General features: G+C 32.4%; 2 protein-coding genes and 1 pseudogene across 3 annotated transcripts in view; 1 reads left to right on the forward strand and 2 right to left on the reverse strand.

Annotated features, from left to right (window-relative positions):
- Positions 1–3,052, forward strand: part of LOC106718942 — a 3,447-nt gene extending 395 nt beyond the window's left edge. Inside the window, exon 2 of the mRNA XM_014513146.2 lies at positions 2,125–3,052. Coding sequence (XP_014368632.1) covers positions 2,140–3,021 — 882 coding nt within the window. The 5' untranslated portion in view covers positions 2,125–2,139 and the 3' untranslated portion in view covers positions 3,022–3,052. The remainder of the gene's footprint in view (positions 1–2,124) is intronic.
- Positions 3,053–29,267: 26,215 nt separating this feature from the next.
- LOC106718891 (serine proteinase stubble) lies at positions 29,268–106,974 on the reverse strand. 2 transcript variants are annotated; one of them, XM_045679928.1, is made up of 10 exons: positions 106,831–106,974; positions 93,264–93,344; positions 62,836–62,922; positions 34,637–34,801; positions 34,154–34,555; positions 33,789–34,037; positions 32,261–32,453; positions 30,830–31,127; positions 30,430–30,579; positions 29,268–29,730 (listed from the first exon to the last, which is right to left on the reverse strand). In XM_045679928.1, exons 2-10 carry the CDS (start codon positions 93,283–93,285, stop codon positions 29,593–29,595), a joined length of 1,704 nt encoding a protein of 567 aa, XP_045535884.1. In that variant the 5' UTR covers positions 93,286–93,344; positions 106,831–106,974; the 3' UTR covers positions 29,268–29,592. The 2 variants fall into 2 exon arrangements, with proteins under 2 accessions (XP_045535884.1, XP_045535883.1); XM_045679927.1 differs by having other exon boundaries at positions 62,821–62,922.
- LOC106718929 lies at positions 29,278–29,577 on the reverse strand (annotated as a pseudogene).
- Positions 106,975–121,760: the final 14,786 nt, after the last annotated feature.

The following is a 121,760-nucleotide window of genomic DNA, read 5'->3' on the forward strand; positions in this document are numbered from 1 at the left end:
ATTACTTTTTTAATTTCATTTAATTAAATTAATTTTGAATAATTATACTGATTTAAGTAATTACGTTTGCATAATATTTTTTTAAAGAATTAAATTAATTAATTAATTAAGATGCTATATTTAGTAAATTAAATTATAAGTCCACGTATTCATAAATTAAGACCTAGTTATATAGAGTTTTTAAATAATTAAAATAAATTATTGAATAAATATTCTCGTTTAGCAAATAAGCTTATGAAACAGTTTTCTGACTTCATAATAACAGTGAAACTATTTCATGGCAAAATCGAATCCAAGTAAAATTTTCTTCCGAAGATGTGCTCTTTTAAAACAGGTTCTTGTAACAAAGGAAGTCCTGGAAGTTGAATGTCTATTTTTGTACATGTTCAATTATTTTTTTATTTTATTATGAATACGACTCAATCAAACTTTATTATGAAAACTAATCAAATATGTTCAGCTTTAAATAAAACTAGCTGTCGCCCGCGACTCCGTCCGCGTGGAATTAAAATAAAACTTACTAAGTAGCCTATGCGTTCTTCTAGACTATGTTCTACATCGGTGCCAAATTTCAAGAAGATCCGTTGAGTCGTTCTGGAGTTACCTTCAAACAAACATCCATCCATCCAAACATTCGCATTTATAATATTAGTAAGGTCAATTATTTACAATAAAAATATGGTATATACCTTTTATTAAACCTGTATTTTCTGTAGTACTCCGAGAAGACATATCAAATGTTGAAAATCTAAAAAAATTTTATAGTGATATTGATGTACTAAGAGACCACATGAAAAACCAAAATATTAAATTTATATTGAAATATCAAATAATCATTCCGCATCAAATGCCGCTCTTAAAGTTATTTACGCATAACAGCTTACGAGTGTTACAAGAAAAGATAAGTATTTTATTGTTATAATTTTACAACTATTTTATCTTTTACAGATATAAAATGAACGAACTTGTGAAAACAATACCACCTTTTGTACTTTTATAAAAGGTATAATTTGAAAAGGACTTAAAACTACTTAAATCTTGTTTTATTATCTTTACAATGTAACAACCTTTTTACACTTTTTTTCGGGGATTAAATTTTCTGTATATCCATTGAAATGTTTCTTGGAAGTGTCAAATTTTTAGAATGCCGAATGATCCGTGTCTAACCAACAGCTGCACTTCAAGGAATTACAAAAATGTACTTTATTTATAAGACCTCCATTTAACCTCAAAGCAAAGTAAAAAAACTTTTCAAGTTTTATTTTATCATTGAACTAAAATTAAAAAAAAACAAGCTGCTTCTGGTTTAACTATCTATAGGTAGCTCCAAATTACTAAGTATGGAGTATTATTAAACAGCCTACATAATTAAATGTTAATAAAAGTATTAAATTAGTTAGCATGATGAAAAACTCATGATATTAAAATAAAAAAAAACTTTAGAGTTTCGTTTTATTAAAGAAAATGATAAAGCAATTACGATAATAGCTCCACGTGTCAAATTAGCTCTTGTGTTGTTAACATAGAACAATGGAAGTGATACACAGACAGAAGAATTGTATAAAGATAGGCAACGTTACATTATGTAAGAACGTAGAAAATTATTACAAATAACGTATGGGACAAAAGAAGCGATTGTTTACTTTTGAAAAGGTCGTTTGTGTCGAAGACAATGCGACATTATAATAATACTGGTCCGGTCTGTAAGTCTACATGTATAAACATTGGACTGCGGCATGTGGGAAATGAGATAGGATGCGGAACGGAATGTCGAAAGCAGGTGTTATTTATTCATGTAACGTGAAACACCAGTCTGGAGTTATTTTAATATTTTGAATTATTTTTGGGTTCATTATGCTTAAAAGCTTACGAAATGTGTATAAGGTAGAGTTAAGAATGAAAACTGTTTTATTTTGTAAAAAGGCTTCAATATTTACAAGTAAAACTTTTTGGACGTAATTTAACTCCACCCTACAGTTCATCTCTGTATCAATAAAGAACTTATTAATATTTATACAATATACGAGTATAAGAAAACAAGAATCAACTCACCTTCTTTTCCCATTGTATTTATAGCCGACAGTGTACAAAAACTTACTTAACAATATCATTTCTTTGTTGCAGATCCAGTTCAAAAACATGGCGTCTGTCGATAACAAAGAAAATATGACACAACCAAAAACGTTACAAGAAGCGCTTAATGTTATAAAATTTTTAGAAACAACACATAAGCAAGAGATAATTAAAATGAAAGATGCATACCACAAACAATCCGAAATAGTTAAAAAATTAGAGGTCAACAGAAAAAAGGAGCTCGAATTCTTATCTAGTGAGTTGCAAAAATATGAAATTAACTTAGCTTTGAGAATGGAATCTGTAACAGTACAACTCACACAAAAAGACGAAATAATTCGTAAACAAGCTGAGATAATAGAAGAACTTAACAAAAAGTTAAGCCATAACTTCTCAATCCCAGACATAAACATCGTAGATTCGAATTCCGATTCAGGCGTAGCATTAGAAGAAACGGTAATAAGTAAAAACGAAACTAAGGCCGAAGTAAAAGCAACTAGAAAATGCAGTCGGAAATTCACAGATCCCATAGGATTCCTTCGCAGGGTAGATTTCTCACCTATGAAATACAAACCAAGTAATAGAGAAGTCAAAAAGAAGGAAGACAAAAAGAAACACCACGATACACAATTAACAGAAAACAGAATTTTAGTGCCACAATTTAGTAATGGTAAGGTTACAAGTGATGATGAAAGAAACACTGGTGAAGATGCAGGTCTCTCTGACAGCTTAACAGAACCTGTTATGATCAAACCGAAGAAATTAAACGAAAGTATGAACAATCACTTCTCAGACGATGGTAGTGAAGACACCAGTGAGGAAATTTTCGATCGAGTTATGACGAGAAATAGCATCAGACGATCAGTCAAAGCTAATCCGAAATATAAAAAAATCAACAGAACGAAATCAAAACTTCTGGAACAAGTGAAAGTTAACATCGTTGATTAAATAACATTTTACATATATTTTTTCTACTTAATGTGCAATCTATCCTGTTATTTAATTATTAAAAACATGTAACTGACCTGATTTTTTTTTAAGTATTCACAAAAGACGTCCACGTTCTGATCACAATGTACTAAAAACTTAAATCAATATTTTTAATTTCAACTACGTTATATATTTTATAATGATACCACTTATAGCTTAAACATAATTAGATATCCATCCTAGAGAAAATAATTACACAACTTCATTTCTGCGTAATTAATTAGGGAATATTGACCTTTAAAACACATATTTCTCTTAAGAAAGCTTATTTCTGTGCTATGAATAATGTTAATTAATTCAAACACTTATAATTAATGTCGCTTAAACTTTGTACTCACTATTCAACTGAAGTTTTAATTAGATTGTCATTAGTACTGCACAGTTTTGAACAAACCGCACCAGACAGTGTCTTTGTGTGGCAACATTAGTATATTATTTATAATACTCATTAGAGTATGGAATTATAACTCTAAAAAAGACTAAAGAAAAGTTTATTTGTTAGACAACGAAGTTCGTACGTGATTTTGTAAAGGATTTAATATTTTTTCGGTGCCTTTAAAAGTTTTAATTTTTTTAATAGAATATAGTTTAAAAATAAACTACAGTCAACTTACCGTTAGTTCTTAAGACAAAAATCTCTGTATAAAACATATCGTCATCCCTGTCGTTATCTTTAGAAAAACTGAGATAACAATATGATTTAAACGTGAATTTTGGTCTCAGAAACCTACGGTTAGTTGTTAGTTTTGATGTAACATAAAATGCCGCCTTAAATTCGTTGCCAATGCCAATATATAAAAAAGTCTTCAAGTATTTCATGCCCTGTTAACACTCGACGAACTTTCTAACAACGCTGAAGCTCATTGTTATTTTATCGGCTATGAATACGTCCTGTTTTCTATATTTATGTAAACCCTCGGCATATTTTTATCTAATTTTAAATAATTAACATCAGATTCGCACAGATTGTTGAAGTGTAAAGTTATTTAATAAATTACACGTTTAATTATAATTATTGTATTATTATTATGACTCGCCTATCTCACAGAATTTATAGTGATGGGACGTATTCATAGGTAGACGATAAAAGTGAGCTCTGACTCGGGTGTAATAAATAACATGCAGAAGTGGCCGGTAAAGAATTTAAAGCTACATTACAAAAGCATATTACAAACTTAAATTAAAATAAGATTAAATTAATCTTTCTATCTATATCAATAACTTATATAGGAACATCTAAAACACTCACGTACTTATATTCGGTGTCGGCACCGACTAGTTCAGAGCCCTAGTTTCGCGGACGCGGCCCATCTCCTATATAAGTTAATGATAATGTCTCACGAAAGTTTGAATAATTTAATATCTATATCAACTTAGTAAAACTTTTAATTGCATTTCCTATTTAGTTAAGAAAGAAAATTATCATTGTTTCGAATATAAACTTTCATGTTTTTTCTAATTGTTTAATTAAAAATACGACTGTTATGTTTGACAAAGCGCCACGCTATATCTATTTTATATGTAATTTTACTTGCCAAATTTCAATAAAACAAAATATATAAAGCGGCTTACAGGGATATTGGTTTATTAAAAGCTTATATTGGCATAGTTCAGGCAAATATTAAATTGCTTTGACAACGTTTGTGCTTTGACAAAAAATCCACTATCAATAATGTATTAAACAATATGCGAAATATAAAAATGTTAATAAATCCAATATGTATTTTTTATTTGTGGAATTTAAAAACAATAAACCCCCTATTCCTATGGCTATTAACAATCAAGTAAGTAATTTTAATTTTATACGAATGAAAAAAGGTATTTAAAAAAACTCACTTGGAACTCATAACTTTTTAATGATATGCTAAAAAGTACTTGGTACCTCAAATAGGGTGTTCGCGTAATGTGTTCTTATTCAAGTGGGTTTCATAATGAAAGATATTGTTATCCCCCTTACTCTGTTTGAAAAAAACAGGGACGAGAGATATTACAATACAGTTGTTTCAGCAGTGGACACTCATAGACATATCAACATCCTGTTTATCTCGTCCATATAAGACAGATAGGAATGCACCAAAATACAGAAACAAGTTGCCAACATAATCAAAGTGACGTAACAAAACCAAATTTCGATAATTTCCGAAAGCACGTTTATAGTGTGAAAGTGAATTCATTACGTTTTTAAGATATACACACGACAAACAGATAATTAGTCTGAGGTTACGTATCCGATTTCTTGATATATAAAACATGATATTACTATGCGTGCACAAAAACTTGTTACGTCAAGGAATGCGACAAGTCATCTCTCATATTCTACCCAAGTGCACTTTGTACAGCGGACGACATAGGTATATAACGTGTGTTATTCTTGTCACAATATATAACACAAACAGTCACCCGCGACCCTGTTAGCGCGGAATTAAAGAAAAAACTTAATAAGTAATCTATGTATTCTTTCCGATTACTTTTACTACTGTGCCAAATTTCATAAAGATCCGTTAAGCTATTCCTTAGATACCTTCAAACAAACATCCATCCACCCATCCATCTATCTAAACATTCGCATTTATAAGATTAGTATGATTGTATAGGCTTATGGTCTATACTGTACATATCGCGGTGTTAAAGAACTAGGGTCTTAAGTAAAGTCAAAGGCTACTCTTATTAGAATACTAGCTTTTACCCGCGACTCCGTCCGCGCGGAATAAAAAAAAATGCACACAAGATAAAAAAGTTCCTATGTCCGTTTCCTAGTTCTAAGCTACCTCCCCATCAATTTTCAGCTAAATCAGTTCGACCGATCTTGAGTTATAAATGGTGTAACTAACACAACTTTCTTTTATATATATAGATAGATTCAAACATACGAACAGAAGAATTAAACTACATACTAAATCAATGTTACAAAAGCAACGTAATTGTACTTTTACTATTTATCTTTTCTCCAAATGGTGCAATTAACTGCAAGTGCAATGATAACAAAGAAAGCTTTGATGTAATTATGTACCTAATTACGAGAACATTCCATTCGAGTTAAGGCCGATACGATACAGTTAAGTATAAAAATTGCACTCAGTTACACCTTGTCACTTTTAGCAATGAATGGTTCAGTGCTTACCAAAGCGGAGGCACAGCCGTGACCTTCATGAATTTATAATAATACTAGCTGTCACGCGCGACTCCGTCCGCGCGCAGTTAAAAAAAAAACTAAATGGCCCCCATTTATGGTTATGAAAAATAGACGTTGGCCGATTCTCAGACCTACTGAATATGCTCACAAAATTTCATGAGAATCGGTCAAGCCGTTTCGGAGGAGTACGGTGACGAAAACTGTGACACGAGAATTTTATATACTAGCGTTGCCCGCGACTCTTTCCGCAAGGTATTAAAAAAAACTTAATAGCCTATGTGTTCTTCCAGACTATATTCTATATCTGTGCCAATTTGCATCAAGATCCGTTGAGCCGTTCCGGAGATACCTTAAAACATACATCCATTCATCCATCCATCTAAACATTTATAATATTAGTGAGATAAAAATGCTTGTCTTTTATTACTATAAACATTTAACTATAAACAGGCTTTCGCGATACTTTAAATCTAGTCAAATACATAGATAAAAACACAACTAGCTTGTTACGAACCTGTTTCTTAGTTTGCTTATGAGTTTTGATTTAAAACACCGGATGTCTCTGGCGCTACTTCCAAACTGCTTGTGCTAATGACTTTCCGGTTTTATCTTTTATCGGACTTTTATGCTTATTTTATTAAAGTTCTACTAGATTTTTAAAACGACGCCATAAAGAAATGTAAAAAAAAAATCATCCTGATTTTTCAGTTCGATGGTATTTTTCAGAGAAATTCAGGCAACATTCGTGGACGGACGCAGGTGATAACACGTAATGCAGGACATTACGGCAGCATTCGTGGAGCGTGGGAAAATTCGTTTACTGATGCCCATCCCGCTAATGACCGTGGGAATGTTGCGAATGCTTAATATTGCGTCTGTGCTTTTTTAACATTATTTGTACAATTTTCTTTCCTGTATCTATTACGATCTACATGTATTTGTAAATTAAAAGAAACGACGAAAGAGTTTGCAATATCGTGTTAAACTTGGGTCTATATTATTTCAATTGAATTATAAAATTGCTATATATTATTTTACTTTTTAAATTTTTTGTTCATACAAAGGTCTCGGCGACAGCGTCTTCAGACAATCCTAACAAAGTTTCATCCAAATCCAGCCCGTGGTTTAGGAACGCAGTAATAGGTTTACACATACAATGTGCTGAAAAATAGCAGTTAAATAATTAAGCCCAAAAAGGTATGTAGGTAAGTTATTTTTGATAATATTCAGTGTTACAATTTTAATTATGTTTATATGTAGTTATATTCATCCTATAAAATTAACTAGGAACTGAAATGAATTCTCTATTTTATAGCAGGATATAAACGTAATCTGAGTGATTTAAAGGAATGTGGTGAATCTTGAGACGCTGAACTTCTAGTTTTGCGGTCAACATACCTACAGCTAAATTCTCGACTCAAATATGCGAGAGTCAACCACATTTTATGGTCTATTGGAGTTGTAATATTTAGTTATTGATTCCAAGATTACTTTAATTAAAAACTTATTTGAGAAAAGTTCTGATGTAAAGTGTAGATTTTAATTCGGTAGTTCTCCACACTATAGTGCGATAAGTTTATGTGTAAGAGAAACGCTGCTTTAACGGTCAGATCTGCCAAAAAAAAATGTAAAACTTACGTAGATATATAAAATGACTTAAAAAATCAAATATGACATAACAGCTATAGTAGATATAGAAGCTTATGATACTTTTTTGACATTGACTGGGTGGCGCTAGTGTGCTATCATTGTTTAGTTTGACTTATTCCCACCGGATCAGATATCTTTGTCGGTCCATAGAAAGTTGGAAGTATTAAACATAATCTCATCGCTCTCATTGTCTTTGAAAGAACAGAGACAGCAATATGTTACATTAGCTGTCTGTAATAATATCTACCAGAATTTAACCAAAATAATAATGATCATAATAATCAAATTTTCTTAATAGTTTTTAATTAATAAATAATGCGATCTACAATTAAAAACGATGGACACTTAATAGCAATTGAATATAGTGCGTAACTTACTGATTTACTAAAATGTTAACTTAATTTAGATAAAAGACCTTTTTTTCTACAATTTTACTCTATAAATAATTCGTTTATCTTCATGGAATGAAATTGAAGAGTAGCACGCCTGTAAATTTTCCACACAGTTAATATTATAGTGCGACAAATTTATCTGACCCGGTTGGAATAAATGAAATTAAATTTTAATATTACATCAGCAGCGCTCTCTTGTGTCAATGATTTGCCACAAAATTATGTCGGAGTATAGCAGTCTTGTCATTTCCTATGTCTATGTCGGTTATACATATTTTCTAAAATAATCGCGATTACAGCACCTTTTCCACCGTGCCAGATAATTTTGTCGATCTATAATTTACGTGAACATATTTCCAATGTCAGCCATCGAGACAGCAACTACTTGTATCAAGGTTTATTACACGCCCGTCAAAAACAGGTATTGAAACAAGATTCATTGAAAGTTATACTTATCCTTTCCTCCGGAAAATTTATTTGGCTCATGAAAAAGGCTCGTAACTATGTCAGTTTATAATTTGTAAGTAAATTGTTTTATAAAAACAATTCTTTCAAAACAATTTATGAGCTTCTGAAAGTCTAATTGAAAAATGGTGAGGAATTTTTCCAGAGTTAGCACATTAAAGTTTCTACTATTGTATTCATTTCTATTTTTATTTTAATTGCATCAATTATTTTTATTACAATTTATCCATAGAATATTAAATATATGAAAAGGTTTTATGTTTTTGTATTTATGTCACGTGGTGGGTCGAACTGGCAACATCTTTTTGCCATTGATTAGAACAAATATTTATCTTTCACTTTATTTACCTTCCAGTTGTTAGTGAAAAAGGTTCGTTCATTGATACAGTTACGAATTTGACTTCATTAGAAGTTTCATTGAAAGTTTGTTTTGATTATATACCCTTTGTTTACATATAAAAATTATTAGAAAAAGATAAAAATTGATAGTTTTATATTCTTCACCCGACGTATAATGCGACTGGGTAACAAGCCATGCTCATCTCGAAGAGGTAAAGCTGACAAGTCTGAAAATAGTGTGTGACTATACGTTCTTTTCAAATATCTTGGTTACGCAAAGTTATCGGCGCGCTGCGCAGTGCTCTCCCCCTGCAACCCGCTACGCCCCAAGACATAAAATTGTGTTCTGCGCAGTGATTTGCGCGTCAAGAGCCCATCTGAAAAGTACTGTACTTGAACATAACTATATTTACTTAATGGACTATAGGTGGTAGTGCCGTCTTTAATTAGCTAATAGGTCATCAAAGTTGCCAGTAAATTATAATTATTTCACTTTATGTAATATTTTTGATTTAATAAATTGTGTAAATAAATAAATTAAGAATTAACTATACATGCGCATTGATAATAAATATTTAGATCAGAGTTCCCCAAACTGTTTTGTGTCGTAGACCCCTTGCCATGTTTTTCCGTATTGGGTAGACCCCCTACTTACCTGATATTGATTTCCTGTAAATTTCTAACTGTAGTGAAGTTTTGTGTTAAAAACTTAAAGTAAAAACACATGTTAATTTATACATTTATTAATTGAATTTAAATTAAAACTAATCAAAGTAAAATTTTGTAAAATTGTTTTATACATAACTAGCTTTTACCCGCGACTCCGTCCGCGCGGAATAAAAAAAAAAGAAAACGGGGTAAAAATTATCCTATGTCCGTTTCCTGGTTCTAAGCTACCTACCCACCAATTTTCAGTCAAATCGATTCAGCCGTTCTTGAGTTATAAATGGTGTAACTAACACGACTTTCTTTTATATATATAGATGTATATGTTTTGATATTATAAGATAGTATGATGTAAGTAAATAGGTACTATCAGTGTATGTGTTGAGATCCACTATCGTGGACCCCCATTTTCATTTCATGGACCCCCAAATTTTTTTTCGCTGACGTAGACCCAAGTGGTCTATGTTAAGTTGTGAAGTGTTAAGTGTTGGTAAAGTTGTTAAGTGGTCAAGTTATCATAGACCCGCAGGTGTCGATATAGACCACTTTGGGAATCACTTATTTAAATAATTACTACGTATAATTAGAATAGTTTCATATTACAGAATGCTTGTAAACAAGAGAGAGACAATGAGAATTACAGCAATCAAGTACAAATTAATTCCAGTGGATTGCATACAAACAGGACGGGAGAGGAAGTTCGCAGTTTGAATTTTAATCAGACTGTTGTTGGCTTCAACTATGTTAACACATCGATTTGGTTTAACTGAAAATCAAATACCAGAAAACAGGATGTTTTATATGTAGAGTGTCCAGTGAAAAGTCATTAAGTATCTGTAGTGTATGTAAACAGAGTGTCGTTTGTCTCGAGCGTATACGTCACAAGTGCAAGCCAGTACACCTGTACTAAAGGTATTACCTACCGAGGTAGGGAGGCAGTCGGGGTCAGACGGTTGGACCCGTAGCACGTGGTGGTACGTAGGCGAGCCAAATATAATGGACGAATACTACATTGGCGACGAGGATAAAACTGTAAGTACGATAATAAATTGTATTTGAAAAAAACGAAGGAAGAGACTAGTGTGTATGAATAATAAAGGAAACTTCAATAATTGACCGTCAAAATTATTCTTAATATTATTTGGCCTTACGTGCACCCAATTAAAAACAATTTGAAATGGAAGCTATTGATTGCCAAAATGAGCAACGATTTTCTTTGTTCGCATATGATACTTATTTGTAAAATGTGGCTTAAAGACGTTACTAGCTGTGAATATTTTACAAACGGTTGAAATGTAAACTAAACCAAATATCGAAATAAGATCACAATACAGTGCAACCAATAATATAACTCTTAATCTTATAATGTGATTCATGTCTTGACATGTTTCGACACGCTTTTGTTTGTACAGTAATCATTGTTGTTTTGATGGAAAGTAATGTAAACAGAGTTCGGGATTCCCGCAAGTACATTGGCTACAATTTTAAAATTTAAAGATAAGTTTTCAGAAGAAAGTGGTTTGAATGTAAATTTTTAATGTCTGTCCTCAGCGGTATATCCAAACTACTACGACTTAGGGTCCTTCAAGAAGCGAGCATATATCTTTCTTAAAGGCCGGCAACGCATCTGCAATTCTCCTAGTGTTGCGGATGTCCATGGGCGTCAATGATCACTTCGGTGTTCGCGCAGCTCGTTGGCCCCCTTCTCATATAAAAAAAAAAAAAAAAAAAAAAAAAACAGTAAAAGATTAAAATCATGCGAGTTCAAAGACGTAGAGGAATGTATGTCTTTTACCTCTTTATAACGAATTTTTGGCCAATCTAACCTCAACATAACAAACCTCAGTTCAACGAATTACTTGATATTACAGATATTTTCTTGTTCCCCTCCGATTTGTTGTATCGAGGTTGCACTGTAATTGGTTATCACAATATTAATTTTGGTTTAAGTTGTTTACTACAAAGTGCACCATGATGAGTCATAATGAATGACACGTGCAAGTGACAGATTGATTTCCGGTGTATTGATAAAAACTTACTCGGATTAGCAATTGACGAATGATGTTTAAGAAAATATTGAACTATAAATGATATAATAAATATTTATTTACTACCCTAGTAGTATATCCACGACGTACAAATTAATTAGACATACACATATTTTATGATTGCACGAACGACCTAAAACAATAATCAAATGCATTTTTAATAATTTACAACTACATCCTAAGACTTGTCTTCGACCTTTGCCAATAATCACTAACAGTGTATTGATGGACTGTAGTATGAATTAAATAATAATACTATCTTTCAAACTTAAGTTATGTGTAACAAACTAGGTACACTAAAGTGTAAATTTGCACTTAATCGTAGATATCCACTTAATCAGCACTTGCGCCTGATTACAAAGCAGCACAAAGTTGATCATTAAATTGATTATGTCATGGATATGACATGGAAGCAGCATGGCTGATCGTTAAATCGATGAATTCATGTATATATATATGACATGGAAGCAGAATAGCTGATCGTTAAATCGATAAGGTTAAGTAGATAAATGACAAGAAAGCAGCATAGCTGATCGTTAAATCGATAAGGTTATGTAGACATATGAAAGCAGCATAGCTGATCGTTAAATCGATGAGGTCGTGTATAACACGAAAGCAGCATAGCTGATCGTTAAATCGATGAGGTCGTGTATAACACGAAAGCAGCATAGCTGATCGTTAAATCGATGAGGTCGTGTATAACACGAAATCAGCATAGCTGATCGTTAAATCGATGAGGTCGTGTATAACACGAAAGCAGCATAGCTGATCGTTAAATCGATGAGGTCGTGTATGACACGAAAGCAGCATAGCTGATCGTTAAATCGATGAGGTCGTGTATAACATGGACGCAGCATAGTTGATCATTAAGTTGATAGTATTTCGTAAAAGAAAACTTAAATTTTAGATACCACGCTAATTTGGCCCAACTTACGTTGGAAAAGTTTGAATACGAAGGAGAAACTACATCCTTCAGAGTAAGATGGGAGAGCTGGAAGCGAATACTATTTATATATATGAATGCAACGGGTATTGACGACATTGGGTAGGAAATAGTCAGTTTATTACATTTTGGTTGCTTGGAATTACAAGAATTATTTTATAATTATAATAATGCTGAATGAGTTAATAAGTGACATTTTATATTTGAGATGTCTTAGACCGAGTTCCGTTTATGTCCCTACTTAGGCCGAAATTGACTCCAAGATAACAATAATTATACAATATAGACATGTTTCTTACTTTTGAGAGTTTTCATGACATTGTTTTGTTACTTTTTAGTGCATTTTGTTTGACACTGTTTTTATAAAGTCGACTTTCATTTTTCTTAAAAAAAAAAATGTATATAAATTATTTCTCGATTTTTAGGGAATTTGAAGTTTGGCAACAAAAAATTCCTTAATACGTATGAGGACGGAAGTAGGACATAAAGAAAGGGACTTACTTCAATTCAGGGGCTATCTTTTAAACAAAGAAATAGTTATCAAGACCTGTATACTAATTGAATATTAACGAACTAATACATTCCTTTAATTCTGTGCAGCCGCGCGCCACAGTAGCGTTTTTCGGATGCACGTAGTTTTTAATCATTTGATATCTTCCAAACTATTGATCGGAATTACATTGTTTGAAAAGCAAATGTAATCTGCATGTAATAATACTCTAGTCTTAAAACATATTTATTTTGATAAGAATTCATATCAAATGTGGTATAATAGCGCCGTAAACTTATGACGCTGTTTTCGTGCAACAGGCTATTGTGAGACATCCATAGATGATAGATATATGCCACCGTAGACTTTTATTTAGCAAATTTAAGGATTTATAATTGCTCCATACATCATTTTAATGTAGGTAGTTTGACCTACGTAAGCCAGAAAGCGAAATTGTTTCTTTTCATTGTAACGCGATGTAGCATTTATTGGTTATCGCGTAATTTTATTCCTTCGATATCTCCTAAACTATTAGACAGAATGATATAGTTTCAAGGGCAAATATAGTCTAAATTAAATTCTCTTGATAATGAACATATTTATTTACATAAGGGTTAATACTGAACTCGAATAATAGCGTCGGAAATAGAGCATGAATTTAATTGATGTTTCTAAAAAAAAAAAAATGGTTATTGTGAGAAAACTATAAAAGGTAGATATGCTATTGCGGAGTTTTATTAAGCACATCTAAAGAGCTGCAATTCTTCCACACTAAATTTTTATGCAGGTCCTATAGTTTAGCCTACGTAAGCGCTGAAGGCAAAAATGTCCCTAATTTTCGCAACGCATTTTTAAGCTTAACTCAAAATCTACTACCATCCCCATGCCAACGAGGGTCATCCAGGAATAGTTCTCATTAAAGATACATTGAGGACCAAAGTTTGGTGGCATAGGTAATATCAGCTCCAACCCCTCTTAAGTCCCCTTACGCGACAAGAATTACCGAATGAACCTTAGGTAGACATAACCATCGATTTAATGGAACCTCTTTACTCGTCGTTACTTACTTGACATTATAAATGAGAACGTAACTCTGTCTGTCTGCCTCGTTTTCACGCCAAAGCTACTGAACCGATTAAAGTGAAGTTTGGTACACGGATGGTCTAGAGCCTGAGGAAGGACATAGGTCACATTTTGGCGCGAAAAAGGGGTTGTAAAGTGTTGAAAGTTGGGTAGAAATTTGTATGGAAGTATCGTCATTTTTACAGTTAGAATGTGGAAACTTATTTTTAGGCTGCTGATCTGATATAAATAAATATGACCACCAGTCCCACTCACCCTGATGAAGGGCCCCCGAAGGGCTCGAAACTAGTCGGTGACGACACCGGATATATAGACGTGAGTGTTTAAGCTGTTTCTATATAAGTTAATAAATATGACATTTGAAGTTTGTAAAAGTTTTAGCCTCAAGGTTGCAATGTAACAAAACGGAATAGGGAATGACAGTTTTTATGGGAAGATGTGTTTGTGAATATTTTGTAAGTTTAATATTTTTGGCATAAGTTTTTATAAGTTTAATTAAAATACCACAAGAACAACATAATTCACGACCCGTAACCCAGAGGGGTAGGCTGAGACACGGGACCTACATTTGGCGCGGTCCTGGCACACGTCTTTCTATGTCTTCTACATTCATACGTCAAAGCATAGCACGTCGGTTAAGTAAAATAATTAACAAAAAAAAAAAAAAATGTTACCCGAGATGGTATTTCACGCGGACACAGCTAGTCTAATAAGTTTTCACATATAAGTTCTCACTGAGACATACATAATTGCAAAAGAAAAAAAAATTACATACTAAGTGTAAAGTGACAAGTGATAATTAGTGATGTTACGGATCTCTGCTCCTGTTTCCGCTACTTTTACAGCGGAGATACAAACGTAAGTTTACGACGACTGAGAGTTACACATGCGCGGTTCGAGACGCCCAGTCCGTGCACGGCCTTACGGCATTTGTTTGTTTATGTACTTTTTCGTGAATTTAAGAGCGTATTATTTTGCTGCTGTTTGAAGCAATCGGTTTCTCTTGGTGGAGTAAACAGTCTAGTTATTGTCCATATAAAATTTGACAGCTGGCAACATGTGACTATTTCATACTTACGAGTTATTAAATGTACTTTTGAATAACTGATTACAACGTAATATGTCATCATCATTATTATCATCAGCTCACTATGCGTCCCTGCCGAGTGGTCAACCACGCCAGCCTTTGTAAATATGTTTTTCATATTATTTACACTGCTGTTTCCGTTTCGGGTTCCGCTAAGACGCTCCCGTTGCATTACTAGTAATAATATACATAAGCTCGGAATGATTTTACGGGATTAGTTCCGTTGAGTGTGATCAAGGCGAAATGTAGTTAATTTAAAAAGAATTGAGGGACTCTGGCGAGTTCTAAATGACAATGAGAAGAAAGAAATAATTTAAATAAGGAAGATAATTACAATATGGTATCAGATTAAAATAAATATGTATGTGGTTGTTGTGAAAACATTTGTGAAGTGAATTTATAACTGATTATTGAATCAAAGTTAATCAAATTAACAAAATTAGTTTATATGAAAAAGTGTAGAGAAATTTATGATATCAAATAACAATGTTACAGAATAAATAAAGATTACTGCTATACCTACACGCCTAGTGATTTAATTACGATCAAATACAAGTATACATACAAAGATCAAATAAATTAAAATAAGGAAGGGATGTAGTGTATGTAAACAGAGTGTCGTTTGTCTCGAGCGTATACGTCACAAGTGCAAGCCAGTACACCTGTACTAAAGGTATTACCTACCGAGGTAGGGAGGCAGTCGGGGTCAGACGGTTGGACCCGTAGCACGTGGTGGTACGTAGGCGAGCCAAATATAATGGACGAATACTACAGTATCTATTTACACTATGTTACTCTTGATTATTTACTTAGGTTACGTATTAAATACATCATCTTATTTGTCATATCGCGCGTATGTAAGTTTCTTGTTATGTAAATTAGATTGTCTCAGCCTAGAGCCTAAACGACTCAGCCGATTTTGCCAAGTGAGGTGTAATTCGATTCGTCTTCTTACCCGGATTGTCATAGGGTATATTATATCGGCACAAAACATATATAGCACACGTGACAGATGAAATTATTAAAATAAGTGTGAAGAACGAGTTCAAATCTCAGTCGCTATAAGTATTTTTTCATTACTTTTCATTACATTTTTTCGATTTCTCAATCGATTTTAAAATAAGAAAGTGTTATATATAAATTTACAGTTTATTTTAATTTAAAAATGATATTATAATCTTCGTTTTCATACGCAGCCCATAGATGGCGCTATTTCATTAATTAAAACCTCAGAAAGTCGTATTTTTTTGTTAAATTAATGTTATGTTATTTTTCAGAGAGCATAAGAAGGGTAGAAATATTATTGCACAGGTGTCGAGATGATGGAAACCGACCTCTACATAACTTTATATCTCCTACAAGTGCAATTTTATTTCTAAGATACTGATATTACACTAATTCCTTATCACATACAATAAACATAAACTGAATTTCAGACAAGTAGTTTAAACTTGTAGTATAGATAGCAAGCAGTGTGAAATGTTCACAACTGGGTGGGTACATTTTTTAAACCTGGCACGGTTCCATTGCTCTTAGAAGGTTACTACATTTCCTCGGCAATTTCATTTTGTTCGCACACATCTTTATTCTGATAAGACTCTTGTCCGTGTCAGAGCATTTCTACGAAATTGAAAGAATGTAGAAACTATAATTATGTTACTACGTTTACAACCAAAAGTTGGAACAAGAGTTTGCAAAATTACTTTACACTTCCCTTCGCTAAAAAAAAAAACTACTTGAGAAGAATTGAAATACTCGGGATTAATTAAAGAGGTTTTTGCAAAACTGGATAAAACTATAATTAATATTCAAATGTCCAATGCTTTATAATAAGTACATTAATATCAAACATATGAAAATACCTTCTTCAAAACATATATAAGTATTTAAAAAATACATTATTAAAATGTAGCAATTCGCGAATGAAATTTTTACGATTTTTATAAAACTATAATATAGAACGTGAAGGCGCCCGAATATTTCGGTACTTTGCAGGAAATTGCATGCGATATTTTAACTTGCTTTTAGATTTACTTGTTATTAAAAATTTTATGACATAAAAAGTAATAAAATACATTAATAATAATTAATGTTAACTAACATAGTGTTATTTGGTAGTCATATATTTATATGTTCTTAATGGAATGTTTCTCATGGGACTGATGGGCCTACAGATCAATGAGAAAAAATCCCATTGAATTAATTTAATTTGGTATCACGTTAAGTATTTTATAACATACTAGCTGTCGCCCGCGACTCTTAAAAAAAGGTCTTAATAAGTAGTCTATGTGTTTTTCCAGACTATGTTCTTCATCTGTGCTAAATTACATCAAAATCCGCTACGCCGTTCCGGAGATAAATTCAAACTAACATCTATCCATCCATCTAAACATTCAAATTTATAATATTAGTAAGATTTTTTATTTTATTTTAAAATAAATACATACAGATGTAAGATGTACAACATAAAATAGTTATTAATTTCCTTTGTAACGGTATTCATAGAAAAATGTAGCAATAAATTATTCCCGAAATTTTTGTTACAAAAAAATGCATAACAGTTATAACATACCAATTTATTGCAAATCAAATTGTATTTATATTTGTGCAAGCTGCAATATTTACAATTCGTAGATGAAAATTGTATACCCAAACGTTTTTTTTTTTTCGTCGAAAAGTTATTTTGTTTACTGATTCACAAACAAATAGTCATAATTTGAAAAGTAAATTTTGTACATTTTAAATCACTGTTTTAATATTTGAATCGTGACTTTTTAGTGCTTAAAACAACTGCAAAACAATATATTACTATCTCAGCTTTTTCAAGAAGAATGAAAGGGATGGAGATATCTTTTTGTACGTTCCGAACGTGAAAACCCAACATAATAAAATCAAAGAAAATATTCTTAACTAGCTTTTCCCCGCGACTCCGTCCGCGCGGAATAAAAAATAGAAAACGGGGTAAAAATTATCCTATGTCCTTTTCCTGGTTCTAAGCTAACTGCCCACCAATTTTCAGTCAAATCGATTCAGCCGTTCTTGAGTTATAAATAGTGTAACTAACACGACTTTCTTATATATATATATAGATGTTTCATATTTATATAACTTTTACCATGTGAACATAGTTTATAATCTCACTAGGTATATTATAAAATGACGTAGTATGCGGTTGTTCATAAACGGATATTTTCATAATTTTTTAAATTTAAATAAAGATAAGTTATTATTTCTAGAGTTTTGCCATGAAATTATAAGTAAAGAAAATTTGAAGAAAATTACTATACTTTCTTTTAATTAAAATCCGCGCTAAATTAAAAAATAAACTTAACAAGTAGCCTATGTGTTCTTCCAGACTGTGTTCTACATCAATGCCAAATTTCATCGAGATTCGTTGAGCTGTTCTGGAGTACCTTTAAACAAACATCCATCCATCAAAACATTCGCATTTATAATATTAGTAAGATAGTACAATAAAATGACATTATAGTGTCAGAGGAGTTTAATGATGATAGACCTTTATTCGACTGACACTATGTCAGTGAATAATTGACTTCGATTACGGTGAAAAATGTACGCACTAGTAACTGGACAAGCGAATTCATTCAATACGTTTATTTTAATATACTACCATTTATTTAAAAAAGATTATTTAAAATTTTAATAATATATATATATATATATATATATATATATATATATATATATATATATATATATAAATATATATATAATGTTTTACATCTATATATATAGAAGAAAGTCGTGTTAGTTACACTATTAGCTTAGAACCAGGAAACGGACATAGGATAATTTTTACCCCGTTTTCTATTTTTTACTCCGCGCGGACGGAGTCGCGGGTAAAAGCTAGTTAAATATAAGAATAATGTCACAATTATTGCTCCTTTTATTTACTACATAACGTAATTAATAAAGTCACATTGATGATTGCTTAATATTCTTACTAATATTATAAACGCGAATGTTTGGATGGATGTTTGTTTGAAGGTATCTCCAGAATGCATGGATCTCGTTGAAATTTGGCATAGATGTAGAACATAATCTGGAAGAACACATAGGCTACTAATTATGATTTTTTTTATATTCCGCGCGGACGGAGTCGCGGGCGACAGCTATTATATTAATAAAAAACAAAACACAGTCGGACAAAACGTTGGTCACCGGAAAGATAACATTTTCAATATCTAAAAGGTAGTGTTGTAATGTGAAAACTAAATATCGATAAATATTTTCGTACTCAGATATGCATTGGATAATAGATTCACACACCGTGAAACAAAATTCTTAAGCGTGTTCCCAACTTATCCGTAAAAGATTCGACGTTTTTATCCCCAAAGTGCACTCGAGAGTTGGTATTTTGCACGGCATCTTGTTTACATAACGCCTCTCCCGTGTATTCGTAATGTCTTTCGAATACTATCGAATGCAAAGTACGCTGTTACACTTTGCCATGATCTATGAAAAGTGCTGACAAATTAGATGCGGTACACTGCAGTTTCATATTAATACTAGTTGTATCACGCGACTCCGTCCGCGCGGAAATAAAAAAAGCTTAATTATTGCCTTTGTGATTTTCCAGATTTTGTTCGACATCTGTGCCAAATTTCATCAAGATCCATTAACGTCGATACCTATTAACAAACATCCATCCATCTAAACTTTTACTCAAAGAAAAGCCTAACATCTAGGGTATAAAGGGATTATTTTTTTTAACTGACCTCAAAAAGGAGGAGGTTCTCAATTCGCCAGTATTTTTTTTTTACTTTTTAATTTCTTTATGTTACTCCACTCCTGGTTATCCGATTATCATATTTTTTATTTATTCGAAAGGTAGTGCGTGCTTTAGTCCTACTTTTTGCCAAATTAAAAACTATGCAGTAGTTTTTATTTTTTTGGTATTCTACCTGAGTCTGTGTTTAATATAAACATGTTTATACGTAGAACTAATTTGGTTGTTTAATATGTTATCTGCAGGTGCTGTTTACACGAGTTTCAGTTAAAATAAGAATAACAATTAACTTAAAACATTACTACATGAGGTAACATGTTCTTTGGTTTTTTTTTTCTATACTGTTGTGTAAATGAGCATATTATTTTAAACACTGATTTATAATTCATATAAATACCGTATCCATAATGTATTTTCATATGTAAGATGTCAATGGATTGCGCAATGAACCATGAAATGCAAGAAACTATACAGCGTGTTCACTTTCTGAAATTATTCTATTTACAAATATAAATTTATTTAACGTTTACAAAGATAATAGGATTCAAATTACATTCGATACCTATGATATTATCACTAAAGTAACCAATAAATTAAGGAAATAGCTCAAGAATATTACACTACAGCTGTTTCATTTTTCTGAAAGCGTATTACAAAAAAAAAACTTGTCTACCAAATTTAAAACTTTCTACAAATTTAAAACTCTAAACTAACTTTGTTAAATTTGTCTGTTGCTGGTTACCTACATAATATTACGTAGGGACCTCCGATATTAAATTTTGGTTTAGGTGGAAATTGTGGCCTAATATCAATGAAATGTATTTTTATGACCGCCAAAGTTATCTGATCCGGTGGGCTTAAGTCAAACTAGTATCACAAGGATCTTATGGCGGTTTGTAAATATGTGAATGTGTTATGTGCCATCTAGAAAGTATCATATAAGTATATGCAGATCATTTAACATAACTTCTGACAAAACTAACTACTATTGCATAATGCCCAGTATCGCACTATAACTGCCGTACTCATAGTGGTTAAGTAGTCATTTGGGAAGTTCCTGTGTACATTTGGTATAAGTTATTACTAAACAACTTTATAAGTTACCAAATTTAACAATTATTAACGCGACATTAAATAATATTCAGCGTTTTGTACATTATTTTTTTAATGAAATCTCTCCAATTTTTTTTTTTTTTGTCAAAGGAAATATGGGACCTTTTGCCGTTTTGTTAAATTTAATACATCAAAAGAATGCTGCAATGTGGATTTTCAACAATACAATAAAAGGGAAGATCGAATACCGTGAATATATCAACAAAAAAGCACTGAATAATAAACAATGAATGGTAGTTTTACATTGGAATTTTTTTTTCTACCAAAGAAATTAATCCTGCATAAATTGTTAAGAATTTCACAAACCGTTGGTTTCTGAGGTCAAATCTTTGTATAAAACATATAATACTATCATCCTCTTTGACAAAACAGAGACAACAATATGTTTTAAAAGGGGATTTTGGCCTCAGGAACCCACAGTAAGTATGGAAACTAAAGAGTCAACTATCATAACGACGATACAAGTAAGAACACATCTAGGGTGTTATTTTTATCAAGTTACAGGATAGATTGTCAACTGACCTTTCAACCTTCCAATACTAACATGCAAATGCATCTGGGGTAGCCAACTTTATATCAGAACGGATTTTTTTTTGTGACTGAGTAGTGACTGTTTGCCTTGAGGAGGCATTTACAGTTTCACCGGGCTTGAGGTGGCTGGGCGCAGATGGCGCTTAGCCTAAACCTTTTTTTTATGAGGGGAAATGCAGTTACGCACCCCTGCGCCGGGCAGTGCAATGGCGCAGGGAGTGTGGGACTCGCCTAAAGACGTTCGGCCATACCCACTCAAACCCCTCGTGACCTCCACGTCGCCTTGCGGCTGGGACACGGGAACACTCGCGCAATCTTCCGCGACCCAGCCGACGACCGTTCGCTATCGCAGACTCACATCCTCACGGGGGCAGGGAGTACCCCCCACAACGCGCGTCATAAGGCGCACCCATAACGCCGGGAGCGCCTAGCACCTAAAAAGGTATGCGGCGGACGATGGGGCAATGGGCCGTCCATCGCCCGGATTAGCCTAAACCTCGCTTAGCTTAACTAGTTACTCTAGTCTCGAGGACTCCCTCAGGAGCCTCGGCTCGGGCTGTTACTTCATTATTATTACCGGATTGGTTCAGAACGTAGTTCTACTTATAAGCCACGCAAATACATTAGGTTTCGCGGAACATGGTCTTTTCAAAGTTACACGTATAAGTTATAACGTACAATTGTATAGATAGATAGACAATAGTAGTACGTAACTGTTCTTAAATAATTATCGTTCCGCTAACCGCTAACAATATTATAAGCAAACGTGTGACTGATGTTATAATTATTAATAAAGTGACACGTGTCAGAACCTAATGTTTGTTTAAACTTAATAAATTGATATCCATGTGTAGGAAAAAACGTGTTAGATATTTAAATAGATATTATTTCGAAAAGAAATCGGACCTAGTACGAAATTTTGTGAGAAAATTCGTGTCGACAACGATACGAATGTTTTCTTGGAAGTATTTTTGGTAGGCCCATAGGCTAGTACTATGAAAGATCAGCTGAGTCTGACTGCGAAAAGGATATTTATGTTCGTTTTATTGTTACCATCTGTAGCCTAATTCAGGTTTTTTTGGAACGAAGTTCCTTATCGCGCGTTGTGAAAGGGGGCTAGACGGAAAAAATTCTTACGAAAAGTTGTCACGACACTTTTTGCTATATCACCATGGCAACGACGTGACAATATATAACGAAAATTCATAGAAATAAAATGTACTTCTTATGAAGACTTAAGTTTTTTATTCATAGAATAAACATTGGTTCCTTCACTAATTAATTGAAAGGAACTTCGTTCCATCCGGGTGTCCCTTGACACCTCTCTCACTCTCAAGTTTTTTATAAAAGAAGGGGGCAAACGAGTAGCGGGAACACCAAGGTGTTCATCGACGCCCATGGACATCTGCAATACCAGAGGAATAGCAGATGCGTTGCCGACCTTTGAGATGATGATACGCTCGCTTCTTGAAGGACCCTAAGTCGTAGCGGTTTGGAAATACCGCTAAGGACAGATAAAAAATTAACGTCTGGCTAACTGACATTCATAAAAAGAATATGATTTAAATTACACTTCACTTGTCAAATTCGGTTTAGTCGTTTATGTCACGATCACATTAAAATGTTGGTAACATTGAGTCCGTCGGACAATTTTGTCGTCGTCCGTGTATTGAAATTGGCAATAGTTTTCTACTAGTTAAAATCAGAAGTACAAGTTTAACAGAAGCAATTACAAGAGTTAACTTCAAACACCAATCGTAGTTACTTCAACTTACCAATTAATCGAATCCCAATTAGTTTCTTCAAACGATTACAAACGATATTCCCTCCAACTACAATAACTACGTACTATTTATGTAGCTTTAAAATTTTTACTTACTAGCTTTTACCCGCGACTCCGTTCGCGCGGAATAAAAAATAGAAAACGGGGTATAAATTATCCTATGTCTGTTTCCTGGTTCTAAGCTACCTGCCCACCAATTTTCAGTCAAATCGATTCAGCCGTTCTTGAGTTATAAATAGTGTAACTAACACGACTTTCTTTTATATATATATATATATAGATATAATTTATCACAGAAATCTATTCGCTTTAAATAACTATATAGCTAACTAAAAAAAATACAAACTATCTTAATGATTGCATCATTGTATAGTTAAATTTAAGGAAAACAAAAAAGCGAATGCGAAGTATTAAAGCCATCATACATTTCTGATGTTAGAAATACCACTCAATTCAGTATTCGACCGAAATAAAGACGAGAAATTGACATAAAATGCTTTTAAATCACTTTAGTTGTATCCGATATAATTAAATGTTCTTTTTTGTTTTTTTTAATATCAACTTACATACAAGAGATTCATATCTGCTTCAGTAATAATACTAGCAAAAGCAAAGCTTATCTTTAATTGGAAACACAAGTTACTGCAACCTTATTATTCAAATGAGGATGAGATTGTATCATTGAATATTTTATTCCAAACTTTTGTTTATACAAAAGATGCTATGTAAGGAGTTTTGTTAACATAATATTAAGCTATATACTTTTAAAAATAAAAATATTAACCAAACAGTGATGTAATCTAATCTCTCTAATCTTACTAATATTATAAATACAAAAGTTTGGATTAATGGATGGATGTCAAATCACGGACAAAATCTAATCTATATCTATATATATAAAAGAAAGTCGTGTTAGTTACACCATTTATAACTCAAGAACGGCTGAATCGATTAGACTGAAAATTGGTGGGCAGGTAGCTTAGAACCAGGAATAGGACATAGGATAATTTTTACCCCGTTTTCTTTTCTTTCTTTTTTTTTATTCCGCGCGGACGGAGTCGCGGGTAAAAGCTAGTTTGGTATAAAAATATATAATTACACAACAATTCATTATAAGTAAATTTTATCAAAGGATTATTTATTTACTTACTATTTTTTGCCCGCGACTTCGTAAGTAGCATATGTATTCCTACTATGTTCTTAGCTTATGTGTTCTTCCAGACTATGTTCTATATCTGTGCCAAACTACATCGTGAACCGTTAAGCCCTTTTAAAAATACGTAGTAACAAACATCCATGTGAATTATAGTTTTAAAATATCTTTCTACATGTATAAGACTTGTCACAAACAAACAAGAACATTTTAATCAAAACTTCAACAATGAAGATAAACTTTAGTGTTGAAATTATATAAATAAACTAAATTATTCTATCATATACAAGGCAAGACAATTTTAGAGACATTTCTAAAAACATCATCTAACTTAAAGACACTTGAATCTTTTAAAGTTACCGAGGAACTTTAAGTGAAGGTGTGTTTTAGGTAAGAGCACTATATAGGTAATATAACCGCTACGACGTAGGGTCCTTCAAGAAGCGAGCGTATCACCTTCTCAAAGGCCGGCAACGCATCTGCGATTCCTCTGGTATTGCAGATGTCCATGGGCGTCGATGAACACCTTGGTGTTCCCGCTGCTCGTTTGCCCCCTTCTCTTATAAAAAAAAAATATAGGAACATAAAACATATATCCTAATACTTTAACACAACAGTTAAGTACCATATTTTTAATAAGTAAATTTAGAATAAGCAATAAATACTCGAAATAAAAAATACTAGTACTATCTATACTTTACTTAATATACGAAATTACCTCCATAATCTTTCACTTCATTCATAAAAATCCCCACTTCGAGTTAAAAAAAATTTAAAAACGGAAATGAACTGGTCTCACAATAGATGTCGTTAGGCGCTACATGAGAAACGGAAAGCAATTTGCAGCGTTGCAGTCTTTCGAAATAAAAATTCTATTATACCTTCAACCACTAGACAAAATTTACAATTTTTTTTTAATTTACAGTAAATATATAAATTTAATATTACTTAAATTACTTAACATAATAGAAAAATAATATAAATTAATATTATATTTATAATTAACAAAGTTAAAACATCAAAATTTATGCGTAGTGACAGATCTCAATAAAAGTTTATAACCTGCATAATGCCAAATACCTTCAGTTGTTTTTCAAAATATACTAATAATGATTGAAGTAATTATAATTTTCACCTCTTCAAATGTTATAACCATGGTCATGTTATTTATGTACTGTTCACATGTGTTTGAAATGGAAGATTTAAATTCTTTAAAGGAAAAACAGTAAGTCCTTTCATCGATTGTATTGCTTTTGAAGTAATTGATAGTAATTATCAAAATCAATATTAGAAATGTGAATCATGGCCCCTTATTCATCGACAGATCAAGAAAGTATAAATAACAATAAAGAGAATTACAAAAACGATCAAGAAATAAAACACCCATACGTAATTAAACATGAAATTTCTGATACTAAACATAATAATTTAAAAAACGAAAAACAATCAAATTATAAAGAAAATTATACAAAGAAAGATTACTCCAATTATTTCAAAGACATTCAAAATTATACTACAACTATGGCAACATATGCTCAATATATGCCGCAACAAATTTACAATTTTCCAATAACAATTAATGATTGGAACCCCATAATAACATTACCAACGTCTGTGTACACAACAACAGTACATCAAGTACCATTTGTAACTATTACTCCACAAACTATAAATCCAGCAGTTGTTCAGTCATTATGTCCTTGTGGTACAGTAATTACTGAACCTATGATACCTGTTGTTTCTCCAACAATTTTATCAGAAGCTGTACAAATACCAGAAACTTACTATGAACCACTAGTCAATTATATACCAGAAACAATAAAACCTCAATACATAAACGATATCATTCCCAATGAAGCTCACAAAGATAAAGAAAATAAATTGACACCAACTGAATCTGTCAATTCAGATGGAACTGAAGAGTCAATAGAAAACTACCTAAGACTGCCGAAGGAATTATTTCCTACAGCAAGAATGTTTACCATCGATCCAAATCAAATTATAGATGTGTTTTGCCTACAAGAAGATATAAGCGACCATACGCCTTGGTTACTAGACCTGGAATTTGGATTGCCCAGAGTAGCTGTCACCAGACATATCCCTATTTATAACGTGCAGTTTAACAGTATACATTGTAAGAATACACCAATTGCGATACATCCTGGATTCGAAAGATGTCATAAAGATTTCAAGCGAGAGTTACTCTTTTACTATGACTGTATTGTATCCACTTGGTACAAAGGTTTTGTCGAAATAAAGAATGACACATCGGTGAAGAATTTCCAGACGTGGTTACTAAAGGCGATGCAAGTTTTTGGAATGTGTTGGCCATAACACGCATGCGATGGCAAATACTTTGTAAATATGCAATTGTAAATATGATATAAAAATGAAATAATTTTTTTTATCAATTTGAAATCTTTGTTTTCTTTTAAATAATACTTTTTAATTATATATTATTTACTTTCTATACTTTCCAAAATCACAAGTTCCATGTTCACACGATACTAATGAATCAAGTTGTGTGGCACATCACTATATATCTGTAATCATTTTAGAACTATTCCACACTTATATACAAAACTCATCTTACTTGACTCTGACTCTTGACATTAGATAATCAGTTAAATATACAAACTAGCTGTGACCCGCGACTACGTCCGCGCGGTATTAAAAAAAACGTAATAAGTAGCCTGTGTGTTCTTTCAGACTATGTTCTACATCTCAGCCAAATTTCATCACCAATCCGTTGAGCCGTTGCGGAGATGCCTTCAAACAAACATAAATCTATCCATCTAAACTTTCGCATTTATAATATTGGTAAGATATTTTTTTTATAGGCGAAGGGTGCAAACGAGCAACGGACCGCCTAAACTTATTTGATCCGACGCCCATGGACATCCGCAACGCCAGAGGAATCGCAAATGCGTTGCCGGCCTTTAAGGAAGGTATACTCTCTTTTCTTGAAGGTCCCTAAGTCGTAACTGTGTGTCGTAGATTAATTTAAATATAAAAATAATACTATAAAAAACTAATCCATTAGAATCATTTTGAAGTGTATTTAAAGCCTCTAGTGGCCTCAGAAACTCGAAAAAGGGCATTCCGTAAGAGCATTTCAATTGAATGCACAACTGCAGCTATGCCCCTAATGAATAATTAAATTCCCTATTTGCAGGCACCGCTTCGGAAGTCATGTATTAATTAAAGGCATATGTAACGTCTATTTGCCCTCTAACCGGTAGTTTCTAAGAACAAAAACCTATGTTTAAAACATATTAGAGATGCTGTCATTATATTTGACAAAACAGAGATAACAGTGTAGTTTAAACTAGGATTTTGTTCTCAGAACCCCACGATAAATGGTATAATAAATAATTAAAAAAAGTTTTTTTTTTCTTGTTACAGTTACAATTGCAGTTTCAATTTAGAAATAAAGACTTTTGTTAGTCAAAAAATTAAGACTACTTATATTAAAGTAAGATATTTTGTGTTATAATGAAAAGTAATTTTGTGTAAGTTCACTCCAATTAAAACTTTAGCTATCGACAATATTTTTTTCTTTCTGTCTACGGGATTTCTAATAGCATTCATCAAATAATCTTCTATATATATAAAAGAAAGTCGTGTTAGTTACACTATTTATAACTCAAGATCGGTCGAACTGATTTAGCTGAAAATTGATGGGTACCTTATACCTTAGAACTAGGAGACGGACATAGGTACTTTTTTTATCTTGTGTGCATTTTTTTATTCCGCGTGGACGGAGTCGCGGGTAAAAGCTAGTTAGAAATAAAAGAAAACCAATAGAATCTTTTCGATGTTTAATTATTTAACAATATATTTATGTGCAAACGAACAATAATATAATCAACGTTATCATAAACTATTCATTCAAACAAAATTATAATAAAATATACATTAGCAATAATCATCACTTTATTAAATAATAAATTACAAACTAAACGCTTTTCATGTTTCAACAAACTGCGATTTGGTAATTTGATTTCACATTACTATTAATAAAATCTTAAACTAAAACTAACCTATTTATTAATCTTTATGTAAAACATAAAGTAAATACAAATAAAGAGTACACATTACATATAAACTTATAAATAAATACAAAACTTTTTATAATTATAAAACTATACAAAACTTATGCAAGCAAAATTGTAAACAGTATTAAAAATTGATTAAAAACAATAAATTTATTTACAAAATCATTTGTTGTTCGGAAACAACTAATAAATAATACTGTAAAAGAATACAAAATCTAAAAGGCAAGAAAAATTGCTGATAATAAAATATTTACAAATTAAATGCATTGGCAATTTAAATATTAAACTAAATCAAATAATATACTTCTTTTGTTTTAGTTACCTGTTTTGTATTTATAATTACAAAAAAAAAAATTTACAAAAACTGTAAAAAAAAATATGTGCAAATACATCTTAAAATTACAGCGTGTACTGAAAATAAGCTGGGATTGTAAGGGCGTTTATTATAGGTCCAAGCCTGATTACTGAACCGTATTAAAGCTTATAATGCAGAATTGCAACGGCAAGTCCTGCATAGCTTTCCGGTAAATTTAGGGCTGCCACTTTTTCGTTTGACCCGAAACATTCGAGTTACTATTAAACCCAATAAAGCTGCTTCGACAGCGATATCTTCAGGTTAGAGTGATGTCAACAAAGCTTGTTGTCCTCTAAGGATCAAAAGTGGACATTATTTACTTGTCCGTAATTTGGCAGCCCTAAGACCATTAATAAAACGCCTCAGAAAACGTTGAATGTATCAACATTTTTGAAGGTAACTTGCACTGTATCATTTTCGTTAGTTCGATCGTTTCGTCCATTAAATTTGTTCTTAAACATATTTTATTGTTCATCACTTAAAACACTTTTTACGAGCTTACTGTCTGTAATATCCAAGGTACGAACTTAGATATCCTAGTGCAAACTCCGGGTAGGTTCGCTTCCCCACAACCGATACCCCAACTTATGATGCCGGCTAGGAAATATCTCTGATCTTTTCCTTTTACCTGTAAAGAAAAAAAAATAGTAATGTAATGTTCCATAAACTAGTTGGCGTTGTTTTTAATCTGATTGAAAGACGAACTGAAGAAGAAAAAAACATATACAGCCTTATTCAGCTACAAAAATCAGTCCTACCAGTGTTGGACTTGCTTGTCTTCTGATGTTACGAAACGAAATGACTTCATCTAACAGTAAAGTTAACCAGAGAACTAAAATTCCTCGTCACGTGTGAGTGCGCATGTATGAACGACGTCGTTTGGCGGCTCACAGCACTTACAGTATAATAGGTAACGCTGGTAACGTGCTTTAATGATTGTGGCTTGTAGCCAAATTCAATATTGAAATGATAAAACGAGGCAAGAGGTCTAAAGTGTGGAATTCATAATATGTTACATCTAATTTTATTGAAGACATTCACATTGGCTAATAAACTGAACAAATTGTAACTGAAGTTTTAATGAAATCATTGTTCAGATTTACGTTGAAAATTATTCCTACATTCTAATGGTCGTCATTACTAGGTGCAAATAAAGAATTAAGTATCATTTATAATCACTACAACCATCACGTTCACGAGACTTAGTGATAACGTTTGGAGACACACTGTTAACAACAGCTGTTGTTGCAGCGTGTCTTCAAACCTACATAGACGACTCCCACAATACAGCATTTCTAAAGTATTGTAAGTAATAGCTGTAACCTACTTGTAGCGGTCCCCCGGAGTCCCCTTGACAAGAGTCATGTCCTCCTCTCTCGTGTCCCGCGCACAAGAATATATCCGGAATGAACTCGTGTCGTCCCGCGCGGAGGAACATCGACTTGCAGCGCTCGTTCGACAATATCGGAACTTGTACCTGCGAAACACATGCCAATTTAATATCCAATATTTGGACAGAATAATGCTTTTCAACACCATCAATGCTTCTATGATCTCGAAGTGAACGTGTAGGCCGAGATGTCACTGAATGTGTAATTAAAAATGTAAACAATAATAATCAAAAAGTAGAAGTTTGTGGATACTGACTGCTATTGAACCTCCAACTTCTTACACTATTCCTATGCATGTGTAAAACATGATTAAATTCCTACATAAATATAGCATACCTCTTGTAACACCGAAGGTAACACACCGCCTTCCGACAGTCGGCCCCATCCAGTGACGGTCGCGTTCTCACCGACCAATAAGTCATCAGTCGCGGGCAGACAAATGGGCGATATGTGAGGCGCGAACTGTACAGGCGAGTCCAATTTGACCAGCGCCAGGTCGTATTCATAAGTGAAGAAGTTGTACTTCGGATGGACCGCTTTTCTCGCGACACCGCGCTCCACGAAGGGATACTGTTCGGATACAGACGAGAAGTCGTATTCACCGACACGTATTCTTATCTGTGACGTCAGCAAGCTGTGAAACAAATGAAGATTGTACAAAAAAGTCCAAACTTATATATGCTATGGTATATGTATAACGAAAACTACACGAATGACTTCAAAAGTATTATAAACTAGCTTTTACCCGCGACTCCGTCCGCGCGGAATAAAAAATCGAAAACGGGGTAAAAATTATCCTATGTCCGTTTCCTGGTTCTAAGCTACCTGCCCACCAATTTTCAGTCAAATCGATTCAGCCGTTCTTGAGTTATAAATAGTGTAACTAACACGACTTTCTTTTATATATATAGATAGATATCTATTCGAGATGAAGTTGTAAAATCATTAAAAGAAATATATATTTAACATAAATATCATCATCATCAATCTGCCCTTATCCCTATGGAGGGTCGGCAAAGTATTCTTCGTATTCTACTTCTCCATACATCTCTATCAGCTGTCATATCTGAATTTACCCCCTTCTTACGCATATCCTCTTTCACACAATCCATCCATACTTTCTTTGGTCTTCCTCTACCTTTATAGTCATCCACATTCAATCTCATTACTTTTTTGTTTAACATAAATATATTGTATAAATTATAAAGTTTATCTTTGACTGTCATCTTGCATTTTGCTTTACTCATAATTGTAAGGGCAGGCAATTTACTGCATCGAGCGCAATGAAATTTATTTGAAAACATTAAAACAAAGCAAATGGTGGTCAGTAACAATTTTATCGACAATAAAGGTAAGATAAACAACTTGGAGCGAATTTATCTTAAATTTAATAGTGTTTTGTTATTGCCAACGAAACTGGAATGAGCTCGATACATTTTAGAGATTAAAAATTTGAAATACAACCAAACTACGTTCACGCGAACACAACGAAATTTTCAGATATGAGAACTTTAGTCATAACGTTGTAAATAAATTGTTGTTCCCTATTTGTTTCTGTATTTTATTAACATTGTATTGGCGAGCAGTTTATTGTTTATTTAAATTTATGATATATATCCAAAACATTGTTTTGTTTACCAATGACTAAAGCTTTTGAAACTTTCCTACTTGAACTTTACTTTTCTTCTTTTTACTTGATATTAATTTTAAAAACAAAACAAAAAGAAACTGAAGCACATCAAAACTTACGTAGAAATGTTAACTTACTCATCAACGCAGTGCCCTGCCGTGGCAATCCATCCTTCATTTATAATGGCCCCGCCACAGCGGTGGGTAGACGAGAAACCGAAGAAGGAATTCCTTCTGACAGAGACCTGCCACGGCCACCGCCCAAAGCTGGAATCCTGACCGCCCATGATGCGCGTCTCAGGCCTCGGCCACATGGCCGTCACACCACACTCTGGAATATAGAATTACAGAACTAGTAGTAGACATTCCGGGGAAGAACAGAAATCGGATGATATTTCACTCATTCCTTCCTCACATCTTAAATTTTTACTATCAAAGTTCAAGTTATTCACACCCTAGAACAAAATTGAAAAAATCTTCTATTCTAAACATTTAAGTCGATATGACGTCACAAAAACCTATTTCGCAGTCGATGCTAGTTTAAATTTAAATAACTAACTAATAACTAAAATTGAATTGATTAGAAACAATAGATATAATATCATTTGATTGAACTGCCTCTTAATAAATTGAATATTTTTCCTCGTCTCTGTTAAAAGTATTCTTAGCGAAGCCATCGAAAGGCCACTAAGGCATCGGCGAGGAAATGGTACGAATCAGAAGGGATTTGACAAACCGTCAATCTCGCGCCCGAAATAAATGTAATAAGAAATTATTTGAGGAAAACTTTCAGTAATATAACCTTTTGTTATAAAAATATCAAAATGTCGAATGATTTTTCCACATTGATAAACACAGTGAAATCTTATATGGAAAATTGGTATCATTATTTAGTATCGTTTAAAGGCAAATGTAGTTCAGCAATCTTATATATATAAAAGAAAGTCGTGTTAGTTACACTATTTATAACTCAAGAACGGCTGAATCGATTTGACTGAAAATTGGTGGGCAGGTAGCTTAGAACCAGGAAACGGAGATAGGATAATTTTTACCCCGTTTTCTATTTTTTATTCCGCGCGGACGGAGTCGCGGGTAAAAGCTAGTTTATAATATATTGCACTGATTAATTTTTTACTTCCATTTAATTCTTGTATTGTAATAAATTTTACACTTGATACGTTAAATCTTATAACATTTTTAATTTTATTAACTGAATAACGATGTACTGAGTTTATGATTTCAATTGAAAATTGGTTCAAGTAACTGAGTAATTCTTATATTCCGATTTTAGTAGAAGTCAATTTTTCCCCTAAAATAATAAAAACCGACTAACACCTAACTCTTCAAAATATATTGGATGGATTTAAACGTGCAAAACAGTCCTTCTCGATCAATCGGATAAAAAGAAATAAAGATTAAAGATATTGTAGAAGCCTGAGAAGAAAAGGAAAGGGTATAAATACACATCTATATATATAAAAGAAAGTCGTGTTAGTTACACTATTTATAACTCAAGAACGGCTGAATCGATTTGACTGAAAATTGGTGGGCAGGTAGCTTAGAACCAGGAAACGGACATAGGATAATTTTTACCCCGTTTTCTATTTTTTTATTCCGCGCGGACGGAGTCGCGGGTAAAAGCTAGTAATAGATAAAATTGACTGACCTACGCTATGAGTAGCGGCTGTAGTATGAATGGGAGGAGGCGTTGGCTCATCCGTTTTAATGACATTCAGCGTCGGGTCTTTAGGCTTATGACTTTTATGTGGTTTAGCCGTGGTCGTAGTGAACTTTTTGGTCGGCTTGGGCTTGCCAGGCTTCTCCCAACTGCCAGGCCGCGTTTTGGTCACGAAGGTCGGCTCCGTCGTCGCCTGCCATTGTGTGTTCGCATTGTTAGGTCGGGACATCATGTGCGCTGGAATGGTGCAAATGGCTTGTTATAACTAAGCTTCTTGTTCCTTTGGGTTACCTACTGCAACGACCTTTCAAACAGATATTGTTTATAATTTACTTTATTAATAAACGTCTTACCTCCACTAATACTGTTGTCTGGATGTTGCTCCGACACCGCCATGGGCCGCGCGCCGGCCAATACGCTAAGACTAGACGAAATTTTGTTATGGGGACTAGTTTCCATTTCGCCGCTCGGCCTATTTACATTTTGGTACTTATTTACATTGTTATATGGTATTTTATTAACTATATCACTATTTTGTTCGCTACTTGATTCTATGCTTAATGAGGGCAAGTTAATTTCTGGCGGTCTATAGTTATATGAAGGTGCGCCATCTATCGGCTTCGTCATAAACGACGGCCGCTGTGTTTGCGATGTAGGCCGCGGTGGAGCTTGTGTTGTCTCGGGCGGTTGCGTGGTAGTGGCGCTCGATGGCGCTGCATATGGTCGGTCGGTAATGGTGGTAGGATTTTGAGTTTCTGAAAAAACAAATATTTGGTCATTAGCACCAATAGATGGCGTGATATTCATATTGATATTAGTTACTTTTAACTCGATACCTTCGATATGAATAGGTTTTTCCGGCAACCGACAGCAGGAGCCGAACATGAAGCCATCGACACAAACTCCGGCGTGTATGCCACCGACTCGATTGCACTCCTGCACCCACATGCATGCGCCCCGCGCCCCGCCCACCGCACAAGATTTGCGCGACATCTGGTAACCTGTAAACGTAATTTTTAATGTCAAAAATTGTAAATAGATGGCGTTAAATTAAATTCTGCGCGTTTTATTAAAATAGTGCCACCTATTTTTAATAGTTGGAAAATGCAAAATATTTTCTATTAAAAAAAAAAAGATTGCATTAGTTATTGTTGAATTAAATAGTTTTATTGTTGTTTAAAATTTAAAAGAATATTTTCAAGCCATCAAGTAGTGTACTTGTGGGCAATTAGAAATATCTCAATTCTAGTTTGGTTATAAGTTCGGTACATTATTTGATACTATTGTGTGCACTGAATAAAAAACGTGAGAAGAGGACATTAAATAAATTCTTATATAAACGCACGTTGTAATTCACACCTAATAAACTGAGGTCAGGGAATCCCTGAATATATCCCAATCTATTGCCAAATTCCTTGCGGACTACAAGTGTAGGTTTCAATAAAACCAGATCTCACAGTATAGAATGAGCTAAAATGAATCATACCGTCTACAACGAACGGTTCTATTTAGATTGACAAATATTAGTAGTTACAACTTATTGTATTTGATGCGTGTTTGCCATTAGATAAATGAAAAATGTTCGCTGTGGTCCGCAGCGACACGCAACATTCGCATTTCGCATTGCTTTTGAATGATTAAGTATACATTTTTTTCTAGTTCACAAAACACTATAACCAAACTTATTCGATTAATCTGGTCATACGTAAAAAAATAACATATTAATCAATGATTATCATGGGCTATTGGGCTTGGGGCATTCGCAATTTCTGGATACTTGACAATACATATTTTACATTGAAGTAAATGTTACTCTTAATAGAAAATCTGAACTGAATAATATTCAGCGTAAAAGATTATGGAGTCATATATTTCGTAAGTATTTAAATATGGTCCATTCTATTTTTTTTTTTTTTTTAGAGAGAGATCTTCCACCAAGGAAGAAATAACGTTGATACAGATTGCAAATTTGGGAACAGGGAACAAGTAAACTTCTGTGATTCTGGACTTTGCAATCTCGTTAAAAATGGCTTTACCTACTTCACTTAGAATTTCCTACTAATGAGAGAAGTTTGTGCCAATTAAATACGTGTTTGAGGGATTTTGTGTTACAATTGTTCCTAAATACTCAGAATTACTTTGAAGTTGTTTTAATTTCATATCATAAAAATCCTGCAAATTCCGTCTCAAAACTATTAAAAGAATTTATTATTTATTAAGAATTTATAATTTATTTATTAATCAAAAGTAGCCAATCAGTAAACATCATTTACCTTCCAGTGAAAGTGCTATCAAAATCGGTCCAGCCGTTACGGAAGTTACCCAAAACAAATGCGGCTTTACGGACATGATATTCCCAAAACATTGATTTTGCGATGTGGCATATAGACACTTTAATTTTATTTATCGTATAGATTACGATGTAATTATCTAGGTGCAGCGTACATTGCAATGTCAAAATCAAAATAACGGCTTCTTTTGTCAGAGTGCTTTTTTTTAAGATTTTTTTTTTACATTGGAGCACAAAACCTTATCCATCGCTGCCATAAAACATTCTATAAAAGTTCTATTAAAATCTGTCTAATTTATTAAAACATAGATAATGAGAAAACAACATTGAATTTATTACGTTTTTTTTTTACATCATAATTTATTTAACTATAGAATTCGCCGAAATAGCGAAGCAACCGTTGCCTATAGACATCTGCAATTGCAAATGCTTTGCCTACCTTTAACTGACGGAGGAGGGCTCACAGAAAAATAATATTTCCTATTCCTAAGCATTCTACGTCAAATTCACTTCCCCTTTCCTTATAAGAAAAGGGTGGGAAGGGAATGAAGATTAAAATACATCCTGTATTATTATATTATCGGCTAGAAGTAATTTTAATTGATACACACAAAACACCTTTTAAATCTTTTATGTAAGTAGTTGGCATTGCAAATTGAAGTAGGCTTTCTATAAACTAGTAGCTCGATACGACGGTCGTATTTCAAACGATTTATTGTTATTGGATATTATTTCTAGATGAAATTTCTCCTCAATATACTCAAGAGATATTAATGTACACCACAAGCATTTACTTATGAAAATAGGCTCTTATATGTGCCTTAATTCATACGAAATATGATAATTTTACACTAATCAGGACACGAAGAAAATACTTTACCTAAAATATAACAATACATGTCTAGCGAAGTGATTACAAAAAAAAGGAAAGAGACCAAATTATATAGTGCTCTTCCCACCATTTTCTTTTAAAGAAAGAATGGGCTGGACCATTATATCCCCTGACTTTCTTACTGGAAGAAGAAATTATCAACTGTCTCCAAGTTCCCTCTAACCATTAAAAGTAAAATAAGTAACACATCTTGTTACGGCAACACCGGCTGCAGGGTTGCGTGGCCAGTGCGCACCGCGCGTCAAAGCAACCCTTTTCCGACTGTTTTTTTACTTTTTTTCTGTCATTGTTCATTATTTTGAAGTCTTGTCAAGGTCATAAAGAAGTCATCACCAGCAAAAAAATTTCATGAATAGATCTTTTATAACTATCTATATCTTATCTATATATATAAAAGAAAGTCGTGTTAGTTACACTATTTATAACTCAAGATCGGTCAAACTGATTTAGCTGCAAATTTATGGGGAGGTAGCTTAGAACTAGGAGACGGACATAGGAACCTTTTTATCCTGTGTGCATTTTTTTAATGCGCGCGGACAGAGTCGCGGGTAAAAGCTAGTCTATATATATAAAAGAAAGTCGTGTTAGTTACACTATTTATAACTCAAGAACGGCTGAATCGATTTGACTGAAAATTGGTGGGCAGGTAGCTTAGAACCAGGAAAAGGACATAGGATAATTTTTACCCCTTTTTCTATTTTTTATTCTGCGCGGACGGAGTCGCGGGTCAAAGCTAGTCTATTCATATTTATCGCATGTTTTGTCTCTTACCTTAAATATTGCCTTCCTTATATTAAAGGTATAAAATAAATAACATATATTATGTATCTACGTATGTCAATGTTAGAACGATATATTGAAGAAATTCTATACCCTTTTGGGTGTATTACACTATTTTCAGTAAGAAATAGGGCTACGGGAGTACAATCTCCTGAATAATTAAATTCGTATCCGTCACGAAGGTTTTCAATATACTCGTACGTTCTCCCGAACGGGAAATAGAAGCTTTCGAACGGACGTTATTGTTGAAAATGTGATAACAAGGAAATAAATCTACTAGTGGCAGTTGGAAAATAGAATTGTATCGCGTGGAAAAACTTATTTGTATACATTGTGAAAGAATTATTGTACAATTCAATTTTATGTTAAACTTTTTTTTTATTCATGTTGTACAAAACATTTCACAGACACTGTAATTTTTGCTGCACAATCTTAAAAATATTATGTCATAAGAACTTCTAAAACTTTAAACTTTATTAAGATTTGAAAACAAATGCCAACCTCATTAAAAAATGCAATTAAAATAATGGAACGTTGAAATGAGAGAAAAAGATGGCGCATTTAAAAAAGTCAAGCGTTGTAAGGGAGTGAGATGTTATCACCTAATAGTGAGAACACCTCAGCTTTTACTTTTAACGACCGACATTCCCTTAATTATAGTCCTACATTCAAATGTGCGCTCAGTCGATACAATAATCTATACGATGTCTTCACAAGAACGAAATAAAGTATGGTAAAACTAAAACTAAACTAAATTAAGGTAAATTATAATTCTTCACTGTGCTTTTAAAAATCGAAACACGATAATAAATTTTGTCTCTTTTATTTTTTTGGAAAAACTGTGCTAATTTTTTTTTTCAATAACCATTCATATTCTAAAGCAGTGTTTCCCAATGTAGGTGATAACACCCCCTTGGGGGCGTTTGAAACCTAGGAGGGGGCGATAAGGGGCCCAAAAATGGGGGCATTGAAATTAATTAAAGTAATGAAATTGTGGTTTTTAAGTTTTAGGGCTGAATAAAAATTAGGGGGCTCTGAAATGTAATTGATTTTCAAAGGGGGCGGTGAAAGAAATAAGTTTGACAATTACTGTTCTAAAGGATCGATGAAAGCAATTTCATTTCCTCAAACTCGAATCATTGCCGTTATTCAAATAAATTATCTTAAACGACCTTATAAATTCCCTACTTAATCCACGTACTGATTCCCGGATTCCCTACTGAAATAAGATACGATATTTTTCGTTAAAATAGCCTTATCTCATTTGATTTATGAATGAAGAAACTTATGTAAGGGGACAAGACGTTCAATCCCCCAGCCAAGACTTTCCCTTTCAAACCACTTACAAATGTTACGATGCTTGAATACTAATCGACTACCTCTCACGGCATGCATTGCTTCCTTTGTAACGTAATGTTAAATATTCTTTATATCATATACCGTAATGGATATGTAAATCAACATTATCTATTGTGACATCGGTTCGTTAGATAACTAAGTTCATTCATTTTTTTCCTCGCCGAGGGGCACTGCCGCGTCCCTAGATAAGAATACTGGTTTAGGAAACGCGGTCTGGATCTTTGACAAAAATCCAAAACGATTCCATAACCCTATATCTTGTAAGACTTAGGTAGATATTTAAGTTATAATTAAGATAGATGGATGTATGGATGTTTGTTACAAAGTATCTCCAGAACGGCTGCATGGATCTCGATGAAATTTGGTATAGACGTAGAACAAAGTCTAAAAGAACACATAGCCTACTATAAGTTTTTTTCTTAATTCCGCGTGGACGGAGTCACGGACGACAGCTAGCAACTTACATTTTAAAATAATAGAAAAATTGTATAAATAAAAAATTGTCACCATTGTTCAATTGTATGGCCGAGACGCAACAAACAACAAAGACAAACGAAACAGTTACAAAACGAAAATAACTTCGTCTATTATAACAAAGAAAACGAAACCCAAACAAGAAGACGGTACAGCGAAATGTCACAACTTATTAAGGTCACAACAAAATGCTTTATGCCCTAATAAATATGTTATTTTTGAAACAGTATTGTGATGCGAACAATAGGCCTTACGTAATACGTAGTATGGTTAAACTCCAAGATTTTTTTTTTTCACTAAAAACCTTCGTACGAAAAACAACGCTAAGATTTCCATTGTAGTAATTCTTGTATTAACATATGTTGTCTCTGTATTTTAAAGATAATGTGAAGGATAATAAAATCCTACAGTAATCTTAGTAATATTATAAATGCAAAAATAATAAAAATAATCTGGGAAAACACATAGGCTACTAAAGTTTTTTTTTTTATTACCGCGTGAAAGGAGTGTAACTAGTGCTTAACAAATGTACCCTTAAAAACGAAACTAATTTAAGAGGCCTAATTTTAGTCTTTTTTCCCTTCCCTGAAGTTGATTTGGCGGAAGAGGGTTCGCATAGAGCAAATATCCTTTTTCTGTGCGTTCCCTTCTCCGTTGATTACAAGCAACGCATCTGCATTTGCGGATGTCTATGGGTAACGGACGCCTCGCTATTTCAACGAATTCAGGTGGCCGTTTGCTCGTTTGCCACCTTTTGATATTAAAAAAAAAACTATTTAACTACATTCTTTATAATAGACAAAGGTTACAATAAGCACAGCAAGTAGTAGCATGCAGTATCATCGTATAATAGCGCGTTTATCCACACAATTTCGAATCAGTAATTTCAGTTTTGAGACCACCCATTTTCGAAAACCACACAAAAAAGGGCACGAAGAAATACTATCAACGTTAGCATCAAACGAACACAGTGAAAAGAAGAGAGAGGTAAAATAAAAGTAATATTCACAAAAGCTAATTTATTTAAAACTCTTAATACCATAAAAACAGTTAAAACGTTTTTCAAAAGAAAACCTGATTTTGTGGTAATATCACGAGTAAAATGTTTTGATATGTGATTAAATGTAGCGAGAGCGAGCGCAAATTACTGATAAAGACTGACGTAGAAGATCCTACTGAACACGATCAACGCCACGATATATGCATGTAAAGTGAACTCATAGTATGAGTCGGTGGCACCGAAAGTGTTACGCCGTTCTATCTGCATAATTCCATCACGTTTTATAATCTAAATATATTATTTTATAGATATGATTTTAGTACGAACGATAGTAAAAATCTAGATGTATAATTCTCGTGATGTCCTCACAAACTTTTATTTTTCTTAAAAACATTTGACGTGCGACATAATCACGCAAACAATTTGTCAATTTCATTTACTTGCGGACATTTTATAAAACAGCGTTTATTACAGTAATTAACTTAGTAGAGTCAACTTGCGAAATGGCAATCCACTTTTATGTTCTAACGATTTGCATATATTAAGTTTTATGTTAATACAGTTTCCGATTACACTTGTATGATTTACGTGCAATTAATTAATAAGATTTTTATCCAGTCCGTGTACAGCTGGCTTTACGTCGTGAAAAGGATAATAAAGTTTTATTTCATTGGCACTGCTCATATTGCTTCCTGTTTATTGCGGCTAAATTAACTTGAATTGCGCGGAATCGTTCTCCCGCCGCTGCCGAGTGTTCATTAGATAAGGACTAAATCCTTAGGCTCGGTTTATACTAGAGCAGAGTCGAAGCGTAACGAAGCGTCAAATTCTTCCTAACTAAAGCGAAACTATACTTTAAATTCGCACATTTTAAGTCGCACAGAATCGCGAATTTAGAAGAATGCGCGTGTCAAAATTACAGAAGTAATGTGCATGGTTACGCTGTGTACGTGACTTTAAGGTTGAATTTGTTATATTAAGTTTTAGATTGACGCTTCGATACGCTTCAACTCTGCCCTAGTATGAACCGAGACTAAATTAATCAAGAGAAACTAAATATGAATAGTGAAATAATCATAGTAACAACGAAGATATTCTTGACTAGACCACAAGAACACCATTACCAATACACCAGTATGACACTGTGTCATAAGAATTCAAACGATTATTTGAAATTTCGTAGTTGAGTAGATTCACACACCGATATAAAATTAGAAAAAAAAGCCTTATAAGGACGATCATTGTTTATAAAAAAATTTCATAAAATGTTGAGAAAAAAAAAAACAATTCAAACATTAAGAAAATACATTGCCCGAATATCTTAAACGTCTCTTTATTTACACTACATCTTTTAATTAGCATTGCAAAGAATGAGCAAGTTGAACTGAACTATACTAGTGTTTTTTTTTTTTACATAAAAAACCAATTCTAATTGGGATTTGTATTATTATTTTTAAAAGACGTTTAAAACAATTCATTTCGCAAACCTTAACGCAGCGCGTGTTGTTGACCTTAGCAAAAAAAAAGCTCCACGGAAGCCACTTCTGCTACAGAAGTTAAGATTGTTAGTATAACGGTCCGATAATCTGCTTCCTCTATTTAAGCTCCGACGACAAAAAACTCAACAAAACGCGACGTCATATAAAATGACGCAATCCGCATTTTAAAATTGTGATATTAAATTGTGTTGTTATATTCTTTTTGCTATTTTTCTGCACAGCCATTCGCAAGTCATCACAACTAATTTAAATAGACTACAAAGTTATTATTACCGTTTACATATTTGAATTTAAACATTATCCGAAAGGTATAAGGTTTATTTTCGTGTGTACTGTTGCTAAAGTACATGTGGTGATTTTTTTTTTACAATAGGTTGAAGATAAAGAGTGTGCAAAAAATATACACACAAAAAATCATCAATTGACAATTAATCAATTGCTTTGGAGTTTTGAATGCCGTTAATCCAGTGCGGCAAATTTAATTGATACTCTGAAGATAGTTTTTTATTGTTATTGGATTCATACTGACAGATTCGAACCTCCTCCCCCCATACATGGCAGTGTCTACTGTTATACGACACTTAAATTTATCTGTTAAAGATTGGCTGTAAATAACCTAACAAAAACTCCTTACATATTTTTATATTTACTTTTTTTTTGACAATTCTTTTTGACGTGAAAAATATATAATGTTACTGGATGGATCGCAAGTACGAAAAGAGTGTTTTATTTTAGTTATTTCATCAACTTACCATTCAGAACGTGGCAGTGAAATTTCACAGCCTATTTTCCAACACTATTATATCTATTTCGTATCGCTATATATAGCAATTTAAAAATAATTAATTTAATTTTAAAATATTATTAATTGTAACGTAGTATCTTTAGTAAAAATATTTGATTGTAGCACAGAAACACCGAGTTTCCAAACATTGAGCTAATAAAAGCTTTAAATTTACGATTTGTGATTTAAAAATAATAGTGTAAACCTACTTGGCCAAGTTACGTGTATTTCATTTATTTAAAAAAAATCAAAATAAAATCATGTAAAACGTGCTACCAGATTATAAAAATGAAAGCGTAAATAATATATTTAGTTCAGAGTTTTTTTAGTCATGCAAATGTTTTACTTTAAATGAATGAGATAGGCCTTAATCCCAAGGGCAGGCGAGCTTTTAGCAGAGATATGTTGTTCTGTATTCAAATACATTAATGTTTCAGACTAACATATTTTATAACGAAATGACGCACTTTAATTTATTCCAACATTATTTGCTTTTATCCTAACGTGCGTTCGGAGATTAGAAAATGGGATTAAACATGGAATTCATATACTATTTTGTACGTTCATTATATCAGTATTTACCTGTTTTCCCATGACATAATATGTTATATTTTACGCGTTATATTAAAGGGATTACGTATTAACACAAATCATAAATATATATGCAAAAGATTTCGTACACAAAGCAATGTAAATCTTCGAAACCCGGTGTTTTTAGTCGCTAAGCGATATTATAGGTCCGTACACAGATACGCGTCGCCGTCTTTTGTTCTAACAAAACCAGTCGCTCGCAACCTATTTCTCAAGATCGTCGTGAAAAAAATCGATGCGATTTTCAAAACTTTTTCAAAAATATAAAAAAACTTGAGAGGTGTCAAGGGACACCCGGATGGAACGAAGTTCCTTTCGATTATTTGTGAAGGAACCAATATTTAATTCTATGAATAAAAAACTTAAGTCTTCACAAGAAGTACATATTAGTTCTATGAATTTTCGTTATATATTGTCACGTCGTTGCCATGGTGAAGTAGCGCTCATTCGTCGTTAACATACTTACTATAGCAAAAAGTGTCGTGACAACTTTTCGTAAGAATTTTTTCCGTCTAGCCCCCTTTCACAACGCGCGATAAGGAACTTCGTTCCAATAAACTCAAGTTATTCAGACACACAATTGAAATACCGTGTACGTAGCTATATGTGCACTATGTACGTTATAATGTACGCTATATATTGATGTATGTATGTGTGATGTAAATTGAGCAAAGGTTATAAGGTCGTCCACCGCAGTGATATAGCGGCTTAACCACACTCATTACTTACTGTCTAAGAGTAATGGTAGAGTATGGAGAACGCTTTTTTGTTTTAAAATAACTGTTTTATTAAGAGTTAATTTGGATTAGTTTTGATAGTCTTTAGTTCTAATACCTACGAAATATCAGAATATATCGTTAATAGGTATCTTATGGCCTTTTTGGCTTTTGGTTTAGTTAGAGCAATTGCTTCCAATTTATAATCTAACAAACAAAACAAAAAGCATATTTGCTGTGATATTAAATAATAATTTTCTTGTAGTGATAGTCGGAGTTAAAACATAGTTTTTTTAATTTGCGGCATATCTATATATATAAAAGAAAGTCGTGTTAGTTACACTATTTATAACTCAAGAACGGCTGAATCGATTTGACTGAAAATTGGTGGGCAGGTAGCTTTGAACCAGGAAACGGACATAGGATAATTTTTACCCCGTTTTCTATTTTTTTATTCCGCGCGCACAGAGTCGCGGGTGAAAGCTAGTAACTCATAGTTTTTCATAACTTTATAAGTTAATTAATAAACTATTTCATAACTTTGGAAAGTTTTCAACTCTGACTTTTTGACTTTGTATTTTTCTATTTAATTAATATAACAAAGAATCCATCTCCATAGCAACACATCCGTTATCACAATAGCAGCACCTAAGCACATCATGGATGTACGGCGCGGTTACACGCCGTCAGCCACGGTTAATGTAATAATAATGTCAATATACCCGCGCACACACCTTTTTATGAATTTGTATACATACGTGTGTATATATGAATCACCTAAATATTTAAAAAATATATGACGTCACTTATATACGGATACATAAATTGACGACATATTATTTTCGATGACACATACATCAAAGGGCTCAAGCCTACACTAATATAGGTGACTAGGTTTTGACAGTGACTTCATCTACGCGGAATAAAAACAAAATCAGAATGAATAATAATAATGGTATTATTTGTCACTTGAGATTATGTTCTATATCCGTCCCAAATTTCAATAAGATATGTATTCAGTAATCTTTACCCTAATAATATGGCATAAAAAGTGAAATTTGGAAATCGAACACATTGGCACATGACGAGGTTCGAACCCGGAACCTCAAAATTGATCCAAAATAATTAAAAATTATTTCTGACAAAAACCAAATCCGTTAGGTTGGCTTAGATTCAATCTATGAATTGCGGACCCTCTTTTTATTGACACACGTTATCTTTATGTTTTATTTTTGCAGTTCGCCATTGTGTTTAGTAAATGAAAATAATCTATTCATCTGGATTTTTCCTTCTATTGTAGCAGTTTTTTATTAACTACCATTGACTACTTTAATTTGTGTACAGCAAAAATGTACAATTTTATACAATATATCTTAATATCTTACTTCTAATTTGTTCAACATCTTTTAACAAATCATACAAAATATCTATCGTCAGCGATTCCGTCTACGCGGAATTAAAACAAAACGTAATTAGTAACCTGTGTGTTCTTCCAGATTACAAGTATATTCCTTATCTACTTCAATCGAGATCCGTCAAGCTGTTCTGAAGATACCTTCTTTCAAACATACCATACATCCATCTAAATATTCGAATTTATAATTTAATTTAAACCTCATGTAGCAATTTACTATTCTATTGTGATTTAAATTTGCATATCAATACATTCAAATGCTTTTAATACGTAAACAGTCAAAGATAAGATTTAAGTTAACAATATTCGATAGCTTATAGATTTATAAGTTCGTGTTTACCCAAACATGGAAGATGGGTTTAAGTTTATAGAGAGAATAAACGTTTTTGTAATCAAAGATGTGCCAAATGGAGTAATTTAATTGGCTGTCGCCGTGTCACTGAGTAACCTATAATTGCCACATTATCTCCACGACCACTCCTCCATTATTAATAGCCTAACTACTTTAGTCGAGAGTCGTTAATTCGTTTCAGTCATTTAGCATTTTACTCACAAAATCTACAATAAACCTTTAAGTTAGGTTAAAAAGATCTTGTCCAACTAGATTCGCAAAATGTTTCAGATTTGTAGGATTAATTTTCGTCCAATGATGAAAATAATTATAACGCTATTAGAGTCAGTATTCCCTATACCATTAAAGCTTTTAAAATGTTGAAATCCCTAAACAGTCAAACGTCTACTTATTATGCGATACGTAAAGACTAAAATCACTAACAGTAACCAGTGTTTACTTTACAAATAACACAGCGAAATGGAATAATCATAAGGAAAACCTACAGTTACATAAGAGAGTCGTAACATTATTTTCCGCACAAAAGAATTGCGTCTCAGTTCTTTTCCTCACAACAATAGCTGGAAGTTATCAAATTCAGTAACAAATGTACGCTGTTCAGACTGTCTATCGTTTTAATGTAACAGGTAAATGTTCGCTAACATACTATAGAGTTAATGCATTTGTTTTCGTTGAAAAATTTACCTTTGGTTTTCGAGTCCAAAATGTATAAGAAACGCCATCCCTTTATTTGATTTTTATTCCAACCATAGTTAAAAATAATTTATGGTCGTATTAAAATTGTTTACTTACTAGCTGTCGCACGCGACTCCGTCCGCGCGGAATTAAAAAAAAGGTCAGTAGTAGCCTATGTGTTCTTCCAGACTATGTCCTACATCTGTGCCAAATTTCATCAAGATTCAGTACAGCTGTTCCGGAGATATCTTCAAAGAAACATCCATCCATCCATCCAAACATTCGCATTTATAATATTAGTAAAATTTTTAACTATTATTTGTCTTTATATCTTTTTAAAAAAAAAAATCCACTATGTAACTGATATAATTATTTTTATTAAAACTTTCGTGTATATTTCGAGATACGTTTCATTACTTAAAAATGTGTAGATACTAAAGCGTTTTCCGTTAATTTCATTAGGGAAGAAGCCCGTAAATTTCGTTGCGGTTCGAGCCTTAACCGCAACTGTTTCAACAAATCAAGTACAAAACTTATAAATTTATATAACTTCTAATAATTTTGTTGCCTTTACCAATTTCAAGCAAAGTATAAACAAAGGTTAAACGTGACTTTGTTATTTTATAGATCACATTTAACAAAGGTAAAAGGTATGATTACAGCAAGGATAAAATACAAAACAAAGCTTTCACACGACTTTAAAACCTGGTTACTTTAAGTTAAGATTTCCTTAAACGTATCAGGAAATTCTGTATATATATATTACTCAAACGCTTATAGTTTGCAGTGAAAAGCTTTTACTAAAAGCTCTCTCAGTAGCTAATGAGCTGACGTCTCAGACTACTTGAAAACAGCGTCAAGAAACTTACATTCTAATTATATTGTCAGACTCGGCAGTTAAGCGATGATTTGCTCGCCCCGTTGGTAATGACGCGGCTACCTGACTTTATAGGTCCGGGTTCATCACTCAGTTCCGCGGATCTTCCGTCGAGTTCCATTTTGAATAAAATGTAATTTTCTAGATATGTACAACATCAAAAACAAAGCAATAAAAACATAACTTAAATGATATATTATATACTTACTGTAAATTTAAAGATTTTTAAATAAAAAGTTGACTCTCAGTAGTCTGTAGTTAAGGTATAGGTTCATCTTTCCGTGCATCAATAATGGCCATTCATTACCTCAGCGTTCAGTCTATTGTGATGCGTCCCTGCGTGAAAATACGTGGATTGTGTCGTTTAATTTTACGCTTACTAGTGCACAGTGCTATTAAGTATTTACGTTTTCAAACGCGTATATTGTCAAGCATTTATAATCTACTAACTGTCGCCCGCGACTCTATCCGCGCGACATTAAAAAACACTTTTTAAGTTAGCCTATGTGTTCTTTCAGACTATGTTCTACAACCGTACCAAATATCACCAAGATTCGTTGTGTCGTTCTGACCTTCAAACAAACCTCCATCCATCCATCCATCTAAATATTCGCATTTATAATATTAGTAAGATTCCCCTTTCTTTCCTTTTATTATCTTTTCTAAACAATAAAGTTAAACAACACATCTAAAATATATTATTTTCAAACGTCTTTTTTCATAAGAGAAAGGGGCAAACGAGCAGCGGGAACACCAAGGTGTTCATTGACGGCCATGGACGTCTGCAATACCAGAAGAATCGCAGATACGTTGCCGACTTTAAGATGGTGATACGCTTGCTTCTTGAAGGATCCTTAATCATAGCGTTTTGAAAATACCGTCTATGGCTAACAAACATTGAATACCAGGTGATCTATTTGCTAAATAATTTTTCTATTACTATTTAAAAAGCTTCATATTTAATTAAAAATACAAACATATCAATTATTAATTGATACTATAGAAGGTTTTTTTTTTCCATTCATAGATGATAGTAGAATTTGTTATTGTAAAAGTAATAACCCAGACAACGGTACTGCATAACAATAGATACGTCCCAGACATTGATCTATTCATAGTCAAAGCTCAGAGACACAGCCTGAATGATCTCAGATGATTTCACTTTCCATAGTACAGTTAGTGCACCATTTTACATCGACATCGTACAAGATACTAAATAAATTTATTAATAAACAAACTATAAAATATAAAAGCTAATAATAAAAAAAATAGTTTTCAAAACAAAACAAAAACCGTAGAATTTTAATAACTAGCTTTTACCCGCGACTCCGTCCGCGCGGAATAAAAAATAGAAAATGGGGTAAAAATTATCCTATGTCCGTTTCCTGGTTCTAAGCTACCTGCCCACCAATTTTCAGTCAAATCGATTCAGCCGTGCTTGAGTTATAAATAGTGTAACTAACACGACTTTCTTTTATATATATAGATGAAGACGTTGCTGAAAAAGTTACATTAAATTTTAATTAACATGACATTTAAGCGACCTATGCTATCAAATAAATCAGTAGATTTTAACCGTCAGTTTCTGAGATCATAATCTACATATGTATAAAAAATATCGCCACCCTGTTTGACATAACAGAGATTCCACACCCACAGTTAGTCGTTACCGACATTTTTTAAGAATTCAGACCAAAATTAAAAAGACAGTTTAAAATCTTATATACATACAATATAAGAATATTGAAACGGATTCAAAGTATTTGTAATTCACAACCACTTTGTTAATAAAAGACATCTAAAGATAGCTTAAGATGTAAATTTATTACATAATGCAAATTTACTTTACAACGCGCATGAGCTTACCTTGCATATTAGTAATTTGTAGCAGGAAATATTATTCTAGGATTATTAAAAGTAAAATTTTAAGAAATTATACATATCTAAGGAAATATACAAGTATAATAAAATTCTGGTGTCACAATGTTAGTTTTCATACTCCTGCGAAACTGCTTGGCTGATTTTTATGAAATTTTATATGCATATTTAGTAGTTCTGAGTGTCGGCTACTATCTATTTTTCATACCCTTATTAAGTTTTTTTAACTCCACGCAGACGAAATCGCGGGCGATAGGTAATCTAATATATGAAATTCTCGTGTCACAGTTTTCGTCACCGTACTCCTCCGAAACGGCTTGACCGATTCTCATGAAATTTTGTAAGCATATTCAGTAGGTCTGAGAATCGGCCAACATCTATTTTTCATTTTTTATTTTATTTTTTATTTTTTTAACTGCGCGCGGACGGAGTCGCGGGCGACAGCTAGTATAAGTATAAAAGTTGTAGATTTGCTTCAATCGTATAATTTATTTTTTTGAAATGTCTTCTTAATCCAATATGTTGAGAACCATGTATCATTTACTTTGATTTTTAATTTTAATATAGATTTATATACGTATAAATATATTCCGAATGGAACAAAACATTTAGCACAAGCGATAAATTTGGATAAATTAGAGTTGTACATAAGATACGAAGTGTACCTTTCTGTTCACTTCGTGAGGCCAGCGCGTGCGGTCGTGCCTTAATAATCCATTGATAAGAGATTTTCCTTACAATAAAATCGAAATATCACGAAAGGTTACGAAGTAAATCGTAAACTTGAAACAAATAACGACATAAATCTGTCACATAATTGCAGATATTTTAAAACAATTAATACGACAATTGGTAACCATCCGAAACCAGAAAAATAAAAGGTTAGCGTGGTATGTTATGAGGAGGGAAGAATCGCATGTAGCAAAGAGAACGTTAAGTATGAGTATGGAGGTACACCGGTAGAGGTAGGCCTAGGAACAGATTGATGGATTGCGTCAAAGGTGACACTACCAAGAAAGGGGTGACAATGGAGATGACGGTAGACAGATTGATTTGGAGAACGGAAACTTGGTGCACCAACCCTAAGTAAATGAGACAAGGTCAGGGAGATGAGGAACCTTCCCATTAATTGAAAAGCAATTTTATTTAAGCCACTGGTTTCTGTAGATGAATAGGTCATTGCTTGGAAATAACAGCTTATGCTTCGTTCTGACTTAAACGTGCCTGTTGAAGTTCCTATCAATTAATTCTATGACTATTATTCGTTCAAATTCTCACTAATTGCAACAGCCAGTGCTAAAATAGTGAAAATCGAATAGGCACAAAATACCACAATTAATAGCCTATCCATGAATAAGAGAGAGATCAATTTGATTTACCTATTAAACAAATGTTTCCACAAAGGAGATCCACGGTGAGAATAGACGAAGAAATGTCAAATAAAATGTTTTAATACGCGATTAAAGTTAAATCAGCAAATAGAATCAAGTCGGTAAGCTCCAACAAGATTAACTACTCTGTCAGAAACAAACGAATGATAGATTTACCACTTAAATTACAAAGCGAATTGAAATCTCAACGAAATATCTTTAATTAGTATACTACGAATCTATGCTTTAATACAATGGAATAAGGTGCTACTATAATCCTCACAAATTAAGATGTAATTGGATATGATCAGATGATCTCTAAATGGTTTCAATGGACGCTATCCATTATCGGTGTTGTATTCAATTAATTTTGTACGCGTGTGTAATAAATTTGTGAAAAGAAAACAATTGAAGATAAGAGAGAAAGCTATTTTATGTTGAAGACAAATCTTCTAATCATTGTCTTTTGGTCTTTTAGAACATTTGTTTCGTAAAAGAAATCTAAGAATTACCTCGTTGATATAAAACTTATCTTTAGTATCTTTAATAATAGTTTTATGTGCCTTTTTTTGTTTTTTTTTTCGTTGCCAAATTCGAAAGTACTTCCACCCACTTGTGTTACAGATGAATATTTCTGTCCATTGTTATTTACTTTTAATTAGTATACATTGTAATTTAATATTATAAAAAAAAAATGGGACCCATCTGCAAGCACTTCCTTTCGATTAAAATAATTTTTATCAAAATCGGACCACCCGGGACGGAGATTTGCAGTAACACACATAAAAAAAAATACAGTCGAATTGATAACCTCCTTCTTTTTTAAGTCGGCTAAAAATTACAGGTTACAAAAACAAATTGTTCAAATAAAAATATGAAAAACATATACAAAACACATCTTTATTGTTAAAAAGAAAACAGTATACTATGACTTTTAGTTAAAAAAAAATGTTGTTCAGATTTCTCAAACATACCAAAATGGTAACATTTTAATGAAGATTTTAATTAATGTTTGTTATCAAAATAACACACATCCTGTATACACGCATTGCGTGATTGTTACTAATGGAATATATGAAGCATGGATATCCGATGTTACTTCTCGGTTGACGAAGCAAATGAACATAGCAATGCTTGGAATTGGACATTTAATAAAAAGTAAACATGTTTATATCTATAAATTTAAAAAGTAACAGGAAGAAGTACGAAGGAAAACATCATGTTTTTAATAGGAAACCTAAAATAAAAAAGGCGTTATAAAAAGTACGTATATTAAAAATGTTACAGAGGTGCGCTTGCGAAAATTCGTAATATCTCCCTAAAATGTATAAGTAGCGACATAAATGTATGTCAATTAGGAGTCGTTAATCTCTACCAATACGTCTAAGTTAAGGGCGTGATATTATGTTAATGTTAAATCAATTTAAACCAATGAAATTGTGTTTACGCAACAAAAAGAAAACATTTACAAATTAAAACTTTATGTAATTCGATGTAAAAATTACAATGACAAATTGCAAAACTAAGTAAAGATTATCATCTTAACGATTCACATATTTATAAACATTTGTTAAAAGGCTTAGTAAATTTTATAAAAAATAAAATAGATTTATCTCATACGAACGAGCAATCGTTTATCACAAAGTTAGATTGATCGTCAGCTAAGTTACAGGCCCTTTAGAACCTGTTAGGTTAAGTGATTTTAAGTGATTTCAAGTCATCTATTTCTAGAATTTAGATAACATAGACTCATCATTTATAGTCGTAGAGAATATCAATTCTAGATTAACTGTTCGTCTTAATAACGATAAATCTGACACATTGATAATATAAAGGTATCTAATCCTACGATACTAATATTAGAAATGTGATAGATGTTTTATGTCATAAGGTGACAAACAAGTAAGTGGCCACCTAAACACGCCAACAAACGAAGCGACAATTAACAATTGCATATGCGTTGCCTACCTTTAATCGACGGAGGAGGCGACGCACAGGGAATATATCCTCCATCAAATCCTCTTCTCGTCCTTTCCTTTTAAGACATAGGTTGGAAGGGAAAGAGGACTAATATAAGACCTCATGTGCACACACTTATCAAACAAAACGGGGAGGCCACAATGGAGGTATAGATGTATGTTTGTTAGAAGTTATCTCGAGAACGGCTCCCTGAATGTTAATCAAATGTGATATAGATGTAGAACACTACCTGAAAAATCAAATAGAGTGCTCAGATTTTTTTTTAATTCCACGAGGCCAAAGTCGCGGCCAAAAGCTAGTAAGTACTCAATAATAAGGCATTTTTAATAAGAAGAAAGTGAAAAATTATTTGCTTATCGTTAATTATATTTTTCAAGCGCTAGTAGTCTAAGAGTTAAAGTACCGGTATCAAATCACACGGTCGAGGGTTCGTATCCCACCATTCTATTATTGTCTTGACTTATGTCTAGACTTGTGCCAGCTTATAATTTACTTTACTTAATTAAATCATAATTCGCACTCACATTCCCACAGGTCCTAGAGCTTAGTATAAGAAATATTAAAGATTTAAAAAAAAACTGCTAACAATTAAAAAAATAATATATTTAAATATTTTCATTTAAAAAGTGCAATAAATAAATCATGTGATCGCGCCTCTCTGCATATTCACTCATTCAGTATTCATCAAATTTGCATATCGAGCATTTTTGTAGCTGTTAATTGACATCAAATGGGTTCTGAATAATACAGGCACTAAAATTGAATTTGTGTTCGCTTGCAAAAACTGAATCGGACCAACAAATTTTCATTTGTTAATTACAAAATTTTAAAATAATTATGAATTCTGTTAGGCATTATAACTGTCTAGTAAATAAACGACAAAATAATTCATAAGAAGGTACTGCAAAATTGTATCACCTAAATGTGTAACTTGATTATAACCCTAACATAAAAAAATAGATGTTTGTTTTATACATTTGAGCGAAAGTTAAGATAAATTAAGTCCAAATAAAAAATAATTGTAAACTGCCTGACTCTATTAATAAAAAATAATACAAAAACAAATAATATAATGAAATTAATAGCATGAATACTAAATAAGGCTAAGCGATGTTAATTAATAACCAATTACAATTCAGAATTTAACAGAACGTAACAAAACCCCTTAACGGGGATAAACTAAATTCAATTATAAAATTAATCTCCATTATAAACGTACAACATGGGGTTAATTTTGAAATATATGATCGATAACGTTAAGCCATTTCACGATATCGAAAAGCCATTTTATTAAACATTGACTTTTAAGAGACAGGACCTGTCAAGCACACATTCCTCTCTATCAAATAATAGCAATCAATAAGTCCTAAACTTGCTTGCTTGTCTGCTCGTTTGTATGTGTAAATTTTTGAGACACTAAGAGTTTATAAAGATATTTCGATTTTATGTGTCACCATGATTGAAAATCGGTGATTGGTCTTTTGGTATCTTTACCTCATCCCTGCGAAAACTGACTATTATTTAAAGAAAATTTATTCAGAACAAAAGCGACATTTTGCTTAGTCCGTTTCTCTATATTCGAAGCCTACGGAGGCCTTTTCTATAATAGTACCATTAAATTCTACCACGTTACTGCCGACGAACTTAAGTACTACGTAATGACAAGTGGTAATTATTTACTTAATGTTACTGACACTATACTGCAAGTTACTGAAACATATGTATATGTACTATCGGGGAATCTTGCGGCATTCCACCTGAAAGGCGATAGTTGTTTGAACGTTTCGTAAGTGGTTATTTTGTGAGAAATAGATATTGTCTTTTGTCAAGGCAATTTTTCTCTAAGTAGAATACCACAAAAGACCCTGACTGTACCAAAAGTGATGTGAGTAGTAACCTATAACTGGAATCTTAAATTTATTATAATAAAGAAATATAATTAGAAACCAACACTCATATCGAATTAATTACATAACTGAAAATATACGCCTAATTAAAAAAGTATTTTATTTAACTTTTCTGTAAAAGTTTGGAATTCGTTAAAAATTTCTTTCCAACTTTATTAACTACGGCTACACGGCTTCTTATTTAAGAAAATTCAAGTCAGATATGAGAATTTCTGCGAATTAATTTGTACAACTTTATTGCCATGTAATTTTGTGAGGAATTAATTAAAAAACTTGTCCAAGAATATTACTTATATACTTTGGATGTTTAACTTAAAAGTTCGAATTTTACGTAATTTAATTTCGAATATTGTAGGACGAAATGTTTCAGTTCTTTTAAGAAAATGTAAGACATTTGGAATATCTATTTATAAAACTATTTTTCTAAATTAAAATTATTAAGTTTTATCAGCCACTTAAATGTAAAAAAAGAAACCTTTCGATGTCAAGTACACTTTCAGCTACAAAAAATGTACAATAAATACGGATGTTCTTCTTCAGAATCCAATATTGGAAATTGTATTGACTAATTCCCTCTTGACATTTGAGATGTTCGATTTATTTAAGTGTTTTCGTAAGAAAGGTCAAGAGTCTCATCGTTGACTTGAAGAAAATTTCGTTAACACGTAAAAGTAAATGAATACTAAATCAAATATCACAATAAAGAACAATAAAAAAAGAAAGATGGAAGCTAGTATCGTAATAAAAAATACATTTTTTTTAATTTGTAATCATTAAATGAGGAAAGTAAGAACTTTTTTTTCTAGTAAATGATTAATTAGAATCTAGATCTCACACTTTTCGTAAAGATATACAAGTTGAAAGATTCAATCTTTTCCAGCTGATAAGGTTTTGAAAAAAGTTTGTAGCAAGGTCTATACAAAGTACTACCCATATAAAGGTAACTATGTAAGTACTCTATGCATGTTGTGTTAATAAACACATAGTCAACGTGGTCAAACAGTGAAAGTTTACGATAATGTCCCCGTACTTCAATACAAGAGGTAAACTTAAAAGTACCTCGCCCTACGACGATTGTCGGTCAACGAAAGTGATTGTTAACTCGCTTTTCGGCAATTACGTTGTGATAATTTTTAACCTATGTATATTTTACTCATATTGATTAGATTGATTGTATAACCTTAAGGCTTATTATAAATTTTACTTATATTATAAATGCGGTGGATGGATGTTTGTTAGAAGGTATGTCTAAAACGGCTGCATGGTAGTTGACACTCGCAACTCCGTTTGCGAGGAATTTAAAAAAAAAATAGTGACCTATGTATTCTTCCAGACTGTTCTACGCCATTCCAGAGATACCTTCGAACATACATCCATCCATCGCATTTATAATATTAGTAATATATACACATTATAATAAGCCTTAAGGTTATATATTTAAAAAAATAAATTCTACAAACTAAAACTATATGAAAGCTTAGAACTTATTACAAAGCTTAGAGGTCAAGCAATACGTCTGGTGTTCTAAAAAGCTTCGGACTGGATTGCGAGTGAAATCTCGCGCGGCAGACAGTTCGTCTCCTAAGTACAAAATGCTATAATGATAACAGAAGCGACTAGGCCAAAGCCATATAAAAGAATTATTGCATCTCTTAGTTTTAAAATAAGATTATTACGATTATTTAAACATCACTCAAGTATTTAATATGTCTACTAAACTATAGTGTTTTTACACTTACCATGGTAAAAAAAATTGCTATTGTTACTACTTTAATGATTAAAAGTGTTAAGTGTGAGATATTTGATTTAACAAACAAAAAGCAGGATATTTTTTAATTCAATATAATTATTATTATTCAAACGAAACCCATTTCTAGTGTATCTTCTTCTCAAATATTATATCTAGATGTGTATTGATCGGCTACGCAGCAAATGTACAGCCATAGGGCATAATTGTAGGATTTCCGCCATGTGCAAACCGTTTCACCTGTACATGTGGAAAGTTGGTGAGCGGAACACAACCGATGATCTGTGCCTCGTGATTGATTGTGATTTTATAGTAATATATTCAACTTTATATCTTAGCTTACTGAAGTAACAGTACTACTTACTATTTAAGGGCTTATACCAGTGATTCTCAACCACTGTGCCGCGGCACTTTTGTGTGCCGCCAAATTTCAAAAGTGTGCCGCCAAATTTTGACTTTCGCTGACTTGCTGCACACGCACACTGTGTCTGTATTTCTTCGCATAAAAGAACAATGACAGAAAAATAGTTGAAAAAAAAAATAGCGCCTAGAAATGTCATATAGATACAATTATTTTTATACAGTTGATAAACTATTTATGCAGTGTGTTGTAGTAAGTAAATAACTTTTATCTTTTTCTTTGTATGCCGCCAAATTTTCAAATCATTAATTATGTGCCGCAACAAAAAAAAAGGTTGAGAATCACTGGCTTATACAAACGCAACAATAAAATATATCTAGTATAAAACAGTTGCGTAAATTTATCCAAAAGTCAGTTAAGTTTTCTGAAAGTTCTATGGTCTTAGTACGAAAAATTGTGACAATTGCCTTTGTATCGTCATCGTCAATTATGTTAAAAATTAATATTAGATTTTTGGTATACTTTATGCCCGATAGGGGGCGCTGCACAAATTTTAATACAAACATTCGTGCTAGGTACATTGTTAATATTTTATATTATTCCACAAGTATGCAAGATAACGAACAAATATTTATATTATACCAGTATTACTTTGTGGCAAACTCTGGAATATCACTTTTTTTCATTGAAAATGTTACACAACAAGTTATATATTGCGGATACAAGGTTTCGTAAATGCGTTGTTTTGACTCATGGAAAGTCCAATGAGTAAACTGACGCATCAGTGCATTGACCAATACTTTGTTTATTTGTATTTCTTTAACGCAGCCAACTTATTAAGGTAAAAACTTTGATGGTTCATATATCAAGAATTTTAATGCTCTTTGATAGCTTACTGAAGTTTTAAAAATGTTGCACTCAACTTTTATATTTAACTACGTAAGTTGTTTTAGTCACAGTGATGTATGCGTTGATAAACTCTCACTTAACAACCTTGTCAAAGTAATAAAATAGTAGATTTTTTCATTTCTGTTGAAAAAGCTAGCGCTTGACCACGATCCAACCCGGTGAAGTGATGATGAGGTCCAAAAATGGTACACACTAGCTTTATAAATTTTTCTAATAATAAAAATCAAGAGAAATCTCCTGATTTTTTTTTAGGCTACATTGAAAAGCAAAAAATTTTTTAAACGGAATGATTAAACTAGTTTAAATGCTAACATTTCGTCCACTGCTGGACGTAGACCTCCCCCAAAGATTGCCACAATGCCCGGTCCTATGCCACCCGCATCCAATGAACTCCCGCAATCAATATTACTAACAATTTTGTTTAAATTAATTCTACAGAAAAAAACCATAGATTCAAAGATGCTACTGTGTTAAGCATAGAATTTTTGTCAATAAATCGACGTTCAATTTTTTCCCAGTTGTCGTTAAACAAATTATGTAAAATATTCGACTTCTTTGCAACCAAGCATAACAAATGTTAAGACACATTTAATATTACGTTGAATCATATACTGTAGTCATACTTATGGATGACAAAACGTATAGTGACAATTCAGTACGCAGATCACGTCTGTTCTGACCTAGATACTGTCTTTGTAAGAGGTATTAAGTAACATTTATTAGCTAATGTTATATGATATGACAGTGCACATATTAATAGCTTTTTATCTTAATAAATACATAAAGATTTTCTAATAAAAACCTTATCAAATAATGTAACAAAATTGGATTAAAATATTTAAACGCATTATTTAAAAGCAATGTTGCAAATGTACAAAAAGTTTCACTAATTCCATCAGATATCCGTGTGGGTCTAGTTGGATTAAGCCTTGATATATCAGCGAGACAGTCAATTACTTATTTTATATAGAAGATTGATTAAAAAAAAATACACATAATTTACAGCTGTCACTTTATCGTCTCTCACAGTTTACACTTGAACTCGGCTTTCCCGGACACGACCCGAATAAATCTTCAAGCGACGTGATTATTGGATTTTAATTACATAATTGTACAGATTAACGGCATGGGTGATGACTAAAATACGAAAGGTCAAATGAAAGTGACAGGTGTTATAGGTAACCTAACATTTCGAAATTTTTTCAAAGTAATTTTGGCCAAAAAACGAGTTACGACCTTTACGTAGGATCCGTCGAAATTAAAAATTAAAAAGATATACTTAATTTTCTTAATCAGATACACAAAGAGACAAATTACTTAACCTTTATAATAAATAAATAATTACACAAATACACACATGCTCTAAAATCTGAGTCGGTATAACTTATACGCTGACCAGATATAAAACAAACAATAAAAGAAACATTTACAGCGAAGTGCGTCGTAAAATTTTAAAGTTATTTGGACGTAAACATCGCAGTAACACAAACAGAGAAAGCTTTCGACAACGTATTTTAACAATCATTTACGTATTCGCCTTAAAAAAATCAAATTACATTGAAAAATATATTTCATTACATGTCGTTAAAATTTATCACGTCATTTGAAAGTGAAAATTTCAATAACAATTGAATAGAAATTACACTGTAACTAACCAAAATTAAACGTTTCATTACAAGTATAATGACAGAAACAGTAAAAAACATAAAATCAAATAAAAAACAGTTGAATACATGTAAAATAAATGAAGGTGAAAAAAATAATATTTTGATATCAACACTAAGTGAAAATACAATTTTTTGTTGTAAATCTAATCCACAATACAGCGTCATAATATGGTAACCCTAACCTTTATTTATGACTCATATAAAGCGTAAAGAGAAGCAAGAAAGTGTTTTCACTTTTCACCGCCGATTTTTTTTTATTTTATTATCGATATAAATAATGACAATTAATTTAATTTATTAGATAAGCCGGTTCCCACATTATGCATCCTTGTCTATTAAGCTATGGCTACTTAATAACTGAAAGTAATGATAATCTTGTCAAACGAGTTGTTCAATTTTAATTAATGCTGTCAAACTACAATTCATTTGGCTCTCATTTGTCTTTTTTTTAATAATAACAGATATTACAAAGATTCATACTAAATGGATTAAATAATTTTAGCAGTGTAATTATTAGTATATATATTAAGTTGAATTTGCAAAAAGCCATTTTTTATTTGACAATCTCCTTTGAAAAAAAAATAATTTCAATGCTCAAATATATTAAATTTTTTACTCTTCATAAATTTCGTAAATAATATAAAGTTCATTGTACATTTGTATCTGTTTTCAAACAAAGGGAATTTTATATTTTCCTTTCACTTGGCGAACTTTCAATTATTCAGAGGAAATTCGGAGCACCCTCATAAGTTACATGGAAACATTACCATTGCCCTTAGATAAATAACATTAATTCAAACAAGACAGATTGCTATATCCCACGCGGGACATTCACTATATGAAATATATTTTTTTTATTTTATACATAATTTGGTTACATACACAATTGTTGGATAAAAACTTTATCACACTCTTTACTATCCAGATGAGATTTAAATCTTACTAAAATTATAAATACGTTTGTTTAGATGGTTGGATGGATGGATGGATGTTTGTTTGAAGGTATCTCCGTAACGGCCCAACGGATCTTGATGAAGTTTGGCACAGACAAAGAATATACTCTGGAAGAACACACAGGCTACTTATTACTTTTTTAATTCAGCGCGGATCGAGTCGCGGGCGACAGCTAGTTTTTTATAAATTTTACAACTCGGTGGCTATAACATGAGACAAAACAGTATCAACAGTTTTATTCTTTAAAAAAGATTAATATTTTATAGTATCACTGTCGCTTGCTATTACTAAGATGGAAGTGTGTTTTCATATTACGCACGCATAGTACAAATACGTAATCAGTCAATAACATCACATTAACAGTGGTAGATCCCGTAACAACAATATTGGTTGGGTGCACGAATTGGCCGGGTCGACCGGTGAAATACAACGACCACACAGAAGACAGGCGTGAAGTGGAAGGAATTTCGCGTTTCGTCTGATGAGTGTGGTACCGGGGGCCTAATTTTAGTCCTCTTTCCCTACCCACCTTTTTCTTAATAGGAAAGGATGGGAAGGGGAAGTGGATTTGGCGGAAGAGTAGACGCATAGGCAGGAGAAATATCCTCTTTCTGTGCGTCCCCTTCTCCGTTAATTAAAGGTAGGCAACGCATCTGCATTTGCGGATTTCTATGGGCAACGGGCGGCGGTCGAATCCAGGTGGCCGTTTGCTCGTTTGCCACCTTATGATATAAAAAAAAAAACATCACAATCTCGTCAATGTTACCCTAAATTAAATATGACGGACCATTAAATCCGCAATATCTTTAATTTCTTTTACATTATATCAACTCGCCTTTTGATCCAATACTTGATTCGATGTTAAAGTGTTAAGAGCCATCAAATTCTTTGAGATATTCCGTACGCTTCGAGCAATAAACAGAGCTAAACTTAATTCAGCTTTTATAGCGTAGAACGATAACAGGCAGTGAAAGATTGAACTGTAAAATGTTTTCTTTGTTGCAAAATGTCAAGGGAGGTTTATACTGGATACATTGCTTGCAAACAAGATTCTCGTAATGGATAACTTAGGTACAGTAAATGTGTCTTGAAACAAAATTTATTTCTACAATGTTGTGAAGGTGCCTTTGCCTTGCCTTTAGTGGTTGGTTTCCTTTAGTGATAATGCCGGTCAGGGGCCTAATTTTAGTCCTTTTCCCCGTCCTCTTCTTACAATGAATTGAATGAAATGAGAAGTGGATTTGGAGGTATAAACACTACGGGGAAATGTTCTTTTTCAGTGCATCCTTTAATTGACGGAGGAGGGGCCCGCCGATTAAAGGTAGGCAACGCAATTACGGATGTCTATGGGCACCGATCGCTTCTCTATTTTGACAAATTCAGTGACCGTTTGCTTGTTTGACACCTTACATTATGAAAATTAAATGAATTTTACAGTCACACGTCATGGTAAATAAACCAATAAAATTAGCTCAACTTAAGACTAGTTAGTCGGTTGTCGACAACTTAAGCTAACAGTTAAGCATTTAATTAAAGTAATTATACATAAAGTTAAAGAATAATAACCAGTAACTTAACTTGACAGAAAGACGTGTACAAGCGATAAATAGGAACGTGAGAAAATACAGTAAATAAATATATGTGCATAAGAAAACCCGCTTATGCAAAATTTGAGTCAAGTTAAAGTACGTGATTAGTGATCATAAGTGGGAAGAAAACAAATCACAGACGAGACTTCGGATTTTGCATTCTAATGCTAGATTCACACGAGGGTAGAAAAATGTGGTAATACAGGACAGTGTAGTTTGACGCACAACCCTGAGACAGAACAATACTGTTGGTCACAACAACGGTCACAGTAACGGTGAATATAATCTGTCATATTACGATAATATTGCCATCCTTCTTACTCTCATTGAAAACAACAGAGTTAGCAATAGAATGTATACAAAGAGTATGTGTTCAAAGTCAAAACAAACCATAGAGCAGTACTGAATTGTCTACTACCTTTGTGTGAAAGTAAAATTAATCGATTTACTTATATGTATTCAATTGAATTTTCTTATCACGTAGCGACAAATCCGCCCTCAGAATTATCCTTTATTACTTTCCCCTTGTATCCTCGTGTAACGTGATATAATTGTTAAAATTATTCGCATGTAGTAAGTCAAAATGGGTTCTAATGGAAGTTATTAGAGCTCAAAATGTACCGCATCATCCCCTTAATTAGGAATACATTAACATGTTCGTTCATACTATGCATAATTATACACAAGATCACGACCAAGACTTTTGGACTGTGCTTTCTTTTATACGCAAATTTACCAAAAATTAAAAAGGTCTTTAAAAGATAACCTAAAAATTAATTTTCTCAATGTTGACATAAGCTCTTGTTGAAAGATTAAACCAATATGTTGGCGATCTTTTGTGTTGGAGGCCGAGTAATTTAAGTAATGTGTCTCCTGTATACAATTATACGAAGTCGTCTATGTTTTGTTCTCGCCTAGTTAGTGAAAAGAATAAAGTGCAAAGAGGAATGCTCACTGTAGAATTGCTCACCGATGGCGGCGCGGGGCGCGGCGCGGCGGGGGGCCACCGACAGCGCCAGCAGCGCCACCGTACACCACCATTTCATCACAACCACACCTGTAACAAACATACTGTTATATAACTGATAAGTTTGAATAACTATAAATATTAATGTGGATGAGAACACCGATAGGGGTAGGCCTATCAAGATATGGATGGATTGTGTGAAAGGTAACAGCATTAAGAAGGGAGTGTAGACTCAAAAGACGGAAGACACATGTATCTGGAGGACGAGTACCTGATATTCCGAACCGAGGTGAGTGGGTAAGGATAGAGACCAGGAAGTTTACTATGAGAGCAAAAACAACGGGATATAAGTAACCTTTAAAGAGCCAAAATAAAATAAACACACATGAAATATCACTATTTGTTGATTTAAAAACTAAAATCCCGATCGAAGATACCTACGACTTACTAGCTCAACTCCTCCAACTCATCTTGATGGGAAAAGTCCCCGGTAAAAGGAGTGTTGGTCGCAGAAAAAAATCCTGGTTGCGCAACATCCGAGAGTGGACAGGGGTTACCAGTGCCGCCCAACTATTTCGCCTTGCAAGAGACAAAAGAAAATATGGAGAACTGATCGCCAACCTTCGCTAGTCGAAGAGGCACTTCAAGAAGAAGAAGAAGCTAGGATTATAGGAATAGAGTATAATAGAGGAATCTGAATGAGAACAGAACAGAGAACAGCAAATAAAGTACTAAACCATGTTCAGATTCACCGGTCTACAATAACGTATATTATCTAAGCTTACGTTATATCAATATCAAAGTAAGGTTCATCAAAGTGGATATAAAAAGATTAGACAGCTAAAAACGTTTTCTTTCAGTAAATTACTTCCCCAAATGAAATCCGCCACCTTCCGCTCTTGGCCTTAGATTTGCAGAGAATCGCAATTACCTATTGAAAGAGACGAACTGTGATGCGAGCTTTATCTTCGATTTAATATTGCTTAAAGAATCGTATTAGGAGTTAATTTCGGTTAATCTTGTTTGAATCAAGTCAATAATTCATTATAAACAGGCTAATCTTTATTGATAGATATAATTTATTTTTAAAGAATTCAGGTAACCTGTACAATTGCCAGCATTTGCCACATAATTTTTCCTATTTAATATAACGTTTCTCTATTTTTCTAAGTATTCAGAATATATGTGTTATTTTGAATACTGAAATTTCAAATTCGAAAAATCAAAATCATTAAAATTTTCAATATTAAGAAGTGTCTATAACTAAAAATATATTGTCTTGTCTATACTAAAAAGTATAATATTTCAAAATAAAAAAAACATACTCTTAGTGCTGATGTAATGATTACACTAAACGGCTAAACTAAGTGGCAATTTTAAATCTCCGAGTGTGACAGTTAGTCATAAAATTGCGTGCTTATAATCGTATAGATGCACCACAAATAATTCAAAGCGGCAAGACTTTATCGTATTGGCATGGTTTAGTTCGAACCAGTTATTAAGCTTTATGTTGATGACTGCAATCGTAAATATAGTAAGCATTTACACGTTATCACTTACCTGTCCATTAAACGCTTATTACAAATCACAAGAGGACAGGAACGTAGAGCAGTCACACGCATACAAATAGTACTGTTTTGACAGTACGTATGCGTTCAAACCATAGCAGAACTGCACTGTCCACTCCTCTGTTATGTTCTCGTGTGTAGATTGCAGGTAATTAATGTAAGTAAGGCGAATGTAAGCCTGATATGGTCAATATAGATCAAAATGCATTAAGCTTTTAAATGGGCAATGGAATTATTTTGCGAGATTATTGAAAAAGCCACAGCAAAGGAACCAGATAAAACATAAGATGACAGTCTTATAACGATTAAAGTTATTTATGGTACTAGTTTTTAAAATGATTAGCGGTCGGTCCCGATATTATTTTTTTTTTTAATATTTAATACATGTGTTACATCGTTCCTGAGTAATACAGTTATGTTACTCAGGAATTAATTTTGTTAATGTTACATTCTAATGGTGAAGTAATTATAGAAAACAATCGAATAGTTTTTAAGCAAAAAAATTAAATGATCTTTGATAAATATTTATCAAAATTCAAATGACGATTATCATAACGAAGAAAACTCTTTAATACTATTAAAAATGCACGGCAATGAAACGAACAATCAAATGCTAATTATGTTGTCTATAAATGCAAAATACAGTCAATCGATATTCATATTTTATATAGTTTTCTAAACAATACACTATGCAAGTTCTCCTGTTGATTTTTTCACTGTTCCAGTTTCCATATCAGATTGTGGTACTAGTTTAGTGGCACACAGCGATAACACCGAAACCACCAGTGTTGCCAACCAAAGCGATAACAAACCCCCAGTGTTACCAACGTACGAAAGCACTCGGGTATGGTAATAAAGGAACTGTTAACGATTGTAAATCAATTTGTAACCGTAAAAATGAATTTTTAAAGATGATTCATAAAATAGTATCTGAAAAAAGTAAGCTAAATACGCTTTTATGGAATTAAAGCTACCAATAAGTAATTAGTCTTTCTTATGCAAGCTACGCTTAATAACATTATTAAAAAATTCAACCAAACTTTGACTAGTTGAAAGATAGAGTTAAAATTTCTTAGAAGAATTTGAACAGCCAAAACTGGATGACGAATTTACTTAATGTTTATATTTGAACCAGGTTTTCTTTTTATTTTTAAAGAAAACATAGAAAAATATTATTAAAACATCTCAACATGATTTGTGAGACAATAATAAGCGCAGAGCAGACCGCAAAATGCTTTAGAATGTCAAAAGAAGCATGGACGTTTTCAATCTTTGAAACAGTTTCCTTATTATATACAAACGACATTTCTGGTAGATTACGTTTGAAAATTGTTTTCCGACTCAATTCAGAGAGTTCCTACGGAGTTAGTAGCTTCAAAGCAACGCTTGGATAATTCAGGGTACGGGAAATTGAGCACAGTTTTAAAACTTAAACTCTATCATTTTCTCTTACCTTTCGATTTTGTTTCTTGCTACCGTATTTTAAAATGTTTTAAAATCTCTTAAATTTAAGAATAGAAACGCTTTCAAAGCATTTTATCTACACTTAATATTATAAAAAGGAAGTATTTGATTGTTTGTTTATTTGTTTGCATTGAATAGGCTACGAAACTACTGAACCGATTTGTAAAAATATTTCACTGTTTGGAAGCTACACTATCTCTGGGTGACATAAGCTATATTTATTACTATATTTTTTTTATTCTCCGTGGACGAAATCTCTGTAAAAACATATCGTCATCCCTATCGTTATCTTTGACAAAACCGAGATAACATTATGTTTTAAACGGAGATTTTTAGTCTCAGAATCCCACGGTAAAGTAAGGTAATAGCGTAACAAACTAAGATCCAGTATTAAAGGCGTGACATTCGAACTCTATTAATTCCTAATAATTCTCAATCAAGTGACGTTAAAAAGGTGATTAGATGAGTTCTTGAGAAATAGGAACGCGACTAACACGTTCATTAGTGTCAGATATTGTTTTTGCGGACACTGATTGAGGGACATTGTTCTCATGACTTATTTAACATTCCTATATACTGTGTCAATAGGTGACAAAGAACCGCAACTGATTGTTATTATAAATAGACAATTAAAAATTGTATTTTACTTCGATCGATTAGCGCATGCGCATGCGCATGCAAAAGGATGCGTTAGACATTCGCGACAAGCGATATAGAATACAGAAATAGTAGATAATTAACTATCCGAGTCTATTCAACCAATTTAAGAGACAACAAAGTAAACCATAGGAAACTTAGTACCTTTTGACGGACGTACAAGCATGTCAGAACCATTGGTCACGATTCCCTTGCGCAAGTTAATTGCACATCGCAGCCCATCATTACTTCGAGACCATCGATCAAGTGAAAACGTACTTTCGTTTATTGGAAAATATGCACTTGAATTATAAGCGTTAGTTGCAAGTGCGTTATCTTTAGACGTTAAGCTTTTAATAGATCGTAATTGTAGATACTAGTATTTTTTCCAATGGAAAAGCCAGTAATTTCTTAAAAGGTATGAGATTTGAGCTTAAACTGCTTTGAAGAATTAGGTGACATTCATCATAAATAAACGGAGTACATAATAATATTAGACTAGCTTTTGCCTGCGATTTTGACCGAGCGGAATGAAAAAAAAAACTTAATTCGTAGCTTATGTGTTCTTCCAGGCTATGTTTTACATCTATGCCGAACTTCAGTGAGATCCATGCCGCCATTCTGGAGATACCTTCTAACACACATCTAACCATATATCCAAACATTTGCATTTATAATATTAGTAAGATTACTATTAGATAGATCACATTTAGATCTCTTCTGGTGTTTACATAATTTCGGAATTTATACAAAAAACATTTCATTTCGTCACTAATTAATTAAAAACTTACACGTTTCAAACAAAATATCAAATGCCATGACGCGGCCAGTATTTGGTATTAAAAAGCTTTCGCTACAAACTCGCCTAAAGCGATATAAGAACGAAAGTAAAACTCTTAACCCGTGTTAATTTACTCGTAAAAACTGCCATTACAAATTCGAAAGTTAATTATGGTAAGGTACTGTATAAGGGCCTATTACACTGACTTCAATATGGCAAACAATCTTTGCAATGTTGTACTGATCATGTTTCTGTTTTTACGCGTAATTCCATTCGCAATATTTACAGCATTGATGAATTTTAAATAAGATATTTAAGGTAACTTTACGATTTCGCACCTTACGTGTACGATGTAAAAAAGTAAGTTTTATTTTGGCTTGATTTATTTATGTTGATTTTCGACTACTTCGTGATAAAAATAAATCAATTTTGAATTGATTTGTCGAATTAAAAAGCTAGGATGGAGATTTATCAACCAACAGATTAAAAGTATATTTTCATAGAAGGGATGAATCCAAATAATAGTTACATCAAAGTATAAGATTACAACAAATAAAACTCATTGGTAGCAAATTATAAAACGAATAGGGATAAAAGCGAATGCAGTTCAAAGAGTTGCCTTACTTGAAGTACTTTAAGAGTACTTCAAGTAAGGCCAAGTAAGGCAACGTAATTTATCAAAACTAAGATTATATAGAATAGACAAGACTAGAATCGCGTTGTACACCGTATACACTACGTTGAGTCTTCGACATGAACCATCTATTTGGTCAGTACGTACATAGCGAATACATATCAACTGTAAAGATTTGCTCCGCCATCTTGAAAATTGCAGCTACTTTTATCACGACGATCTGGAGAAGAAAATATCAGCGAAGCCTTTCGCGACTAAAATCTCCGGTATTCAAAGATTTACTTTGCCTTGTGTACGACGGGCCTAACACGATTTAGTTTATATTCACAACTAGCTTTTACCCGCGACTCCGTCCGCGCGGAATAAAAAATAGAAAACGGGGTAAAAATTATCCTATGTCCTTTTCCTGGTTCTAAAATACCTGCCCACCAATTTTCAGTCAAATCGATTCAGCCGTTCTTGAGTTATAAATGGTGTAACTAACACGACTTTCTTTTATATATATATAGATTTGCTAACTAAAAACAATAACTTACAATCATTTCATATATTCATAACAAATGAATGTTTCATGCAACTTTTACATATTATACACATTCAGAATATGCACTTATGTGGGTCATATGTAAATTACATGCCCTGTTCGTATTTGAATTGTGTAATACACTCATGAATTATATATGTTATAGACATGACATAAATCTATGGCATACAGATATAATTTTGCATTGTGTATGATATATTGTTTTCGAAAATGTCGATGTTATTGAAGAAAAAAAAAACGATTTTATTTATAATTTAACATAACAAATATGGTACAGTCAGATAATTATGTTTGCACGTAAATTTTGTGTTATGAAAAGTTTTTAACCTAATTACTTTGTGCGCGACTGTACAAGACAAAAGTAGGAACTATTCAAAGTATCATTACAAAAGAAAACGGAAACCGAAAGCTTCACATAAATTCACAAACAGAATGCATATGGAACCTGTCGCTTGTCATCTCTCACTAGGCGTAATACAGCTGTCATCGCATCATTGTTCAAGACTTTCTTCGAATTCGTCATAATATTTTGACAAGTTGAAAGAGTCGAAAGCTTTCTCATACAATTTGATTGACAGCTGCGCAGTATCAATGTGGTTCACTTTCCCTTGTTTGTAACATGATGTTACATGTTACACGTGAGACAATAGTCTCTGCTATAACGTGTTTGTTGACACGAGTGTTACGTTTATACATGAATAATGTATTGTTGATTAATGACAACGTCATTCCGAATCTATCTTAAGATTAATATTGTGTGTGCTCATCAATATTAATCTTGCAATGAGAATTATTAATCTGAGGAATATTAATAACACAATACTAAATATTATTAATAATATTAATAACAAAATACAAATACTAAATTTTTGACCTTGTAATTAGTTTAAAAAACCACAGGTCCGAATGACACTTCGGGTATAATACAAATGAAATGCCTCACTCTTAAAAACCGACTAGCTGATTAAAATTGAACGAACATTCTGACCGATACGACGAAAACAGTTACAAGTCTCATGAGACCTACTAAGAGATGTAACTCTATTCTCTTGTTGTTTCGAATAACGTCCTAGCATTTCATACCCGTTACACAAGTTGCAGTTGGATAAAAATAAGAATAATTAGGTGTAACAATTTTCACTATACATGGCGTTCATTTAAAACAATTGCAACTGGTTCATCACAAAAATAGGTCACTGGTACGATATCCGATAGTGTGTGTAATAAACCAATCAAACGCAATCGTGCCTTACCTACAAGCCGTTTAAATAGAAACGTGTCTAGCTCGCTCTATACACGAGGAAAATACTATGAAATTATAATAGACTGCCTATATGGAGGAAATTTATGATGAAGTTTAACTGATAGACAGGACTTATATGTCTTTAAAACTTAAAGCGAAAACTGAAGTAACGACGACGAATGTTGGGTGAAATTGTTTTTTTTCTGTATATGTATTTTTATATGGCAGCTTATGAAATTGTATTAAAATATGACTGTATTTTGCACTTTTTTTAAATAAATATTAAAATATCAAATATTAAAGTACTTAAAATTCTTGTAAATAGGTTTAGGCTGTGTGCACGAAAGTGACTGACGAAGGTGAAGCGGAGTGATGTAATCAAAATTATACGACAATACAGCGACTTGCACAAAACGAGCGGGAGCGGAGTACTACTTTTGTTAACATCGCCCTACTCCGCCCGTCGCATTATCCCGCTCGTTGTTAATTTCGTACCTGCGGCCTAAGTACCAGTACATATAAAATTTCTCATAGCGCAAGTACTATGTATTTCTATGCCATTCTTACGCATATAAAAAACATATCAATCGTCACATAAATCCAACTTTTACGTCTTTTATTTAATAGAAATCACAGATATACTCTGTAACATGAAAACCAATAAAAGTATCAGACAGGCTCACCACTTATCGCACTTAAGCCATATTTAGACGTAAAGCGCTTTTATTGCTACCATGTTAGAATAAAATTACTTAGATTAATGTCTATTAGAGTTTATAAGATTATACCTATCTAGTTAACTACCGGAAAACTTTAATGAGACAGATTAAAAATTAACTTAACTGTTATTTGATTATACATAGAGCATCAACTACCTAAGAAATATATTTCTGAAACTTCTAGTTCGATTAAAATGAATTGATACTACGAGTATTCTACAAAATACTGTGAATGTCATTGAAACGATTTTTATTGGAACGAAGTTCCTTATCGCGCGTTGTGAAAGGGGGCTAGACGGAAAAAATTCTTACGAAAAGTTGTCACGACACTTTTTGCTATAGTAAGTATGTTAACGACGAATGAGCGCTACTTCACCATGGCAACGACGTGACAATATATAACGAAAATTCATAGAAATAAAATGTACTTCTTGTGAAGACTTAAGTTTTTTATTCATAGAATAAACATTGATTCCTGCACTAATTAATAGAAAGGAACTTCGTTCCATCCGGGTGTCCCTTGACACCTCTCAAGTTTTTTTTTTTTTGTTGATAAACTATTATTTATAGGCGTAGAAAGAGATGGCTTGACATGATCAAGAAGATAGCAACAACTGAAATGATGGAAAATAGATACTACTATACTAAAGCGTGGTGTGCTTTCACATAGAGTGGCAAAATAACAGGTAAGATGATGGTGAAGAAACTATTTTGAAGGCCCAAATTGTTCGAATCGCGATTACTTTTCCTATTAAGGACATCCCATATTATTTTATTGACCATAGAAAGTGTGTCATTGTCAGAATCATCATCATCCTACCTTTGTCCTTATGGAGGGTCAGCAGATATGTGATCTTCACCATGCATATGTCCATACCACGCTAACCTTTTGCTTCTTAATTTCTCCATTAATGGCACTACTTTCAAACTTCCTTTAATAAACAAAGTTCCACACAATATCTCTTCTTGTCACGCCATACATACATAAAGGCATCTCAGTGTTCGCAAAGAATAAGGACAGCATATTATATATTATATTCAATAGGCGTTGAATAATAGGCAGCTTAAATCAGTAAGAAATCTGACCCACTATTATGAACATTAAAATTAAGTGCCGGAGCAGATGTGGTTCATTGCTCACAGGTTCATTAAGGTTGTAGCGAAATTAGGTCAAGCAAGCTTCGCTATAATAAACCCGCTTCGTTAACGAATTTTAAGATATTTAAGATTTACGTTGCGAAGGCGAAGTGTTCGTATCTTTTTATATATATTTTAACATGGTGGAAAAGTTAACAAAGCATCTCTCGAACCTAAGAGTCAGCATAATATGTTCTATCCTTTTTTCCTCTCATACATTTTTGCTGCCTTAATCGTATAATAACAAATTGTTTATAAGTTTGAAAATATTAAGAAATTTTACTTCGTTTACTTTTGTTTCTTATTTTTCTTTTACGATCGAACACATAATAGCATTGAGTTAATAAAAAAAACCTATCTTAACCAATAAGACTGATGTTTAACAATTTAAAAACAAATTTAAATGTAAATTAAATTACGAAAAGTGAAAAGAAATAAAATTACATTTAATTGAAACAATTACATGTACAAAGAGACTCACATCAAATAAGAATTAAATACACACATGGTCATATTAAATGCAAATTTTATGTAATCACTTTCTATATGAAAGTTGAAATTAAACGAAACAATTATATCATGGAATATTAAAGTGTTTAATACTTCAGTGTACCACTCTGTTAGCACAAACTCAATGTATCGTTTATGCAGGGGTGCCAAATCCAAATTATTTTTGCATACAACTTTAAGTATATCAACATAATATGTTTTATTATCATAATATAATGTCACATCATATAATAGACATAGTAATAGTTTTTTTTTAATATCATAAGGTGAGAAACGAGCAAGCGGACTTTACCGTAGAAATCCGTTATTGCAGATGCGTTGCCAGAAAGAGAACACGCCACAGAATGTGGATACATGCCCTTCCTATGTGTCACTTCTTCCGTCAATTCCACTTCCCCTTTCCCATTCTTTCCTTATAAGAATGTAATAAATAATCTTTAATGCAATGTTTTATACATTTCCTAAAAGCTTCAAAGTTAGAGGTATAAAGACTTCTTAGAAATAGTATATAACTTCTGGGTGCATTTACAACTCATCTATCTTTATCAGGCTTCATATATTAATAAACACAAACAAATCCGTCTTTCAGTCGGTCTAAATATAGCACACCTTTAATAGTCGTCTGTACAGCCCTGTCATATACTCGTAGAAAGTAGTCTAGGAATAATTAACTAAATGCCCATTTAAATTGTTGCTCAAGTCAGTTTATAAAATGACACCTTCATACTTTGAGTATCACATCGTATTATTCATAGCACGTTCGCGATAGAAAATGTAGATAATAAATATAAGAACTGACCAAGATAAATCTGAGATCTTACTCCCTATTTGGTATTTTCTATCCCTGTTATCTGGTATCTATGTCACTGTCAAATTTTGAAATATGTTAGTTTATAAGGTTACTAGAGATGGCAGAAAATTCATTGATTATTTTTTATAAGAGTAGGGAAAAAGAGCAGCGAGAACACCAAGAACATCAACTGCTATTGACATCTACAACACTAGAGGAACTGCAGATGCGTTGCCGGCCTTCGAAAAAGAGATATGCTCACTTCTTGAAAGACCTTAATTTTATAAGCTACCTTCGGTTCTGTTTGCACTGTCTAAACACTCGTACATGCAACTGTTATTTAAATATTAATTTATATAATTAAATGTATCACTTGAAAACTTTTGAGACGGTCGCCTCGCGACAAAACTCCTTTATTTAACAAAAAAAAAGAACAAACTTATCATCATCCCCTACAGTCCCATCGATAAAAAGGTAGATATGAAAAATCTAAAATATTTACTCATATCTATATTATAATCTCAATATTTATGTCTTATCTGATGTTCTAAATATCTTATCCTGAAATAGCTACAGAATATAATATGCAATTAATTATTTCTGCTACTGGTTAAGAATATTGGAGGGCGTATCTGAGATTCCTATCTTGAGTCTATCGAAGCCATTCCTACATTCCTGAGTACGAGGTCATTGCGGTCTATTTGACTTGATTTATGAAATACCTCTTAATAGGAGCACTAACGTCTAAATATATACAAAACAAAAAGGAACAAAAAACAAATTTTGGAAATATTACAAAATAGCTGTCACCCGCGACTAGGTCCTCGCGGAATTAAAAAAAACTTAATAAGTAGCCTATGTGTTCTTCCAGACTATGTTCTACGTCTGCGCATTTCACCGCGATCGGTTAAACTGTTCTGGAGACTTTCGCATTTGCATATTAGTAAGATATGCCCACACTTATAGTCCTTTACCTAAACAGCTTCTTAGTGCAGATTTTAATTTACTAAATCACTGAGAGACATCCTTAATAATCAACTATTTTGGCTGCAACACAAAAAATAGTTTTAAGCGAAAGATATGTATCTAGAGACGCCCTAGACATTTTAATACGAATCTATTTTAGTGGTTACCGAAACCCATATATCTTTGTAATAGCCAACAACGTTTTAACTTGAAATCGATACACGTTTTATGTGGTGTCTTAAAGAAAGACATTCAAGATATATTTGAGGTGTGCCAGTATTTTTACGACCGAAAGTTTCGGGACGCTACGTTTATGGGTTGATTTTCGGGAACCTTGTAATCTCAAATCAATAGTTCCACGAACCTCTTCGCTTACTTTATTGAGACGCTCCGAATTTCTTAAAAACCGCAACTCTCAGTTTTATATCGATTTCTTTTCTGGCTAAAAAGCCACTACTATATTTCATTGCCAATTATAAATTGTAGACAACGGGACTATTTGTTTAAAGAACCGATTTTCCCAAATAATGACGCGTTATAAATTAAATAATAACCGTCGGTTTCTGAAACTAAAATCTCCGTATAAAAAAAATTGTTTTTTCTGTTTTTTTTTTTTTTCAAAGATAATGACATGGTTGACGGTACGTTTTATTTTGAGATTTTGGTCTCAGGAACCCATGGTAAGACGGACGGATAATGATGTGGTTAACCAGTCAGTCTGTGTCCTTTCAGTTTCGAGGACTTCACTTTTAAGAGTATACGAAGTTACGCTGAAGTATACGAAAGCTTCCTTCATAGGTTGAAGAAGTATTTAACATATTTTTGGTTATAATTAACTTTATATGAGTTCAAAACAGTGCAGTCAATGACTTTGTTTCGAGAATTAAAAGTAGTGGTTACTTATAATATGCAGTGGTGGTTTCTAGTGAATTTATGACTCGTCTCGTTTACATATTGACTATCAAGTTTCTAAGACGCTTACAAATCAGTTTCGTTTTATGACTGCGGCGTTTTGTCTTGGCTTATCTATATTAAAAAAAATAATAAATTACATATTCGATAGTTAATACAAAGGTTAATATCAAGGTTAACATAAAGGTTAGCATGCTATGGGTATATTATGAAGAGGGAAGAATCGCGTGTGGTAAAGAGAACGCATCGGCGATTTCTCTGGTATTGCAGATGTTCATGGGCGTCGATAAACACTTTGATGTTCCTGCTGCTCGTTTGCCTCCTTCGCTTATAAAAAAAAAAGTATGAGTGTGGAGGTACACCGGTAGAGATAGACTTAGGAAAAGATGGATGGATTGCGTGAAAGATGACATGATCAAGAAGGGGGTGACAATGGAGATGACGGCAGACAGATTGATTTGGAGTACGGAAACCTGGTGCACCGACCCTACGTAGGTGGGACAAGGTCAAGGAGATGATGATGATTATAGTTAATACCAAACCAAAATCTTTTTTGTTGTTTGTTAATATAGTTGCAAAGTCTGAGAATTCTGCTTTGCCACGGTGGGTTACTATAAATATATGCGCTTCTTTTGGTATTAAGTTGTGTAATAATCAGTAGAAAGGTGCTATTATATTAATATAAAGCAATAAACATCTAAAAACATATCAAAAAGAAGTTGCAATAGTAAACAAAAGATGCGAATGTTGTAGCGCAAATCACCATTATATTCGTTTAGTAATTTGTTTTGGAGCAACGAAAGTTGATTCTTAGAAGAAGCAAGATAAATTATCTGAAACATGATCTATTAACTGACATTTGTCACTTCCACGTTAGAAAACGTTGACTCCATTTGTAGCAGATTGACATGGATGACATCTGATAACACAAACATTTCAAATTTCTCCGTTACAATAGAATGTATTGCAACAAAACCTTTCTATATTGCTAGTATCATAAGATATCTTGATACATCTCAAGTGTCTAAGTTTATCGTTGGGATTTTTTATCGTCTTTCTATGCTTTCACTTTTAGATCTGTCACAAACATTGGTGAATGTTTGTCCAAGCACAACGGTGTCAATTTAACACGTTTGACGTTTGCCAAAATGCACTATAATTATAGAGTCATAATTTCACTGACTTTCACACTGTTCATTAAACTTTTATATCGTAACTTTACCATTAATTAATTGCAAATGACTGACATAATATTAAGTAAAAAAGTAGTTAATATTATTTAGAGAAATAGAAAATGATTTGAACCTAACAACATAGTGTTATTTTTAATATTTGAAACAAACAGCGCAGACAAGAAGTTATGCTAATCAATGTTTTAAAATCAACTTTCAAATTAAATCTGTATAAAAAATGTCGATCTTTGTCAAGCGTGTTATTAAAGAGGACCTAAAAATCGATTTTAGCGTAGAAATTGCACATAACGAAGCTCTCCAGTAGCCGCTCTGCGAATCCACAGAAAACAAAACTGATTCGATTCGATTTTGTTGCCATGCGGATTTGATGCTTTGAATCTTAAAACTTTTATATTAATCTGTGTAAATATTGTCGACAATATAGTAAAGAAAAAACTTGAGAGGTGTCAAGGGACACCCGGATGGAACAAAGTCCCTATGAATTTTCGTTATATATTGTCACGTCGTTGCCATGGTTACTATAGCAAAAAAGTGTCGTGACAACTTTTCGTAAGAATTTTTTCCGTCTAGCCCCCTTTCACAACGCGCGATAAGGAACTTCGTTCCAAAAATACCTCGGAGACATGTTTTTTTTTTTTCTTTTTTTTTTGACCGTAATTACTAACTTAATGGATGTAAATTTAGTTTTAAAAATGCAGTCGAAACTCAAGATAAATCAGTAAGATACGAACTTTTTTTAAATTCTGGCTCACTCTTATAAAACCTTGAGAAGTTGAAAGTTAAGAAACTTATGAAGTAAGGGTAGCAAAACAACCAACTAGCCAATAGAGATACTGTACCATTAAATCGTTAATAATTAGACTTAATACGACCGCTGTCATTCAAGTAGTCATATAGTATAATGACTGAACATTTCATAAATCGTTCACTGAGCGAAACTTGTGGAATTTAATTGGAATTGTAAGACGTTCAGATTATCCGAACAGATATGACGCCGGTGAAAACATCTATTTTCACCATTGCTATTTTATGCTGGCCGCGTCACGCCAACCGAGCACGATATTTGGCAAACTCTTTCTTTTTCTAGAAGTATCGAGTTTTCAATCAGTATCGTGACGTACTATTGTCACTTTCTCTGTAACTAGTCGAGTACAAAGGAACCCAATAGTGCAAAAAGTAAACAAAATTAATGAATGAACATCGACAAAAGAATTGCGTTTTTTTTTTGTTTGAACTTCGAATAAAGAATTAAATAGATCGTACTGGTTAATTGAAAAATAAAACAAAAGTCTGTTATTTCATTGGTTGCTCAAAAACTATAGTTTGTTTTTTTATAAAGTTGTATTTGTAAAGTGATTTTCAATTGTTTTTGCTTGAATGATTATTCTAAACTATTGCTTCTTTGTTTTACAACGTGTTTATAAGGGCATAGACGGACTGCTTCAATCAGTTGGTACCAATAAACTCTACGCTGACAATATCCATATAAATAAAATAATTACAATCAATGATTATTTACAAACGACATTTCATTTTAGAAAGGAAGAGCAATTCCCCGCGACGTCGTTCGCGCGGATATAAAAAAAATCATTAGTTTCGGAGCTAATTTATTGACAAACGATAACAAAAAGATATTTAACAAACAAACAAACTATCAAATCTAACCTCTTTGTAATATTAAGTATAGATAAAAATTAGTTGAAAAAAAACAATGATATATGTGTATTAAACAAATTTCTTAAATAATATTAAGAAAACATATAGGAGTACAAAATTATAAAGCATATTCCAATATCCATATATCACTGAAGGCTCCGATATGGTAGTCAGGCCTACAATATATGTTGTTCCCATTCGACGAGCAACATAGAAAATATAGTTGTACGTCAAGATAAAAGTGGACAGGTTTGTTGAGTTGCTATTTCCGTCACTATTTCTGTTGTAGTACGTTATTAGAAGCATAATCTTACCTTTCTTGCTTTTATCTGTAAAATATATATGTCTGTTCTATTTGGAAAACGGCCAACTGACACGAACACTATTGTTGCCAAAAATGTTTCAATGTCAAGAGTGTATCGTACAATTTTTTTTTTCTAATATTAGATAAATAAAAGTGATCAGTCTTTCGACTGCAGAAGTTTATAGTTATAATATTACATATATCATGTTATCGACACTTTATAGTAATAAAGCATTAAGGTTTATTATAATAAAGGTAGGATTAAAAGCTATAGAAAAGTACAAATGAATTGACCTAATTAAAATCTTTTCACCGAGCGGGGTTGTAAGCGTACGGGGCGTTATACCGCTAAATAACCCATTATTCATGCCTCTGTGAGTCATGGTGTGTCGCGATAGTTATCTGCAGCCACCAAGCGCAGGCACGGTAACCTCCGCATAGCTCTGCTGAAGCTTGTAGCGCGCTATCTGATGCGCGAGCCTCGTCAGATGACGCCGACGGCTATTCGACACACAGTTGACAAGGATGAGCAGTTTATTATGACCTTCAAATAGCAACGCGAATTTAATAATTTTAACAATATTTATTTTATTCAAGTTTAACTTGTAAAATAACTTAGTAAAATATACAGACTTTAATAAACATTCTACAGTTTCAGTTTAATATCTGATTTTCGATTTTAGATTAGTGAATAAATGGTATTAAACTTACTGGCTTTTCAACTCGAATGCAAGCTTATAATAAGCACAACTTAATCGAGGTTGTGAAAGCTTTTTTTTGATTTTAAAAAACATTTTTTAATTAAACCTATGTTTGTTTTCCATCCTTGGTGCCCGTATATAAATCAGTTGGCAATGCAAAATGCAACCGGGCCGGTCGCTCCGGCATATTTGCTGACTCCCCCTGTCGCCGCTGACAGCGCTGTCTGCAGACACGCGATAACAATTCAACTGCCGCGGCTAATAAACCATTTTAAAATTATAAACACAATTTCGCAAGCTTCCGTATTCTCTAGATATTGTAATTACCGCAGTATTAGAAGAGTTAAATTAATTATTTGAATTGTGTGTGATTGTAGACAATTAACAGTTATTTTCTATAATTTATTGGCGCTGGTTTCCTTAAAGAGATATGTTTAAATTTAACTTGAAGTAGCCAATCACAGAAGTGTACCTTTAATTAATGGAATAGCTGATTTAACTACAAATATAGCTTAATTACTCTTAGGAAGCATTAAGTCCTTAGCTTTGCCCAGCAAAGCATGACCTCCAATAAAGTAATTTGACTCCAGTTGTCGCATAATTGGCTTTACTAAATAAACATTTATCAAATCGACTAGATGGCAGCTTAAAATGGCGCTCATAACGAAAACAAATAATGAAATGTAAACTTATCCCAATAAAATAAATCGATTGGTTAACGATGCTGACATGCAAAACGTAGTTGTGAGATGTTTGAAGTTTGGATTCAACTAGACCGGTTGATATTAGTCGAGTGGTTGAGTATTGACGTACTCAACACGAGGCTGAGCGTTGAGTCGAGTGATACTCACAGAAATTAAAACTCTAAAACGTTGAGCGTATGACTACTGAGACTAGTTATAATGCACACAAGTACAAGTTTTCATATCAATCCAGATTTAAATAAATATAAACAAATCAAGTAGGCAGTGATTACGGACTTCAATTTCGTTGGGTATTTCGTCTCTTCCATATTCATTCATCTAAGTAATTCTACATAATACTAGCGGTCGCTCCCGACTTCGTCAGCGCAGAAAAAAAGCTTATAATATGATTTAAAATCAGTTCAGCCGTTCCGGAGATTACCCGGAACAAACGCGGCCTTGTGGACAAACATACAGACGGACAGATAATTTTTTTTAAAATTATGATTCCGTTACCAGATATGCAAATAAATCCTGTTTTTGAAATATTACTTTTTTGATATTTCATACAAACACTTCAATTTCATTTATGTCTACAGATTTTTGTATACCCACTGATGATATTAAAACTTAATATTTGTAATATCAAACATAAAACTTAATATTTTAAATCAAATGTAAACTAATCGAAGTTAATATTTGTTTAATATGAATTTTAAATGGATTTAATATTAATTAAACGTAACGTACGCAGGTGAAGCAAAAATTTAAAATTTAAATGGAATATAAAATTAGGCAATTTAAACTTTGGTTCGGCCGCTTTTATAATTTAAAGAAGATGAAGCTGTTGAATATAAGCGTTATTTATTTATCTCACGTTTTGTATAATAAGCAGGGATTCTCTAATAATACAATTTAGATCTTATCACAAAAATGACTTTTATCATAATACTAGCTTTTGGCCGCGACTCCGTCTGCGCGGAAATAAAAAATCTTTCTAATTATATATACTCGTATGTGTTCTTCCAAACTATGTTCTACATCTATGCCAAATTTCACCAAGAGTCGTTGAACTGTTCCAGAAATACCTTTAATCAAACATTAATCCATCTATCTAAAGATTCGCATTTATAATATTAGTAAGATAATATGTACAATAACGTCCTAAATATCTCAAATTTAAACCAGTTAAATTCAGTAATAACGAGATTAAAGAGACTAGCAATATATAGTCGCAATAAACTATACTACAGTCAAAACCGTTTATGGCGACATCGTTTAGAACAACATACCGGTTAAATTGACCAAAATCAAAGGTCCTGGCTGAATGTTATATACATATCTTTCCTATTAATACCTGTCACCGGTTGTTACAACTATCGGTTTTTACGATTCAATATGAGTAGTCCCTTCGATGTCGTTATAACAGATTTTGACTGTATTTATAATCTGTAATAGCCATCGCAAGCGCCTTCGTCAGCGCAGAATTAAAAAAGTAGCTTATTATATTGCCACGTGTAACATCTACCTTCCCGTCAAAGTCCCGTCACAATGATTTTACTGTATACTTATTTATGTTTGATATGCTATTTCCTTTGGCATCAAGACTATTTCCACAAACATCCTCCAGATTACAACTTTCATTTGCAATCCTGCTACACCACTCTCACTCAAATCAGTATATATAATTGCAAAAAAACTGGTCTGTTTATTACCAATTTAGACGACACATCAGTACATAGGCGTTAGGTGTACAACTTACATCCACACAATATTTATGTTACTTGTAATCTGTAAACCTACTTCTATTCTTTTAATTTTTATATATTCTTAAAAGGTCATCCATAAAAATCAATGTAAGAATGTTTGTCGCCTATGCCTTTCTGATCTGAGGATGTCAGTGAAGGTTTATGCTTTCATTACTTAAGCACCGCGCGACAATTGAATTTTCTTGATTTATTTTTTCCGTGGCTTGACTTTTTAACTTAATTATACAAAGTTAACCTACTAATAGTAAAAAGCGATATAAAAATAATCTTATCATATTTATTTTGTTATATAAATAATGACTTTATTTGTATTGAATTCATTCACCTTCACAGATCACACTCAATCAATTGCGATAGTAAAACTACGAGTATCGTTGATCCAGATCTTATCATCTATTAACCTGATTAAAGAACGTTCTAGAACATGAAAGTGAATGGATAATTGGCTCATTCATAGGTAAATGTCATTTGGCCACGGTGCGACCCGACACACTTAGATAATGCAAGTAAGTATACGTCCGTAACAATGACAGAGCATCAATATAACTGTTACGAATGATACATTAACCGTGGGTTTTTGATACCAAAATCTATGTCTTGTCAAAGATAATGACATGGATTGTCGTCCGCGACTCTGAATGCGCGGAACTAAAAGAAAACTTAAAAGTAGTCTATGTGTTCTTCTAGACTATGCTTAGCCGTTAAGCCGTTTTCTGCGTCAGAAATATTCGTGCTAAGTTCACTGGTTCCTACAAAATTAGTATGCGTAACTTAATATTAATTTATTTAATTACTAGCTTTTACCCGCGACTCCGTCCGCGCGGAATAAAAAATAGAAAACGGGGTAAAAAATATCCTATGTCCGTTTCCTAGTTCTAAGTTACCTGCCCACCAATTTTCAGTCAAATCGATTCAGCCGTTCTTGAGTTATAAATAGTGTAACTAACACGACTTTCTTATATATATATATATATATATATATATATATACTAGCTTTTACCCGCGACTCCGTCCGCGCGGAACAATAAAAAAAAAAATAGAAAACGGGGTAAAAATTATCCTATGTCCGTTTCCTGGTTCTAAGCTACCTGCCCACCAATTTTCAGTCAAATCGATTCAGTCGTTCTTGAGTTATAAATAGTGTAACTAACACAACTTTCTTTTATATATATAGATATAGATTTATTAAACACGTTTTTAATCTTGAGATTAGAACAAAGTCCCAAAAAACTATATAAAATAATTTGACTATAGAATAGAAAAATAATTAGGAATTTAAATCAAATTAAAAGCAAGTTAAATGAAATTACGTTGAGTTAATATTAAATTAAGTTTTCTTATCGTCTTTGTTTCAAACTCTACTGTTCGTATACCATTTTAAAGGTACGAAAACGAAATAAGCCCCGACAACCGATAAATCATCATTAAAATTTAATCAAAACTTCGACATTCAAAAAATCTGACATGAATTTACAAGAAATATTCCAAACTCGAATTACGCGAGATGGAATTTGCTCATGAAATTTTCAATGCGGCGAGAAGCTAAGGATTTAGATTGATATATAACTAAATTTGTGTTCTTCATAGCTGAGAACTCAAAGCGAATGATGCTAGAACAAATCTTGTTGGTTTATGTAAATCCAGTTTGTTCTCTGAGTTATTTCGGGAGTATTTGCCTTCAGAAATGTCACTCAAGTCGACGTTATCCTCTTATTACAATGTCGGATTAGAATTAAGGTTGTTTTCAGACTATTTCGTATTCGTAGTATTGTAATTTAAATAATCTTTGGTTAAACTTAAGGATTGTTTATTGTAGTATAGACAAATATTACAGATAGTTTTTGCGACTTCGTCCACGCAGAATTAAAAAAAATCAGGATGTATTCATTCATTTGGGACTATGGCAATATCAGTGCCAAATTTTAGTACGATACGTGGAACTATTGCAGAGATATTGATAAAATATGTGAATCATACGTATCCCATGGGATCTGTACACATTTCCGGAATCATAGGTAGCCTGTGTTCTTTCAGATTATGTTCCACATTTCATCGAGCACTTACCCGTTCTGGAAATACCTAGTAATAAACGTCTATCAAAACATTCGCATCTATATATATAAAAGAAAGTCGTGTTAGTTACACTATTTATAACTCAAGAACGGCTGAATCGATTTGACTGAAAATTGGTAGGCAGGTAGCTTAGAACCAGGAAACGGACATAGGATAATTTTTAGCCCGTTTTCTATTTTTTATTCCGCGCGGACGGAGTCGCGGGTAAAAGCTAGTTTATAATATTAGTAAGATTTCACTACTTATGTAATTCTTTTCTTCTTTAATTAATTCGTCTACATTTAATTTAATTTAAATTAAAAACAAAAGACATTCGACGGAATATGAACAAAATTAATAAAATATGTTTACATATCTAACTAATCTCCGGTGAAAAGTGTTGACCTCATAAGAGTCACAGTCGTGAGATCTCAATTAAAAACCGATTTTTAAACAGCCAATAAACGTCAGAGTAAATTGATAAGGTCAGAATTCCGCCAAAGGCGTCATAATTATGTCTCCCAAGTTAATTGAAGCTATTTTTTAATATTTATGACACGCATATCGTATACCATAATTTCTTTGAAAGTTGACAAATTAGTAATTGACGTTTAGACACGCCACGGCTAGATTAATATGCCATCTTTCCTCTAAAACAATATACTAAAAGTAGATTTCACACATTCATTAATTAGGTCATTCATTGCATATTCACTCAATCATTCATTCATTCCTTACATTGAAAAATAATTACAAAATTTAATATTTACAAATAAATTTATAAAAATAATACTTTTCATTTTATATAGTTTTAAATATAAATTTTTGTAATATTAAATTTTGAAAATATTAATAAATATTCAATTGTAAATAGAACTCTCGGGACCTGTCAAAATACGTTAGTGCATTCATTTTAACGCCTCGAAACTTTCTCAAAAGTCGTCCCACATTCAACTTTAGCTGCCATTTTATCCCTTGTACTAGATATAACTAGACTTCAAACAACAATGTTGATAGCGAAAGCACCTAAGTAGCTTTTCATGAGGCTTCAAACAAGTGGGTAACTCGGTAGCCACTGACAATGTATAGGCGACCATTCTCTACATAGATTCTTATCTGTTCACAGAGAAGTGACGATTTATCGATAGATTCCAGAGAAAAGATATATCAATACCATTCAATTACTAAACGCGGCGTATTAATAATTCTTTTATTAGCGTTTCGACCGACCTATTGTTCGGTACCGGTGTCTGACTTTCAATAGGAAAGCGTTTCGTATCTTAACAATACCGACAATACACTTTCCTTACATCAATTACATGCAAAACGTTGATAAACTACTCAATATAAGGAGCAAACTAAATATAAAACATAATACGACCAACCGCATGTCCCGTTTTTTGAAATTGTACAATCACGCACAAAGTACTTTGTTTTTTTGATTATATATTACAATAATAACATGACATGTTAATCACAATATTTCTTATGTATGCATTTTATTATTTAAAATGATTTCTTGTGCAGAGTGATTCTATTTTACAAAATAAACTAGCAAACTAAATATACGGAATTCTTTGTTATTTACTAAGGGAATATATAACACAACAAACTTAATAATTAAAATGATTATCCTTTTCATAAACTGTTAACTCTAATTGTTATTTGGACTCTTAGAACACTATCTGTGACTTTATTGTCCATAAACAGATCTGCTACACGACGTTAAATTCGTAGACAATTTTCAACTCGATGCTAACAATTTCGTGCGCGATGATACACTCGGCCGCAAGACGAACGAAAGTGAAAACGACCTTAAAACTTGTATAAACAGAGGCGCGTCTGGTTTCAGTTGACAAAAACAAATATTGGACTCACGTCCCATGACAATAAGATAAGTGCTATAGAAAGTTGACGCCAATACCCCTTTTCTTATCACTCTTTCGTTCTTAAAACAATTTTATGACCGCAATGGCAGAAAAGATTGCTTTTGCATTGTCGTCTAATATACGATATTTAAAAAAAAAATGAACACTAACTTACGTCTTGAAATTTAAAACTTCTTTAAAAAAATGATTTGTTGCGGATTGAAACATAACATATCTCTTATCTTACTAATATTATTGGTGGTTTGTTAGAAGGTATCTCCAGAACGACTGCATGAATATCACTGAGGCATAGACGTACATAGAACATAGTCTGGAAGGACACATAGGCTACTAATTAAGTTTTCTTTTAATTTCGCGCAGACGGAGTCGGGAACGACAGCTAGTAAAAAAATAAATTAAATACTAAAAAAAGAAAGTAAACGAGCAATACAAAATATCTTGCACGTACCGCTAAAGTAATTAAGTTTAAATACAACGCTAGCAAAGCATTTGAATTAAATAAATTCGTTTACGTCACATCAAATTAACACTTTTAATTTCACTAGCTGTCAAGTCACGTAATGATGTAAAAAGTATCAGGGCCCATTCGTACTTAGGTCACGATCGCGCGACTCTGTGGAATTAATTTACTCATTGCTGATTCTCTGGTTGGGATATAGTTACATCATATATGACAAATTACAGCTTTAAAAAACATTCTCAAAAAAAAAAACTTTCCATTTGAATATCTGATCTGAAACTAAAAATAGGCACTAAATTATTGTACTTTTTAAAAGTGAGAGAGTCTTACGATATCTTACCTAAAACCCAAAAAACACGACCAACTCTAATCATAACATTTAGGGATAAAACAAGAAAGACACCTCAGTCGTTAAAATCGAGTCAGTGGGCCTAGCACGAATGTTCAAATATGTCAATTATGTCACAATTAATATGAGATTTTTGGTGTACTCTACAGCCGCTGGGGGCGCTGTACAAATTTAAATACAAATTTTGTCGATTTCGATACGATGTCTTAAGTATTCGTACTAGGTCCACAGTCATTTAGGCTAAAGAAGTTCTCAATACGAAAAACATTACCGTCTTGTTGATAAGTTAAAACCAATTCTTGCTAATCATAACTCACGTCTATTGATGGTATTTATGTTGATAAAAATTAAATCCGTCACTACAATCTGGCAACATTTCGTCTAATCAAAACCTTTTCCATCACAAAAAAGAATGCATTTATAATTGAAGAGAAAGCTTAGTTATTATCATAAATTACTGAACAATAGAAGTATTATTTATGGTTTAAATAAAAGAGAAAAATATAAAACTAATTATTGCAGATGTTGAAAGTTAAACTTGATTAGTTTTAACTTTCGCTGCATCCAAAATGTAATCTTAGATATAAGATGCATAATTAGAAATGTATATCTAATTTAGTTCATTTCATAATGATTTACATTAACTAATTAATTAACTAATAAGGGATTGTTCATTTATTGCCCCTGAAATAAAACCACAAGGGGGTAATAGATAATTTATATCCAAGTATGCCAACTATGAAAATTTTAACACCTTTTGTACTCTTGTACAATCGCGTCGAAAAGAATTATTATTAAGGAGATTAACTCCATATGCACTGTTATGAACAGTTGACTGTAGGGCATAACTGCCACACTTGCAGAAACCCCTTAACCGTCACTAAACGTCATTGACGTCACGAAATATATAAACTGTCCGACTCGCGGCAGTCGACAGGGCAGTCCATAGAGCATTCCATCAAAAGCAGTCGATTAATAGCAGTGCATTCGATTAAGAGAAATAGATTGTATTAGTGTTTCCAATAAAGTAGTTTAGCAAGTGTATCAATCGTTTTTTTAAAAAAGGACCCACGGACGCCATCCTTACAGCACGTACAGCCATATGTTGTCTTGCTTAAGTTATAAGTGATTATGAACAATAACTTTTTATATTATTGTTTAAAAGATTATTCCAACAGAAAATCCAACTAGGTACTTACATTTTTTAACTTAACAGTTGCGAACCACGCTAGCTTAATTTAAAAAGTTTAATCTAGCATACCGTAACTTGCAAGTTGTTTTGAATAAAACTCCCCTAACAAAGCAACTGTGAAATTCAAGCTTGTCGCATTTTCGTACCCTCCCTTAAACTTTATGAAAATATTAACGACCTGAAAATAACTGCTTGCTATGAAATTTCCAACGAAACTTTTTAATTGGTATAGGCGTAGCGTAGCAATAAGTCTATTAAATTTTGGTGGCAATTTCATTTTTTTATTAATATGTCAAAATGAAATCCCGAGTTTTAACAAGTAATGTGTCGAAAGAGAACTCAGAAGAGTAGTCCAATATTACGAATTGGCAATTCTAGTATTAGCTTATGGCCAAACTAAATGATTATATTTAATTTAGTAAATTAAAAACTTTCATAACCTTTTGCAACTATAGAAGTAGCGTTATATTATTTTATACAAGCTTATGTTACTGAGGGAAGATGTAGCAATCTAATCTAGTGCAAGAATTTTTAAAATCAATCAAGTAGTTCTTGAGTTTATACAGTTCAAACGTAGAAAAATATAAATCTTTATATTATTAGTGTAGATAACGAAATAAAAAGTTCTTCTCATATTAATTCTGACATAAAAGTTCCTTTACAACCAGCTTAAATAGAACCGTGGGTTATACAAAGACCGCACCTCCCACAGATAAAATATAATCTAATAAAAATCAGCGAAGTGTATCAAATATGACAGACGCACAAATCCCGGCTTTGTGTAATAATAAGTATGAAGAAACCCACATACTCGTACGTACATTTCGCAATATCTCCGAACACGTGTACCTTATAAAACCAGCCACACACGTTAGGATTTAAAATTAAATGCATAACCAAAAGGTAAACTTAAGCAAGTATGTTAGAACTGAACAGTTATGCTGTACTATTATACGTTATGTCTGCAGTTTTAATCATCAAGTAATACCTAACGTGTGTGGCCGGTGTAAGCGAAGTGTTTTCACTTTTTATTAGGGCTACTTTAGACACGGTTATTAATGTCACGGATTCGTTATAGGGATCGGTCGGTTTAATTATAATTGCAGTGTAGTTTAGTCGATTGGCGGAGGCTCAGGGCGTAGCACGAACGTGTGTGCACATGTATAAAAACATTCATAGGATACTGTAAGAATATAAGATAAATTTAGATTTTTTCCAGCTATTTCTAAAACATTTTTTTGACTACTATTCGTAAAGTCTATATTGGAGAGTTCTTTATGAATGACATTTTTTGATTGAAGATACCTCAGGGAATAAAATAAGTTTCCAAAACGATACGTCGGTTGACAATGTACGATTGTTAACGGCAACGAGACGGCCAATAGATATTAATACTGACATACTTTTTTTGTTCTCATAATCACTTATTCTTCAGTTTTCAATTACACTCAGCGTCACAAAGGAATATAAAATGATTTCGCGAACACAATTCAAAAGAAAAAAAAAACATAACGCTCGATCGAGCGAAAGCGAAGCGCCCACAAGCTATGACAAAGTAAATGCAACTTGGGCCCACTTGTCACCTGTCACTCGCATCCATTTTACTCTCGTTAACGGTAACTCTCGAATATATTTCAAGCACGACATTTTGTCATTTTATAAAGTGACTGGAAATAAGTTGACAGTTTTATTACGATTTTTTAAAGTATTAACCTATTTAATTTCAATTCAATTTTATCGACACTACTGTTTTAGAGAGGATAGATTTAAATTTATTTTGTTTGTAACAAATAAACTCAAAAGCTACTCGACCGATTAGAAAAATTCTTACACCATTAGAAAGCTACATTATCCCTGAACGACATAGACTATAAAAATATTACAAAATACTTAAATACGAATACTAAATCTTAAAATAAACATTTTCTTTAATCAACAATTTGTACTAAAAGATTCATCACGTGAACACTTTCTGTTAATTGTAACAAAAAAATTCTTACACCGGATGACTAAATGGTCTTCAATCCTTCCATATGTTATATACTTGTTCAAGAAATGTACATCCTGGAGCAGGAAATTTAAAAAATGCACCGAGTGCAGGAGCGCATTCGCGGCCGCGGGCAAAAACTAGTCTCTGAGGATTTCTTTGAAGCATGCAACGGAGTTTTACCAACACATCACGTAATAGTTGAATTTAATATACGTCTTTACAAGATATGAAACAACTAAAAACATTTTATAATTGCACCTCTAAACTTTAACCGTAAGAAATAATATATTTACGTGATCCAGCAACACATGTGTGGTTCGATATTAAAAGTATCAAGATTATTTGATTTAAATATATTACAAAGTTTAATGAACTTTCATGACGTCACAGTCTGCGCGTTAATCAACATTTCTGAACTAATTTAAATATTAACAACGCTTCGCACGAGCTTCACGCATGCTCTGTCAACCGCACATAACAGCTGTCGCTTTAAACTGCATAAAATTACGCGAAACATTTCATTGCACGACTGTACTCATTTAATTCAGTAATGACAATTTTTGAAACAAGTTTTATGATACAGAAAATTAAAATGTATTTATAAATTAAGAAGGAATGAAGTCATTACAAAATTAATAAAATAATTGTTTAAACAGTGTATAAAAATAACTAAATATAAAACAAAGACGCATCGGCACAACTATTTTATACAGTTTTGTCATAAATAAAGCCTTGAGTTTTATTTTTATTTACTTTTCTCTTCATGAAGTTAATAGTTTTTCTCTCACAAGAATGTATTTTATACACGCTTGCTCTAAAACTCACTATTCAGAAGGCTATCTCGAAGTGAATCCAAAACAATTTCCAACCAACACAATAATACCCCACGTACGGCCCATATATTTGCAGTTTCTATGCTACATATAAAATTATCTGTTAGTTTGAAAGTGCATATCTCAATAATTACGTATTCGATTTGATAAATTATTTTTACTATTGACAGCTTAATTAATAAGGAATGTTATAAGCTATTTACCATCACGCTACGATCTATGGGAGGCTAGCAGAAAGGAAAATAACTTTTAGCGAGAAGTATAAAGGATGAGTGAAACTATTGGGCACAGTTACGTAATAAAACTGAAAACTTTTCACATTAGCTTACTGTTCCATTTCGAATTCTGTGTACAGAAATATATTTATGGCGAACGTTGAGTTAAAATTACTTGTACGAGAGAACATTTTGAATTTATGTTGAGCAGACGAAGTTTGTCACGTATATTGTGTGAAACATTGACGACTATTTCATGTTGACGTAGACTAGCCTGTGAAAGTTGAGGTCACAAGTTTAAAACTATCATTATACTTATAATTATAAGGTAATGTAAAATATTAAAACATATTAATAATAGCATAAAAGGTGTTGTTTTTTATTTTTAGTCCTTTATTTGTTTCTTCTTCCTTTTTGTTTTTTTTACACTTCTTTCTATAATATCTATTCTAAGTAATTTTTAAAAAAAAGTAAATTTTCAATTTATATTACTAAACTGATCGATTAGGTGAGTTGAAATAGAGTATAAAATGCTGTTAAATTAACCATTACAGATACCTAAGCTTCTTTACTAAACTAATTATCAGATAAACTATTTAAAGGTCGATTTATAGACCACTTACAATTTCTTCAAGTAATCAAGTCGAACATTATCCGATGCTAAAGTGCTAATAAGCTCTTGTCTGTTCACTTGATTTAAATGAATCTAGTATAAGATATATTTTTATTATACCAATCTATAAAACTACAAATTGAACATCCTGTAGTAAAATTTAATTAAAATTTACTGGCCTTTTTTGTAAGTAAAAATTAAAGTTTTTAAATTCATATTAGGACTTTTACTAAACAAACTAGATATTGTCAGATCACGTTTTTACATACCGAATTAAGCTTTTTGCTATTTAATATTATAATCTACGGATAGTTATATATCATTTGTAAAAACTCGTAGTTTAAAAGCGGCAATATAATTCGAATCTTTGTGGCGATCTTTGGGGGAGGCCTATGCCCAGCAGTGGGCGAAACGAGGCTGAATGGATGGATGGGTGGATGGAATATAATTCTTGCAAAATCTATAAGGAATCTAAAAAAAATTGTGTATTACATTTTAAAGATTAATATTACAAGACCTAAAAATATAACTAGCAAATATAATCCGATTAACAGTAACTTTAATATAAAAGACAGTTAACCTGCATAACCTTTACCTTTGAGGTTAAATCTGCTTGTATTTTATAAAATTCAATGAACAAAACTCAATTACGTACAATATTAGAACAGGAAGATAACCTTGTTTTTGGACAAGAATCACTTTTTATTCTAACAATATATTCTGTACAAAACACATTTTATTTTAACACAGTGTAACTATAAATGCAAATAATTGGATGGATGGATGAATGTTTGTTTGAAGGTATCTCCGGAACGGCTCAACGGATCTTGATAAAATTTGGCATAGATGTAGGGCATAGTTTGAAAGAACACATAGACTAATTACTAAGTGTTTTACTCACTCAACCACGCGGACATCAAAAGCTAGTTGTTTATAATGATCCAAAAAAACTTTGTCAAAATATGAATTAATTTAAATCAAAGAAAAAATACATAAAGTTATATCATCAAAATTAATTAAAGGGAAATACATTTCTATGTATCTATTCAGCCTCGTAACGCCCACAGCTGGCGATAGGTCTCTCCCAAAGATCGCCACGTTGATTGGTTCTTTGCAACCCGCATCCAGGATACTGCCGCAACCTTGACCAGTCCATCGTTCTATCTTGTGGGAGGCCTGGCTAAAATATACAACGCAAAACTACGAAATACCAAAGAGTATGTAACTACTTCGTAGTATACTAGCGAAATAGTTACATACTCTTTGGCATTATCCAAAAATATAAAACTGGAGGCCTGCCATGATGTATGATGGCCACAAATGAAGTACATTTCTTTATCTAATGTTAATTATTTACATTAAAGTTACTATTTGTATAAGCAATATGAATATTTAGCTTCAAGGAAGTAAAAGTATGGGAAAAATGAATCATAGGTAGTAATGATTAAATCTATTAAGCTTGATAATATTTTATAACCTTATAAAATTTCTCTCGTCAAGTTATAAAAATTACTTTCACTAACACCGTCGTTACACTAAAGTGTTTTGACCTGGAAGCACGGAAATGTCGATTTTTTGATCGACGAGCGAAGTGATAATTTGTAGTTGTCACAACTTAACCGCAGGCTACATAGGTTTTTTATTATTCTTACACACTAGAATATCAATTTAAAAGCTGTTTTCACATAAACACTAATTGCATTACCACAAAAATAAAGGTAAATAATTGATTACTATTGGCTGCTGATTGATTTTATGGACTCCAACGTGATGTTCCACCATAAATATGTATGAAGACACTGTTTTGGTATAAGTACTTCATTATATATTAGTCTAGATCGCATTTCGCAACTATAGGACCATTCGGTCTCTAAAGATGATTTAGGACAGACACTAATAATATCTTAACTACTTTTTACATCTGATTTAAATAGTTTCGCAGATTCCATTTGCGATACAAGATGTTCGATCCATAAATGGTAACTTGCGTGAGTCGCATGTAATGATAGGTTTCCACGGTGTGTTAATCCGCAGACGGCGGTTTACCACGAACATCCACAACGCATCGATTTAACGTTTCGAAGTAACCAACCTGCGGCGCTTTCGACTGAGCTAACACTGGTTCGATTATTCGTCATGTCTGACCAGGTCTATCCGCAGAAGCACATGCCGTGGAAGTCAAGCTTTAAGAGCTTTTGTACAAACTATAAATAACAGTAGAGACAAACCAGTCAGCTCATAGATTAAATATTATTAACATCGAATGTAATTCCGTGTTATCAATAGCTCAATTTATTATATTCTAGTTTTAAATTAATAGATTTTAGATAAAAATTGTAATTAGGAACTTCATAAATACTAGGATATTCATACCAATTTGTACTTAATCGCATTTTATTACTTATGAACAATCTAAAAAGATAACGAAGAATAAACTAACATTCCCAATTTATGTTAATGGGTGATGTGACCGACTCTTAAAGGCTTCCACGTCACACAATATCGGAAAAAGTAATGCTGGCAACTTGTTTCAAAACTTTTCTGTACGAATAAGGAACAATGAACTAATTAATAAGCAAATAAGGTTATACTTATGTGCGGAGATGTAACATTGTATTGGGGTAGTACCTGGTGCGCGGGCGGCATGCATGTGTGGAGCGCGGGCGCGCGCGGCGCATCACCGCACTTGCAGCGCACCTCCGACGCAACCTGCAACAGAAGATATAATAAAAACCTACGTGTAAACAATCAACAGGAGTACGAAAGACAACTGTAATATGAATGAACTGTGGGTCTAACATGATTATTTGTGACAATCGCCTTCGTATCGTCAATTGTCAAAAATTATTGTGAGATTTTTGGTATACTTTACGCTCGGTAGACGGTACAAATTTCATCGATGACGATATGATTTCGATATATCGATATCGATAGGCCGTCTGTATTTCAATTCATCACTAATTAATTGAATGAGATGGTAACTTTTTTTATTCATTCATTGATACGCACATACAGTAAATAAACCTTCGCTATCATTAATAAATTAACAAAGGAATAAGTAATATTTTTAATCCGAAATGAGAGCAAACGGTATAATTATGGAATTAACGTAAATTTCGCTGATGTCTCACTTTAATTTACTGCTAATTTTCGTCCATTTACTCTCGAATACCTTAGGCGACCGCAATACCGTCGGCTAACAGTACGTGACGCGACTAACCGCCTCGCAGCCGCCTCAACAGATTTACTAGCCTTTACAGAATATTTATATGGCTAAGAGGAATCTCGCACACGTGATAACATAGTTGCTGTGGTTCATTGAAAAGTTTTTATACAGGTAGCTATGTAGTAGAAGGTGGCAAATGAGCAAGCGATTACCTCATTTTGCTAAAATAGAATTCTGTGTCATCATGTTCCGGTCAAGCAACTAATTAAATAATAATAATTAGATGAAATAACGCCATCTATTGTCTACGTTTTAAAACAAAGATTTTAAATTTTTTTAATTCAAAGTAAATAAACTGTAAAGTTATATATAAAATTTCTTTCCTTGAAAGCATCGAAAAAAAAAATTTGTAATGAAAAAAATTTTTTGAACTCGTTCTTTTCACATTTTTTTAGTAATTCTTATGTCCACTATATGTGTTTTGAGCCTATTTAATATATGACCTAATCTATGACACTCTGGGGAAGAAGACGAATCGAATGGCACCACAATAGTCATAATTAGTTCAGTAGTTTAGGCTCTAGGCCGTCAAAACAGAATTTTCATACATACAATCCCACATACATAAAAAACAAACTTACATACGCGTGTAAAACATTACCCTCTTTGTCAAACGTTTAATTAGGTTACTTTTTAGTTAATCTGAATATTTTTTTTATTACTAGTACCTTTTGGAACGAAGTTCCTTATCGCGCATTATGAAAGGGGGCTAGACGGAAAAAATTCTTACGAAATGTTGTCACGACACTTTTTGCTATAGTAAGTATGTTAAAGACGAATGAGCGCTACTTCACCATGGCAACGACGTGACAATATATAACGAAAATTCATAGCAAAAAAATGTACTTCTTGTGAAGACTTAAGTTTTTTATTCATAGAATAAACATTGGTTCCTTCACTAATTAATCGAAAGGAACTTCGTTCCATCCGGGTGTCCCTTGACACCTATGAACCTAACATTACTTAGCTATACTTTCTAGATACTTTAATTAGTCTAAAAATTACCTGTTTACAAACATTAAAGTCTTACGACGTACTTTAATAAAATTAAAGCGTTTATTAAAGCTTATTTCCAACATTATATATTTTACAATGTAATAAAAGTCTACTTTGCATATCTCTGAGTACAGCCGAGGGCAATATTTAAAAGAAATAGTATAATTTAAAGCACTTGTACAACTACGCTACTTTATTTGACTTTGTAAACTTAATTACTTAAAATTACATGCAAAAAATAAGACATTCGCTACATTTTGACCTTTACGAGGTATTCTAAAAGCTAAAACGAAATGTAACATTTTAATTTTCTCTTTAAATAAAATATATTCACAATAGTAAAATTACATCGCGAAAGATATAAGATACATCTTTAACAAATATTTTAAACTAGTTCTTACCCGCGACTCCGTCCGCGCGGAATAAAAAAATACATAACGGGGTAAAAATTATCCTATGTCCGTTTCCTGGTTCTAAGCTACCTGCCCACCAATTTTCAGTCAAATCGATTCAGCCGTTCTTGAGTTATAAATAGTGTAACTAACACGACTTTCTTTTATATATATAAGATATCACTAGACTGTATTTTTAGCCGACTTCAAAAAGGAGGTTATCAATTCGACTGTATTTTTTTTTATTTGTGTTACTGCGAATCTCCGCCCCTGGTGGTCCGATTTTGATAAAAATTATTTTACTCGAAAGGAAGTGCTTGCAGATGGGTCCCTTTTTTTTAAATAACTAGAAGACTACTAGATTTTGAATATAGCTTCAAAATTTGTTGCGAAAATTAGGGACATTTTTGCTTTAGGCGCTTACTATAGGACCTACATAAAATGATGTATAGAAGAATTGTAGCCCTTTAAATGTGCTAAATAAAAATCCGCGATAGCATATATCTATCTTTTATAGTTTTCTCAAAATAACCATTTTTTTCTTTAGAAACATCAATTAATATGATGAAATATTAGAAGATAATTGAAATTAATTTACGAATATTTCTTGAAACCATTCCCAAATAAGCTTCAAGCTTGTATAGAATATGTTTCATAATATTTTAATGCTGAGATTCCAATCTACGATCTAAAGAACGAAAGTCCGTTACTACCCAATAAGTTAAGGTTCTATATTTAAAGTGATTCCTGATCGAGTTAACAAATTAAAAAAATAATAATATTAAGACTAAAAAATAGTAAAGTTAATAGAAAGTTAAGACCTTTAGCAATTTACTAAAAGATGTGGCAACCCTGAATTCCAGTTACACGAGCTGGGACAGTAATTATTGCCATTTACAGCTTGGCTAGTTAGAAAACACCGCTGGCCACAGGCAGCGAACAAGCTTATTGGATTAGTTTTTCATTTAATTTAAATTTAATTTAATTACGAATGGTTAATATACTTGCTCTGAACTTTCAACCGAACAAAAAAATATGAATTATTCGATATAAACATTAATACGTGTGCTAAAACTTATTTTAGTGCTACAACGTTGTCTGGCCCGGTGCAACAGGAGCTGCCATCGCGATTAGATCTGTCCGAAAATAAATATAACCTACTTAGGCATAGAAAATGACTTAAAAGGAAAAACTTAACAACTGCATTATGACAAGGATTTTGTGACACTTTCTATTATTGTCAGGGTGTCACTAATGAGTTTTTGCAATTTCGTATCAATTATGCCCACCGGGTCAGACAATTTTTTCGGTCTATATCTCAGTGTTTTCAGTGTTAAAAAAATGACAGCGATAAACAAATCTTTGTTCAGGTTTCGATAATTCAATCTTACGGGTTTATAGTACATGATATATCAATCACTAGCTGTCGCCCGCGAATTTGCCGGCACAAAATTAAAAAGTAAAATTATAAGTAGCTTATATGTTCTTCCAGACTATGTTCTATTTGTGTACCAAATTTCATCAAAATCCGTTCAGTCGTTCCGGAGATACCTTCAAACAAACATCTATCCATCCATCTAAACATTTGCATTTATATTATTAGTAAGATTAAGTTATTGAATAATCGGTAAACTAAAATATTTAAGTACACAAGTACTTAAATATTTTAGTTTCATACAAATGAATGAATGCATCTAACTTAATTCTTTTAATTATTTCAAGGTAATGGTTCCCGATTCAATATTACCACTCTCGCTATTTCCATATCCATGTAAACATGTTCCAAGTTATCTCAAGCGCATAAGTCATACAGTGAGAGTGGAATTTCACATACTCCGTATCAGGAAAAGGATTCGACGTGTGAATGTAATCCAGTTTGAATATCGTAAAGTGAAACTATCTAGTTAATGAGACGACTAATTATTATTACAGTTTAATTCTTGTTAATATTAGCAACTAGCAGTCGCCCGCGACTCCGTCTGCGCGGAATTAAAAAAACTTTACAAGTAGCCTATGTGTTCTTCCATACTATGTTCTATAATTATGCCAAATTTCATAGAGATCCGTTTAGCCAATCTAGAGGTATCTTCAAACAAACATCCATCCATCCATCCATATGAACAATGAACATTCGCATTTATAATATTAGTATGATGGATAAGTTTGGATAGACGGATTTATGGATTTTTATTAGCAATCCAGAATGGTTGAATGGGTTTGGAACAAAGAAAGATTAATGTACTCAATAAAGTATAGGCTAAAATTTTATCAGAGAGTAAGAAATTGGAATAATTAAATTACACTAGTTATTTTATGACTTAAAATCTACTCTTTAGCAGTTTCAGGTTTCGTAAATGATCTCAAATAATTTATATTATTCCACGGGACAATACATTAAATAACTTTATTATAATATCCAAAATTTACGGTACGCAAATTGCACTAAATTTTGCATACCATGACACACTGCCGTCAACTTTCTAACACTTTTGTAAAACGCATAAATGTGATAACAAAGCATAGAGAATATGCGAGTAACTTGTTTAAACCTCTATTCTTATTTCTATAGTTTTTTAACTTGCAATAGGTATTTATGGATTGTATCCACAAAATCCTTGGTCTAGTACTAAATCTCGGGAACTTAATCTGAAATTAAATTGACTAGACACATAACATTTATTAATTCAATAACTTTTGAGTACTTGTATAGGTACATTAAAAAAAAAATTACGATCATCATCATTTCATTAGACATCCCCATCGAGGGGCTCGAAGCCTACACTAAGTCACGTCACAGCGACAAGGCCGTAATCAACCACTGGTCTAGTAAGGATTGGTTGACTCCACACATATCTTTGAATTTCTTCTCAAATATATGTAATTTGCATTTCGATGTAAATGTTAAAAACACATTGGTACATGTGGGACTCGAATCCAGGGCCTACTGATCGCAAGACAAGTACTTAACCGACACTTTATTGCTTGATTATTTACTAGAATGACACAATATTGTTCTACATCCTATTAAGCAGTGTGTCTCAAATTTAATTGTCACAGTGGTCAAGCGCTCAGAAGCAGTTACCTTAAATGTCGGACCGCATTTCGCAATTCGTCGACAATCATTCCACAGACTGACAGACTCGCCGATTTACAATTCAGCATTCTATAGTCTGCATCTTTGACTTGCAAGAGACAGGACCTGTGAAGCGCGCGCATTCTCTACTGTCAGATGAAAATTTACACGTAATTTTTCAGTCATTATGCATTTCTAAAGAAGTTTCAATTTTACGTAATGTTATTGGTATATGGTAAAGACATTTAACCTAACGTGAAATTGATGGAATTTATTTAGTTCACCACTCTTTGCCAAGTCCTTTTCTCTATACTCAAAGGTATCTGTATTAAAGCGGACTTATTGATATTCAATATGGTTAAAGCTTTAGCGGTTTCAATATAATGTAAAAGCAATTCGTGCGAGTGATTTTTTTTTTTGGTATTTTACGTTTTTGCGGTCAACACTTTTTCCACTGCGGTTATTGTACGGTTATAAGATTTTTTTATTTAACTACTGCTTGAATACTTGTTATATCTAAGGCTTAAAACGGCGAAAGTATATTTTAAAGTGTTTATAGTTTGCCCCCATTATATGCGATCTCAATATATAATTGCTATAAGTAAACACGGTCATATAAAATTATTAAATAACAAAAACAATGCATTCACTTTCTAAACATCATGAGGCTACAGTAATTTGTAAAATAGTACCATTTCCGCGTACATTGTGCTAATGAAAACCATAATAATTTGAACCAGCAAATAAAATTTAAACACCGACGGACGTATACAAAAAGTTCAGTTGTTTTATTTGACACAATTGTAAATCGACTAAGCTTTAAAACTATTAAGATAAGTCACGTATTTCTTAAAAATTTGTTTATAGAGCTATTTTTGAACTTTTTCATTGAATTAAATTAAACTAGATTCTTTATGTGACTAATAAATTGATTCTTCAAATGCAATGAATGTAATAAATAGTAGTTTGATCCGATACGAAATTATTAATTGCATTTATACGAATCAATCCAATTTATTAGGACGTTTTAATAAAAGTTATAAAAGATAACAGGAGTCAAAAGATATAATTAAAAGATTGAATACCTCATAAAAATTAAAACAAAATTCGTTCTGAAAATTAATAACATCAACTTATAATCATCTGCCAATTCCATATTTTATGATATTATTGTTTACACAGGTATAGATCGAGTAGGCCAACAAAAAAAATAGAAAACAATAACATTAACCAATAAAGATCACATTAGATATCATCGGGGGCGATTCTTTAATCCGGCTTTCATAACTCTTAAACACAATCGTACAAAACACATCTAAAACACATCTCTGTTATCTAATGTCGACACAAAAATTGCACAGACAAATGAAACTAGTGTCAAAATTGATAAATGATAAAAATTAAAGTTCATGTAAAAAGCAAAAATGTTTCCTTAATTAATCTAAATTTAAAAAAAATGATTTATGAATTTGCAAAATACGAAATTCACGCTCGAAGAAATAAAAAGCGGTACAAAGGAAGTTAAAAAAAAGTACACCGTTATATTTCAAACAGTCTAACACATGCAATTATGATCTTTAAAGTTTAGGTCATTAGTTTTTTATTATGATAAATAAAGCTGACTAATTTTATAACAGAGATATTTAAAAGCGCGGGAAAGTGTTGTAATTGTTTTATAATTACAAAGGTCCATAACCTGCGTATCTTAAACGGGATCAAAGCTCCGGGAGTTCATTTCTACTTCTTTGTTTCGTAATCTTACGTAACAATTAAAAATGAGTCTATTTCAAAGTTTTTCTTTTAATGTACAAAAAGTTATAGACTGGTCAGTCACAGCCGCTTAGTGTAGATTAAGTGAGACAAGTCATATTATAAGATACACGATGCCATGTGGTACATCTATATTTATAAAAGAAAGTTGTGTTAGTTACACTATTTATAACTCAAGAACGGCTGAATCGATTTGACTGAAAATTGGTGGGCAGGTAGTTTAGAACCAGGAAACGGACATAGGATAATTTTTACCCCGTTTTCTATTTTTTATTCCGCGCGGACGGAGTCGCGGGTAAAAGCTAGTTTCTTATAAATATGTTTAGACATTGTTTTACTTAACTATTCCATTTTTAAAACTATTTTAAAGATTAAAAATAACCATTCATTATCCTGACTATACCATAAGCGATTAAATTACTTAGTATTAAGTGGAGAAAGCTATAAGATCATATGGTGGGTGGGCAGAGGTTGGTTATCGGGCACTGGCCACACGGTGCCGCCCAGCGATTACTTTTCAACGGGTATTGCATGATAACTCAACATCCAAGTTTATCAACTTCTTGTTAGCTGCCTTTGAAATATTTTTTACGAAACTTATCAAAATACGTTCATATACGGAGTTATTCAAAAAGTAATGGGTTCGAAATGATAAATGTGAAATTAAAGATTCACATTCATTTAATCTTTATTAAAGATCATTTAAAACAAGTTTCAAATCTCATCGCATACGCAGCGAAGTCTAAATTGATATCAACTTAGCACAAATTCCGCAATAGATTTAGTGCGCTTGCGCGGAAATTGTGGCAACTTTTAACCTAAACTCCTGGTAAACTGTAATGGTTCTTGTCATTTATATATAACGTGCCCAATAATTTTCACTATCAAACATTATTTTAAAAAAATGAATTGGAATTAATATTTTAAAATAAATAAAATATTTTAAAATTTTTAACTACTAAAAGCATTTAATTTTATTTACGACAAAAATTGTAACATGTTTATTTCAAGTCGTAATTTACACAGCATTGCGTATTTCTCAGTTCGTGTATGAGCAAGTTGCAATGTTAAATAAAATAAAACTAGTATCCTGTATAGAATATGCAATAAAGAAACATTGAATAAATTTATTGGTTAATACTTATGACGGGGAATCCATTTGGTTTTATAAAAAGAAAAAACTGCAGTAGCTGTCTATGCCTTCTTTTTAAGTTCAGTAACCGTGTATATGTCACTGACACATTGTGAATTCCACACTTTCGTAATTTACCTAGGCAAAGTTAAGTATCACGGCATCTCATTTTAAACCAATCTAATTATCATGATTGATGAATATTTACTGTTCTATATGTAATTTGCCAGCTTTTATAAGATTTTTCTAGGCAATTTAAAATTGAGGAATTCACAAACTGCCGGTGACATATACAGGGTGTATCTTATCTCAATAAAGATTTACAGCGAACGGTGACATATCTCTACACATTTACATTTAATACGCCATTCAAGTATAAATGGTGTTCGATAAACATGTTATAGTCCAGAATATTTGTTCTGATTCGATTTATCTTGTACATGGCGTAATGTATAGTGGGTATGATTTATTTAACAATATGTTTTCACAGAATCATAAATACATAAATATAGTCTAAGAGCTAAAAATTCTGTCTTAATGTAACGATGTCTTTTAAACAATAAAACATTGAAGTGTCACCATAATCTTACTAATATTATCAATGCGAAAGTTTAGATAGATGGATGGATGTTTATTTGAAAGTATCTCGGCAACGGCTCAACGGATCTTGATAAAATTTGGCACGGATGTAGAACATAGTCTGTAAGAACACATAGGCTACTTAATAAGTTTTTTAATTCCACGAGGACGGAGTTGCTGGCGACAGTTACTATTGATAATATACCATACTCAAATATTACATAGGGCAATATTGTGTACCTAAATTAAGAAATTATCATTTGTTTTAGGATAAAGAAAAATTACGAAATATGAATTTTAGATGAAATAAGAAACAGAAAGAAAAGAAAATGAAAGTTTATAAATTTAATAAATTTAATTAAATTAAAATACTAATTTTGTTCAACCAATTTTAATGTTTATAATTTCAAGTTGTTGCACTAGTATACGTTATTATAGCGGGATGTCAAGCGGACCAGAATATCTTTCTAGGTCAGAGGTGGTAAGTACAATTATGCTGATTACGCTTGGGACGTGATGATTGCCCGACAATTATTTTCCGGACCACTAGTAGCTTTATAAAACCTACATTTTCCGTGGCCAATGATTATGTAACGTCTATCTTTCCAGTATATAAAGGTTCAAATTAAAAGATTTTTTCTTAAGTCCGTAATATACCGAGTCATACCAAAACTGTTTTAGAAATAATTACAATTTATATCTAAACATCAGTATTGCTATTTTTTTTTTTTGAACAATAAAGTTAGTGATTTATTAGCCAAGAAAAAAAACGCAATCAAGCTCAATTCTGAGCACAGATTATCCAAAAACATTAACTAATAACATAGTTATTATTACAGTTATCCAAAACCACTAGTTGAGCAACTATCAAAATATTGAAGAGTTCATAAATTATACGAACTCGAGGTGAAGCCGCGGACACAAACGAGTCTTAAATATATATTGCGGTATGATATTTATCAAAAGTAAAATACGTCTACTAACAGAATAATGACATGGCTATAAATTAAGGATGTTTTATGAGGAGTTCCCGATAAATATACCTTTGGCTTGGGAATTTTTATAAGTGAATTTCGAATGATTTATTTAAGTCGATATCATTTGGTAGCCATTTATATGTTTAGAAACCTATTTCCAAGCTTAAATTTAAGCACCTTTTAGATTTTTTTGAATTGTTGCCAATTTTTTTTATCAAATCTTTGTTAACATGTTTGTAATTTTTTATGACGATTCTGATATTTGTATCTGAAATTACTTAAAGTTGGTTTCTGAGACAAAAATCTCTATATAAAACATATCGTCGTCTCTGGCATTATCTTTGACAAAACAGAAATATGTTTTAAACTGGGATTTCGGTTTCAGAAAACAATGGTTAGTAACATTACACTAGACAAAGTAGAGTATTATTTTAAGTTTTAGAACAACAGGCAGATTGTTCAGATTAAGTGACGTATTCAGAATATCTGTTACAATCACAATTCATCGCACGTCTAATCAGATTATGTACACGTTCTCGTATTAACAACCAATAAAAGCGCCGTAAAATCTTTTAAATAAGCTATCAAACACTACTAATGCCTTCAAATGATGCTCAAACCTACAAGTTGTCTGCGAATTTGATTTAATTGTAACAATAATGTTTTTTCGTCTCGAATAAAACGTTGTTGTATCTTGAATACAATGTTATATCAACGAATAGCTATACAAAAGTATTAAATCTTGATTGTTGAATTTTCTGAACATTTAGTCTATGCTGAGTTTATTTGATTTAGTCATGTGCGTTATTTAAGAACTTTATTTAGTTGAGGAATTTAGGATAGTTGTTTTAGTCTACCATTTTGGTATACAAAACTTATTGAAGGATTATCGGATTTTCGTGGACGACTTTGATAAAAAAATTGTTGTACTTTATTGCATTATAATTAGTTTCTGTAACTTTGGAAAGAAACAATTCTATTGCATTGTGTCTCGTAATTCATTTATTATACTTGAAGTAAAAAAGATAAAATATTGCATTTTAAATCTTGTCAATCTGATTATTTTTATCTGCGAATCCAAAGTTAAAATGCAGCGTAATTTAAAATAGAATGTCTTAAAGACGTTAGCATCGCGTGATGAAAGACAATAAGATTATGAGCTGAACGTAAGTAACAGAATCTGACAACGGCTCACGTAATTGGGTCAATCTTAAATATTTTTGATATCCGTATATGCGAAATTATTAATTAAGTACTAACGTCGAAATTAAGCGAAGTGTTTAATTACAATATAATCGTGGATTGTTCAGGTAAAATCTTAGAAGACAAATTGTTTTTGTCCAAGTGCTTTGACAGTGGAAAGGCCTAATTTTATTCAATCTAAAAATGTATTAGGAAACTTTGAAAGATTGGATTCGTATAAGTGAAATAGATAAACCACAACAATTTTAACTCTTACTTTTCTGAAAGCGATTTCACATGAAAACTATGAAATGTCTTAGATAAATTACCATTTTATGGTAATGGACATTCTTTAAATTGGTTCCCATCGAGTGGGCAAGTAGTGCTCATGTTACTAATGCTCGCAAACAAGCGTAGTGTGGACACGATGTTTATTGCTGTATAATACAATTCAAACTTTTAGAACAAGACTCGCGCAAAAAGGAGCGCTATTAGCATAATGATTAGAGCATAATGGATCCGGACAACGATCACGTGATTGTGAGTTCGCATTCCGCCCTTTGAATAGTTTATGATTTTATCCTAAAAAAAAAACTAGCATAAGCCTAAAGCTTATTTAAAAAGTTACAAGAAATAATAAGTTTTAAAAAATTTCAAATAACATACTAATTGTAAATTTTGTTTAAAAATAGATATTGGTGGGACGTAAATGAATGCTGGATAGCACTACACTGCTCCTTCCACTCGCAGTAAACTCAATATCTCCGAGCTGTCATAAAATTTGAATCTTGTAATACCGAGCACCGATACTTTACGACGATACGTAATCGATATCTCGCAGCTTCCGGGCTTTTACCAGCTAGTTTCGTATTATGATCGATTTCAAATATCGATATATTTTATGATTGAAAATACAAACTTATATTACGGTGACAGTAGTTTTAAATAGACAATAAAGATTTTACGAGACAAATTAAAATATTTTAACTTAACAGGTACTATTTTAGAGATAAGTATTTTTAAAAAGCTCATAATTCGTAGCCTATCAAATGTAGTTCACGCATTTCCACAGTTATTTGCTTGTAACGGTAACAAAAATCCACAATCGTCTTAACAGATGTGCATTTAGTCGACAAACCTAGATAATTTTACCAAAATTACATCGCAAACAATTTCGTAAAACGTCTGGTCGAAACACGCGATTGTGTTAGAAGGAAATTATTAAGACGTGGTATTAAATTTACGGAGGCCAACAGCTGCTGTAAACGGACTGCATTAAACAGTAAATACAGGCACCTTCAAGTGGTCGGAGTTGAACTAGCTACATTTTAACAAGGCGAGCAAACTTCGGTTCGTCTTTCGGTTAACGCCTAACTTCAGATTGGCTGACAACATCTGCAGCTATAGCTGATGACTGTTTGCAGTCCGTGTATAGCAGCAGTATTTCTCTGCAATGTATTACAGGTCGCCGCTACACATTCTAACTCTCACTGGCCGCACCACTAACACACTCGAGCACGCGCGGATACCATCTCCAGCGGAGGGGTACCATGCTTCACACTTTTTCAGGATATTCCTTCATGCAATTTCTTAGCAGCATAACATCTGACAATGTAGTAGCCCCTATTTTTTTAATACTTTCTTTCATAATTTCTAGATGTCAATTTATGAGTGTTTAAAAATTGTATACAAGTGTTAAATGCGTAAAAGTAAAACTTTGACTAATCATTCATTTTTTTAATTTCCAGATCTTTACGCTTATCTTATCTGTCGATTAATTACGTAAACAATGAAAGATGAAATTAAAATGAATATGAAAACAATTAATAGTCCCAAAAACTGCTTGAAACTCGTGATATATATTGTACAAAATTACATATTTTCGTTATGACGTTAATTATTATTAATGAAAATTGAAAAGCTAACGTTCATTTTCGTTTTAAGGTAAAGCTAATAATGATTTAATTAAAACACAAAGTAAAATTTATTTTTCATTTTATTTGTTTTATCTTTCGATAATTATCTTCATCGTCAAGAATTATGTCGATAAAATTAATAAGCGATAGATGAATGAATTGTTATTTATTATTTCATTAAATGTATACATAAATTACTGATTTAAAACATGATGCAAAAAAGAATTTAATATTTAAGTTAATCCTGGGAAATAAATGAATTTTGGTGTCCATAGCAATGGCCAGTGGATTCGTTGCATTTTGCATGAGTATTAGATATCGCTAGAATATTGTTGTGTCGCTCTATTATTCTGCATTCATCATGGTCTTGATTTACATCTTGCTTTAATTTTACGATTGTGGATGATTTTAGCAAATATTAAAATATCACATTTAAAGTCAAAAATATAATTTACAAATAGTAATAGATAGCATGGTTTATTCTTTTCAATTGCCTGTTTAGTCAGAACAATTTTATAGTTTGAAATTCTTGTGGTAAGTTATACTACAAATCTAGTACTAAACTATAGGCTGTATCAACTGTCTATTAAACCAACACTATCAAGATGCGGTTGCCGTCAAAGCGGTTTGCGGCATCTTGCGGCCACCGGCTGTTCACCGCTTCAACGATTTTGTACATTTTTTTGCACGATGACGATTTCTAAATAATTTAAATACGCTCACGTTACAAATGAACATCTGTAATTAATACGCATTCATACGTTTCTGTGTTTGCTTTCGCGTGTCCAGATAACATGCGTTACGCCCACTAAGAATTGATGCAATTGAAATTATAATCAAATAATTTTCATCTGCCGACAAAACATGATTAATTACAAAAATTACACTAATTTTTTTTTCATATACAAAGTTTAAAAAATTCACAAAATATACTTGATATAAGTTAACTTACGTTTTCAATGACACCGTAACTTAATCCGTTTAGAGCACAAAACCATGTCACTGTCACAATTCGTAAGTTTCGAGCGCGGTTTTACGTATTAAGAGGCGCGTGCGAGCGTCTCCGATGCGCAAGCGCGACTGACCGCTGCGATTCACCGGGATGGTTCGCAAGCATCGTGCAAGTAAAATCTCTTTCTGTTATACGTAAAAGTGTTCAACATTCTAAACGTGATTCACCCCGTTTTCCGGACCGTCAGCTGAAAGTTTTTCATTACAGTTTGTGCTACTTACTAATGTTACATTTTACAGAGCCTAAGAATGAACCTACATGCATTTTCTTTTAACTTACTTCCTATTTTGTGCGGCACATTTTCCTAAATTATTACGTCTTTTCTATAAAAATTTGGCATCTCATGTTTCACCCAGTGACAAAAATCAAAGTTAAGGAATTTCTAATTAACTCTTTGATAAATTGTAAATATACTTTCACTAATGATCAGTTATTGTAGATCATTGAAACGTATAAGCTTGTTTTCATCTGACTGCACAGGAAATATTAAATTTGACGTCTAAACTTTCATACATTTTCTATTTCTATTCACATCGATGATCTTTAATTGGCAGAGAAATGTGACTGCGCTTTATTTGATGTAATTATTTTTATTACAATGTAATGTTGGATTAGCAAATGCAAAAGTTTGGGTGTTGTGATTCTATTGAGTATTTAGCACTTAAAAATATTTATTGAATAATTTTACAAATTGTTACAACAGTGTAACATGTACTAGATCTATCTATTGATATAAAAGAAAGTCGTGTTAGTTACACTTGTTATAACTCAAGATCAGTCGAACTGATTTAGCTGAAAATTGATGGGGAGGTAGCTTAGAACTAGGAGACGGACATAGGAACTTTTTTATCTTGTGTGCATTTTTTTTATTCCGCACGGACGAAGTCGCGGGTAAAAGCTAGTTTTATATAATTCTTGGTATTGGTAATATCAGTTTAAAATTTTTAAAACAGAAACTACTCGCAAAAGTTTACAAGTAAGATGTCATACTAAAGACTTCAACGCGATTTTAACGTAACTGAGTATATGAAACTTTTTTTTAATGTAACTCTTTGACTTCGTTTATCTAAAAACAAAAGTGAACTTGTTAAAACTACTATCGAAATTATGATACTAATTTCGATAGTAAGTTTTATTCAGAGACCTTCTCGTAATCACTGAACTACATACGAGTTTCCTTAATAGCAAATGGAAGTCGCTAATTATTAGCAATAACTTCATGTCACATGCTCCTAACGGATGCTTTACTCATGTTTATAGCATAATTAACGAATGTAGGCTAAATTAATATTTTAAATATGTTAAACGGTTAATACAAAGATTTACTTTATTAAATTTAACTCAAGTTACTTTTTGAGTAACATTTTTTTCTATTGGTTATGTTCAGTTTTAATATATTTTTTTTTTACTACAACTGCTATATTTGCATAATCTTTAAAAGTAAAGTAAAAAAAAGGTAGAAAATTTCGTATCAAATTTATATATAGCTTGATTACACCTACAAGGTAAATATGTCATGGTCGAAACTAACACAGAAAACTAAATATTTTTTTTAATACTAGCTGTCGCTTGCGACTCTGTCCGCGCGCAGTTAAAAAAAATGAAAAATAGATGTTGGGCGATTCTCAGACCTACTGAATATGCTCACAAAATTTCATGAGAATCGGTCAAGCCGTTTCGGAGGAGTACGGGAACGAAAACTGTCACACGAGAATTTTATAAAATATATTAGACTATCTTTTTTTCAAATGAACTGTTGCTTGTTTAATAAATTTTCATAATATACAATGTTGAACAACAAATAATCACATAGTTCGGTGAAAGTGACGGAAGAAATATTTGCCGATATTACTTTACTTCCCACGCTCTGAGAATGCAAACTGTCAAATTAACCAACGCAGATGATAACTTATGATAGCAATTGATTGGCGAAAGAAGAAATCTTAATCAAAAACACGTCTCTTTGTAACAAAATGCGTTTATTCCGTTGTTAAAATATACTTATTATGAAACTATTTATATTATTATTTCGTTCAAACTCTATTCACTGTATCATCTCGTTGTTAACTCGTCGACTTCCCGCGCGATTCCCTTTTCTCCCATCTTTTTCTATAATTAAAAAGGCAAAGGTTCGTAATGGCCAGTATACTTCTTTGGCAGAATGTTTAATTGTGCATTAAACACTTTAATTTAATTTGACTTAATTTGAAATTGTAAATAAGTTTAGTTTTTTCTTCATAAAATTTATTTTTATCTTTACATTTTACTAAAATGAGAGTGTAATATGTAATTAAAAAAAAAACATATTTTTTACACCATTTTTTTATTTGTCTATTCAGAACAACTGGACTGATTTTAATAAGTCTTTGACGGAAAGGCTCAAATCTCATGGTTTTGAAATAAAACCTTAAGAAACCATTAAGCAAAAGCGTTCAGCTTAAAAATAAAAATAAGTATAATAGTAACTGGATGCTTTAAAATTATCCATATAATCTAGTAGTAGTTTTCCGTTAATTTGAGAAACTACCAATCGGATTTGTAAAGAAAGCAAAATTAATTATTTCCTTCCCACGTTATTAACGACACAATAAAGTTAACGCCCCGTATTTGCACTCAATATGCATTTGACATATCGGTGTTAAATAAATGTTCATTGTCTTTTTTATTGAGTTTTAAAAACCTAACTGTTTTTAACAGCTAGCGTATTAATGTGATTTTTATAAAAGTCAAAATTTTGACAAATTGCATTTTTTAAGAATTAATTACTGATAAGAGATACAATACAAGAAACGATTGTCACAGAATACAGATTTATATTTGACATCAATAGATCTCTTTTGCTTCTACATACTTTGACTCGTCTGAGTCCATTTTTCTTTTGTCATCAACCCTACCAATGTTAATATGACACATAAAAATGGTATTTCGTTATGAAGCAAACACTTTTTACTATAGTACTAGTTGTAGCCCGCGACTTCGTCCACGCTGAATTGAAAAAAAAAACTTAATAAGTAGCCTATGTATTCTTCCAGACTATGCTATACCAAATTTCATCCAGATCTGCTCAGCCGTTCCGGAGATACCTTCAAACAAACATCCATCCATGTAAACATTCGCATTTATAATATTAGTAAGATAGTTGTGCAAAACGGACGGCCGATGGGGTCGCAAAGTACTCGAATGGCGGCCAAGTACAGGTCGACGCAGCGTGGGCAGGCCTCCCGCAAGATGGACCGATGATCTGGTCAAGGTTACGGGAGTATCATGGATGCGAGTTACAAAGGACCGATCGTCGTGGCGATCTTTGGGGGAGGTCTATGCCCAGCAGTGGGCGTTACGAGGCTGAAATGGAAGTTGTGCAACACGATCTTAATAATTTATTTTTATTTAAAAATTATTTTATCTGTCTAAATAAGAGTCATGTGTTAGTGACTGTTCTCGACATGAATCGCGTCTCGTTGACGAGTGAAACTGAATTACACACCTGCCCACTTGATTGATGTGGATGTTATTCTTCGTTGCTTACATTTATCAAAGTCTTGTTAACAACAAAGTATTGACTACTAGACAATAAATGGAAAATATATTCGCTCAACCTCACTTTCGTGTAATATAGTGGAAAAACATTTTCATTCGATAATAGTATCATACTTAAATAAGAGAACAGTATTTTGCTTTTTTCTTTTATGCAAAATAAAGAAAATAAATAAATAAATAAACATCGTCAAAAATTAAAGTCCAAGAAATTTATTGAAAGCAAATTTCATAAATTTTAAGTAAAGTGCAATGTAACTAACTAACGAATAAATTAACTGGAACATAATTTTCCTACCATCAACATTGTTTCCGTGTCACAGCTTATTTGGAGATTGTAAAACGCCAAGGACGACTTTAATTGAAAAAAGTAGTTATTTAATACTATTATTTAGTTAGTACTCTGAATAAAACCGTGATATTAGGCAATGGAAACTTACGGTTATATAGTGTATAACCGTATGCCAATGTGTAAAACATGAATGTATTCACATAATTACGTATAACGAAGTTATCTACACTGTAAAACTAGCCTTTATTGTTATTATTAAGTGAATCACGTGAGCTTTTTTTCTGTCGCAACATATTATTTAATGGAAATACTGGTAAAGGCAAGTAAGACAACATTTGACATATATGGAGTATAAAGTCGCAACACACATCGTGATCTTTTAACATAGAACGGCGCCTCATGTTAACCCAGTAATTGCAGGCAAGCTGTAACCGGAACAGTTTCAACATAGCCCGACACAAGAATAACCATCGCGATACACATCTAAACGACTTTCTGCAAGGGAGAATTTCTGCAAGAAACGGTCTTCATCAAGCTTTACTGCGTTATATTAAATTAAATGGTAAATTTCCATTGCTAAAACAACTATGAAAATGCATAAATATAATTTATTACAATAATATATACCTATACATACCTAACCCAGAGAACAAAAGAGAGACGAGAAAAGGAGCCTTTTGTTGAGGTAATTTTCCTCAGTGTTTAACTCTATGGTTGAAATTTATAGACCGTACTTAAACTTTGCTTAGACTAACCTTTCGAGTTTGAAGTTTATAGTCATATTAAGCTTAAGCACATTACTAAGCTTTTGCTAAGCTTGTCCTTATGTCATCGACTCTCGATTAGAACTCAAGTTTATATGAAACACAATATTTTCGATACTTATGTATACCAGTTTAGTCTTTCCTTAAATTTATCTACTCTAAATAATTTATTAACAAAATTGTCCGAAATTACTTAAATGATTTACTTTATTAGCATAACAAACTTTATGATATACTAGTTTTCGACTATGTCCGCGTGGAATTAAAAAAAAACTTAATTAAAAGCCTATGTGTTCTTCCAGATCCATACAGCCGATCTGGAGATACCTTCAAACAAACATCCATCCATCCATCCATCCATCTATCTATCCATCCAAACATTCGCATTTATAATATTAGTAAAATAAGTACAGTTAAGTGATATCGGATATCTTAATACTTTTTGTATAAAGATCTTTAATATTATCATACCAATATGTTGTTCCCATTTCTTTTCTTACGATTCCGAACGAAATATTCAATCAAAAATAACAACAAAGTAATAATTTTGGAACAATTCGCGCAAATTTTATTGTATGTCATAAAGAAGTAATTTTGCTCGCAGAAGCTCTCATTTCATTTCGCAGTGCAGTGACTGCATAAAACAGTTTTACCATGATATATTAAAATTTCCGACCCGCTTTAACGTTGCTTCTTGCCACTTATGCTCGCTATATGAAATGACGCTGCATGCGTTTTGTTTAACTCATTTTATTGAACTTTAAAAAAAGAAACATTAAAATTAGAAAAAAAGTAAACGAGTTACGAATGAAACCTCGTTTAAAATATATATTCTCAATTTTAAAGTGATCTCGTTTATAGCAGGGCCACTTAAATGTCACATTTGACATCTATCGATTTTAAGTTCATAGTGAGGTGATGTACTTAAAAACATCGATTAAATTGAATGAATCGATACAAACTTCAAACATTAAATAGAAATCAGTTGTTATGATATATCCATGTTTTCGTTCTTTTTAGTGTTTAAAAATAAAAAGAGTTCACTGACGTAACATTGTAACAACGTTCATTTGACATAATTCCAATAAATATAAAATCGAAATTTAAAAAAAAATGGGAAACAATTGTGCAGTTGTAACTTGGAAAAAATAATATTAAGACCGCCGTTACTCCTTACCTTGTTGAATTTTGGTGAAATGTCAAATGTGGCCTATTTAAATGACCTCGCTAAAGGCGACTATAACTGGCTATTACAAATAAATAAAAATAATTTGTTTTATTACGTTCATTCTTTACGGTTCAATAAATAAATCTCCGATAGCGCCTACTAATATTATATAAGAAATTCTGTACGACTATAAATGCATAGTTACTTTAATTAATAAAACGAAAAAAAGGTTACCAAAAAACTACTTTATACTAATATTTAAAAAAAACTCTCTGACAGGGATCTCTTAATGATGTACTTGCTTGTAACTTAGTTGGATATTGTAATTATAAGTTTAAAGTTATTACAAAATGCGGTTTTCTTTACATCAGGTGTTTAAATTAACTGTTTCATTATTGAATTGTAAAAAAAGCAAACAAATCATAAATAATAGAAGACGATTTAAATTGAAAACAAGAACAAAACAACAGCTAATACAAGCAGGACTTTAGTAGTTATGCCAGTTTAGCGAGTTTAATGTGAAAGTACAATGTGCAAGTGTTAAGTTAGTGTTAAGTATTCGCAAACAAAACGTATAAGTGAACTATAGACAACACATTTGAAACAGTGGACATACAATATTAATTGTCTAAAGCATGTTCAGTTTACAGTTAACGGAGGTAGTTAATGTTTGAATTAAAGTTGAAATTTAACTGTGGAATGAGCGTGCTCTGAGTTAGTTTTTCTCACTGATTAATTATGTAATGTTCCTTGTTACCCTTCCCCAATGTTAGCAGATTAGACATTAAAGGAATCTTTTTTCAATGATTTTTGTTTTATTAAATACAAATAAAAAAATCATTAACAGTTATTGTCTTCTACATTACGGATTTCTAGCTCTTATTATTTACCGCATAGATTATCAATAAAAATCAAAGTCTCAAATCTAAATTCTGTTGAACAATTTTAGCCATACAAATTGCAAAATAACATTCCGTGTCAACAAAATTCAAAGACATTTAATTCACCGTGCGTTAAGCCGTTGCGGTTGTTTAACATAATGTCATGGCTGTAAGTAGTCTTCAAGGAGGTTAGTACTTGACGTAATTACATAGTTTAATTTTTTTTTATAAGAGAAGGAGGCAAACGAGCAGCGGGAACACTAAGGTCTGCAACACCAAAGGAACCGCAGATGCGTTGCCGGGCTTTAAGATGGTGTTACGCTCGCTTCTTGAATTAATGTTCCTGGGATGACCTACGTTTCAAGTCGGTGCCCAGTGAGCGTTACATGACCTAAATGGTTTTATGATCCGTGAACATCACATTCAAACATTTATTTCTATTTTACCCTCCAAAATTTATATCAGCTCGCTGTAGCTGTGCACATTTTACAGTGAAATCTCTATAACTCGAACTTTGTTAAGTCGAAATCCTAAGTAAGCCGAAATAAATGCCGTTTCCTTCCACTGATACCTCGAATACTCGGTGTCTCGAATTTTTGAGACTTTGTAATTTATCATCTAGACATTTTAGTGCATCATACTCTATAACTTCTTATTAAGTAGAAGATTCAATAAGTGAAGTTTTTTTTGCATTTTAATAATAGTATAATAAAAATAAAAGTGCTGTTAATAAAAGATTTTTTGCTGATGATGATTTCTTTACCACAATAACAAGACTGATAAAAAATGAACAAGAACAGAAAACAAGTAAAAAAAAGATGACAAAAGGTTAATTTGACGCAGCCACTGGCCAGGCAACCCCGGGGCTAGAGTTGCCACAACAAGTATCACAACTTTCAAATATTTGTTCGTATGTCACTAATTCATAGTTATTACTTAAATAAATTCAACTTCACAATGAGGTATATAAAAAAATTTTTGCAACAGAAATAGAAACTGCATTAGTGAACATAATAAATCGTAAGCAGATGTTTCCAGCAGTGCATGCATTCGACGGGTAAAACAATCCATTCGGGCTTCATAAATCTGACAGATGGTGTACATTTGTTCGCTCTATATTGTTATATCTTTTTTTATTATAACATCTGCAATAAAAAGCACAAAGTTATAAATAAATAAAGTTGTTTATAAACAGTACACATTTTTTTAAAATACTTCTCAATTAGTGGAAATTTAGTTTAAGGTTAAATGTAGTTAAAAGTTTATTTTCAATTCCCTGAACGGCTTTCTAACTTAACGATGTGAATTCAACTAAAAAAATTCTAGTTTAAAAACTAAAAATGTTTTAGTTTTTAAATTATACTTTGTTATATTGTTGTACCAATTTCAACTTTGATAAAAAAAATTAACATTACGGATAATACAAAAATAATTAACAATCCAAAGCCATATTGAAAGGCTATATTACATTCAATTTGAGATCTTATATCCAACATCCAATACTAATATCAAAAAACGAAGACGTACAGACTGGGGGTGAGTAAGTCACATTGTACGACCCAGACGAAAAGCATTTATTCGATATCGTTAGGTCTGAGAATGTCTCGCTTCTAGCAAAGTACATAAATAATTATTTTTAAAACATCTAATGTAATTCTCAACTTACATACGAATATAAAAGGTATCATAATTAAATTTTATTTTGGAAAATGTATAAAGTGGTTATAAACTTACTCAAATAAAACATATTATCCGTCTTCATTGAGTTACCGTAAGTTTTGGTGAAAAGATTGAAACGTACAAAATCTTATTGCTATCCCTTACAACCTTTTAGGAAGAAAACAGAGAAAGCAATATTTTTTTTATATCATAAGGTGGCAAACGAGCAAACGGCCACCTGGATTCGCCGAAATAGCGAGGCGACCATTGCCCATAGACATCCGCAAATGCAGATGCGTTGCCTACCTTTAATCAACGAAGAAGGGGACGCACAGAAAGAGGATATTTTCCCTTCCTATACGTCCCCTCTTTCGCCAAATCCACTTGCCCTTCTTATCCTTTCCTAATAAGAAAATGGTGGGAAGGGAAAGAGAACTAAAATTAGGCCTTCGGTACCACACTCATCAGACGAAACGCGGAATTGCTTCCACTTCACGCCTGTCTTCTGTGTGGTCGTTGTATTTCACCGATCGACCCGGCTAATTCGTGCACCCAACAAATATTGTCGTTGCGGGATCTACCACTGTTAAACTGTTAATATATCTATTTTCAATTTTTTCGAAAATGGATAATTACGGTTACAATATGAAATTATTTCTTTGTAAAATATTAAGCTTATAACTATGTAATTAAAGCTTTATTTATTCTTCATTCAAATACATAACTGTAGTAAGGAATCTCGCCAAGTATTCCGAGTATTTGCGGCGGAGGGTAAAACGTTGCTTTATTTCATAGTTGAGAGCATAAACAGTAAATTTAACTATTTTCTCCTCCAGATAGCGCAAATAGTTTCAAACTAGATAACCGTGATCAAAGGAAATTAAATAAAATGAATCACATAACACAATATTAGTTTTTAATAACCTTTATACTCGTAATATGTAGAACACAGATTGCTTTAAAAGTTGACAATTAAAAAAACACTCTCAAACTATTTGCGACATTTAGAGATATTTAACGTTTACCTTATGCAACTCTTTAGTGTAAAATTATCTTACTTTATCCACTGTTTGTGACTTCTAGTGACCATTAATTAATCTGAGTATTATACATAGTTTGTCAACCTTAATACCGTTTCATTTTCTGAATAATCAGGTTTCAATATTGATAATATGAAAAGAATGAATTAATGAAAACAAAGATTTTCAACTTCAAATAGAACAACGCTCCTTTGTATTCATTAATACAAAGAAATCACAAAATAATTGCTTGTTTGTGATAAGAAGAAAACAAACTAAATATCTAACATTTCAGCTCAAAGGAAACAATTTGAATTATTCAATTCTCTTTGAACAAGATACAGTTCGTCCTAGTTTTCTTTATTCATTACTAGCTTTTACCCGCGACTCTGTCCGCGCGGCATAAAAAATAGAAAACGGGGTAAAAAAATATCCTATGTCCGTTTCCTGGTTCTAAGCTACCTGCCCACAAATTTTCAGTCAAATCGATTCAGCCGTTCTTGAGTTATAAATAGTGTAACTAACACGACTTTCTTTTATATATATATAAGATAGATAAGATAAGTAGAAGGGAAGGTTAAAATAGATGTCGCTTAAAGAAATTTTTATAATTGGTGAATCGAACCGTATGACAAATTCATGAATTTCCACTGTCAAATATAATGTACAAAAACATTTTGTCATCTGTCTTAATCTCTTTCACTTTACCTCTACTCTCTCTTTCTCTCTCTCCACTCCCTCTCTTTCCCTCTCTCTCTTTTTAAAAAAAAGATGTAACAATATGTTTTTTCCAGATGTTTTGATAGTGGAAACTATGAGGTGGGTTAGACCTAATCATTATTTTAAAGTTAAAATTACTTCATAATTGATATTAACATCTGTCTGAGGCACAAAGGACAGACAAGGTTACCATTTTATCCCTGATTATACTTTGCCAAACTCGTGAGAACTTGTGTTTTAGACAAAGTTTTAAACACGTTTTGTAATTCAAATAATGGAAAGGTCTTGTTCAATTATGGACTTACTTTTAAGACGGTGTGTATGTGTAAATATTTAACAGTGTTACATGAATATTATGTACTAGCGGACCAATTTTATTATTTACGTGCTTTTACCCGCGACTCCGTCCACGCGGAAAAAAAATAGAAAACGGGGTAAAAATTATCCTATGTCCTTTTCCTGGTTCTAAGCAACCTGCCCACCAATTTTCAGTCAAATCGATTCAGCCGTTCTTGAGTTATAAATAGTGTAACTAACACGACTTTCTTTTGGAACAAAGTTCCTTATCGCGCGTTGTGAAAGGGGCCTAGACGGAAAAAATTCTTACGAAAAGTTGTCACGACACTTTTTGCGCGCTACTTCACCAAGGCAACGACGTGACAAAATATAACGAAAATTCATAGAAATAAAATTGTACTTCTTGTGAAGACTTAAGTTTTTTATTCATAGAATAAACATTGGTTCCTTCACTAATTAATAGAAAAGAACTTCGTTCCATCCAGGTGTCCCTTGACACCTCTCAAGTTTATATATATATATATATATATATATATATATATATATATATATATATTATATATTTATATATTGATTTTTTTTATTTATTTGTGATTGATGTTTACGATTAAGTCAGCACCGTTTCTAAAGGACCATACCAGCTAAACTGTGATGTCTCACCTCACTAGTTGGTACAAAGGATACCGATTGCCCTTTCCTAAAACAAAAATACAGGCTGATATATTTTTTATTTTCTTGTAATATTTATTTATAAAAATAAAAAATAATTTAGCATAACAAGTTCGTGTGCAACATAACTCCAGCATATCATGGCGCGTGCTCTAATTATCTCGCGGTTTAATTAACGACGACCGCAGCGCGTCTGTGATGGGCGGGACGCATTTGTTGAACTTTTTATACTTGTAACATCAGTGGAAGTCGACTTTAAATAAAGCTTTGCTTTTATTATTTTCACGTCTAAAAGAGTTTCTATAAATTCCAACAAAAGACACAGGGAATGAATATTAACTAGGTTTTTTTTCGATAAACCTACGTTAATTCTGGTTTTCAAAATGAAAGTAAACTAATGAAGATTGTTTCTATATATGAATATTAATCCTTACTAATATCCTTACTAATATTATATAGGTAAATGCGAAAGTAACTCTGTCTGTCTGCCTGTCTGTCTGTCTGTCTCGCTTTCACCTCAAAACTACTGAACCGATTTAAATGAATTTAGTCTAGAGCCTGAGGAAGGACATAGGCTACATTTTAACGCGAAAAAGGGGTTGTAAGGGGTTGAAAGTGGGGGATAAAGTTTGTATGAAATTATCGTCATTTTTACTGTTAGAAGCTTGAAACTTATTTTAGGTTAATTAAAATAATTAGCGTAAAAACATTCTATCCGAAGACAGAATTTCACGCGGACGAAGTCGCGGGCATAGCTATTAAACTATAAAACTACCTACTTAAATAAACTTACAATTAACATATTCAGTTTTATTCCAAAAGTTTGATTCAAAACTTTACGTCAGATAAAAATTACTTTTTAATTTATTCACTTGAATAAAATCGAGCAAGTCATATCTTCCTCAGTCATTTATTTTGACGCCTAATATTTATCCAATATTGAGAATAATTTCGTGGTAAAATATATTTCTGAAAGTAATAATTTAATTTCTTTGTAAACGTACGCACCATATCTAATCCCGTCGGATATTAAGTCGCACACGTACTGTGAAGTAGACTTAATTGAGTACAAACTTTTATCATTTAAATAATTTCTGTTTTAACTAACAAACCTGAAAAGCTCCACGGAGTTCTATTGCCATATATATTCTTCTTTGTTTTTATATTTAATGTCAAATTTCAGCATAAAAAAGGTTTAACATTTTTTAACTATCATAATCTTGCCAAAATATTCCATCGCATTTGAAACTCTTTAAGAAAACAACCAAGTAATCTAATATATAAAATTCTCGTGTCACAGTTTTCGTTCCCGTACTCCTCCGAAACGGCTTGACCGATTCTCATGAAATTTTTTGTGCTTATCCGGTAACTATGAGAATCGGCCAACATCTATTTTTCATACCCCCCCCCTCATTTTTTAACTGCGCGCGGACGGAGTCGCGGGCGACAGTTAGTATTTTATGAAATCACTTTCATTGTGTTCTTGTTTAGGTGTTATTGTTACTAATTATACTACGAAAAATATTACAGAAAACTATTCATATATATAAAATCTACTTACCCTTATAAAAGGAATCCCTTCTTTAAGGTAAGCCAAAAGCCGTCACAAAAACAAACGAAAAGCGAAGCAAAAATCGGATTTCATTATTCATCGGACTTGATGTTGAAGCGTTCAAAAGATCACTCAAGAGATTTCCACAAAAATATAATTCACAAGAAACAAACATAAAATGTAGACGTCTTCAAAAGCGTCTCACAAAGAAAATTCGACATCCCTACTTATATTACAGTTACATTTATAAGAAGAATTCCGTTAAAAGGAAATTCTCAAGCGACCCAACATTCTGATGGGCCGACATTTTACCCTTCTTTCATAAAAGCTCTTTGTCACATTCAACGTAATTACTCGAACGTGTTTAATGGAACGGTAAATTACTTAATGTTTTCATCTTTTGTTCAACTTGAAGTGAAATGATAAAAGCTCTGGAAAAATATTTGACGCGGAAAAATTAAAGAAAAAAATTGTTTAATTTGTAAGAAAAATGCTGATCCATATTTACAATAATGATTTTAAAGTAAGTATTAGGTAATAAAAATTTTAATTCTAATTCAAAAGAAAACTTTATTTAAAGTTTAAACAATTATAAATACAGTCTACTATATCGTATTACATGAATAAAACTATTTTCATTACGATTTCTTACGTCTTAATAACAGGATATTTTTGGTGAATTATCGTTGGTTTCTCAGATCGTTATTCCTCTCATTACAATATATTTTATACAGAGATATTGATCTCAGAAGCCATCGATTAGAGATATTACTATGTTTTATCAAACTGACTGAGAAAGGTGATTTTATACGTATGTAAGTACAGTTACAACCTCATGTAGCTTAACTCTCCATCTAGCTAGCTCTCTGTTTTGTCTAAGATAATGGGCTGATGATACTTTTTATACAGAGGTTTTGGACTCAGAAACCTACGATGAGCCAATTTTGACAATTGAAACGTCATTCGTGTTCTTCCTCTGAGTGTGAGTCAGTCCGGTTCATTGGATAAATATATATAGAGTTTAATACTATTACTAAATTTTCTTGAACGTGGACCATAGACCCATTACAGCCCTTAACATAACTGTTGTCATTAATTAGTAATAATTATGAATTTTCCATGCGTACACCAACACATCTCGGAATCAGAGAAACGCCTGGCAATCCTGTTATCTAGCTAACGAGTTCCTACTAGACGCAATCTGTCTCACCGATATCATCGGAAGATACCATTGAAACTCGACTCGAAGTCATCTTAAAATATTTCCAAAGGTAGCTCTAAATTTATTCAGATTCTTTTAAATCCACGAAAACTATATTATAGAAACAGTACATTCATAATAATGTCTAAAATATGGATGAATTATTTGAAATATATTTTACTGACATGTCAGTCAGTGATTCCAGTCTGGGTCACATTTAATAAGCTATACCAAAAGAAGAATAGTCGCGGGACATATCCATAATGTTAGGTTGATTAATCGAAGGTTACATTGTTTAGACCATCAAACCTTCGGATATCTTAACAAGTAAGAAATAAAAACTATCTATGTTTGTTTACAGAACTTATAGTAGTAGTAATTAAACGATGCGTTTTAAAATTCGCCAGTATCACGCGTTCATAAAGCGCACCGAATGCTCAGTTTTAATTGCCACTAATCGTATACACTATCTAGATTTCTTTCACTGCTTGTTAGCGTTAGGACGCGTGAAATATGATCGAGATACGATCGAGATTTATTTAATAACATAACAGTGGTACGGCCTCGGTGATATGCTCGCTAAATACTCGATTCACGGAATTGACAACCAATGCGAGTATTAATTACTTATATTAAAACGCATAATTCGCGTTAAAATTATATTTTGCACTTATTAAATCGGGCTAAGTAGTTGACACAAAGTAATTCGTTTGAGCGCGAAGTCAAAAGTTCAACGTTATTATTAAAAAAGTTGAGCTGTTGAATATTGGCTTTGTATTTTTTTGGTAGTACGTTACACTAGACGTCATAAAATCAATTAGTATTTATATTTAATATATTGCCATACATACATAAGTCTCATAATATTTCCTAATTTATCCTTCTCTTTTCAAAAATTACGAGCAATTTCTTCTTAAAAACGTAAAACCTCTGTGAAGCTTGCGTAAATGTAAAATATAATTCTTGATATAAAATACTGGCAAGTTAAATAACAAAACTAAAAAGGTAACATACAAAGCCACTAATTGCGATTAATTAAGAAATTCACGACTGGTCTTAAAGTCAGTGACGTACTCCTGTATCTTCACACACCGATAGTTTCGGAACACGCTTT

Source organism: Papilio machaon, chromosome 11 (assembly GCF_912999745.1).
Source record: "Papilio machaon chromosome 11, ilPapMach1.1, whole genome shotgun sequence".
NCBI lineage: Eukaryota > Metazoa > Arthropoda > Insecta > Lepidoptera > Papilionidae > Papilio > Papilio machaon.

Coding starts and splice junctions, on each gene's coding strand:
- LOC106718891 (XM_045679927.1), bottom strand. CDS start 93,285: ATGCATGCCGCCCGCGCACCAG. Junction 34,038..34,153: donor AGACAACAGTATTAGTGGAG/GTAAGACGTTTA, acceptor GCACCATTCCAG/CGCACATGATGTCCCGACCT. Junction 29,731..30,429: donor ACTCCGGGGGACCGCTACAA/GTAGGTTACAGC, acceptor TTTTCTTTACAG/GTAAAAGGAAAAGATCAGAG.